Source organism: Diadema antillarum, unplaced genomic scaffold, assembly GCF_040938485.1.
Source record: "Diadema antillarum isolate AM-2024a unplaced genomic scaffold, OU_Dant_1.0 scf00000072, whole genome shotgun sequence".
NCBI lineage: Eukaryota > Metazoa > Echinodermata > Echinoidea > Diadematoida > Diadematidae > Diadema > Diadema antillarum.
The window spans coordinates 52,894-175,298 of NW_027270961.1; the positions used below are offsets into that span (position 1 = coordinate 52,894).

The window sequence follows — 122,405 nt, forward strand, 5'->3', positions numbered from 1 at the left end:
ACTGGGTTGAAGAGGAACAATGACCGTCACTGACATGTGTACATCAGTCAGTATGAACGCTTCAGATCTTGTTCTGCCAGATACGAGCTTCTGCATGTATCAATATCTGGATTAAACATGAAACCGGTAAGAATTTATATACACTAATAACAAGTTAAATGTTTGTGGCTACACAATAAAAATGTAATTCCTGGACCAACATGATTTCCAACACAAATATAAAGATTTTATTGGAGGGATGGAACCTACAGGGCATTATTAATCTGTGGTCTGAAATTAAGCACACAGTGGGAGACTGTCATTACAATAACAAGCAGCAAGATTTTCCATAAATCACCTAGAAAAACCTACCATTTACCTCTGTAACAGGTGAATGAAATCCATTTGGAGACAACTGACTCGTTGCTTTCACAAGCATTTTACTTTCCAAACATTTCTATTGTCAAAGTAATCTTTCATCCAATTAAAAAAAAAATGGGTGCCCAGCCAGTATTACAGTGACCTCCAACTTTCAGATCCCTGATGTTTGACATGTCACACATATAAACATCTGTGTTGCTCTACCACAGTTTATGATGGTACACATATAATATAGGGCGATGACACCCATATGTATTACATGTATGTTGAAATAGTGAATCCAGCAATAATTAGTACATATTGTAGTACACATCAGTGAAGTTTGAGGAAATTTGACAATATGTTTAAAGGTTATGAACTTTAAAAGTTTCGGTGTCACTATCGCTAGATGAGAAGACTACAACAGTTCATAACGTCACTGCAGAACCATACATGTATAAAGAAAATGTAAAGACAATACCACAAAATCTAATTTTGTGATCTTTGACTGTGGAGGTTTGCATGGTGGTGTCGATAACAAAGATTGAGTTTACTGTTCACCATGTGGTAGTCTTGAAAAGGGACTGTTGGAAGAGAAGATAGGAGATAAAGTGAAGAGGGAAAAGTGAGAAAAGGAGAGGCGAGATAGAGAGTATGCGACAGTAGAAGTATTCTTTCTTGAAAGTAGAAGACTGAGGACAGACAGTCAAGCTGTCCGGAACGTCAAGCCTTCTCTCTGTGCCCACTCCTCTGGTTCACAGTCCTTTTCAGGACCTCACACCTTTTCAAGAAAGAATACTTCTACTCTCACTTACTCTCCATCTCACCTCTCCCTCTTCACCTTCTCCTCTTCCAACAGTCCTTTTCAGGACTTATCACATGGTGAACCGTAACTCAATCTTCGTAATCTTAATTTTTTAACGAAAAGTACATATCCATAATCCCTCAACTTGCTACCGACACATGTTAAGGGTAATATCATTTCCCCTGCTTTCTGAAAGAGCTAGCTGCTATTTCATTACTGTAAAATGGCTATTTTTTTGCTCAGTTGGGTAAGATAAATACAGTCTTGGCAAGTTTGTCATTCTGCAGAATCGGGACAATACTTACTGGAACATATGGCATGTAAAAATATTTGCATGCTTCACATGTTTTCAATAAATGAAAATGTGTTGAATTCTCTTTATATTTCCTTATATCGTCCTAACCGGTTTTAATCTTCTAATCCAACGATGGCAGCACCAAAAATTTAAAAGTTCATAACTTTTGAGCAGATTGTCCAATTTTCCTCATACTTTACAAATGCGATCAACTAATATTGCAGTATTCACACAATCCACATATGTTTCAGTTTCATTCCCCTTTAAGTTTGACTGATCTTTTTACAACAAACTTTTCCCCATGCACTGAGGTTAGAAGTAATTAGCATTTGATTTTACTTCTTACATTCAAGGTTTCATCACAATTATGATTGTGAATTTCCTATTGAGGTATCAGCAGAAATGAAGATATTGTATTGTAACCACAGCTACTACAAATAAAAAATTAACCCCGACCTATGTCCATCCCTACATGCTATGCTTGGTCAAAGCTTAATACAGAGTGTATCAACCTTTTCAATGAAAACCCTTCTATCGTTCTTTCGAGACAATTAAATGAGCTCTTCTTTGTACGCATCCATGCAATCAGCCCCTTTATTTGATTCTTTATGTTGTCCTGGTAAAAAGAAGCGTCTTTTCATATTCCATACAGGCGATATCAACTGACACGCTGAAATTGTTGGCTCAGATGTATGTTGCTAATGCAGTATGTGAATGCAACGTAATTGTGTTTGACCCTTTTGCATAATCAGTGAGCAACAAAACACTCTATCGCCTCCTGCTGCAATTTTACTTTACACATTAAATTAGATTTTTCCTTTTTCTTTCTTTCTTCTTCTTCTTCCTTTTTTTAATAGCTGTAAAAAGGGACAATTCCTGGGAGGTTTACTACAAGATAAGGCTGCAAGAGTTCAACTGGTTACAAGCACACATCAAGGGTACATGTATAAGATTTCATTTTCCCATTGTGCTCTTTGTTTGTTTGTTGTTGTTTTTTCGTTTCTTCAATTTGTTTGACCAAATTTTCCGGACTCTGAATCTCAGGCCTGAAAAACATCATTAAAGACTTACACTAGAATGAACATTCTCATTTATACATGTATACCTACCTGTTAACAGTCTTTCATGTCTTTTCAAAGGAGTAACTTCTGCAGGCTAACATAAATTTAATACCAGAAGTAACAAATTGTTGTATTCCTGTTGCAGCAAAGAGATGTGTGTTATTTGTGCTGACAATTTCACAGTCTTTGTGGGCGAATATTGAAATGTATCATCCTAAAGGTTGAAGTCGCTGATGAAAGTGATAGAATATTGTACAGTCATATTGCAAGGCACTGCACACTGCAATTCCTGTTCTTAACACAAACAAGCATATCAGAAAATATTTGACACTGTAGAAATGATATTTAGTCCAACAAGTAAGGTTAAACCATTTCCTTTTGAGAGCTTTTGCCTGCTTGATGAGATTTGTCATAAATCTTGAAATGGTTTTTGCCCATCTTGAGGACCTGCTCAAAGAGGTGTGGAAATGTAGCTGAGGCAGCTCCCAGGGGGCGTAGCTGCTTAAGGCCATCCAACACATTGGGTCCTTCAAATTTAACAGTGCAGTGAAAGGGCTCCTCACGCAACATCATGTCAGGAGCAGCATGGGTGCCACGAAACTTGGTTTCCATCTGGGAATAAATAAATGAGAAAGGAAGACATCCCAGAGTAGCCCCTCAAAGCAACAACCTGCTCATTCCATACATGGTTACTGTATATACAGCATACACCATATTCCAGAATCATGCAATGTAAATAGTAAGGTACATTGGTCAATGTACACTTTATTCCACAGGATGTCAAACCAAGGAGGTACTAGGCAAGTATACCTAGTACCTCCTTGGTCAAACCCCAATTTCTCAATGCGCCACTGCTAGGCTTGGCATGCTAAAACCTAGCCCAGCATGGCAAAACAAAAACAAAAACAAAAACAAAAAAATTGATGGGCAATAATGTATCAAACACAGCAATACTGGTACACTCCAACATCTACAAACACACATGAAATACCAAAAGCTGCTTTGGAAATATGCAACTGGGAACATCTTCAGCGCACTCCCGTTATAACAAAATTCCGGTATTAAAAATTCAGGCCACATTATCCACTGACTCTATGTATTTTTATTGTTTATTTGTTCGGTTATAACAAAATTTTGATATCACGAAAGAAAACTGCCGGTCCCGAGGACTTCATTATGAGGGGAGTTCACTGTAATGTATACGCCAAATATCTTGCGAGGTTTTTATTTTCTCGAATTTTGTGAGTCAGGTGCTATTCGCAGAATTAAAGACACGCGAAAACATTGACTCTGATCCCGATATGAATGCGACGTACACGTACACATTTCTCCATTCAGTTCAGTACCTTACCATCGTGAATTTAACCACTCGCGAAATCGTCAGAAAATCCCGAAGCTCGCTAAATATATGGCGTATACAGTATTTTGTTCAAATGGACTGCTCTAATCTTAACCTTGCCACAGAGGAAATAATACTTGAGACAAGCAATAGCTCTACTGCCTCTACAATTGGCATGTTTAGCACAAGCCAGGAGAAGGAAAGTTTCATACCTCATAACATATTTTTTCCAGCTTTGGAAGTTTATTTGGTCCAAAGGATTCTTCAAGCTCCATCTCATATTTCCTCAACTCTGCATCATTTTCAGCAATCAGCGACTTCTCTTCCAGATCCAAAGAGTCACCTTAAAGAAGTGAAAACAAGAAGTGTATGATAAATCCTCTACACCAGTAATCTCCCACTTTATGGTGTTCATGAGGTACCTATTGTGATAAAACACATAGAGGTTTTGCACATTCGCACAGAGAGTGTGAGGGAGAGGCAGTCACATGTACCAGATAAGTTTCTTTGAGGTTACAGCGAAGGAGAATACATGTACATGTATTTTTCCTTTCCATTCCTGGTTTTTCCTTCTCTAGCACATTTAACATTACTGTGTTTGACTTTTAAAAAAAAAACCTATAATAATGTTTGAAAACTGAGCAAAGTTTGTAACAACTAGGTGGTCTATTCAAGTAGACGATAAAGCCGGAGGGGGGCCTCCCAGCCCCACCCCCACCCCCCCCCCCCCTCAGATCTTGGCTGTCAACTGCACAAGCACGATGAAAATTGACACATACACATTGCCTGTGACGTAATCTAAACTAGAAATGTCGCTAAGGCGACTGCTATGCCTCCGCCATAATGCATGATTCTCCTAATAGGTCTATAGTACATGTGGACAATGTATAATTACATTTTCACAATATTGGCAAAATATTGAAATTACATGTTTGTCACAAATGTGTTGAATGTTCACCTTCCTTTACCTAGGTTTAATTAGATGAATAGGAGAGCATGTATTTGGGGATTCAAGGACTTTAACTTTACTTTGACCCATCCATAAGTGTATGCATACTGCAATTTTCAAGGTATGGAGAAAAAGTGTAATTTCTGTATTGAAAAATACACTGTTACCATTTTCTTTTGGCCTTTGACCCTAAAATTCATAGGATAATCACTGTCAAGCAGAACATGCATAAATATGTAGTAAGTTTCAAGATAACTTGAGCAACTTCTGAGATATGGAGGAAAAAGTTAGTTCAGCACTTTCCATTGATCTTTGACCTTTTGACCTTTGAGGCAAATCCCCCCCCCAAAAAAAAAAAAAAAAAAAAAGAGAAAAAGAAAATTTCCACATAATCTAGGTTATACATGCATACACCAAGTGCAAAGAAAAAAAAAATTGCTGGCATTACATAAATACATGTATGAGGGAAATAGTAAAAATTTGAAGTGTTGCACTTGACCTTTGACCCCTGACCTTTGACCCTATGAACCCTAGATTCTCTAGATAATAACTGCCAGTCAGTACATGTATATATACTATGTTCCAAGAAGATACCTTGAACAATTTCCAAGGTACAGAGAAAAAAGCGAAGTTTTAATATTTTAACTTGACCTTTTGACCTTTGACCTTTGACCTCATGACCCAAAACTTTCACCAGAGAATCTTAATTGGGTAATACATGTATAAACTAAGTTTCAAGAAAATATCTTCAGGCATTGCATAGATATGGAGGAAATAGTGAAATTTTATGTATTTGACCTTGACCTTTTGACCTTTGACCTTGACCATGTGCACCCAAAAGTTGATAGGCACAACTTCACCCCCTAATACACATACATGCCAAGTTTCATTAGGATACCTTAAAAGGTTTTGATAGTTATCCTGTCCACAACATTTATTACGGACGGACGGACGGACGGACGGACGGACGGACAGACGGACGGACGGACGGACGGACGGACAACCCGAAAACATAATGCCTCCGGCACCACTTCGTGGCGGAGGCATAAAAATGTGATGTTGATTTTTCAAAAATTATCATTTATGCTAAATTATGCTAATTTATGCACAAAATCATGCTAATTTATGCACAAAATCAGACTATTTCCTATAAATCACTAAAGCTCCAAACAGGCACATTTTTTTTTGTATATATTCTTTCTAGTGTCCTTAGCAAATGTAGGTATGAAAAATTGTGCCATCAAAAATTTCTAAAGTATTTTATTCAGATTTGATTCAGATATCTTTATTTTTCAGAATATTTTATGTATTTCTGTTTTTCGACTTTTTGGTTTTCATTATTTTTTCGATGAAATTTGTCCATGACATTGTTGCAAGCATGAAAATGTGTTATTGATTTTAATCGATACAACCAAAAAAATAATAATGCTTTTTTGAAGTTTGATTGTAAGCACAATTTGCATTAAAATTGTACAGGAATTCACATTTTTGATTATTTTTTGGTCTGACATGCATGTACATATGCGTAACATCGGAACCGTGTGCCTGGGGGTCGCAAATTTGGTGTCAAAAGATGGTTGAGACCTGAAAGAAAAAAGTCATGAAACATCGCACTGATGGCTTTTTATGATGGCAACACACTGCGCAGAATGTTGAGGGGGGGTCTCCGAGTCCCCCCCCCCCCCCCCCCCAACTCTTGAGAGAATTCCTGAAAGTAGTGCTATATAAATGTCACAAAGGAGGAACATGTTGATCAGTTCACTCTTGTCCAACTCTGGTGAGGCATCTGTATAGATTCATATCATGACACTGAGGTAACTCCTTTCAAGAAATGATAGAATAATTACTATTTTGAAATACTTTCATTGCCACCTACAATTAAAGGCGTAAAATAGGAATAGGAAATATCTCTAGCAACGATTCTCTTCCCCCATTTTTCCAGAACCTGTAAACTTCTTTTGACTTGTCAGAGCTGCTATCTCTTGACAATCACAAGTCCTGTCTTATGATTAAACTAGTCATACGAGACAGCAATCTTTCCATATAAAGCAAAATGAGCATGCTGACAGTTTTTTTTGTTTTGTTTTTTAATATAAACTGGTATGTCCAAATGCAAATCTTGAAATGACTGTACAGTTATTTCATGGAAAGAACGATGGTGGTGACACTTCACAGTATCTGTAACTATTAATGTTTATATCAAGTTGAAAAAGTGGTTGGAAGAGAGAATGACAAATAAAAGTATCTCAATAGAAATAGAACATGCTTTTCATTATTCATTTGCAGTTTTCTACACTTTATACTAAAGGTGTCCACCATACACGTACCTCTTCGTTTCCTGGACTGAGTCTTGACAAGAGGGTTAGGGTCAACCTGGTTGAGACTGAATTTGGAGAACCATCCTTGAGATGCTTGGTGTAGACTAAGATCAGACAAAGAGTCCAGGTGGTATCCAGACAGCTTGCTTTCCTTGGTACCAGTACAGCCCAGGGCCTGGATCAGAGCCTATCAGGGTCATTACCGGTACCAAAAAAATCTTTGTGACCAAACATTGCAATACAACATGGTTACTCTCACTTCACAGCAGCAGAAATAAACATTGAGACAGACAAATGTCAAAAAAAGTCCCATATCTTTACACAGTATGTCAACCCATAAAGCAATGTACATGTACGTTGCTTTGTATGATAACACTTTGCCTTTTAATCTTGGCTAATAATGCCTGATAATATCCCACAAATTTAACTAGAATTATCACTGGGGGTGATTAATACCCCCGCCCCTAGTGTTGCTTTTTAGTATGTGATGTCATGAGGGCAATGACGTTAATACCAAGTTTGTGCATTTGTCGCATTGGAAACAGAATAATTTTAGTTTACTGTACAATTACAGAGTTGACACTGAGTATAAAACTTACAGCAAATGGAAACATGCTTTCCCCCAGCATCACTACACTTAAAGACCATCATACACACCAAATATGACCTTCATAGCTTGAATGGTTTATTTTGATACAAAAATAAGTGGTTACCATGGCAACACATTTTCCTTAAACTAACACATTGGTGTCTTGCAAAACTACACTTCTAGATCATGATACATACTAAATTTGACTTTAATTGCTTGAATGATGGAAAAGTTATTCGATCTGCAAGGTTTTGGTAAAATTGTGGTTACCATGGCAACGGTTTGTGTGACAAACACAAAAATTATGTGTTCCACATCTATACTTCAGGGCCAAAATGCCTACCAAATCTGGTTTTAATTGCTTGAAAACTGTGGAAGAAGTTCACTCCACAGGATTAAAAAAAAAATGCGGTTACCATGGCAACGCATTGTCCGATACAAATACAAAGGACATTTTGCAAAACTACACTTAAAGAGCATCATACACACCAAATTTCACCTTCATAGATTAAATGGTTCAATTTGATACAAAAAATGAGTGGTTACCATGGCAACACATTTTTCTTATATTAACACATTGGTGTCTTGCATACAACAAAAGTAACTACACCTCCCGATCATCATAATACATACTAAATTTGACCTTAATTGCTTGAATGATGTGGAAGTTATTCAATCCACAAAGTTTGGGTAAAATTATAGTTACCATGGCAATGCTCTGTCCGACAAACACAAAAATTATGTGTTCCACATCTAAGCCTCAAGGCCATAATGCCTACCAAATTTGATTTCAATTGCTTCAAAACTGTGGAAGTTGTTCACACCCACAAGATTTCGAAGAAAACATGCGGTTAGCATGGCAACGCTTTGTCAAGTACAAACACAAAGAGTGTCTTGCATAACTTCACCTATAGATCATCATAGATACCAATTTTGAAATTGATTGCTTAAATACTATGGAAGTTATTCAATCCACAAGGTTTTGGTAAAATTATGGTTACCATGGCAACGCATTGTCCGACAAAAAAAAAAAAAAAGTCTTGCACATCTATACCTCAATATCATCATTTACCCCAAGTTTCATTTACATTGCTTCAAAACTGTAGGAGGAGTTTGCGACGCAAGATTTTGCAACAGACCGACCGACCGACCGCCCGACCGCCCGCCCGATCGCCCGACCAACATCACAGTGATTCCTATTAACCGATTCGGGTTTGTTGGGGGCAGCAGACATTTTATGGCACTGGGTGCAGCCATGAGGTGTCTCAGCCGACCCCCCCTGCTCTCCCCCACCCCCCGGGCAACATGTTTATCGCACACTTGTAACAAAGGTTCGCGCACTAAGCAAGCACTCGCGCACTCAGTACGAGACGCCCATTGGCTTAAGCAACCATGCATCAGTTTTTCATTCTGCGCGCGTGCTAATGTGGGGGGGTCAGCTGAGACACCTAGTAATGGCGCTGCCCATGCCAAAAATACACATAGCGCGTCACAGAATCGGTCAATATACCCCCTTCACACTATGTGTGGTGGGGGTATAACAAGTTTACTTTTTCAGCAAAGTTAGCCAAACTTTGGGGGCTCCTTTTCATGACCCTTCTGGCCACACCCACATCACTAACCAGCCAAATACTAACTCGCTGTGTATATGAAAATTGGTAGCCTTTTTCAGCTAAGCTGATCCCCCCCCCCCCACCCCAAACTCTCACTTGTTGAACAACTTTGTATCTTCTACCCACAAGAATTATAAGTGCAAACTTTTTTGAAAATCTGACCATATAATTTTACAGTTGAAGATGAGCATGTTCATTCTATTCCTTGAGCCACACTGTAATTTGTCACCCCAACTTGTTATCTGTTATCCACTGTCATAAACATCTTATGTTCTTCACTTCTAAGAGTATCTAACCTTAATACAAGGTTATACTTCTTCTGGATCTGGAGAAGAAGATGTTTGATATTTACTAACTTCTATGGCCCTTTTGGCTATGCCCATGGGGCTCCCATGAGGACACTTGAACCATCTGACCAACTTTGCATCTGATTCTACTTGGAACAATTTCTGACAAGTTTGGTTGAATCAGATCATAAGTTTAAAAAAAGATACAAGTTAAAGGCACTCAATCGTGGCGAGTGGTTTGTGCGGCACGGAGACGAATGCAACACGCTGCCTTCCCCATTCTGTATCAAATGTAGTGACCCCGAATGAGAATAGTGCTGGCTCAATGGGTCAGCGAACAACACGCTAACCTACAAGAGCTCTATGCTACAAATCTCCTAACCCAAAATGGCTGTCCGAGCGAGCCACGAGAGCTTCCGAATGGACGCACACTCTCAGCGCGCATGCGCATGAAGAGAGGCCAAAAGAGCCACGCGTCTTCTCGCCTCTCTCCTCCAATCACCGCAGCTCGCGGTGACAATGTTTGTGTATGATGCGTATACACACACGCACACACACACACACGTGTCTCAGTGGCAGCATTGTCCCACACGTTTATGGATATACAAAGCACTGAGTCTGGCATTGCGCAATTGCATGCACAAACTTCGGTCGTTCGGAGTTTATGTACCATAAGGGATGGCGATCGGCTGCCTTTAAAAGAGTTTGCAGGTGATGGATGACAAGAAATGGACAAAAAGCAATCACAACAGCTTTAATACACGTAATTGAACTCTTAGCTTTAATAGGAACTAAAAGAATGAAATTCACTATTAAACAAGCTACCACTAGGTAATTCTACAGTTTTGACTGTCAATAATTTTAGAGGCAAAGAATCATTTAATATCAAAATAAGTCACACCTGCATGATGAAATCAAGCAGTCCTTTCCTGGCTCGTGACATGATGATGTAGTCTGAGCCTGGGTGGTAGACAACAAAGACACTGTTGCTAAAGAAAGAAGAAGGTGTATCTCTCATGCCCTCACAGACTCCAATGCGAAGCCAGATGGCATCATCTCTTTGATCCATGCACAGATCCTGTGACAAACAAACAGTGCAAACAAACAGTGACTGTGAGATCTATACAAGCACTGGCAATTTATTTTTGTATGATACTTTGAACTTCACAGAGCATAGCAAAATATGTGATAGTCATGACAGCAGAGAAAGTATCAGTCTGTATGCAGTTTTTAATCAACTTTTCACAGGATTGATGGTACTTACGTGCTTGAAGTAGGCCGACATACACGTTGTTACCTTGCTGAAGTAGACTTTTGTGTCAAATGCTTTTTGTTGTGTCTCTAAACAAGAGAAGCAAATGTCAAACATCACACATCAAATTAAGTGCATGAGACAATAAAATAGGACATGGAAGTCATATTTAAAGGGAGGCAGTCCTGAGAATTTTCACTGTATGATAATTAAGAAGAATAAAAGACATAACCTTTCACCAATGTACACACGTGGAAAGCAAACACTGTCTATGTACGCGATTTATAAAAAATAATTCCTGCAAGCAATCGTGGAAGAGCCTGCAAAAAGGTGCAACGTCATTGATGCCCAACTCACTAAGTTGACAGCCGTGCCTCAGAAAACCAATTTAAGTGTTCAAACTGATCATATCTGATTTTGTCATAAAATGTGACAATATGTGGTTTTATTATTTAAAAAAAAAATATCTCAAGCTTATTTATATCTATAATTGATATAAAAATGAATAGTAAACATGAATTTATGAATAACTAGGGAAGAGTTGTGCCTCGGTGACGTCTGACTCCCCGCCAAGACTTGCTCATTAGCATATTCACCATGCAGATTCACACTTTTTAATCAAAATTTACCAGACGTATTTGATGATTTGAAAGCTTGTTTTTGGCGAAAGTAGTTCATTGGAGGCACCAACAACAACATGGTTTTTTTTTAAATTTGTGAGGACTGCCTCACTTTAAACTTAAATGACCCAGCAGTAAGCACACACTTCATGAACACTGAAAGATGGCAAAACTCAAGAGTTTTACTGTATCCCATGAATAATGAGCACATGAAATTGAATACAGTGTACTATGATTTATTATCCATGGGTCATTGCACTCGCTCATTGTATTTCGATCTACAAACAGACAACCATAATGCTGTGGGTGCTAAAATCATTACAGGTTCTTTTCCAGTAGCTTTAAACCTTACCAACAATTTCAAATGATTACATTGTACATACATTGTAATATGGTAGTCTTTGAGCATGTCAAGATAGTCATGTTGGTTTCACAGCAATCACAATCATTTTCCCAATAGAAAGTACCCTAGTAAGTTATAGGACCCTACATCTTTTAACTACCTCCAAGATCAGTGTAGTATGCGTATACAGCAATACAATGAAGCCCTTACCTGAGTCAGACATCATGAGCTTGTAAACTGACCATTTCTTTCTCTCTGGGTGAGTAATGTTACCTGTATTTCGGGGAAAAGTCATAGCATTGAAGAGAATCTTGAAATCATTGCAGCAATATCATTACCTCTCCCTGTCTCTCTTCAATCTAACTGCAATTACCAATGATGATAGTGTTATCATCTCCATCAAATTCAACAAGGAAACAATACATCAGAGGGAATGTTCAGCACAGCTAATGGAACATTGATTACTGAAGTGCTGGCTGGGATATGGAAAAGTTCATCTATTAACCAGTATTCATTATTAAACACTGCACCAAAGTCCACTTTAATATTGAACAGCAGTAGCATCAGGATGTACCACAGCAATATCATCAATGGCATTGTATGGTTAATAGAAACATCAACTTTACTAGCTCACAGATAGAGAATGTAACAAAGAGCAAAAGGAGAAAAGAAAGAGGCTTTTAGAGACAGGCAGGTGTATCCAGGCTCATTATGATTATCATGATGCCTTAACCTATTGAGGACAGTCTGATTTTGCTACAACACACATTTCCAATAGACACCTGTATACTCTGGACTCGTCCAAATCTTGTGTACAAGTTAACTCAAAAAGTGTTTCAACTATCAATCTCAAACTTCTACGTACATGTATCATGTCCTAAGGATGACAAATCTAATGTATCATTGTGATCAGTCAACCGTAACATGTATGTCATTATCTCAAATCACATACGTAATCATATCTCAATAATGGAATGGAAATTTTCAATGAAATTTAAATGACATACATGATAGGTCATGTCAAGCTCTAGACGTAGATCCATTCATGTCAAAATTTGATCATGACATGGTGATTGCACACGTACATTGTATACAACACGTGTGTTGAAATTTTAACATGCTCCAATCGAGCTCAAAATTCTTCTCTTGATCTCCTGATCTCCTGATTGATACTGAACAAAGTATCCATACAGATGAATGTTATCAATGATTTCCAGTGGAATTTGAAGCCTTAACATCTACATGCAGGATTCATAAGAATTGCATCCTAATTACCGGTTAAGGAAAAACACTTAAAGAAGTAACACAGGGTGATACATAGTTTCATGGGTGTAAGGACTTCAAACTTTATACTTTCTTTGCCAATGATGCATTGGTAAACACATAAAGTATATTAATGTAATCCTCTGGGTTTGAAAAGCAAAACACCACAGAAGAACAATGCAAAACAAAAACAAAACAGACAAATATAGCAAAATGGATCAGACAAACCATGTCAGGTATAGAAATGTATCTTAAGGCCATTGAGAAATTCAGTGGTGAGAAGGTGAACTAAATGATTTCTATTTATACTGACATAAATTCAGGATATGCTAAGCACTGGGACCAAAGCAAGCAGTATACATGTACAGGCAAAGAGGGTTATAAACTGGCAGACAGAAATATGACAGAATGTGGTATAAATGCAGTCATCTTTGACATGATGCTCTGCAAATTATACTCACATAGCAGATCCAACTGTGATATTTGCTTCTTGCTGATCTGCTGTCGCTGGAATTAGTGGAAATAAATGTAAGGAAGGCAAAATACAATATTCATTTTAAAAACATTCAAAAAAATTTGAATACACCAAATAAAAGTCACAAAACTGATAACTCAATGACCCCCTTTTTTAACCTCCACCCACAATAAGGACATTTTCAATCGGTAAATTGTGCAATCTGGGGGGGGGGGGGGTGTTTCATCAACGTTTGTCAGCGCTGACAACTGTCAGTGCTGACAATTTCAGTAAAATCCTTGGTTTTGATTGGCTGAGATGCTCTGGTCACTGACTGTTACTATATGTGGTGATTCAAGTTGTCAGCGCTGACAAACGTTGATGAAACACATTCCGAATTTGGGATAATATTGAGCTAAATCTACCAAGATTCCAGCAAATAAATGTCAAAAACAGTACCTCAAAAAATTCAATTCCACTTTTTTTATTTCAGATGACGATGTAATGATGTCATCAAGTTTTCCTGGAAATATTGATACTTGAAATATGTTATTTACAATTCATATGCTTTTGTAATATGCAATAAAAACATAGGGTTGCTGGACATTTTCAAGAGCTAGTGGCAAAATAAACAAAGACATGTTTTTTCACTATATTTGCACAATTTACAATATTTGCAGAATTTTAACTTAGACCCAAGTGCATTGCTTTGTTATTGGTCAAAATCGATCTGAAATCAATGGATATTGTCACTGGATGTATCAGGAATCCAAATCAGTCGAAAAAAAGTGTATTTTCATGTTGCTTACGCGCAGTGCACGCGAAAACGTGCAGACGGACGCACACTCGCGGAATTTTTTGAAATGCTTAGAATTGTCTGAAACTTTGAGAAAACCCATTGGGATGTCGATTTGAGCATTTCAAAATTTTGACGCGCGCGTACGCCCACGTCATGGTGACCTGGGTAATTAGCATAGTACAGGACAATCAGACGTAACTTGAACTTTATTTCTACCGAAAACGGTACAAAAATGGCATTTAGTTTAATATGAAGTTATGATCGATCATTTAAAATCACAAAATCGCGCCTAGATGACGTCACAGATAAATTATCGTCATGAAAATGTTACTGCACTGACATATTGTCATGAGATATGATGACTGAAAATTTCATGTGAATTGGTCAAGTCGTTATTGAGATATTTTGTTCGCAAAATTCATCAGAAAGAATGGGAATTTTGAACAAACACAATAGGAGATAGGCTGTTAGCGTATCACCTATTGTGTTTGTTAGCGTATCACTTATTGTGTTTGTTAGCGTATCACCTATTGTGTTTGTTCAAAATTCTAAGCCGTTAGCGTATCACCTAATAAAACATAAACTAGATACTATCTCTAGACATAATCTAACCCCAGGGAGCTCCGTTCAGCCCAAAACATAAAAATTTAAAAACGCTAAGAAATTCACATTGTACCTCAGATTTAGAAGATGTCAATTTATTACAAGGTTTTATCACGTGAATTGTTCGAAATGTTCAGGTTAGACCTTTCAACGCAAAATACGAAAATTGAGCCTCATTTGTCGATTTCCTCTTTGCCATCCGCTCAGTACGAATGTGTCTAAAGACATATGGTGAATCGTGGGTATGAATTGTGATTTTGGTGCAAGGATAACTACAAGATGTGAAAGCGGCGATTATTCTGTTACAAAAATCGTGACCGGAATTATAATGCGATTTACACCGTGCTACAAAATAACTTTTTGTAGAGGGGTACACTCGAATTCCATATTCCAAAAATCGGAGTGAACAATTTTCATAATTTTGCAAAATTTGTAATTTTCAGGACTTTGTGAATGCCTGTTTTGTGTAAAATTTCATTCTCTGTGTACGGAATTCTGAGCAATGGAAAAAAAAAAAAAAAAAAAGTCCGCTGATACAATCCACTCTCCTATTAATTAACTAACAAAACAAAGTACGGCCTAATGTTAAGCCTAACAGGGACAGCAATGACAAAAACGTCAAACTTCAAAGGGTTTTTTTTTCTGTCAATTTTGGTAACTTTTAACAATTTGAAGAGGATTTTGAAAATACTAGATAAATCTGAAAAGAGAAACCAGCAAAATACCATGATTTAAAGTCGATCTTAACTTTTAAGTTCGACTTAAATTCTTTGTGAAACACCCCCTGTGTCGCCATAACGTTAGTGACAACAGTCGTGACAGGCGTCTGGAAGCTGGTCGGGCTAAACGAGGCAACCAACTTATAACTGCGACCAACGTTCGGCATTTTAAATACTGTGTACAAAGAGCGCCCCGGGGTTCGGCAACCCGAAGCAAAGCTTCTATACTTGACCGAAAGATCGGTCTGTATCTGGTCGTCGGGGATACATTGTATGTTCCACGGAGACTGCGTCTGGCTTCGGGGATCCCCTCGGAGAGTGATAACGTCGATAAAAATAAAATAAATCCTCCGGACAGACGGATACATGCCATATAGAACCAACCTGATAACTAGCTTAGTAAGTAGTAAAGTCAGTCCGGGAAACCCGCTCATGAGGCCTGCTCCCCCAAACGAGCACTGCCTCGCCTCACGAGGCCTGCCGAGAGCCTCATGAGGCCTCCCAGGGGAGAGCCTCAAGAAGCTCCCTATTCACTTTTTATTCATCTCACATCTGACATATAAATTGTCGCAACTTTGCACAGTGATTTTTTGTTACACACACATGTCCACTATCCATGATGAAAAGAAGAAAAAATTCTGTCTGTTTTTGTTTTCAAAAATCGAGTTTTAATCAACCGATGCAGAGCAACCCATCAAAACATGGGCGCCAGCATGTTCGCACAATGCAAGACTGCCGCACGTAGCGGCCTGATCCACGATCCGACTAAATATTTTCGGTGCTTTTTTCTGCGGCTCTCACCTCTCCGCGCACGAATCAGCCTCGTGAAGCTGAAGTCTGACATCTTTTTACAAAAATTCGTAACGGGAAAAATAAAATCAGTACTAGCCTGATCTTGTGCATATAGGCCCCCCTATTCCAAATTACTATTCCACACTGATAGAGTAGGTGGGTTCTCCAGTTTGTTAGAAAACTAATCACTTTGTAGGCATGACGAGTTCACTTTCTTCATCAATTCTACCGCTTGCTAACCTTTGGGCACTTTTTCTGGAATCATCCCGCAATGCGACGTCACATCACATCATTATCACGCATCCAGCACATACAGACAGCGCGCAAACTAAGCTGTGAGATTTTGAGAGCGAGCTTGCGTGCTGTCTGTATGTGCTGGATGCATGATGTGATGTAAATATTAAGTCGGATCAAGCCACTAGGTGCGGCAGTCTTGCATTGTTCGAACACGCTGGCGGCCATGTTTTGATGGGTCGCTCTGCATCAGTTGATTAAAACTCGATTTTTGAAGAAAAAAAAAAATACAGAATTTTTTCTTCTTTTCATCATGGATAGTGGACATGTGTGTGTAACAAAAAATCACTGTGCAAAAGTTGCGACAATTTGTATGTCAGATGCGAGATGAATAAAAAGTGAATAGGGAGCTTCTTGAGGCTCTCCCCCGGGAGGCCTCATGAGGCTCTCGGCAGACCTCGTGAGGCGAGGCAGTGCTCGTACGGGAGAGCAGGCCTCGTAAGCGAGCGGGTTTCCGGGACTGAAGTAACGTACAGTAGTATACTGTACTATCATTGTTCTGTAGATAGTATTTACTCTATTTTACATGGCTCTTCAAAAGCACTTGCCAACTCCTTTTTTTCACAGAACAGTGAAGAATTACGAATTACGAACGATATCACACAGATTTATCAATCATTTTGATACATTAAAAGATGCGCTCCAGCGTCACCTCCGTTGTTGTCGAGTCGTAAACATAACACGAACAGTGTTTCATACTGAAACACATCTTACCAAGCACTCTTCTACGACCTTCTGTACAATCGTTCGACGGGGCACGGCCCGGTTTCCTCTATCCAGGAGACCGATGATCGCTCGTGTTCGGTCTTCATCTAGCACTGCCCATTCTTGCAGAATGCTACCAAGTTCCTCCCGTTTTATACATCCCAAAACTCTACTAAGAACACCTTTGAGATCTGAGGAAACCATAATGACAGTTTTGCTTGTCGCATTACTCTGGCTAGATGACCAGGATCGTCAAAAACTTTTGAAAGTGAAGTGTTGGTGGTGTCCGTCCGGTTTAACGCCTCCGAAATGTTGACCGGAATTTGTATCGGCCGCTGAAATGGATTGTTCCAAATTACTTGCCAGGGAGGAAAGCTTCATTTTTACAAGATTTTACGGTGCGTATATTCATTTTTGTGTAAAATTCCAACTCATCAACTTCGAATAATATATATTTTTTTGTGCCTGTAATTGTATGATTTCTTTGATGTGATAGAAATACATAGATTACTATGAATACTGTCCACCTCAATATGGTATAACCTGTTCGGAAAATGATCAAAATCCTAATGTCCCACACACAACAGCTGGTGCTCGCTTGGTGCACGGCGGTCGCACGCCGGAGACGCCACCGCCGGAACTAGCCGTATGCCCGCCCCGATATTGGAGGACGCCGCGCCCGTGACTTTGTACTAAGTAACTGTACTCTGGTGGGTTGTGATTGTACACCGATCGTGCAGCAACCCATCGCGTATGCCTACTGATGGTGATACCACCGGGTACACAGCCGTACGAAATCACCAAATCACTGTACTAGGACACTAGTACGAATTTATTTGCGATGTATTGGCATAGGCTATGTGAAACCTTTGAAGTACATGTACAAGATGTATTATGAATGTTAGCTGCACGTCACCCCGAGCCCGGGCCGGGGGCATGTAATGCCTTAGACAGAAAGATCCGTCTGTCCGGAGGACTCTTTATATTTTGCCATTGACGCTGTCCTCCGTAGACAGTGATCCGTGAAGCCAGACGTAGTCTCCGCTCCGCGGAACATTCCCCGACGGACAGATACAGACCGATCTTTCGGTCAAGTAATGCCTAGATGCTATGGAATGGAGTATCTCTATTGGATGGGGTTACTGTAACTACTGGTCTCCATCACCTTTCTTCGCTGGAGTTTACTTGAACTTGGAAGGCATGAACTGAATTTTGACTAGACTTTAGATCCTAATATTGTCAGCTAACTGTCAACGTTTGGACCAGCAGATTGAGTTCAGTAGAAGCAACCAGTGACTGAATGAAACAAAAACGGGTCGTACCGGTATCCCAGTTTGGTGAACTCTGAACTGAACTGAATAGAGGTCTAATTCAGAATTGATGCACTATGTCTGAAACAGACGAGGATGGTGCTCAAGGAAGAAATGTTGATGATTCTTTCTTCTTCTGGACGCCTGCTGAAGCTGAAGAGAAACAGGTGTTGCAGATTGGGGTGTCTGCGTGTGGTGCTACAGGCGTTATAAATGTTCTGGTAATTCAGTCGCTAACTGATCATTAATACCGGTATATAACGTTAGATTAGACAACTCTAATACAGGGGCAAATCCAGGAATTTCATAAAGGGGAGGCGCCTTTGGCGCTTTGCAATATTAAAGGGGGTCGCATGCACCCCCTCCCATTTTTTTTCTTTTTATTTCTCTTGTTTTAACCAGAATTAAAGAGGGGGCAAGCGCCTGGTGCTCCCCCCTCTGGATCCGCCCTGGGCCTTGTATTAGACGGTCTCTCTCACATGCACTCTCAGGGATCTTACTTGTGTCAATCATTTTGATGTAACCGAGTCTAGAAACTAACCATTAGTCATCATGGAAATGTTTGCTCTGTAAAACATACAAAAACAAGAACCCTCAAGTGCTAGCTGCCAGAGAGCACCATATAAGTTTTTTAGCCAATCATCCACATTTGTCAATAGTGTCATACGTTCCAAAACTTAGTCCGTTGAGGACGGACTAATTTTGCTACAATACGCATTCCCCATAGTCCATAGAGCACCTGCCAAGTATGCTTGGGACTCGTCCTCAATAGGTTAAAATCTTTCACATCAACTAGATCCACCAAAGAGCAATAAGACAAAACGCATGTTCTTAGCAGAGATCATAAAAGCATACGCTACATAGTGATTGGCCGAGTACCAGGTATGCTCGTGGGGAGTTTTCACTTGTAAGCAAAAATTGTAAGATTCACCACACATGTACAGTCGAACCTGTCTGTTTTTTAAAGCAGCCATCCAAAGGAGAAGAAAAGAATGGCTAAATACAGACGGATGGCTGCCATGGACAGGTTAAATGGTATAGAATGGTGGAGATGATAATTGGGCTTTTAACTTTTGGGGAAAGAAACCACTTGTATGAATTTAGTACAGAGTGTACTATTTTAAGAGGAATTCAAAGTTTATTTGATGAAAATCAGATGAAGAATGGCTGAGACATCCAAAAACAAAGTAAAACAAAGTGATCGTAATAAAGGTGGGTCCCACCGTTATTAGGATCGCACTGTTTTGGATATCTCAGCCATTTCAAAACCAATTTTCATGAAATAAACGTTGAATTCCTCTTGGAATTACATGCTCTTTCATATTTCATAAGAGGTTTCTCATTATCTCACAAAAAAAAAAAATGATAGAAACCTGAAGTTAGGCCTCAACCAAAACTATACGATCCCTTTAATATCCAACATTTTTCACTTATCTCATACATACAGGGGCCGCGGAACCGGGGGGGGGGGGGGGGGGGGGGGGGGGGGGAGCTTGGGGGTCCTACGCTTTTGGCTAGGCAAAAGAAAAGAAAATTCCAGAAAAAAAATTGGGAAAGGAATTACAACACCCATGATTTTAAATTTCTAAAGATTCCACCCAAAGATTCTTCCCATCTAAGTGGGGGGGGGGGGGGGGGGGGGGGGGGGGGGGGGTCTTCTACATTATGCTGCTAAAGTTTGGGATCATAAAATGAACAGGAAATTGCCATTTTTCTGAACACTTTTTGTATAATAGTGTGATTTGGTGAGTCCCCTTTTCATTTCTTCAAGATTCTCTATATCCTCTTCATTTTCAACTCAATAATAACTTTAGAAAGGATAATGCTAGCAGCTACTACTTTGAAAGTTGGCAGTAATCATGGACAGAATGTTTTATAAAGCATGCTCAATTTCAGCTAACTTAATCTGATAATCCCTTCATTGTTGTTGCTCCAGTGGTTTACGCCTGTTTTTTGTTTGTTTGGTTTTTGTTTTTGGTTTTTGTTGTTTGTTTTTTAGTGTTTTGTTTTGTTGTTGTTTTTTGGTCCCATTCATCGCACAGCTCACATGGCTTGGTAAAGGATTAAGCACTTAATAGACCTGTACTGGTACTTCAGAGCCTCTTTTCTCAGTTCACACTTTTCATGAGTGTGTGCTTTCATTCCAATACAGCTGTATTAGGATAGGTTGGGAGAGTCCATTTGAATCGAGTTTATACATCATTAGTGTGCTCTTTCAGAATCTGCTTTTAACTAAAAATTCATGTCTGATGACTTTGTTGGTTTTGTGATGCAGGGTCACTATGTTAAAGAATGCAGAGGGTGATTGGGCTGTAGCACATGTGTGATACAGCCAACAAGCAAAGAATCTGTGATGTGATGATTATTCATGTCATATTTATAGATGGTGCTTGCCGGCACATTCACCTGACACAAGCCTGGTACTGATATTTGGCAATAGATCAACAGTGTCACTGTCAAAGCCACAAAGTGGACTTTTGACTGCTATGGCAGCGACCAGGAGAATGACAAAGAATTCATGAATAATATGAAATATTGTTTCCCTCAGAGTGTGCTAAAGCTCCCAAATGCAGTGGAAGACGTCTGCAAACATGTTCAGACACGTCTAAGAGCACAAGATGCTGCGATCCCCGAGTATCTGCACTCCAGGAGTGTTGCTGGCACCACCCATGAGGATCTGATAGCTGGTCTGGATGGCAGCACACAATCAAAGGTCTTTGCAAGGTTCTTTTCCTTCTATCCACGTAGAGATGTGGACTTGTCTGACTGGCTCAGAAGCTGGATGAAAAGAGGTACATTTTCCCTCTTGTATCTCTCTCTCTCTCTCTCTCTCTCTCTCTCTCTGTTTCTTTTCCACACTGAGGTCATGCATCACAAAATTATTAAAAAAATAAATAAAAATGTTGCCAGACATTGATTTTTGTCAAGCCCACCAGAGGTGAGGGGAGACCAAGGAGGTTCCAACTGGCTGTAATTATTCTATTGATGTACAAAAGAATTTCACAGGCTGTGTGTTTGTGCCTTTGATGATCGATGTTCGAAGCCGCCGTCTTGCTGAGCAATCTGAAGATTCATTTTGAATGTTAACATAATATTGGCCATATTTTGCTTATTTATTTATTAAATGAAATGAAATTTCACTTAATGATAAAGCATGTAAAAGAAAATTCAATCCCGTGCTGAAATTTGTGCAGAAGTGTAAATCAGAGCTGTATCATGTGAAAATGTTTAAAACTGTACCATTCTGGAAAGCTGGTTTTATCACTTTTCCACTTAATTCCGACAAATAAAACTGACCTGGAATAATCTTCAAATATAATATTTTATTGATAGATATATCAGATTAGTGCCCAGGCATGTCCAGTCGAGTAATTTTCATCTTTATTTCAGCATTTTTTTGCGCAATTTCTATTCGCACATGCTCGTGTCTTTACCACCTACCTTGTATAAGAAGGGATAGCGAAAAGTAATTACCATCACAAAGACATATCTTCCTCAGAAAGTGGTTGGTGATTATGCAATGAGACACGAGTCAATTGTCTTCCTATCTGTGTGGCAGATCCTGTTTGGCACATGCTTCATATATTTCTGAGCGGCGGCATAGAACATCTAGTAAAGGAATTAAGACAGTTGTGACTCCATTCTCTTGAACCTCCTTGGGGAGACTAAGGGATCACCTGCGGCGTCTGTCCGTCCGTCATCCGTCCGTTATGCTACAAAAACTTGAATAACTCTCTACTGAGGACTTCAATTTCAATCAAACTTGGAGGGAAGAGTGGTTATACAAAGTTAGACATTTTACCAAACATGAAGGTCACCTCAAGGTCAAAGATCACAGGCAGGGGTCAATGAACTTTAGGGCCCTATATTAAGTTTTTATGGCGCATTTCGATTATGGCTCCTAACTTTTGATGTGTATGTCCGTTTGTGACCAAACTTGGATGGTAGATGTCTCTTGGGGATTTGAAGGTCACCACAAGGTCAAAGGTCACAGACAGGGGTCAACGAACATTTAGGGGCCCATTAAGTTTTTATGGCGCGTTCTGATTATGGCTCAAAACTTTTGATCCATATGTCTGTCTGTTTGTGACCAAACTTGGATGGTAGATGTCTCTTGGGGATTTCAAGGTCACCACAAGGTCCAAGCTCACAGACAGGGGTCAACAAACTTTTAGGGCCCAATTTAAGGTTTTTACAGTGCATTTCAATTATGGCTTATAACTTATGATCCCTATGTCCGTTTGTGACCAAACTTGGATGGTAGATGTCCCTTTGGGAGTTGAAGGTCACCACAAGGTCCAAGGTCATAGGCAGGGTCAATGAACTGCCGATAGTTAGAAACACATTAATATCTTCTACGCGAATGGACGAGACACATTTTGGTACTTGCCTTGTTAGATAAGGGCAGATTCTTAAAGTTTTGAAATGATGTATAAGTCGATATAAGTGGACTTACGTAACCTACATGTACTGGTATCTCAAAAACGGAAAGAAAGTACACACTCTGGAAGGTGTTTACTGAGAATAGAGGCTTCAAAGTTCAGCCTTCAGGGTCTATTCAATCTGTCTCAACGAGATGTGCGCTGCTCAAATGAAGTGATAAAAAAACATGGTGCATGTAAAACTCCATTACACTGTAAACCAAATAAAGGGAATTTCAGATTTTAAAAGCTGAATTTTTCCCACTCTGTAAGCACATTCTATCCAAGACTTACAGGCCTACTAATATTACAGCAGTAGCATTGTCCATTCAAAAGTCAGAGGGATTGAAATTAAACAGTGAGTACAAGGTTTTAAAAAAATGAAGAGGGACCTTTAGGACATGGAGATACCCAGTCACATTTTTTTTTGTTTTAAGTTACAGAAAAACCAGGGGAAAAAACAGTTTCCCATAATTTGTTTTATGATACCAGTCCTGAGCATCATGCAGAGGAAACTCTTTTTTTTTTTTCCCCTGGTGTCACTTCTTGGTTAAAAAAAAATAAATAAAAAGGGGGGGGGCTGAGCACTCCCCCCCCCCCCCCCTTTCATGCTGGCTCTGTTTCATGATAATTAATTGCCAGATCTCTGTTTTTACTCATGTTTGCAAAACATTCTGATCTAAATCTAACAAATATCAGATTTATCTGCCAAAAGAATGAAATACAGTACAGCTACATTGTATTAAAGGCGAATGGTCTTTGACTGTTAGTTATGGTAGTATAATATTTCCATTAATCTTCCAAGTGTAATCTGAAACCAAACTTAAGATATTCTTGGTCAGCATTGTGCAGATTTTCCCTTTGAATATAGCATCAAATCATATTTATAGGCATTAGGCCCTACTTATTTGTAGTTGAATGAATAGTGAATACGTGTAAACAGTAAATCATAGCCTTCTATGTATCCAACCTGTCTGCCCTCTTTCTTTTTTGCCTCCTGCTCCTAGGCTACTTTTACAGAGAGAAATAGAATCAAAGAAACATTCAATTCAATATCAGTCAAATATCAAGCTAAATTTTTGTGTTCACCTATTCATAAAAAATATCCCTCCTTGTATTTGGCCTGTGATATATCTTACATTATGCTGTGCTCCTTGTTTGTTTGTAGTGGACAGCATAATTGTTTTTCTCATTTTTCATTAATTATAAGTTTTATTCAACTAACGTTTACAAAAAAGAAACACACACACACACACACACACATTTCCCGACATTGTAGTACTTTTTTTTGTGTACATTGTGTCTTATTTGTCTCCCCTCCTGCAGTATACCTATACAAAAAACATGGTCAGTTGGAAAGTAAATCATGTGTAGAAGATGCCAGATGAAATCAATCCCAGGTGACAGAGATACAATCAAAGAAACACTGCTGATATTTATGTCTTTTTGCAGATGTGGTTCCAGTGGCAACTCTGAACTTACAGCGGGCAGTGGCAGAAGGTTATGAGATCCCTGATGCCTGGCACCATCAGATGATCTATGGTGTGGATAATAAAAAGGTGTACATGTGCAATCCACTCATCTCTGAACCCATAGCCAACATCATGGAGCAGCTGTGTAGTCCTTCTGAACTCTTGGTACTAAGCTCACCATTCCTTGTTTAGAAAGACAGCCAGTTTCAAAAGGACAAAATAGTTTGCAGAGCTAGTTGTTAAGTCTGTGGTGAAGAGAAAGCATTTTTTAATTCACATTGACCCTGTTATTAATCCTGTTTGCATTTTGCAAGGGCAAGATACAGTGTCTCTATACCCATGTTAATGCTATTTAGTCAGCATAGCAATTATTTCACTGCTTTTGTCATTTTCAAAGTATCACAGTAGGCCCTAATGTTTAGAAAGAGATGTAACAGATGTTTAGAAGTAAAAGTCAGTGAATACAGATTACCTAATCCCTCTATCCATATTGTGTCACCTTCGCCTTATTGTTGGTCTGAGGTACATTGTTACACGCACAATTACGTCAGGTTCGGAGAATTAACAGATTGCTGATGAAAATGCACAGCACGGTACAGTCTAGTACCTGGACACAAACGATTAAAGTAAAGGTTATCCTATTTCCCAGATTGCCACTTGAGTGTAGAGAGAGTAAAGATTATGACGTAAGATGATGTTTAGGAACCGATGTAGACCAAACTTTTCATTTTCCGGTGGAAAATTGTTAAAATTGTTTTAGGGATGATACAGAAACAGCTGTAACTGATGTATGTCCAATGCAATACATTGTCAGGTAATTTTTCCATGAATTTTCTGAACAGATAAGGCGAGATGACATCATGAAGAGATATTCACCAGACACAGACCTTAGGCTGATTGAAGCCCATCATGATGTGAGATGGCGAGAGATGAAAGTTGTGGGTAAGAGTGTATGTATATACTTCATTTATTATACAGTCAGCAAACAATGCATTTGTCTCCAGTCTGAGGTCTTTATCGTAGCTCTTACTGGCAGAAGTTATTTCATGCAGTGTTGGTAAGGAATGATTGTTGGTATGTTTTCTTGGTCATTCAAGGTTGCATATCAATATTTACCAGCAAGGTTTCCTTTTGACAACCCAAAATTGTTCCAATTATGCAAGACAAGTATGAATTTTGTTTCATTTTGATTTTGACAATGAAAAAAGGCAGTGTTTGTGTATTTAAGTTTCCCAAACTTAAACCACACCGAAACTTCTGCTTACCAGGACTGATGTCAATTTAAAAAACAAAAAACAAAATCAAAAACAAAACAAAACAAAACAAACAAAACAGAACCAAACAAGATGGGACATATATTCTGATATACCCCTTGTACAAGCAGCTGATCACTATGACATTTGTGCTAAATGCAGATTTGTTCAAGTGACATACATGTATCCTGCTAGGAACATTGGCATGATTGACTTGCATTGCCAGCATTTCCTAGCTAATATGCTTTTAAGGTATATATGATGCCTCACGCATTACCCCGGGGTACCACGTTGTGTAGCGCCACCTCATGTCCACTCGTGGACAGCCGCAGAGAAATGCATGCACTGTGTGTGCGTGTACATAGTCATTCCCATACCACTGCATGTTATACTATGCATGCATGGCACGCTGTGCTAGCAATAGCGTGTGCTTCAGTGCAGTGCAGTGCAGTGCAGTGCAGTGGCTAGCGCGCGGTAGCTTCGGCACCAAAATAATTTCCACTTTTTGGCAACCCAGGGTACAACCTTTTTAAGAAAATAAATAATTCAACAAAATGGCTGATTTTTATATGGTACCCCGGGATACCATTTATGTCATCATTTGATAAATTGTATGACTTTGAACTATTATCAAGTGATACTGGGCCTATATTTTTTTCTCTGTCTTCTTTCTTTTTGATATCTGACTGTCATTACCATGAGAGATATGTGCATAGTTTGCTCATTAGGTGATCCCGAGTATCCTCTCGGATCACCTTCTGTATCTGTACTGATTCTTTGTTCTTCTTCTTTTTCTTTTTCTTCTTTCTCCTCAAAAGTTGTGCAGAGGTAAGCTCAGAAAGTCCTGAGACTATCAATTTCAAACTTATACCATGTATGTATCATGTCCCAAAGACAACAAATCTAATGTATCAATGTGATCAGTCGACCGTGACGTCACTATGACGTCATTATATGAAAACACATTCTCAATCATATCTCATTAATGGAATGGAATTTTTCAATTAAATTTACGTCACATATATTTCAAGTTATGCGCATTCTACACATATTCTCAAAATTCATATCTACTCTTAAAACGTGCGCATACGCGCGCGTTGAAATATTTACATGTTCCAATCGAGCTCAAATTTTTTTTGCACACGTTTCAGACCATTTGGAGCATTTTTTGAAAAATTGAAAAAATTGGACGGACGTGTACGCGCGCGCACATATACGCACACACAGCTCATATGCAATAGAAATTTCCCGTTTTTTCACTTACATCTGATTTCTGAAATGTCAGGGAATATTTCTACCAAGTTTCAAGTTAATCCGACTCAATATGACGTCATACGGGCCCGTCAAAGTTGAAATTCCGCGCGCCCGTCAATGGCGATATACAGTGCAACAATGCCAAAAAACCGCCAATTTTAAATCCGATTTTACTCGTCAGGATGGACGGTGACCCCCCATTTTCTTGACATATTCTAAAAGCTGATGAGTTGTACATGTCATTTCATGGGTTGGCGATGATGGAAAAATGATGAAAAGATATCAAATTTCTTGATAAAGTAAAAAAAGTAAATTTTCAAAATGACGTCATCAAATTTCAAGTTCACTCGAGCGTATCTCACTTATCCTTTGCTAATTTTCACCCAGTTTTCAGTATGTTGTAGCTTATTAAATGCTCTTTCATTAATGTGATAACAACATTTTGATTGGATGACGGCATCACCTCGTAACAATTGATTGAAAGTAATCTTGTCAAATTTGACCAGTTTACGTGTTATCTCTGTGGGAGTGCAGTTTTTCTGGAAATGAAAATTGACATGACTGTCCTTTTCGAGCACTAGCTCACTTATGCTTTGGTGAATTTCTCCCAGCTTTTAATATGTTGTAGCTGAGACTTTGGGCTATCGTCAGTGTGCCCTTAATTTTTTCATATGGTGTCGGGATCACGTCCAAAAACTTGGTTGAAATTAAAGCTTATTTTTGATGTATTTTCATATTCCTTTCTTTTTGCAACTTTCTTTGCAATAACTCAAGAAAAACAAAGCCTATCAGCCCAATATTTTGCACATGTATAGTTCATGTCACGTACATTATTTTATAAAATAACAACTACTTGATCTGACACCATCTTGGGTATATGTAAATGAGGGTCAAAGGTCATAAATGTTTTATCCTGTATCTTGATGAATACATGTCCTATCTTTCCCATATTTTGCACACGTAAAGACCATGTTACAAGGATCATTTCACAAAATAACCACGTTTTGCTCAGATGCCATCTTGTCTGTGCAGATCGGGGTCAAAGGTCATATGTACTTCTTTCTTTATCTTCGTTATGACGTGTTATCTCTATGGGAGGGAATTTTTCTAGATGTGAAAATTGACATGATTGTCTTTATCGAGCACCAGCTCACTTACCCTTTGGTGAATTTGTCCCAGATTTTAATATGTTGTAGCTGAGACTTTGCGCTATCGCTAGTGTTCCCTTTATTTTTCATATGGTGTCGGCATTACGTCAAAAAACGTGGTTGAAATTAAAGCTTATCTTCGATGTATTACGATATTTCTTTCTTTCTGCAACTTTCTTTGCAATAACTCAAGAAAAACAAAGCCTATCAGCCCAATATTTTGCACATGTATAGTTCATGTCACATACATTATTTTATAAAATAACAACTACTTGATCGGACACCATCTTGGGTATGTAAATTACGGTCAAAGGTCATAAATGTTTCATCCTGTATCTTGGTGAATACATGTCCTACATGTATCTCTCCCATATTTTGCACACGCAAAGACCATGTTACAAGGATCATTTCACAAAATAACCACGTTTTGCTCAGATGCCATCTTGTCTGTGCAAAGTGGTGGTCAAAGGTCATATGTACTTCTTTTTGTATCTTCGTTATGACGTGTTATCTCTATGGGAGCGAATTTTTCTAGATGTGAAAGTTGACATGATTGTCTTTATCGAGCATTAGCTCACTTAACCTTCCGTGAATTTCTTCCGTATTTCAATATGTTGTAGCTGAGACTTTGCGCTATCGTTAGATGCCTATATTTTCCATTATTTGTTTTATGTGCTAAATCATGACTTGCATTGCTTTGTGAATATAATGGTAGCACATCTGTACTGTGGATTCCTGTATGATAGACCTAATTTGTTTATTCTGTTTAAACAGACCAAGTCTACAATGTGATTGATGAAGAGATAGCCATCCCGTTGCCACCATCAGAAATGTTGAGAATCTTAAAGCAACACTTGTTCACCAGACATGTCAAGATTCCTGCTGCCTACCAGTCTGGCATCACATTGTGTGCAAGGACAAACAATCAAGCCAGCTATGATGCCCTGAGAAATGCACCAGACTTACCTCTTCTTGATGTGACACTGGATGACAAGGCAGTAGCTAGGAGTGAAACTGTGTGTGATGATGTGCAAGAGAAATAAGGAATAGTTTACCAGTCAGGATGCTGTTCATCTTTGGTGTAAGTTGTGAAAGGTTAACACTATAAACTAATACACTTTGCATAGATATGATGAAAACTGTGCACCTACTTCATAGGAAAACAGAATTATGCTTTTCATCAGTATTAGAAGAAGGATTAAGTTTGACATTGAGTCTACTGCCTCGGTCTCGGGCTCCTCAAACCAAACAATGCAATGACGATGATTTCATGATGAATTTAATCATTGTAATTCATGTGTGTTCAGTTCATACACATAGAATGCTGGAGAAACCAAAAAGCACCGATAAAAATTTTCAGTGGAAATTTCTACTTGAGGTACTGCACTGACACACACACACACACAACAAAATAGATTTTAAAAAGAATGTCAGGTGGGCAAGGTGTCTGTTAAGTATGCATTCATGCTGGGTACATGTCATGATAAGTCTTCCCATCTTACATGTATTTTGTGTATGAATATAATGAATAACAAGGCATGGATGGTCTACAAGACTTGGACTGTAATTCAGCTGGCATGTAGTTTTAAAACAACATAGAACATCTATCCCAGAGATAACAAGAGAGCATAATGCCTCCATGAGGCATGTAATAAAAAAGGTAAAGTCCCTTAACCCTAACTTACCTGGGCTATTTAGCGAGCTTGAATTCCTGGGGGGGGCCATTATGGCCCCCCTTCAGATCTCGGCCGTTGATCGCGCGATCGCCGCAAAATTTTGCATGAACATAAAGCCGGATGTAATCTACAAGATTGCTAAGTTAGATTTTCAAAAAATTAGCATTTTCTATTTTAAATCAATTAATTATGCAAATATATGCAAAAGACCTCATTTTCGTCTGTAATTGGCTTATAAAAGCTTATGGAATGCTGATTTTTGGTGTAAATATTCCTAGTGACATTCCAAACATTTGCGCGTAAAAAAAAATTCAGTATCAAAATTAATTTCTTATGTTTTTTATTGTTTTATCAATTTTTTATGTATTTCATTGTTTTTTCGAACTTTTGTTTTTTTTTTTTTTCAACAGAATTTGTCATACACAATTTTTGAAGCATAATTATACTAAAATGAATTGATTTCAGCCATTAAAATGAAAAATATGAATTAATTGAAAAAACACAATTTGTATTGACTTTGTACACAAAATCACGTTTTTGAGCGATTTTGGGGTTGACGAAAATTTTTTGAAGGGGTGTGGCTTCGGAACGGTATGCCGGGGCGCAACGAATTTGGTCTCAAAAGTTGCGCGAGACTTGAAAGTAAAAAGTCAGCGAGCGGCGCGGTCAAAAAATTTTGCGTGCCGGAATGGTCGCGGAATTTGTCGAGGGGGGGCCATTATGGCCCCCCCCCCCCAGGTAAGTTAGGGTTAATCACCTTGCCAAAATCATCACTAGTTTCATTGAACAGTACATACATATCATTTACATATTCTCGGTCAATGCTCCAGGGTACTGTACCTGCAACTGCATGTTTTTTTAGCAACTAAAAGAAGCATACCTGGTTCCTAGTCCCAGGATTACCATGTACATATACCAGTACACCAAACTGACAGGCAAGAAGCTTTTTGTTACCAAGATTGTTCCCAGAGATGCAACCGAGCATTGGGCGAGCCAGCTGATACTGTATACTTGAACTACTTGGCTGGAATTTCCTTCCACTTTAACAGTCAGACCGTAGCACGTATGCTAATGAGCCGATCCGGCAAGATTTATTCAGCACTCTCGTTGACGATCTTTGCGTTCGAAAGGTGTCTCGTCGTGCGAGATTTTGCGAGAGTTTGACAGGGCTATGGTTTGCACAGTGTAGCGACTTGTGCATACATTCGTCATGGCTACAAGTCACGTTAAATTGTTCTGCAGACTTTGATCTTTATTTTGATACTAAATTTGCGTATAACATCGGATCTTATCATGACGATATAATCAGTTGAATTTGCGTAAATTTTACCTGCTTTTCACGGAAGATTTTGTCGTCTAAAGTTTGTTTTTGGTTCCTGACCGGATTAAGAAACTGTTGTTTCTGATTTTGGCTTTTTCGTAGAGAGGAAACTTAGATACTCATCATGTATTGGAGTCAAGGAGATGCAAACATGATTTATACTCTTTTTTTTTCTGTTTTGAAATGTCTGTTAAATTCACTCCTTAGCCGGAAGTATGCTCCACACAAAGTGTACAGTGGCGCGAAAGAGCTCTCTCATTGAACAGCGCTTGCATCCAGCACTTGAACTTGGCTTGAACTACACGCGTGCCAAGAAACCGCAAGTGGCAACAAACCGTTATGTAGCAGCGTAATGACGTAATGCAAGCGCTGTCCAATGAGAGAGCTTACTCTTGAGATTGCACGGTTTCAAGCTGATCAGCACTGACCTCGATGTATATTTTACTGGTTCCTGACCCGTTTAAGCAACAAATTGTCAAGATATTTACATGGATAGAAAGATTAAGAGATAGACTACCAAATAATGCATTTTCATTGAGATGCAAAGTGAATTTGGTATTCTTTTGACGTCTTGAACATGTACTGCACGAATTACTTCTTTCATCATTTTTCAAGCTCAAATTACGCTATGATATTTTTCATTTACAATAATTTAGGTAACATGTGACGATAGTTTACATATTATCTTTGATTGGGATAGAAAAATTGGTGAAAATAAGGTGTATTTTTGTTGCCGAAAGCCGAAGGACAAAATCCCCTTACTCAGCTCATTAGTATGCAAGCCTCGAGCGGGCTTGCATACGAGTTGAATAAATACTAGCGAATTATCGGGTGCTGCGGTCTGACTGTTAAGTTTTGATTATAAAGAGCTGACCTTCAGTGTAAAACTGAAGTACATATGTACTTACTCTTACTCACAAAATGATTGTATGGGCTGTGTGTGTATATCATGTGTGTGTAAATAGGTGTATTCATGTACATAGGTGTATGTAATACTGTATACACTATATATTTAGCAAGTCTACAATTTTACGCTATAAATCAGGACTTCCTTACAATTTCACAGGTGGTCGCAATTGTGGAGCAGGGCCTACAGTGCTGATCAGAAAATTGTATGCATGCACGTCACATTCAAGTCGGGGATGAGAGTTAATGTTTTTACATTTTTAAATTCGCGAACATCACCCAACTCGCAGAGGTCGCGAAAATGAAAACCTCTCAAAATGTTCGGCGTTTACAGTATATGAATGTGTGCAGTGAGTTTGTTGGCCTCACCATTGATGGAGCATGATGTTAATGTGCAATAACCCGTGTAACATATGGACACATACAATGTTCTGTATAATACCATGTGCCCATTCTCTGTGCATTGACATCCACAATTTTTACAGAAATTTGGGAGGATAAGATAAGTGGTTTTAGAGTATTTTAGAGCCTCCTAGTGAAATATTCTAAGGGCCTTTCCCGTCAAGAGTACGTGTACTGTGTGGCAGGGGCCACTGCTAATTCAACCCAGCTCTGCATTATTGTCAAGACCTGATTTCTTGTACAATATTGTTTCGAGGTTTCTAAACTTGAAAGTGCAATTCAGATTCCATAAAACACAGTTGTTTGAGAAAGCCTATCAACTTGAGGGTATGACATACACACTTATTCTGCTATCTGCAATGATTCGTTATAAGAACATAAAAGAAACCCATTTCATCCATGAAACAACTGTTAGAGAAAGCCTGTAAACTTCAGGACTTCACATGAACGCTGTGCTCCATTCATCCAAAGGGGCAGTGGGACAAGGGCCCCAAACATTGACCACAAACAAGTGGCCATTCATTCTACCTGCCCATTGGTCAGGCAAATTGCCCTGGGCAATCATGCAAGTAGCACCATGCCATGGGCTGTAGCAATCATTTGTCTTGTAATATCTGTGTCTTATAGGTCAATCACAATTTGTATTTGTGTGATTGTAATCATACAGCATACTCAGCTCAATAAACAACTGGACTGAAAGAATGTTTGTTTCAGAATATTTTGTTGAACCTTGATGAAGCCTTACATCCAGTTTCAGTGTGGTACAGCAGCATTGCATTGTGACCAGTTTAGTGCCCCCACCTCACCAAAACCTTGAGGCAAAATCCTTTGAAGGACAAGTCCACCTTCATATGCATGTAGATTGAGTGAATGCAGCAATATTAGTAGAACACATAGACCTATGAAAGTTGGGGGGAAGTCAGACAATCCAGCAAAAGATGAATTTTTAAAGTATCTGGGTATGCACAGTCACTGCTGGATGAGAAGACTACTGCAGTGTATGATGTCACATGCATACGATATAAGGAAAATATAAAAAGAATTTCACAAAATTGTATTTTTTTTTAAAAGTGCACATTTTCTTGACTTGTCACTGACGTACCAAGGTAATGTAGTTCCCCCTGTCTTCTGAAAGAGGCAAATCAAGTACAAATGTACATACTCTTTTATCATAATGTGAGAAGAGTGAAAATATGTTGAATTTTGCTTTATAGTGTATATGTGACCGTGCACCTCAAAACGAACATAAAGTCGCTCACACTGATTTTGCGTGAGGACTGAAAATAAGTGAAATGGGTCAACCTAGCCGAACCTGACTTTTTCATATTTTTTGTAAGAGCGGGTCTTCTTTAACATTATGCAAAATTTGGTATCATAAAACGGGCAGGAAAGTGTGTTTTTTTAGCAGTTTATCTCGAACATTTTTGGTAGAATAGTGTGATTAGGTGTGTCTGTAGAATCCCTTTTTCATTTCTGAAAAACCTTGTCCACACTCTTCACTTTCAACTCTAATAACTTTTGAAAGGATAGTGCTACTGCTTTGAAAGTTAGCATTAATTATGGACAGAATGTGTGAATGAGGCATGCTTAATTTCAGTTTAATCTGATACTCTCTTCATTGTTGTTACTCTGGTGGTTTACTTCCTGTTTTTTGTCTCGTTCATCGCACAGCCAGCACGGTTTGGTAAAGATTAAGAGCTTGAATAGACACTGTACTTCAAAGCCTCTTTTCTCAGTTCACACTTTTCCTGAGTTTGTGCTTTCTTTCCAATATTTAGATAGGTTAGGAGAGTCCATTTGATTTGAGTTATACATCATTTTAAAGCTTAAAGTCTGCTCTTTCAGAATATGGTCTTAACTAAAAAATCATGTCTGGCGACTTTTTGTTTGTTTTGAGGTGCAGGGTCACATATGCATATACACCACAAGGTGTAGTAGTCTCCTCATCCAGCAATGGCAGCCTTGAAACTTCAAAAATTCATAACTTTTGAACAGATACAATTTTCCTTAAACGTTCACCGATGTGTTCTTTTAGTATTTGTGCATTCTCTCAATCCCTATGTTTATGAAGGTGAACTTGCTCTTTAAGTCTGCAACATATCAATAGTCATCCCTGCCAGCATAGTCTTATCCCTGACTTACCGATGAGGAGTTGAGATTCCCGATGTGAGCGTGTGAATGTCATTACATTCATTTCTTTTTCACAGGACTGTATTATGTCATTCATCCTAGTTTAAGTTCTACTGGTAAAGGAAAAATAGGCAGGTCCAAGAACATCATCTGCAGGCATTGAAACTTTGGTGAACTTTTGTGTTGGAATTCAGGTGGGACAAATTACATGTACATGTTGCACAGTATTTCCTTCTAGGGTTATGTATATTCTGTGACACTGCACATCACAGAAGCGTACACCATTAAAGCAGCATGTAAACTGCAAAAGTTGTACACATGTACTGATAAAACCTCAACTAGGTTATCAGATAAGAGTGACTTCACATTACTATAGTCTATTTCAAACATACATGTAGTCTGGTATTCCACTTTAATTAGCACTGACATCACTATTTCTACATTGAAAGCAGCTGGCTGAAATGAGCCTACATGTCGTCACTGGTTACTATGAGGAGAAGAAACAGTGGAATCTAGTTATATACATTTATACAAGAAATAAAGACAAATATGGCAAATTGTGTTGTGCTTTTGTTTAGAAATTTATTAAAAGTGTATCGATGGTTGCAATCATAGATTTCCTGCACATTAAAGTACAAGTATGGATCAAATATATACAAATTACATTCCATTTCTGATACAGGAAAACAGTACAATGTACCAGAATTGGGTGTCACAAAAAAGTTGGCATGATGATCACTTTGCTCAACAAGTTGATGTTGATTGCAAAATAGGCATGTGGATCAGTCACTTCCAGAAAGCTTTAATACAAAGAAAAAGAGAACATCAAAGCAAATTGACTGTACTGCACAGTCAACATGGATGCCTGTGATTTTCACAAAATCACGGTATCTCCCATACGTACACAGCCCTTCTTTTACACTATGATGAAGTTCATTGATAAGGACCATTTTTACCTAATCTTAGACTCCAACAATTGCCCTTTAACTCATCAGTAACTGAAACGCCTGAAATCGCCTGTCTGTTTGTCTTTTAGTTTTATGCTTTACCATTTTTTGTTTCATATAGAATATATAATTAAATGTAATTTGAAAGAGGTCAAAGGTCAACAAAATTATGTCAGCATTATTTCCGTGGCACACCATTCTCTTGGTAAAGTCTTAATAGGCTGTCAAATCAACATAAATACTGTATGATAGACAAAAATAAACATGCAGTGAACTATTTCACATCATTTAGAAAGTTGCCGAAATGAGAGCAATATGGTACCTTCCAGGGAACTATAGACCATTATGTACATAATTTTCAATTGCTAAAGGGTTAACATTTCCATCAGTCATACAAATATTTATTAATTCAGTTACCATAACTAAATATAGTCAACCTTGCCTATCAGTCAAATCTATTTGGACTTAAGAAATACATAGCTTCAACTTTTGAGAAAACTGGACTTCTGGGGGATTAGAATTCATTTGATAGAATATAAAGAGAAGAGGACTTCAAAAAGACCTTCAACTTAAGTGATTATTTGACTTATGCGAGGTGGACTTGAGCAGGGTTGACTGTACTACCACTGGTAAACCTAGCTAGAATTATGATTGGAAAATATCATACTAACCAATTGAAGTATTGACCTCCGGTCTTGACCTTTGACTTATTCCGATAGGAAAGTTTGCACAAATACATGTACATGTATCTGTCTATTCATCCTGCATCTACCTTTCTGAACATAATGTCATTACCACCAAACATTTCTATAATCTGTCACCTGTAAGTGATTGTCTATCAATTCTGACCTGTCCACTAGAATACACTACCATTCCTCACTTGTCAGAAATGTAACGGCTGGAAAAGATTTCTTGTTTTGTTTTCTGAGGATTTTTTGCTGAAGTACAGAGATCTCTGATCACTGACCACTCTTATTTCATCTACCTGGTAAATAATTGCAAAATTATTTCTACCCTTCATACCAAATTGTATCATCAATGAACATTCGAAGATCAAGTTACAGCTGAAAATAACATTTAGCCAAAGTTCAGTGACCTTTCACCTCTGTCCTGGAGTGATTTTGTCCCAAATCTTATGAATGGATTTACACTTCACATAGCACACCTGCAGTTGGTAATTTGGGTTCAAATTGATTTTTGGCTCAGGTAAGCTAAAAAAGTAAATCAACATTGTGTCAAGATCAGTGGAGACAGTTACAAGCTATTTAACAACTTAAGACCCCTGTTACACCAAGAAAATTGCAACAAACCACACTGAGGCCTGCCTTACTAGCCAGTATTTTGGTGTAATCACACACTGGCCCAAACACCATACAATGTACCATCTGCAGTAAAGATTTTGGACAACCTCTTAAGGTAGTCATGGGCCGGCCCAGCAGTGTAAACAGGATCAAGGTTTGCTCATTTTAATGCAGTGTTCACTAATTCATGCTTCATTTACACACGCCTGGTGACGAGGTCATTTATGTGTCAAAGCAGTTACATGTTATTTGAAAAATAAAATAAAAATGAAAAAAGATTGGGGGTTTGTATTGTTGGAAAGACCTCTCGCACCGTGGCAGTCCTTAACATGGTGAAGACCACCCCGAGTATACTCAGATAGGTCAAATGCCTGTTAGAACAGCCTGTCCTCCTTGGGTCAAGGGCAATCTTTAACTTGCTTGTTAAGCATGAATTAAAATATATCGCAGATATGTACGTCAAACAAGATATTAGAAGAAATTAGGCCCTATATGTTTTGGCAGTGCCCTATTGAGGAGTTCAATATTACATTGTAAGTGTCATTAAAAAGAGCTGTCACTTAGACTTGATCATTCTATATTTGAAAGGCAAATTATTCAGTTTGGTTCATTTATCAAGTCTTTAAAAATGAATTCAGAAAATATTAACATCATGCCATGCCATTAATCATGAAATTGCATACAGGTATATGATATTCCAAATAAGGTAAAGTAAATTATGATTCTACATCATTGGAACCTCGTTTCCATGTTATGTTGGCTAATTTTATAAATGCTTCATTCAGTTTTTAGAGATGCCTCATGATGAGGTTGTGTATATAACCACTGTCAAATTAGCTCATTGGGAAAAAAAGTCAATTCACTTACACTGTTTTTTGTTGTTGTTGTGTAGTCCTCGCACAGTGCTGCAATTGTTAAGGGCATCCTTTTGTTGGTCACTTACACATGACTTGGAATAAATCATCTCAGACATTTTTTCATGATGTTAGCAACATAGATATTAATATGCAAGCACTGTATGTTAAATTCATCAAGTTATCTTTGTCTTAGTAACTTTGAGAAATGCTTAATTCTGTCATAAGAAAAAAAAATTATAATTTAAAAAGTTTACTTCAAAATAGAGATAAAACATTCAGTATTTTTGTTTTCATTTTATGAACTGTGATATGAAAGATTATACTCTTGTTCCATAAATATACTTGTGATACATATCCTTATGAAAATAAGACATGTTGAACTTCTTCATATGTACTACTTTGTACTTGCTGCTCTAGCATTCACATTGTTTCATAACGGCACTGGGATAATTTTTTCAAACATATCTTCCTGTCAAAATGTGATTTTTCCAATAGAAGACTGCTGAATCAATATGAGTATTGCTGTAAACCAGGGAGAGTGCTTTGATTTACTATCAATACACACCTATGGAAACCTAATCACAGGATGATTTGACTTGATTACAATACATACAATGCAGGCTTCCTTCGGTCCTGCCTGGTCATTGATATAAATCTTGACAAATGCTCAATTAATACTGTAAACAAATGTTTTAGCTGCATATAGAGTCTCACTATTGTAGTAAATAGTTCTCAACAAGAAGACAAACACAGCCTATATGAAGTCACCTTGTTTGCATGACAAACCCTGTGAGACCCTACCAATCAATGTCTGCTTGGCATTGGAGCAGGGCCGTATATTATCTACACATGTCTGGTCATATCACATACAGTAACATGTCATTTCGAATCCCTACCTTGAATTACATCTTTTTTTTTTTCTTTTATTCTCAATTTGTGAATAAATGGTACATGGCTTTCCTCTGGAAGGCAACAAACGTGTTGAAGGACGTCTTTTAAATCTTCTAGCAAATTTCATGAAGTTTGAGATGGCCAAGCATGTGAGAGGAAACTAAGTCATCTTGAACCCATACTTCAGAGGTGACCTGAATAATCACAACAGGGGGATTCTAATTTATACATTAAAATATATATCCAAGTTTGTACATCATAAGTAAAGTCATTGTCATAACTACATTGGGTCTTTAGTTACACTGGTAGTATTAGATCTTACCCATCGCAGCTAAGAAACTGCATGATCCAATCACCTGTGTGCTGTGCAATGTACATAGTTTCATGCTTTCTTGTAAAGTACATCAATTGATATAAAACCCTTTCTCCAAACCAACCACCAGACAAGACACACGTGCTGTGCTTTTTTTGTCTTTTTTTCTTTTTTTGTCAGTACTTATTATCAACATTCAGGATCTTGCACATAAAACAAAAATACATTCTATATACAAAATAGAAATCACATTTTGCATGTTGGCCTATATCTCATTATCAAAATACATATTTCATTTTTGCACAAACACCATCACTATATAATTTTATTACATACATGTGGTACAGTTCTCAAGATAAACACCTCTTTGAAACAAAACCTCTTTTTAAAATAACAATCTTTTCAAGAAAGGAAAACCAAGAATAACACATGAAGATTATTGTGAGATGCATAAATGTGAACAGCCAAACCTTTGGTGATCTCCATATTTTCTAAAGTGAAGCTGTACCTCATTTTTGACTTTTTTTCCCACTATATGGTAAGGCATATTGATGGGATGATCTACAGACAGAATTCTCGTCACAGACAAAAGTATCTACACAGTCTGAAAGACATTGTGGCAATGTTTTATCATTCCACCAATTGGTTACACAGAATGTTAATTACCATGACAGATTACTACCATGAAAGTATACTCTTATGTACCTAGCAGGTACCAACCCCCAATAGAAAAAAAAAGTATACATATATAGACAAGATTGCTGAATACAGTAATTACCATAAAGACTAAAAATTGCTGCAATATATCCTAAATGATTTGTATTCTTCTATTCAGCTAAAATTGATGGCATGAAATCTGTAATGCAATGACTTCAAAACCTAGTGAAGTGATGACTACATAATAAGAGCAGCCGCAGTGTTAAATGCTTGCCATTTTCAGTACTAAAAATGGGCAATGAGTTTCATAGAGAGTCATAGTCCTTGTCAGCTCAAAGTTAGTTTTCTTCTCATGTGAACACTCCCCACACAAAATACAAAATGCCCCTCAACCCTAAACAGGCCGGGCTTTTTTGGCTATGCTAAATCCGAAGGTGGGGGGGGGGGGGGGGGCTGATTCTGCCCCCATTATTTCTTTGATTTTTGGTTACTTTTGTTTTTTTAATGAAAATTTTCAAAGACCACCTTTCTATCATAAAATACCAAAAATCAATTAATCAAAGTGATGAATAGTAAAAATAGTCAGGTTTTTAAGAGTTTCATAACAGAGCACTGTTTTCAATAGGAAATGTAAACAAAATCCCAAAATTGTGCCCGTTTTGGGGTGACATGCCGTTATAAAAATGGGTGTGGCTTCATAACAGTACGTGCGGGCGTTGCAAATTTGGTCTCAAATTTGAGCGAGACTTTAAAGAAAAAAGTAAAAAAGTCAGAAATTTTGCATGAACCACCCCCCCCCCCCCCCCCCCCCCCCCCCCCCCCCGGCCTGATTAGGGTTAACCTGTTGAAGAAGAGTCCCGAGAATACTTGAGCAGGTGTCTATGGGAAATGCGTGTTATAGCAAAATCAGTCCATCCTCAACGGGTTTTCAAAGCTATTAAAGAAATAATACATATCAGGATTTCAGAGAGTATGCATGAATAAATATACATTATTAAACAAAGCACAAAGGAAGTTACATAATATATCATCTCAAACCAGAACACATTTTCCCTCCTACTCTAGAACCAAACAAAACAATAAGAAACAGAGCCTTTGATACCATATCTAACCATAACAAGATCCAACAATATGAACACAGCATAACTGTCTATTCACATTACATGCAATAAAGAGGTTTTTATAATATATAAATATATATTACTCTCTTGGCATCAGCATACAACTTGTCACCTTTCTTGTTTGGTCAGGATGATGATCATGATTCTACTAGCCTTTAATTGGCTGAGTTAAAAGGAAAAGAAAAAAAAAAAAGAGAGTGAAGTTTGGTAAAGACATACAATAAATTCTACTATGGCATATGGTAAAAAGAAGCAACATTCTAGGTAATGCCTTCATAGTATGAACAGTATGTGAAACCACTGACCAATATTTCCTCTGCACTTCAGTCAACTTGATGTTGATCTACATCGCATGAAATTGTCAAAGTACTGTAGAGCCCAGGTTTGGTGCATTAAAAAGAAAACTTTCAGCTACAAGAAAATTGGGTGCATAATTTTGTTGAAAAGGAACAAAAATAATACTACTTTGTTATTTCTGTTGTGACTCAGTGGGTAGGAAATTGTATGAGTCAGATTATGAGCTAATCACAATTGATTTTCTATGTAGGCTCTTCCATGTCTTACTCTCTGACTCAAGACTTAATTTGGCTGTAGACCAATGTCAAACTTCTCAAGACTACCTAAACAAAATATGTTTCCATAGCTGGTGTTAATAGCTCAATAAAGGTGAGAAATTTCATTCCATTATGAAATCATTTCCTGTAATCAGACTTCTAGAGGAGAAATAACTGAACATTTCACCATCAGTATGATACTAAAGTCTTCCTGATGAAAAAGCCAGTCATATGCATGCACAGAGTATTACTACATGCCATCATGGCTTCATTCACATTTCCAACCCACAACATTGCCATTGGGCAGATTTTCACACAGCTTTGAAGATCATTGCTTCATTAAGTATTCAGATCAAAGTCTGCAAACACATAATACGTACAGTGCAAACCCATAGTGTCGCGAGTGATTGAACTTGTGATCCACATCACAGCTACGTGATGGAATGAGGAAGGTGTACTGTATTATCTTTTCTGAAGAGAAAAATTATCATTTCCCACCTTGTAGATGATATACACTGCATATATGCAATGCGAAGCAATATCTATGCAAGTTGTTAATTTTCAGATTATCAGTTGACTTGCAAAATATGGTAAAATTAAAAGATCCAAATGAATCTACAGCTCATTCAGTATTTGGGAATTGATCTTGTCCAAGTACATCACAATCAGGTGACTTTTAATGTCTTTATGGTCTTGTTTGAATAAAGCAGTATACTTTGTTAGAAAAAAATATAGAAAGGAGCATCAGTGTGAGAATCTTACTGCTAAGACTGAAGTTATGGAGTTACATATTTCAGTGGTCAGGAAAATATTAACATTTGACTGGAGGGGTTCCCTTGACTTTTCATAGGCATCATATGAACTAGCCCAAGATCTGTAAGAACATCAATTGTATGTGTCAGTATGTTGTGCATATTGGGAATCAAAGCTTTGTCCAGGATTACCAGACATCAGAATCTTACTTTTAGTCCTCAAATTTAGTCAGCCAGGAACACCAAGACTACCACTATTCTTCTTGAAGCAAGCCAACCATTGCAAGCTGTGGTACCCCTCTCTTACTTTTGTATCATCTATGATTACCATGATGTAATCTGTCACAGTGTAGGGCTTGCTATCCACTTAGAATTGTTCTTGTAGACTGTAACTAGAAATTAAGCCTCAACCTCTTAAACAAAAATGTGCACCCATGAGTAAGGCAGTCTCAAAGGGGCATGTATATTTCTCCCCTTACAACACACGATTACCCCAATTATGGGGTTCATATGGGAATTCACTGTGAAACTAAAATAATCAATTCATAATTTGTCATGAAAGCAATATTTTGAGGAAAATTCTTGATGTAATCACAGGTTGACAGTGACAAAATGCAGTATTGGTAGCTGTGTGGGTTCTCATTCATTTCAATTTGTCGGTCTTTTAATCATCCCTCGTATGTACACTTACTGAAATAAAGAGGAAATGCCTCCTAAGAAGATCGCAAATGAATCTCATGGCTATTGGGCATAAAGCCTAAAAGTTTGGGAGTCCATGCTCAGACTGTTACAAAGTGCAGAAATGTTGATACCACATAACAATCATCATGTATACAAGTGGAATTGACTAATGAAGGCAATTTGGAGTATAGCCAGGCCGACTACATCATCCCAGCTATGAATTCATGTTGAAATACTAGTGAAGCCCCTGAGAATTGAAACCCACTTGACCATCCTTCTAAATCACTTCATTGCCACATTCCTCCTCCCTCCAGGAGGGGGTGAAGACACAGCAAACTGATTACTATACACTGTACATGTAGGTGAGTTCCTTGCCAATGTTTTGATTAGGAGTGACGAGAGGATTGAGCCAGCTGAGGGACATCTTGCTTCCACACACAGCTCTAAATGCCATACAGCGTGTTTTCCTCATCCATGTAGCCTTCTGTTTCTTTAGCTGCTCAATGCCCTGAGAGGGAAGACACAAAGGGAGATATACTGATATATTACATCACAGAATGATACATTATCAAGAACTACAACACCTATCACAGGCCTGTCACTACCAGTAACTACTATTACTCACTGATAATGTCAGTCTGTGACACCAATTAGTGACAGGACACTTCGACTGTTAAGACGTCTGCATCAACCAAACTGACTTGTGAAGAACTCAAGAACATAAGCATCAAATAGCTACATGATGACCTTAAAGGGCAAATCAACCCTGAAATCAGTTTAAGTGAATAGAAGCAGCAAAGTGAGAGGAACAAGACAGAATGAATTTGAGCAAATTCTTATCAAAACTTAGAAAGCTACGATATCCTGAAGTTGTGATCAATGAAGCACAATTTGGCAACTCTGTAATGTAGCATGTGGGCTTACCTTACATTTGCCCTGTGCATCTCATCTCTCTCTCTCTCTTTCTTTTTATTAATGACAGATTTTTTCTTTTTTTCATGCAGGGGTTGTATGGGGAAACATTTACAATGACTGTATCAAAGGACAAGTTCATCTTCATATACATGTGGATTGAATAAATGCAGCAATATTAGTAGAATACATCAGTGAAAGTTTGAGCAAAATCCAACAATCTGTTCAAAAGTTATGAATCTTAAATTTTCTAAGCAGTCACTGCTGGATGAGAGGACTACTACAGTTTATGATGTCACATGTGTAGAACGATAAAAATAAAATAAAAGGAGAATTATACTAAATTTAATTTTTTGAAAAAAGTACACATCTCCTCGACTTGTTACTGACAACTGTTAGGGTGATGTCATTTCCCCTGCCTTCTGAAAGAGGCATGACCAGTGCTCTTTTATTGTGAGAGAAAAATGAAAATATGTTTAATCTTCTTTATATTTTCTTTATATCATTCTTTACATGTGATATCACAAGTTGTAGTAGTCTTCTCATCCCAGCAATGGCCGCATTGAAACTTTAAAAATTCATTACTTTTGAGCTGATTGTCTTACTTTTCTCAAACTTTCACTAATTTGTTTTACTAATATTATTGCATTCTCTCAATCAAGTTGTACATTAGGGTAAACTTGGCCTTTAAGGGTGCATGTATGGTCTGAAATTAACTTGATGGAAAAAATGAAAATTTATGATTTTATAATACAAAGCAAAGTGGGCTGAACTTGTTATATGTGATGCAATAACAGATACTTTGCAGAAACTGAGACAGCCTATCATCCAGTGTGCAACGCAATTCCCCTGGTCAATAACATTAACCCTTTTTCTTACTTTTATTTAAAGTCTTCCAAAAGTGCATAGGACAACTATTTGCTTAATCACTAACTGCATTTAGGCCGATAATCACATACCATCCTGGTCATATCGGTAACACTAGAAAACAAGTTAGCATAAGGAGAACCTCTTACCGTCTCATCAGTACAGATGGCATGAACCTGAGTACCAAACATGATTGCAGTGAAGAGCACGAAAAGCATGGCTTCTATGGTCAGGGCCAGCATGAAGATGACTGTGGCTGGTGGAGAGAAGTAGCTGCAGTCACCTGTAAGAAACATACATTGTACATTACTAGGGATGAGTTTACAGTCACTACAGGCTGCTATGTAAGAAACATACATTACTGGGGATGAGTTTACAGTCACTACAGGCTGCTATGTATGTACCACTACATTTAGAAAGTTTGTGACAAGATATTATTACTGACATATCAATATATTAACAACAGCTAGTTGAATGTGGCTGCAAAATACACATTATGTGACTTGAGAAGGAAAGTATTATACCAGTAACTCCTTGACTCAGTGGTAAAAGACTTGAGAAGGAGAGGAGTTTTTTTTTTCCCAGCAATTCATTGTCTTAATGGTATAAGACTTGAGAAGGGAAGTTTTCTACCAGTAATTCATTGACTCAGTGGTATAAGACTAGAGAAGGTTTTTTTTTGGTTTTTTGTTTTGTTTTGTTGTTGTTGTTGTTGGGTTTTTTTTTTGTTTTTTTGTTTTTTTGTTTTTTTGTTTTTTGTTTTGTTTTGTTGTTGTTGTTGTTGGGGGTTTTGGGGGGTTTTGGGGGGTTTTTTTGTTTTTTTTTCTTTTTCTTTTCTTTTCTTTTTTTTTTTTTGGGGGGGGGGGTTTACCAGCAATTCATTGTCTTAGTGCTATAAGATTTGAGAAGGGAAGTTTTCCACCAGTAATTTATTGACTCAGTGGTATATGACTTGAGAAGGGAAGTTTTCTCATATACATTTTCAAAAGAGACCTACTGAGCAAATTTTCTTCCTTGCAGCAATCTATGGCCAATTACCTCAAGTCTAAAATCTCAAGTCATCAAATGATACTCTAGAATCATATTTCATAATAAGCTAAAGAATGATTTTACATTTTATCAGATGACATATCATTTGTGGATATATAAGTTATTGCCATGTGATGAAATACTGTATACGCCATATATTTCGCGAGTCTAAATTTTTGCGAATCGGGAATTCCTGACGATTTCGTGAGTGGTTAAATTCGGGATCGTGGAGTCCTTTACTGAATGGAGAAATGTACACGCGTACGTCACATCCACATCGGGATCAGAGTCCATATTTTCGCCTGTCTTTCATTTCGTGAATAGCACCTGACTCGCGAAATTCGCGAAAATAAAAACCATGCGAAATATTCGGCATATACAGTACATTAATTGTATAGCTATGAAAACTAGAATCAGAAAGATTGTCATCCCCCCCCCCCATATTTCAAAAGAGAATATCATGAAATGATTGTTATTTTAATTGATATATTTACTCCAAACAGATCATTAAAAAAGTGACCTAAAGCAATGTTCAGACACAGTCATAAAAAATAAGGGGAAAAAAAGATGGATGGTTATATGAAGTGTGGTGAACTGTATTTTAGCTCACTAGGTGACCAAGCTGTGTCAAAGAATAACAAATCACTTGAGGGAGGCAGGGGCCAAGCTACCTGACAGGCAGCATTTGGCAGGGCCGATAAAGCAGGCTAGACACCGAGTACACGTGTATCTCCCCTCCCTCTCTCTCTCTCTCTCTCTCTCTGCTAGCTGCTGCCCAGTGCAGACTCCTCTACCAACCTTCTCCAAACAACATCAATCCTTCAGGGCAGTCCAGACAAACACAGCTCTCTCTCTCAAGCAACACTTGGCTTGAGTGCCCCTCTCATTGAGCCTTCCTCCACACACCTTGTCCCACTCTTCAAACCTCATACTACTCACTGCTGGTCTCTGTCAGTCTTAAAGAAGAGCAATCTCAATTGCAGAAGAATTTCTTAGGTTGGTATTTGGCCGCAACAGTACAATCTTTTTAAAATGGTACCTTCAGTTCAAGTTATATGATGCCAGTTCCTACTCCCTCAGACCCACTTAGTCTCATGCCCCAGCAACCCATCTCACCAGCCCAGCAATTTTTCTCATGCCTCCTATAGGAGGTGGATACAGGATGCCTACATGGCGATTTCTTACAATATACAGCTATTTACTATTCCAAATGAATAATCCAGAGGTTTCTATAAAAATAAATTGAGTCATCTACTGAGTCATAGTGGTTATACATTTTACAAATAAAGACTCAAGTTTGGATAAATGCTCAAAATGTTATCTTTTAGAACCATATCCATGTCACAAACAGATGAGAATTATTCATATGAAATTGCAATATGGATATACACCAAATTGCATCCAATCCCAAAATGAACTATAAATGTCGCTATGGCGACTGATGCCTCCGCCATAATGCATGATTCTCCCAATACGTGTATAGTACAATGTCTGCACAATGTGTGATGACAGTTTCACATAACTGGCAAAATATTGAAATGACAGGTTTGTCAGAAATATCTTGAATGTTCACTTTCCTTGAACTAGATTTGCTATAATTGTCCAAGAGTGCAGGTACACGTATTTGGGGAATTGAGGATTTTTACTTGTTGAATTCTTACCGACCCTTTTATAAGTTTATGCATTGTGTAATTTTCAAGGTATGAAGAAAGAGTGTAATTACAGTACAATATAGATCTTCTTCTTGCATTCAAACCTGGCCTTTGACCCTTAACCTTTGACCTTCTGGATGTAAATTTCCCAGAGAATCTCCATTAGGTAATACATGTATATATATTAAGTTTTAAAACTAATAATGCATGCATTGCACATACTACGGTATGAGGGAAATAGTAAAATTTTGAGGAGTTGACCTTGACCTTTGACCCCTGACTATTGACCAATGACCCCTAAATTCCCTAGATAATCCCTGCCAGTCAGTACATGCATATGTATCAAGTTCCATGAAGATAAATTCAACCATTTGCGAGGAAAGTGAAATTGTAACATTTCCACCTAACCTTTGACCTTTTGACCTTTGACCTTATGACATGAAACTCTCTCTGGAGAATCTTTACACAGTAGTACATGTCTACACTAAGTTTCAAGAAAATACCTTCCGGCATTGCATGGATATGGGGGAAATAGCAACACTTTTAGCATTTGACCTTGACCTTTTGACCTTTGACCTCTTGCCAATGTAACTGAATTCCACTCAACTAATAGCCCCCATCATACATCATCCTTGGACCAAGTTTGGTGACAGCTGCTTCATTCAGTTTTGAGTTATCACGTAAACAGATAAATTTTAGGATTCAACCTTGATCTTTGACCTTTGACCTCTCTCTGATTTCACTAAAAAACTAATCAAGTAATTGTCCCATCATACATCATCCTTGGACAAAGTTTGGTGAAATTTGTTCAATCCAGTCTTGAGTTATCACATAAACAGATACAATTTCATGATTTGACCTTTGCCTTTGACCTTTGACCTTTGGCCAATTTCACCCAAAATTTAATCAAGTAATTGCCCTATCATACTTCATACTTGGACCGAATTTGGTAAAATTCCAGTCCATATTACTCAAGTTATCGCGTAAACGAATGCGGACGGACGTACGTACGTACGTCACGTACGGATGGACGGACGTAACGGACGGACGGACGGACAACCCCAAAACATAATGCCTCCGGCACCACTTCGTGGCGGAGGCATAAAAAGCTCAATACCGTAGGAGGGGGTCACCACCTCCTACACCCCCCTCCTCACAGTCGTATGCTGTTAACAGTTACTCACTCCCAGTCAGTTGAGAAACTCGGCGTCTCTGCTCCCTACAGAAAACATACACAATATCCTAAAATACATGTAAAAGAGAGGGAAAATGTCCTTCAATGACTAAAACTGTAGCCTGATGATTATAACCACTCAGCTGGGAGAACCTGAGTGTTGCCAGATAAGAGTTATTATTCAAACCTATAGTAATCACAAATGTCTGTGTTGAAGCAGAGTCTTGGACTGTGGGCTACTCTGCAGTCACTGTTGAAACAACAATTTACCTTCCTGGTCCGAGCATCTCACCAATAAAAGATAAATCACTCTGCCAGAATGACATCAGCATATCATCATAATGATCATTTTCCATTCTTTTTAGTCACACTTTCATTATTCTTGATACATTTCTGTAATAGATACTCGTTCTTGTTATCAAACACTAAGTTTATTTCTATCTATCTATGTGTAGGCCTCCTTTCTACGACCTCACCTCTAATCTATTAACTCTTTATGTGCAACGTTCCCACAGCCGACTAAGTCAACAGCTCGCAAAGTTCGCATATTTTGTTCAAACGCACATCCCTGCTCAAACTGATCGATAAATCCCCAAATGCCACGTGAGTACAATGAAAGCTTCACTCAAGATTCCATTCCTCACACAGCACAGATAGCTTACATTACATGGTGATCGAATAGAGCTGTTCCATAGGGATTTTTTGAGTACATTCTAATTTTCTTTTGTGCCAGTGTCTGCAAAGGTCATACCTCCCAGACCTGAACAATATAACATAACTACAGGCCATCTGCAAGAAAAGTAACCACAGCTTTGTCATAAAATTTACATTAGTGCAAAACTTGGAATTTTCACAACTTGGAATTTTCACAACTTTGCTCACTGCATGTCTAGCATACACATTTTCATGAAATAAAGGTACGCAAAACATTATCCAAAAGTGCACATGCGTTGCCGTGTCAGAGTAATGTGTCACACAGGGGGTTACACCATGGCACACACACAGTGTTAACATCAGCTCTGTCCCTTTTTTTCTCTGTCTCATATGTCCATCAAACTACTAGCAGTCTACCACATTGCATTCACACAGTTCATCATCTTTCATGATAGTATTATTCATTTTCAAATATGTTTTTGATTTTCAAATACATTTTTTTTTTTAGTGTGTTAAAGGCATAATTTACCATTTGCAGATGAAGCAAAAACCCAGCATTAGTGCCTTAAAATAGTTCTAAAATATGAGTTACGGATGGAAACAACCACTGTAAAAATTTGAATCCGTATAATCGATGTTAAGTGTTGTTAAATACACAAAATGTGAACAAAAGTTATAATAAAAATGTTTCCAGACTAAACCGTCTACAGTTACGGTTTATTGAGAAAAACCCTGATATCTCCTTAGATTTTAGGTTTTATTGCGAAAATGTTATATGATAGGATGTTTTGTGATACAACAGACCTTCACATATGCATCAAATGTAATACTGTATCTTAAACATTTTTGAAATCACTGCTCCCAAAGGTAAACTGGACCTTTAAGATTTCAGGATAAATTGCACCAAACTTCTGTGAAATTTGTTTTGAGTGTATTTCCCTCAAAATTTGAGTTCAGTTAGCAAGAGAGTAATGACAGATTTGATTATGTTCCCTTTCATTTATTCAAAAAAACATAGTGAGGGGCCGCGGAACACTTTTTTTTTAGGGGGGAGGCTGCAGGACTGGGGGGGGGGGGGGTTCAAGTACAGTTACCCATCCCCTTACATGGGAAGAATGTGAGGACTGAACTTTTCACAATTTCATGGGTATTGCAATCCCCCCCTTTTTTTTTTGACGAGCCAAAACAAGGTGGGAGAGGGTGGCTGTAGCCCTCCTCCCCCACCCACACTATGTAATGTTACATATTTACATTAGTCATCTGTTAATATTTGTACTATGAAAGTAGAGAGAATGCTACAACCCTGTGCTTTACAGATAATTATATCAACAGCCTAACAAAAAATGAATTCAGGTCATAGAATTTCCATGACATCATTATAAATAATCTTTACTCATTTTCTGCACTGGTCTTAACTGTGCTAAAAGGAGTAGAGAATGCAGAGTACTGCTGTTTAAAAGTCCATTCACTACACATGAATTTTCTGCTTGCTGTCAACTGGTATCATACTCACGTTGCACGAAGGAAATATGATTTCCCTAGAAAGTAATCTAATGCAAATGGTAGCTACACTCATCTTGTGATCATGAGAGATGGAAGGATTCTTCTCGCTGCAAATGACCAAGAGATGTACTGCCATCAAGTTCTGTGCATTGCATTTAAATCTGATCATGCATCAAAACTGACAAGAAGACAAGACGGTTGTGGTGATGAAGTCAATAAATTATTCCCAGCGAGAATTTCCCGCAGTAATCCTCATCCTCCAATCCCACAATGACATGAATACATTGGTTGCCTAGTTTCTTGTTCCACAGACCTAGATTGACTCAAGCCAGCTATCCTACCAGCAGGGTGTGGCTGGATCCTCACTAAAGACTGCCGTCATCTCCACACTTTGATGTCATCAAATATTAACTTCAATCATAAATCACTATCACTAATAAATCACACTTTGCATTTCATACTGACAGTGCTTCCCACAAAGTATGTACAGACTGATCTTTAAACAGAGGAATACTAAACAAGGATTTTAAAACATTTAAATGTAATATATGGCTACTCTGAAATAAATTCTACTTTAAAAGTGGATATTTTTGCGCGATTAATTTTTCGCGGTTGGCCGGGTAAGTAGAGTTTCGCATGGTTTTAATTCCCCTGAATCAGGACATAAACTACTGGAACATATGGCACGCAAAAATATTCGTGTGCTTTTATTTCTACGCTAGCTTCTGGTTGCGCAAAATGCGCAAAAATTTCAACACTGCGAAAATTTCCACTTTTACAGTATACTGTGACAGTCTATATATTGTACATGATGAAAGGAATACAAAAGACACTCTGCTTTGAAGCAATCTATGTTATCATGATACAATGCTGATATGATGCTTTAGTTTGTATACCATGGTATAATCCATATTAATAAGGGGACAGTTGGTAGACAGCCAGGTAGAGTAAAAACTACACCAATAATTTCCTGATTGTAGCTCACTGAAAAAATAAAAATAAAATGAGTTTGCATAAAAGTACAAATGGTTTTTAGGAAATGGAAGTAAAATTGTAATGAAGACAAAATAAAGGAAAATTATAACAGATATTGACCTGCTATGTGAGAGACAGCAAATAAAATTGGACATTGGTGCAATGTAGGAAGGTAATACTGGGACCTCTATACAATGTATCATGTATGCATTGTATAAATTGATAAATGGGGCAATTCCACGATAACACCGTGGGTATAATAAAGGGTCTGGTACGGTTGGGGAGAATTCTGTCAGAAGTGGCGAGATTGCTGTGCAGCAAATCTTCCACGTTCTCTCATCCTTCTTTAAACCTCTTGCACCAATCAAAAACATGTGTGCATGACATCGTCTCATCTCCATACACTTGACGCAGCAATCTCAGCACTTCTGAAAAAGTTTTCCCCAACCATAAAAGAAACTTCAAGTTTGTTCGTTGCTCTGCTGAACAACCTGAAACACAGAGGCCCGAATTCACGAAGGTGGTACAATCTTGTCCATGGTTTAAACATAAATTGACAAAGACCGTAGTTTTCTATGGGGCGCGAAGTGTCGCATAGCCTAGTTCGTTACGAAATCAGTCCTTTCTTCCACGAAATGTTGTCATTTCCTTACGAAATGATCATTTTGTCGATGAAATGACTAATTTCGTAACGAAATATGCCATGCGACACTTCGCGCCCCATAAAAAACTACGGTCTTTGTCCATTTATGTTTAAACCATGGACAAGATTGTACCACCTTCGTGAATTCGGCCCAAGATGTGTATATAGAATTATGCAGAAAAAAAATCTGATGGCCGCAGAGAGCTAAGATCACAGTTAAATACTCCAGATAAAATACTTTGAAGGTGAAATCTCTTAGTTCAAATTTGGGGTTTGAAATAAATCTTTTATGACACAAGTCCTGGAACTTTTCAGACACACCTCGTATACAATGATCAATGCATGAATACATGAATACATGACATGATTCTATTTTTCTCTACTGTGTAAAGGAAAGGAAAATGGAACCTAGGAAGAGTTCTGAAAACCTTTACAAGAACACTTTCACATTCTGTCTATAGTTTAATTGCTAGAATAATTATTAAGAAGGGAGAAATTGTGACATTATTGTAAACATAAACTTCTCTCAAAAGTATGTTCTTCATCATACATGTACATAGAAAAAAGATTCAGCTTGGTGAAAGTATATCATGTGGACAGGGAGGCATGTTTGTGTGGATATACCACTGCAATATTTCACTTCATTATTTGTCCTCATGCCTACATACCCTGAGGCAAAAAATTGGAAGAAAGATGGAAACCTAGGTAATTTACTTGCACTCAAGATTCACATCACAAACTGGACAGCATGATAGAGTGAGAGATAGGAAGAGAGAGAGAGAAAGATGAACACAGTATCTTGTCAAAGCCAATATGTGGATAGAGAACAACAGATATTCAAGAATATCTACTTAAAAACAAAATCAATCAAAAGCAAATCAATCCCAGGGATGCATCTGCATTGTTAACATCCACAAATATTGGTTTGTCATTTTTCATGACGCACAGGAATTCAGACAGAAAGTACACTTATTACAAATCCCGGTCCCACAAGAAACCAGGAATTCATATCCATCAAGGTCTGATACACATCCATTTTCCCTTCCGCAGAGGCCAGGTAATATCTGACCCTCTTTTCCTCTTTCCCTTTTCTCCTTATAATGTAACTTATTTTGGTTTCTCTTGTGAAGCTCTGGGTATATTCAGTTCCCTTCATAGTAGATGGATGATTTCACGTAGAGAAAATGTCATGAGGGACTGCAATATTCACATTTGTCATGTGATATCATGAACCCTTCTCACAGTCTTCAAACTCTCATTTCTCCTGAATTCTTCTTTGACACTCTCTCCTCTATCTCACTTCTACTGTACAGAGGAAAGTTTTTAATAATAATCAACCATATACCTGATTATTACTAGAGGAAAGAAAAGCTTACAGTTAACTATCCCCAGCAAGCTTCCAGTGAGAGTAAATTTCTTGATTTCTTTCGTGCCTTTGTCTCATTCTTCAACAAACAGGTTTATCCATCTCTTCTTTGTCACATGTAATACAGAACAACAGCCACAACTACAATCGTAAGTAACATGCAAAGAAACTAGAAATGTCGCTACGGCGACTGGTGTATGCCTCCGCCATAATGCATGGTTCTCCTAATAGGTCTATAGTACAATGTGTTGACAATGTGTGATGACAGTTTCACACAATTGGCAAAATATTAAAATGACAGGTTTGCCACAAATGTGCTGAATGTTCACTTTCCTAGAACTAGGTTCAATTGGATGAATGATTAAAACATCAGAGTGCAGGTATTTGGGGGAACTGATGATTTTTACTTGACTTTTGACCCTTTTATAAGTTTATGCATTGAGTAATTTTCAAGGTATTGAGAAAAAGTATAATTTCAGTATCAAATGGTAAAATAGTATTATCTAAACCTGGCCTTTGACCTTTGACCTCACAGTTCCAAAGAGAATCACTGTTAGGTAGAACATGCATAAATATGTAAGTTTCATGATAATATCTTGAGTTACTTGTGAAATATGGAGGAAGAAATGCAATTTAGCACTTTTACTTGACCTTTGACCTTTGACCTTTTAGCAAGAAACTTCCCACAGAATATATATTGGGTTATACATGCACACATCAAGTTAAAAAAAATCCTTCAGGCATTGCATAAATATAAGGAAAGTAGTGATATTTTGAGGAGTTGACCTTGACTTTTGATCCCCTGACCTTTGACCCATGACCCCCAACTTCCCTAGATAATCACTGCCCATCGGTACATGCATATATACTAAATTCCATGAAGATACCTTGAACCATTTGCGAGATATGAAGAAAATCATGAATTTTTAACCTTTTTTTCACAAAATGACCTGTGACCTTTGACCTTTGACCCCGTGACCCTAAAATCCAATCAAAGTATCATCCCCCCAGGATATACCCTCATATCAAGTTTGATGCAAAACCACCTCACGGTTCTTGAGATATCGACAAAAACAAAACAGGACGGACGTACGGACGGACGTACGGACGACCCGAAAACATAATGCCTCCGGCCACTTCATTGGCGGAGGCATAAAAATAATTTGTATAATGTAAGAGGCTTATTACTCTTACATTAGCCCATAAATTCAAGAAAAACAAGTGAGTTTCATTCTGTTTAATAATCAAACCTCCATGACTGCTTTCACTTCAGCCAAATATTCTGGCATTCCCTGCAAGAAATTTGTATCTTTTCTTTATGAACTTTTGAAAACTTTTGTTAGTCATTTAAAAAAATTCTATGCAGACACTAATATTCACGGTAGTGATAAGGGCCTTTAGCTTTGAACACTTTGGAGAGTAAAGAGTATTGAATGCACACTCTCATCAGAAGACAAGCTACACCATTACTTTGTGTCATAAATAACTACCATTCATAGAGTACAAACTCTTATTTGAGCTCAGCTACGTCTTAGAAGACAAAAAAAGAATGACTCAGAAGAAGTGGACATGGTGGGCAGTAAAGTACAGGCTTGGAATGTAGCCATGTACCAGAGGGATATACAACTTGTCATACGAAATGACAGTTTATAGTCTGGATGTGTCCTGTAATGTCTAGTTTGATCCAGCTATGAGTGCCTCACACTCAATTTTGCTGTTGTTGTTCTGATGTCTTTCTAAACATGATTCACATCAGTAAATATTCCTTCTTCTTTTTTGTCTCAGTACATCTCCAAACCTTATTTTTTGATCACATCAGTAAACTTATGGTCAGGAAATGTTTTCATATTTAGGGCGCGTTCATGTGAATTTCGTAGCCAGAATCACAAACGTGAATCATGATTCAAAACGGCGTTTCAAATCACGATCTCCGCGGAAGAGCGTTCATGCGGGCTTTCACAACGCTGGTTCTGGCTCAGCTCATCCATTGCCATTGCGCAGCGCACTGCGCAGTTTGACCTTGTCTCTTCTGCAACTCGAGCCTGACCTCCTGTTAAATCCTTCTGCCAACTGATCAGTCAGTTTATTGTATGCCTTTCCGTTTTATTTCAGTAAATACCTTCCAATAAGCTGCGGCATTCAGGCTCTGCCCACAGATTGAGGAAAAATCTTAATTCTTCATCTCTCCAATTGTTTTTCTTGGTAGACACAGCTGCAGCCATTACAATTATCGACTCAATCAGAGAGTAATTACATGAATTATTACGTATTATTATAATAAATAGCTAGCTAGATACTATAGCATAGAATCGGTGTATGGCGTTGATGTAAACAAACTAGTGCAGTGCAGGTATGGTACCGAAACACACGATTCACAAGACGTACACAAGCGCGCGAACAGAACCAGAAGCTGTGGGCAGTGGCTGTGGGATACCCCGTGAGAAAGGCATGCGCGCAGCGCACAATGACGTCATAGAATCATGATTGAAATCACGGTTGCGTTCATGCGGTTTCTGCGATTGTTATTCTGGCAGAATCATGATTCAAAACGCCCCTTTTTCCGCGTTTCAGATCGGCATTTTGAAACGCGTTCAAATGGAAAAATCGCATGAACGCAACGCAACTAAACGCGTTTAGAAACGCAATTCTAGTTTCGCATGAACGCAGCCTTAGTTAAGCGTAATTCTACATTCATATTACTAATCTGAATGGCTTAACTTTCAAAAACTTGATTGTGAAGGTATAGCCCATCTTGACCATGTATTAACATCCACCATGGTATCTACGTTGGTGAATACTGTACACAGCATTAAGTGACTCAGCTGTTGTACAGAAAGTCATTTGCAGTTAGCAGTTGGCAAGGAGAGTCTCTTCTGTGTCTACAATGTAACACTTGATAACTCTTCACAGTTAAAATGTGTTTCTGAAACGTAATTGCAAACAGTTTCTTTCAAAAGTGTTAACACCAAGTATTACAAGTCCCTCAAATCATAATCAACTTAGTGTTGATCAGTAGATAGCATATAACATGAAATCTGTCTTGTCAAATTGTAGCATGACAGATCTACTAATGTGCATGGTCAAAAGGATGTCTTGCAATTTGCAGTCTAGTATTTGACTCTAAATAAAGGTTAAGTGCTACATTTCCATTTTCATCTACTATATGTTATAATTTTTCATTTTGATTATCTTTTGGTCTTCATTTGCACATGATCATTATTTGTAAGCAATTGTTATTTTTATTCATTTATTCATTTCTTTTGGTGGAGGCACAATCACAAAGTCATTATGAATGTATGGGTGTCGTGATATCATTCTTTTTTAGTTCCTGTCTAGGAAGTCCAAACATTCGATTCCATTTTGCTCACATGGGGAAAAAAAAAAAAAAACCCTCACTCCATGTACCACCTGTCATCTGTCACTCTACCTTTGGCTCAAACCAGAAACTAGCTTTCAAAAACTGCTTTGGAGCCCATGAATCATGTACACTGTATGCATGAAATATGTGAGTTCTGCTTCAATAATCCAGCTAAATTCAGGTGGTGCCAGGATGGTGGATGGAACCCTGTGTGATGTGGATGAAATATCATGTCTTCTATCTCCACAATCTTCCTCCTAGTGTAAACACTGCAGTGATTGCTAATCATCAGCTATTCTCTACAGACCGGACTACTTGTCAAAGTGTTGCCAGTTTACCATACATGACAACTTAAAGCTATCACTCAAGGCTAGAAGCTGATTTAATCAACAAAAAGGTTTCTTGTATCGTAACCATTACTTACTCTTTTCCTTCTTTCTCAGTCTCTTTCTCTTATATCAGTAATAAATATCCACTTTAAAACTTTACAATATGCATGTCTATTTTTTGATACTTCTGAAGAATTAAATGCAGGCACAAGAAGGCTGGACATATCAACTAGCACTTCTTCATTATTTGATTAGAGAGAGATGAAAGAGAAAACTTACTTGTCCAGGAAGTATTGACACAGCTGAGAAAATGAGAGACGACCAGGATGAGGGCGTGGCCAGACATGAGAGCAATATACATCTGTGGAGAGTTAATATATTGTAGCAATATGCATTAAAGGGGATTAGCAGACATGATACAAGATGTACATTGATTAAAAACTTGTTGCAAAGGTATGGTGTTTGACTGCTTAAAGATGCACACCTTGAAGGTGACAAAATCTTAAAAAGTAGAGTGACATGAAGCTCAATGGATCTTTTGTGTATTTCAGATAAATGTTTCCTCATATTTCAGATAACCGTTTTCCGAAAGAATTTCTAACAAAGGCCTCTTTGGGGGAATAGTTCAGAGATTTTTTACCTATTATACTAAAAGCAGGATTTTGACCTAAAGGTGTGATTTCTCATCAGTAAAAGTTTGATTGTACCAATAATAGGGTCTAAGATTCCAAGACAGATGGAATAAAATACTTTTTGTAATGTGGAATGAGGAAACAGTAATATCTGTTGAAATGAATATTCTAATAGCTCAGCTGTCACACACTGTTTAGCTTGCATATAATGGAGAAAATTAGTTTTGTCCTAGTGAGAGTAATAATAACAAACAGGCATTTATACTTTCATATTTTCACCAGCTCATGCCAAGTTCAAAATAACTTTAATGAAAATGAGAATGCCAAGCCATCTGCCCTGATACCAATATAATTATTCCACTCTCTCACTCACCCTTTTCTCTCTCTCTCTCTCTCTCTCTCTCTCCTCGTCTCTGCCTTGCCATATATAACTACATTGGGATTTTTTCCTTTCATAATGTAGAGCAAATCAATAAGCACCTGCCAAACAATATATGCTTTCATTAAATGCATTTGTCTGTTCCCTCAGGGAATTCCAATATTGTTGGTCTATGAGAGAAGGGAACAACTTAAAGAGATTTCGAGGGTAGCCTCCACCCGCCTTAAATGTCTGATCACACCAACAGCAATACTCAAAATCAATTTTGTTTCACCCTTCGTTTCTCCTTCACCCTTCGTTTCTCCTACACCTCTTGTGAATGAGACTGAAACCGATCACTCTTTGCCTGTTCACCAACTATGCCATCTTTGGCTTTACACAGACAAAAAGGAAAGCACAAATTCCTACTGACCCTTTAAAATATAAATCATGTCATTAGTTATAATACATTTAACATTAGCATTAGTGGAAAATTACATCTCACTTGGCTTTGACAGAGTTCTTTTCGTAATCTCTTTGATAAAATCTCTGAAAATACTAGTTCTCTCCTTGTGGACTAACTGGACATTACTGTATATGCCATATTTTAGCGAGTCTAATATTTCCTGAGTCAGGACTTCCCAACAATTTTGTGAGTGAATTCACGATCATGGAGTACAGCACTGAACAGAGAATTGTATGCATGCATGTTACATTCATGTCAGAATGACAGTTGATATTTTTTGCATGTTTTAAATTCACAAACAGCACCCCACCCGCAAAATTCGCAAAAATAAAAAATTCAAGAAATATTCAGTGCATACAGTAGTTTCACTGAATGTCTGCTCAGCATTAGAGTCAACATCTTATCCCAGCCACTGACAGAGAGAGAGAGACCAATTAATGTTTTACCCATTGATGACGGGCTGATTTTGCTAAAAAACACTTTTCTTGTAGACATCTGCATAAGTATACTCTGGACTAATCTTCAATGGGTCAATGAATTACTCCTAGAATGAGAGACAACAAAACATACTTGGATGAATGTGTCATGAGGTGGCATGAGGCATTCAGTACAGAAATACCTACAGTTGTATCTAGGCCTAACCAATATTTCAACTCATCTGCCTTTATCTGTAGGACTAATAGGAGCAGATACTGACATATGAAGGGCACATTAGGTAGACTGTTATAACAACATTCCACATTATAACAAAACTGCTAAGATATTCAAGTAAGCATCAGCCTTTAGATGAGCTTCATGAGATCTAAAGCAAATGGTGTTAAGATGATGTCTAACTATACTGATCAGTCAAGAGCCCCACCCAGCACTACATGCCTTTATACCGGCATTCTACCAAGGTGTAGCAGATGAATGGATAGGATGTGTGCCATGGAGGGAGTGATGAGAAACACACATGTCAGTGAATGAGGAACATGACAAAGGAGTCTGCTTCTAATTCTCACAGCTGTTACCAACCCTCCTCCATCATCAAAGTCCATACATGCATACATACACATACACACATTCAATCAAGCACTAAACATTTTCTAGCCAAGCTAAGATATGTGGTTGTTGCTAATCTGAATTTCCAATAGTAAGTTAGATCTCAAGAATACTGTACTTATGGTTTCACATCTTGTATGGAAGGAAAGAAGTGTGCCATTCACACAAGTATTCAACTCACACTTGCAGCATACAGTAAGATAAGTTAACTGTGATTATGCGATAAATGTTTATTGCTTCAATACAGCTTTATACCACTCATGTTCCTTGCCATATCTTTCAGTGTATGATCCATATGTTTGTCCTAATGGAAAGGCTTCAAAAAGGAAGAGACATTTACTAATAATAATAACAACTGTGATTAACTACACTGTATAAAGTGATTAACTACACCGTATAAAGTGATTAACCACACTGAATAAAGAGATGTGAAACAAAGCTTTATGTTCAAAGTAGACTCAAAGTTCACTGGATATTTTTCTTCACACAAACCCATATTACTTTCGTTGTATTTTCCTCATATTTTTCTTACTAGAATTCCAGCAATAAAACATTTGATGACAAGACTTAACACCCTACATTTTTGATTTCAGTAATTTTTTTCCCAAAACTTAATTCCTTCCCCTTGTCATAATTATGACGGCTGAAAAAGAAGAAGATATGTACATGTCATAGAAAGCATCACTAAACCCACCATGTTTCATCGGAAAAGAGTGATTTTGGTCATCACTTTAGATATGACTGTATGACCCTCCTTCTTATTCTGTGCATTCTCAACTTCTCACTTTTTTCCGGAATGATCTCATTTCATATTTTTACACACACTGAAAATCTCTTCTTTCTGCTCTTCACTCCTCTTTTCTCCCTCAGTCTATACACAACAGTTTTCTTGATTACTTATATCAACTTAATTTCTCTTTTCTCTGTCCCCCATCTTATAATACTAACCAATTATTAAGATTTCTTGATTTCTTGAAAGCTCCTAGCTTTATTTAATCATTACTCTTTCATATTGTTGAACAATCTTTTTGAGGTTGTTGCTTCAGCTTCCACCTAATCTTCACATCACTCCTCACTATGTCATGTTTCACTATCCATTCCTTCTTTATTTCTATGTCATCTGTTTTACACCTCCCTCTATACTCCAATCAAATACATCACACTCATTCCATTCAACTCTGTTTTTTCCAACATCACTCACTCACTGGAAATGCAGGCATTCATCATATACCAGCGATGTGTGTTTTGTATGCTCCGGGAACCTTTCATCAACAGCACAAATTTCTGATTCATATGTCATCTCTCTGCCAAGTGAGCAAATGGTATTAAAGACTGACTGGTGTTTGCTGAGGGCAAGACATCCCAGCCATGTTTGCTGGTGAATACAGGAAGGAGAAGAAAACATGTAGAATGAAAGATGGACATCAAAGGGTAGAACAGGTATTGATTGGTTTGAAGACAATCTATGCTCCAGTAACAGACTGTGATGGGCAGACCTAATTTGGGTTTGTAGGTAAAGAGAGGGGGGGAGAGAAATATGGGCAGGCCTAATTTGGGTTTAAGGGTAGAGAGAGGGGGAGAGAAATATGGGCAGACTTTACTTGGGTTTGAAGGTAGGCAGAGAGAGGGGGGGGAGAAATATGGGCAGACCTAATGTGGGTCTGTAGCTACAGAGGAGGTGGGGGGGGGGGGAAGGGGGGAGAAGAGATAGACAGGGAGAGACCATAGAGAGAGACAGGGCCAAGGTGCTTCTAGATGTTATTTTAATGATTCATGCAGAGTCAATACTGGCTAGAACATGAAATATTGGGGTTTTAGTATCTAAAACAAGAAAAGCATTCTTCATGCAAAATTTGCAATGCAGCTAATGGACTGAAAAGTAAAACAGGGCTTTAGTGTGTGCATAGAGACAAGTGTAGCCTCACAAAAACTAAGATTTGCATGAACTATCTGCAGGAAAAGACCACACATGCAAAGTGCATAGTACAAATAGATCCAAACAATTCTTTATTTGACTTCCTGAAAACTACATATAACACCTTCTTAAGTAGGTACATCTTCTAGTGCAATAATAATTGGTCTATCAGTATGACAGGTGTGTGTTTGTTTTGTCATAAATAAAAAGTATGTTTTATATTTTATAGCACACTTTACTACACTGGGGTGACAAGAGCTTTTATCTCAAATTTTGGCAAAAATGACATTTTTGGATTAATCGTCAGATAATCAGTTAATTGATGTCCTGTCCAAGTCCTAGCTGTCTTACCCTAAAAATGAAGCCCTCACAGCATGTCAAGGGAAATGCTATCCCATTTGATATAGTGCTTTGGCTGTAACTTTTCTTTTGTTTTTGTTTTGTTTTATTTTTGCTCTCCTAAATATTTGACAATTTTGTTCAAACCAGTTCTTGTTGCCCAAGCGACGTTATGCCTCTTGTCCTTTTAATACATCTCTTCTTTTTTTTCCAGCTGGAAGACTTCTCCTTCTCTTCTCTCGTTTATATTTCCATCCTGTCTCTCTCTCCTCTCGTATCAGTCTTCTCTAATCATCATTCTAGGAGTAATTGACATGATGCCCACATTTTGTGCTCTCATTGTGTGAAATTTGGCCTTCCCGTTTAAAGTTCCCCTCCACTGTTCCATGAAATAAATTCTTCCAACTTTAATTTATTGATTACATATACTGTTATGTGTCTTTATGATTGCAAACATTGTCTCTAGTACTTTGACATGTTTACTTCGATTTAATCATCATGACACCTTATCCTATCTCTGTTCTCCCCATCATCTTCCTACATTATGCTGCCTGGTATGGTTCATATTAAGTATGATATCGTGGCTAGAAGAACTCTCCTGAAATGTAAGACTGCATGGATCAAGCTGTGTCATTTTTTGGCAGACCATTATGTTTCACTGCATTTCATTCTCTTGTGCTCCAACAACATGCTTTCCTCTAAGCTAGTCTAATACTAACACACCTCAAATAAGATAAATCAAATATTTCTAAACATATTCACAAAAACTTGCAGCAACAGATTAGCCACATGGAGACGGCACTTAAAGTGGCAGCATAGGGATTTTAGTGGATCAATGTGTACATCTCTGCAACCAGTCATAAACAATTCAACCTCTGTTCTCTTTCAAGTGAGATGAACTTCTTAGTAAAGTGTGCATTTTCTAAACCCCTAAACAAGCATGCCATGATAGTGCATATTCTCTTTTCATCAAGATGAGAGCAAAGGAAGGAAACTGTAGCCACCAAGCTCTCTCTGAACATCTGTTGGCATTTACTTTCAAATTGACATCTCTTTCAACAAAGCTTTCAACCTTATTTCAACTTGTTACCCCTATCATGCACTTTCCTCTCAAGCTCTGCACATACGCACATACACACACACACACATGTTTACAGACACACACATGTAACTGCAAACTAAATAAAATATTTCATCAGAAAAGGGTCTTCCCAAAATTGACTATCAATTCGACATCAAATAGACTACCACTCTGTAGTGACCAGAGGGTATATTGACCACACACAACATGCACAGACAGTCAGCCTAAATCTGTGCCATGATAAGTCATTTGAACCAGCACACATCCAATCCTCTGCTTCGGCACTCAGAGGAAAAATGTCAACACACATGCTTTTAGTTCTATTAGGGAGCAATTGAGTGGGGTAGAAAGCTAACTAGAAGCAATTGCTCAGCCTGGTTACAACCTGCTGCTGAGTCTCTACCAGTCTCTTTCGCTCCAGCCCTATCTCTCCATGGCAACAATTTGATTCTCTCTTCTATATGTAAATGACTGGACGACAGGATGCAATCTGAAACTAATCATGATTCCCTCAGTGCAGTCAAGTCTGTTCCCTCTGCCCAAGAAGAGAAAAATTATCTGTGGTGTGGCACAATTTTACTCGACTCCAGGGAAATGAACCTCACTGCACTCATTTTCATTCATACATAACATGTTTCAGTTTCTCACTTTGAAAATTAATGAAATAATTATAATGTTCAATCACTCTCTCCTTATCTTGCTCATTAAATGAAATCCCATGATTAACAATAATAATGACATACAAACAGTTGAAATAATGATGAAGCAGGTTAGATATACATGTAAGCCTACGGACAGGGGTGTGTAACAAAAACAAAAACAAACACAACCTTAGGAAAAGTCAATATGTACTTACCGTAAATAGAACAAAGTATTTTTGATTTGACTCTCCAACACAATTATTCACCCATGGACAGTGGTGGTCCATTTTCCTAGTTGCCATAGCGAGAAGAAAAAAGGAAGGAACAAGACACAAATACATTAAAATTATTTAAAGGTCAGAAGATACCTTTAAAAAGAAGATTCTCATATGGCCCAGTTGTCAATTGGGAAGGATATTTTGGAATCCTTTGATTCACTCATAGTAATGAAGTAGCCTGACAAAGGAGGAACACACACATACTAGCATACACTCAGGTTAATTGTTGGTACATAATGGGATGGTACTGCAGTTAAGATCATTATACATTTGTTGATCACATGTACATTGACGTAAATTCAATCATTTTTTTCTACATTATACAAGTCTTATCTTCTTGTTGGACAAAACTGGAACAAAAAGAACATTTCACTGAATAGCCTTCTTGTTACATTACAAACTTATTTCATCCATGATAACAAAATGAAATTATCTGTGTGACGTGAGTTTGCATCTGTCCTGCCATTGATGTTCAATATAGTGGAACTTCCTATTAAAGTGCATCACATCTTTTCAGATTCTTTGTTTTTCAGCATCACTGAATGATATGCCACATTCTTGCCAAAAATTGATCTTTAGAAAAGTACAAAAAGTCAAACTGAAATATTTGATCAAGGGAAATTATGAATGAAAATTAATGCAGTATCTAAAACAAATATTGTAATATCGCTTTACACACACTTCAATTAATAATGAATTGCCTTAATAGTATGTGTGCAAATAATCCAATCCAGAAACCAGATAAGAACACTTGGAAAGAAATGCCAAGCTTTTAATCCGACATGTAGAGTACACATAGTCTGATGTGTATGTGGGCTAATTAATATGTTAGATGGTGAGAAGACACTGGAAGACACAGAAGAGAATGAAAGTTTGGCATCAGAATTTGAATAGCATAAATGGGTCATGCTTCAATCTGAATTAATTTCTTGCATGTCCATGAGACTTTAATCTTATACAAGGCTATGTGCAATACTATGAAAAAAACAAACAAATTAATTTCATAGAGATTAACACTGAAGGGCTTTTTGAATGAAGACAAGACAATATCTTACAGTTATCATTTAGGAAATTACACATATAACAGTGGTTATGAAAATAGTTTTTAGTGTCCCCTAGTTTCAAAGTCAAATTACCATTATGAGAAATGTTTACTCAACTAGAAAATAACATAATGAGTGAATAGAAGGTAAAAAGGCAGTGAATTTTCCATACAGAGTTCTTGAAATATGTCTTTCATAACATTATGAACTGCTGTACCTAAAGTAATTTGGATTGCAGTTTTCACTGTAGGATATACCTTCAAAGACAAATCACAAAGTGGCTTAAATATCTCTTGTAATCTTCATTGCTCTTGTAAGGATATCTGCTAAATGGATGAAATCGATAATTTTGCAAATATTTGCACAATATAAATTTTAATGTATATTTCAGTGCACAAAACTTTCAACAACAGAGGGTGACTATCATCCACACAAAGAGTAGAATGAAATAGGCTGCATCAGAATTGGAAAAAGAAAAAATGGGAGACACACTATGAGCACATATCATAACATGAATAGAACCACAGAGTATGGTAGAGTAAGATAAAACATGGGACAGTAAGATAGCCTTATTACGAATTTCAACAAAGTTATGGCTCAATTACTGTTTACTGCAGGCCTTCTGAGTTTACATACTCATATCTTTCATGTAGAAAGCACAGATATCTTACTTGATGCATCGTTGACAAATGCTACAATGGTGTGCCCTCTCTGGTTTAATACTGATGCACTTTGGACAACGGTACACCACCTGGCCGACCTTTAACCCCAGATTGTTTAGTTGTTCTTTGGTTGCATTGCCTAGGGGAACGGCACCCTGTGAAAATAGAACAAAGTTTACTGGGTGAGGATTGTATTCACCTGTTGGCTAAGAAGAAAACAAAAAAAAACCTTTGATGCTGTGGGATAAGACATACAAGTAGATAAATATTAAGTAACTTACAGGGAAACATACTTTGCAGTAAGACACCAACTTGTATTAGGATCCAGAGGCGGCGCACCGGGCACACGCCCCCTATTCCTTTTTTGTTAAAACGAAAATAAACAGAAAAAAGGGGGCGTGCGCCCCCCTTTTATTTTGTAAAGGCGCCTCCCCTTTACGCAATTCCTGGATCCGCCTCTCTGCATAAATCGCTTGAGCTGGCACTTGACCTTACATCTAAGAAGTACTGACAAACTCATATAGAAAATGTTTGACAAATCATAAAATGCCAAAGTAGTTTTCTTGCTGTAGAAGTCTCATCTACTTCTCTCTGGAAGTCATGAGAGAAGAATGAAATCCGAAGCCATCCTCTTCTTGAGGCAGGTCCTCCAACAGACAACAGCTGGTATCAGGTTAGATGGCAGCAACCTAAATCTGGGTTTCTTTCACAAACAATCAACAGTAACTAACTCACAAGACTGGCTCTCTCCCATACAATCTATCATATCCATGTGCAAGGGCTGAACTTTTTATGGGTTGTTCTCTCATCCTCATACACAATGCAGGAAATGTCAATGTTCAAAGAACTTTGTTACACTTTTACTTCAACTCTGACCTTTTTCCAACTTGGGAGTCAGTCTTTTCTTTTTTTTCTTTTTTTGTGGGGGGGGGGGGGTAGGAGTACATGTGATCTGATGAGGTTAGGAAAGAGACAGGGTAAGGTGAAGACAGACAGGGAGAGACTGAGTTCATCTCACTGACAAGACATATTTTAATATATTTGAACTGTCCCTTTAATCTCCCCTATAATAAGTATAAACTAGATGAGCGCATAAATGAGAGATGAAAAAAGAGAGGTTACCATCTGTTTTCTAATAACTTGGTTTGTTTGTTCTTTCAGTTGGTAGCATGTGAATTAGAGGCAACTCCTTACCAAATTCTTTAAGCAAAAAACAAAAAGACCACTGCTACATAGAGTGAAGGGCACATTCACTATCAACAGTTCTGGGTAAAGAAAAATATCTATATGTGCATGAGTTTGTATTCTCAGTTGTAGAAAGCAAAGTTACTTTGCTTGCAGTCACAGCCATTTCCCCATCTTTTTTCTCCCAATATATTCCTAGTGACTGACTCTCCAGGTTACTCTGTACCTGTGTATAATAAGAAACTCTCTAGCTTGACTTTTCCTTCTATCCCTTTCCTTACTCATAAACAATACTATCACTACACCAAAAACAACAACAGCAGTGACAGCTATTATCTGTGCCCACATATAGTGAAATGACAGGGCTATGATTATAAAGGCAATGTCTGTATCAGGTATCGCTCTTCATCATCCTCCTGAAGTCAGTCTAGAATCTCACCCTGACCGCTACCCCGCCCCACCTCATCCCCTTCTCATTCTGTATCCTCACTGCTTGAGAGTCACGCCTAAACAGATCCTACTTAAAAAGGCCAAGCTAAATCCTCTAAACCCTCATCAAAGAAACCCAAGTGCTTCTCAAAGATACATCCAAACATGATCAACACAAACTATTTGCAAGTCTGACATCATTTTCCTTAGTTTTCCATTTCATATGACCTTTACTATGGAAAGTACCATTCCGATGCAATCTTTGGATGTGATTTTATGGAAAGTGGATGAGAGAATCTACAAAGACTGTTTCCATCGTTTGGTCAACATCCAAAGTACAAAGAGTTCATGTATTCATGAATAAAACTTCTAAGGTTGGTGCACTATATCTGAATTTTTTTTTCAAAAACAGAATAGCATTTTTTTGTAAAGTATGTTGACTCTACAGTGCTGTGCTACTTGAAAACTAACAGCATGTCATACTGCCTCCATAATTTATATTTTGATAAAATCAAACTGCAAGTTATCTCTGTTATTCCAACTGATAAACAGAGATGTTTTCTCTTCATTTGTTGGTTGATCAAGAGCTCACTGCTTATGTTCACTCATGATCTCTACAATCTTGATATGAGAAACATATGAGCCACTCCAAGACTGGGAACAGTGTGTGTCACCAAATATCACTTTCAGGGGGCTGTCAGTAAAGTTACTCCTCTTTAAGGATTTCTCATCGTAACAAACGTAAAACCTACAACATCATTTCATTCTCTTACTAATCAGGGCGTTGAGCACAGGTTGTAAGCTCTCAATATTACTGCTATTTTATTTTGTTTGTACAAAAAAAAGGATGTATCTTTCTTCATATACATAATAATCACAAAGTGTGTGTGTGTGTGTGTGTGTGTGTGTGTGTGTGTGTGTGTGTGTGCATGTATGATAATCACATGGGTGTGTGTATGTCTGTGCACACCCATACATATGTACACCTTTCTAATCAGACATTAAGTAAAGGTGTGGAGTAAGTTAATATCAAACATTATATGACATAATGGAAGTACAGTGTATGAGTACAGTGACTTCACATCTACATTAGATGAATGACAGTGTAGTGACTACCAGTGTAGATGACTTACAGTGTAGTGACCTACAGTGTAGATGACTTTATGGACAGTGTAGATGACTTACAGTATAGTGACTACCAGTGTAGATGACTTATAGTGTAGTGACTTACAGTGTAGTGACCTGCAGTGTAGATCACTTTATGGACAGTGTAGATGACTTACAGTGTAAATGAATTATAGTGTAAATGAATTAAAGTGTAATGACTTACAGTGTATATGGCTTTATGGACAGTGTACGTAAATGTAGATGACTTACAGTGTTGTGACTTACAGTGTAGTGACTCGCAGTAGAGTGACTTACAGTGTGGATGACTTTACAGTATAGTGGCTTACAGAGTAGATGACTGACAGTGTATAGATGAATGACAGTGTAAATGACTTACAGTGTGTGATAATTACAGTGTAGATGACTTACAGTGTAGTGACTTTAATATAGTGTAGATGACTTACAGCGTAGTGACTTACAGTGTAGATGACTTACAGTGTAGTGACTTGCAGTGTAGTGACTTACAGTGTAAATGATTTACAGTGTAGATAACTTGCATTGTAGTGACTTGCAGTGTAGTGACTTACAGTGTAGATGACTTACAGTGTAGATGACTTACAGTACAGATGACTTACAGTGTACCGCTGGTAGTGACTTACATTGTAGATGACTTACAGTGTAGATGACTTACAGTGTAGATGACTTACAGTGTAGTGACTTTCAGTGTAGTGACTTGCAGTATAGTAACTTACAGTGTAGATGACTTACAGTGTAGATGACTTACAGTGTAGTAACTTGCAGTGTAGTGACTTACAGTGTAGTGACTTACAGTGTAGATGACTTACAGTGTAGATGACTTACAGTGTAGTGACTTACAGTGTAGATGACTTACAGTGTTGTGACTTTACTTACAGTATAGTGACTTACAGTGTAGCTGACTCTAACACAGTGTAGTGACTTACAGTGTACAAGATGACTTACAGTATAGTGACTTTAGAGATTAAATCTGTCACTGATTACTGTATCATTGCAGCATGATGCCAAAATGATTGATTTTTGTAAATTAAAACTGAGCATCAATCATGTTACAAGAGCCATCTGAAATCATGACACAAAAGTAAATGTTAAGACCACAAAATGTTTTATTTCATGCACACATCATACACATGTATGTATCATTCTCAACTGTGCAAATTATGGCTAGATTGTATACGAAGTAATTACCAAACCTGGGAATAATGTGTTATTAATTTGAGCAGGGACCAGCATATTTGTATGAATGAATGACTGAGTAATGATTAGTGAGTAGGTCAGTGAGTCACCAAATCAAGCAGTGATTAATTCCTATGCCTCATTTCAATGCCTCCAGTCCTGTGATTTTTCATAAAGTGTACTGCAGGCATTCAAGACACCTTGTAGTCGAAATAGCCTTCTTCAACCACACACTGTGATTGTGTGGGATCTTAGCTCTGACAGATATTTCAAGAAACTTATCCTTCTTCAATTTAGTCCAGTCAAAAGACATTGTATCATAAAAGATATCCTCAAGATGAACACGTCTGAAGAAATACTGGATAGTCTAAAGAATGAAATCACATCCGTCTTACACAAAATTTTAAAAGATACAGATTTGGGTGAACTTTGAGCATGTTTCTCAATGATTATGATTGGGCAGAAATGCAGCCTAAATACACTGTTTTGTTTCAGAGAATAAAATGTTAACAAGAGGATCCCTACGCATCAATTATCAAAATCAGTGAAGACCTAAAGGAAGGGGCCAGAGAAAAAGAATACAGGTGTATACACTTCTTATTTTACCCCCCTCCCCCCCCCCCCAAAAAAAAAAACTCATAATGGGGAGCTCGCTTGATACACAGCAGCAGCTAATTTTGTGCACAGAAACATAGTTTACATCCGCAGAAGGTCATCCTGGTAATACGTTTTGGTAAGATTTAATGAGTAAAATGCAATGTTCTGCAGCATGTGAGGTGTTATTTGAAAGTATACACACAGAGAATTACATCTTAGCACGAAAGGTTGATAAAATTATAGATTTATACAAATGATGCACAGGTTTATGCGTCAGTAGTAATTGTGTGCATAAGGTAACTACAAGGAATGCTCAACTCACGAGGCAAAGCCAAGTGGGCTTAGGCTAAATGTCATAGTTACCGCATGCACACTATTCCTTCTGATGCATGAAAAGACACGTACATCATTGTTTTATAAAACAGTGACAAACTTTCCCCGAAATCCATTGTTTTAATCATATTTCTGACATTTGCAAGTCTTTCTTTTTGGATTGTCAAAGATGAAACCATCACTTATGCGTGGCTAGCCATCTCTTGCCATGTGTACAAATATTTGCCAAGTGCCTGAACACAGGCCGCTTGTTATTACTGTATGTACAGCAAGCTACACTTCTTGCTAAGTGTGCGAATGCTTGCTGAGTGCTCAAACTATTTGTTACAAGTATGCATGACAACATGTTTACTGTGTTTATTGCCAGTGATCAAGTAAGCTGCCAGTAAAAATTGATTTGTGGTTCTCTACTCTCTCTACTCACTCTATAAAGCATACTGATAACACCTTGAGCCCAAGATCAAACTACAGTTTGAAACACATGCAGAGATTCAGAGCTTTACACCAAACAGACGGCTGAGGCACAGTCATCTATTTACATTTATAAGTAACAATCATGATAAGCAAATAAATGGATTTTTTGTGACCATTTTTTCTTTTTTTGAGGGGGGAGGGTGTATACCCTTATTTTTTTTTTAAATCATGGCTACTATTGAAACACTGATTAATCAATGCTTTAATATCTGCGTTGATTAAGGGCAATGCGCCAATCAGTTGCAATGATAAAAAACATGATGATTTGCTCAACCCCCTCACAATATGGTAGAATCATCTCTAAGTGAGAGGAAAGTGGTGTAGAAGAAAAGATTGACTATCAGTCTCCTGTCTACTGATGAGCCAGCTAACCTTGGAGTCTCAAGAGACTTGAGGGAGGTACGAAGGAAGATTGTCTACCAGTCTCGAGTCTACTGATGAGCTAGCTAACCTTGGAGTCTCAAGAGAACTCAGGGAGGTGAGGAGGAAGTCGGCCATCTTGTATTTATTGCATTCCATCAATATTTCATTGACTTCTCACAAACAAACTTTCTGTGAAGGATTCTCACTATCCTCCAAATGGTCACATCATTGAGTTCAACTAATCCAGTATCACCCTTCTCCCATGATACAAACTCCAATCAAGCCTTTCTGCCTGCGGCTGGCTGAGAACCAAGTTAAGCCATACCAAGAATAAGACTGGCTTTCTCCATCAAAAATTTATGAAGTACTTGAATCATCCAGGTCATATAAACATGAATGCAGTTTACACATTGTTGATATAGAAAATTAATCATGAACGAGTGCCGAGTATGCAAACAATGTGAAAAAATTCTCAACAGTGAGTCTCTCTCTATACTTAGAAGTAATTCAAGTCTGAAACTAGAAATGTCGCTATGGCGACTGATGCCTCCGCCATAATGCATGATTCTCCCAATAGGCGTATAGTACAATGTCTTCACATGTGTGATCCATGACAGTTTCACATAACTGGCAAAATATTGATATGACAGGTTTGTCAGAAATGACTTGAATATTCACTTTCCTTGAACTGGGTTTGCTATAATTGTCGAAAAGTGCAGGTGCACATATTTGGGGAATTGAGAATTTTTACTTGAATTCTGACAGACCCTTAAGTTTATGCATTGAGTAATTTCCAAGGTATGAAGAAAGAGTTAATTACAGTACAAAATATATATATATTTTTTTTTTGGGGGGACGCATGGAAACCTGGCCTTTGACCCTTAACCTCTGACCTTTGACATTCTGGCTGGAAATTTCCTGGAGAATCTCCATTAGGTAATGCATGTATATATTAAGTTTGAAAACTAATAATGCAAGCATTTCATATATTAGTGTATGAGGGAAACAGTAAAATATTGAGGAGTTGACCTTGACCTTTGACCCCATGACTATTGACCTACGACCCCTAAATTCCCTAGATAATCTCTGCCAGTCAGTACATGTGTATGTACCAAGTTCTATGAAGATACATTGAACCATTTGTGAGAAAAGTGATATTACAACATTTTCACCTAACCTTTGACCTTTTGACCTTTGACCTTATGACATGAAACTCTCTCTGGAGAATCTATATGCAGTAGTACATGTCTGCACCAAGTTTCAAGAAAATACCTTAGGGCATTGCATAGATATTGGGGAAATAGCAACATTTTTAGCATTTGACCTTGACCTTTTGACCTTTGACCTCTTGCCAATGTCACTAAAATCTACTCAACTAATTGTCCCATCATACATCATCCTTGGACCAAGTTTGGTGAAAGCTGCTTCATCCAGTTTTGAGTTATCACGTAAACAGATAAATTTCAGGATTTGACCTTGATCTTTGACCTTTGACCTCTGTCCAATTTCACTAAAAAACTAATCAAGTAATTGTCCCATCATACATCATCCTCTGACAAAGTTTGGTGAAATTTGCTCGATCCAGTCTTGAGTTATCGCGTAAACAGATACAATTTCATGATTTGACCTTGACCTTTGACCTTTGACCTTTGGCGGATTTCACCCAAAATCTAATCAACTAATTGCCCCATCATACTTTATACTTGGACCAAGTTTGGTAGAATTCAAGTCAATATTACTCAAGTTATCGCGTAAACAAAAGCGGACGGACGTACGGACGTACGTACGGACGGACGGACAACCCGAAAACATAATGCCTCCGGCACCACTTCGTGGCGGAGGCATAAAAATACTTAAATGGAACTCACTTCTGCACACCATATTCTTTGCAGTTTGAAATTTGTTTTCTCCTCTAATGAGATGAGCACTATCATACCTCACACCTGAAGAAATCCCAGCTTCCTTAGATAGTCTCTCTTTATCTCATTGCAATTCACACACAGCCATGTATTTTTCAAGATAGCAAAACACACACTTCAAGCATGCAAGCACTCCAAATTGAAGTGTTTTAGATACACTTATTCTTGAATGAATATTTTTTTTGCTTCCCATATAAGCTGTAAGGCTTGATTCTGAGACAGGTGACAAAAGGAACCAGAGAAGCACTCTGAGAGCGCAGACCTCTGCCAAGCAGCTCATTCCCACCAATGATGATGTTCCTCCATAGAGATCAGTGATTTCCACCCTTACGTATGCATGCTAAAAATTGCCCGAATTCCCAATATAGAAGCCTTTCGTTACATCATCAACCCTCAGCTGCGTACCACGCCTTGCTCTAGCAGAAACTAGAGCACGCACTTTGGGGCGCATATGGTATATGAAAACCTCAAAAATGTGCAGCTTGAACTCCCAAGTAAGTTCATCTACCCTACCTGCCAAAATATCGGAAATCCTTCATAAAATCCATAAAAGTTTCTGCATCTCTACCCAAATTCAATCATCTGTTCCTCGTGTCATTCTCAACCTTTCCTGCAAGTTTCATCTCAATCCATTCACAACTTTTTGAGTTATTTTCAACATGGACAAACAAACAAACAGTAATGAAAACATAACCTCCTCCCTTGGTAGAGGTAATTAAAGAGGCAAATCAGCAAACGCTCCTCGGCAAGCCATGATATATGTTGTTTTAAAATCTGGGGAGATGAATGTACTGCTTCAAGAAAGAGATCTATGTACGAGGGTAGAAACGGCTTTAAACCTCTTCCTGCATTTCATGATTACAATTTAATCTGGTAGGTCTAAGTCAGTGCAATGACATAGAATGCATTAATACATTCTAAGATTTGTGCATTTCAATGATTTCTAGCACTGTTGGACACATGCACACTTTTCTATGGAACAAAAGGAATGTCAGCTGTGTTTTCTACAGAGAATAGGGGGCGAGTCACAAGTCAAACATATCTTAAAGTAATCCTCTGGGCATTTCAAATTATCAAAATTAGGCTTTTCTTTGAAAACAAACAGAAACAAAAAAAAACACATAAATGAGAAATTGTATTCCAATAGAGCAAGGCTGACATTTGTTCTGGTGATAACTACACCAACGCATCTGTCAATAAATATATCTTTTTTTTTTCCCACTCTAAGTTCTCTTCACTACACATCGACGGTTTCTCTTATCTCCACAGAACACTTCAGTTCCCAATTCTGGCCCAGTACTTTCCACTCACAGTAAAACTTGACCTACAAATTTAACTAATCGCGTGATCTGCTACGTGCAGTGACTGAAAAGTGTGAACGGTGCATTTTCATCAAGTCCCATTGCGATCTAAAATCTGTTCAAATTGTTCAGGGAGAAGCGATGCACAAGAGATATCTCCTTCACTGCACACAGCTAAGCTGCTTTAGCATCTCTAATTCCCATCTCCTGCACAGCAATGGACCTGACATTGACACAAGGGTAATGACAGCATGGTGAAATCCTGCTGGTCGATAACAAAACAATCAACACTAAGTGATCTCCTTGTTTGGACACCAAGTATCATTGTCACACTTCACTTCTGCATGAGTGCCATTGCGGTACAACAAAATGCTCTCAGCAGTGAACAGGGTGAGTGATGGAATTCACCTCTTTTTTTCTCCCATCCCCAAACCCTTCCCCGGCCCTCGGGGAATCTGCTTTTGCCTCAAAGCCCCTCAAGTGGATACCTCATCAATATCGCATCACTTCAGATGAACTTGATATTGAGTACTTAACAAGTGCGTGTGAGTTTTTTGGCTCTCTCCATTCGCTCTTTCCTCTGGAGACGCCCAAATATATACGTTAATTGACTTTATCCTGCTGGCTACACTAGTCTTAATTCAGCCTACATATATATATATGTAAAAACAAGATGTGAAGAACAAACTAACTTGACTGACCAGCATGCAGTATGGAAACTGGATGGCACAACATTTTGATGGTCAGTGTGGGGGAACAAACCTAGGTCTCCAACATCAACACAGTTCTTGTCATCGCAACACCTTTTTTTTTCCCCATAACGAAAGCAACGGTTTGCTCTTTTCATCTTTTACATGATGCAATGTGTGCCAACAAGCCAATTACCCTAGTATCATTATCTCATGAGTCCCAAGTTCATGCCCGTAAAAACCTACAATCTTTGATTTCCTGAAGAAAGATAGTACACATATATGAATTATTCACCCATATATGAACTTTTACTGCTGAAAACAAACTGTGTTAATTACACGCAATAAGGAATATTTTATATACAGTGACAAGTTTGAATCCAAACTTGGTTTGTAGTACGAATCCTGCACAGACACTTGTAGGCAACATTTGATAGCTTTTATAGAGATGTTTAAATGTTAATTTTGATATCAGCAATAAAATAAGAGTTTGTCACTGAACAAGTGAAAGAAGTTACAGATTCTGTAATATTTCAAATACATGGATGGTTTCTTTTTTTTCTCAACAAAAGCAGTAAAAGTTTGTACCATGACCATAATTGCTAGATGTAAAGTCATGAAAACATCTATCATTAAGCTACAACATGACACGCAAAACTGAGATATTGTAAACAATACATGCTTACAGGACTTTTTAAACAATGCAAATATAATACAAGGCATTCATCTTTACAGCTCTGCAAAGTTTCCCAGTGTGTGCTCCATTCAGTTAACTAGACTCCATATGGGATAAGATAAAAGCCTTGTTTATTTTCCTCCTCCGCTTCATTGATATGCTGTATACTTTCTTCTCTAAATCTGAGAATCTTGCTTTCCTGACGTCTCCTCAAACAGGATGCTGTATTCTCTGACTGATTGATTAGCCTGTATCTGATCTACTACAATCCCTGACTAGCATGGCACAAACTAATTAGGCTGCTGGGTGGGGGAAACATTTTCCACCATTGCAGCAAGTTCTGGGAAGACAAACAAAGTATAGCTTCTTACACTAGAAGAACATCTTGATATAAGGTACAAGAAGATTATCCTAGTTATACTGGTGCATGCATTCAAATGTCAATTTATGTTTTGTATTCTGAAGATGCAGACGCTTTAAACATGACATACAAGAGTACAAATTTATCCATTAAAAGGAACAGACATGTAAATCTTTCATGTCAGTTAATTCACCTCATTACATTCCAGTTGACAAGCCAGATGCAAAAAAAAAATATGTGGTATACACAGTACATTAGCACACACAAATACAAACAAACACAAACCCCACAATCTTAAGTGAATGAGAAATTTCCTGGGGTTTTTTAGCACTAACAACTAATTTTCAGTGTCACTGCATAACAACAAACCTTGCAAATGTATGGATTCTGTTTTCCGCCACTGGAACCATTATGGACTTAACTCTTGCAAATTTCAGCTGTGCTAATACCGCTGACTTTTATGTTGTTGTGGACGTTGTTGATGTTGTTGATGTTGCTGTTGTTGCTGCTGCTGCTGTTTTCAAGGCAGCCATGCATTCTTATTGACATAATTTATCTTGCAGCACTTCCGTGAAGAGTAAAGTTACAATGGTAAGGTAATGTAAGGTTAAGGAAATACATAACAAATTAATCCCATCAGGATGGTTCTGGAAATGGAGAAAGTCTCCTGCAAAATACCATTTGATGATATGATAATTTACATCAGTTGTTTGATAACATGGCAAATTTATTGATATCTCTGAAAATATACTGTTTTTTATTGTACAACAAATAGTACTGACCATATCTGGAACAATGTTCTCCTGCACAAAGAATGCAACAAAGAATCAAACAACTTTCTTGACTAGTGGTAGAACTTTGTATCCCTATACAGACATGGGAATATCCTGCTCCTGTTGTTTATGCCTACCGTACATTAGATTTCACTATTTTCCTTGCCAGTCTATGAGGAAAAAAAAAATCATCATCATTTAATGGCCAGTGATGACATGACCTACTGTAGCCATTGTGGTTATGCAATATAGAAAGATGAGATCCCATGTGATTGATCTCGCTGTGATGCAATCATGTAGCAATCACATGATAGTCAGTGCATCAATGCCTCAGTAATGGCAACACTCACTAATACTCAATACTCAGATGCTCAGTTGTCATGAAAACCTTTCATTGCTTGAAATAACTTGAAATAGTAAAGGCATCAAGATATACCCCAATGTTTGAATCTTTTATACTTTCTCACACACAATAAAAACCTGTTTCTCTCTCTCTCCCTCCCCCCCCCCCCCTCTCTCTCTCCTCTCTCTCTCTCTCTCTCTATTTTGGTGCATGTCTGTGTATTGTGCGTGTGATTTGGTTTATTGTTATGGAGTGTATGATCATTAGCGTGAAGATAATCCTACGGCTAAATGTAATATTGGCATATACCGTAATATAGTAAAACTCATAAAGAAACACTGCAGAAGGCTTGTGAGTGCCTACAAGTCCTCTACAGATGTACATCCTCACTAGCTTAATTATGTGTTCTCATACGTAACCCTATACTAGACAAAGACTGACTGAAAAGCTCATCATATCTTACAACCAAAGTGAGTACATCATGGTCCTTGGTTTGTTTGTGTCATTGAAAATGTCATCTCATTGATATATTCACATCTACCGCTGATTCCAACACACTCCATTCATCACTCCCACACACCACCTGTCCCTCATATTCAAGACTGCATTATTCACAACAGTCATACATCATCATGACCAAATACCTTTCACAGCAGTGTTTGCTACAAAATGAATCGCTAAAAGACCATTGAAAGTGAAAAATGATAGATGAAGTGTTATCACAATCAAATGGACAACTCACCATTAAGTCTCTGCACATTACAAAGTCTGTGCTTGTATACATACATTTGCCTCCAGGCATATGGTTCATAACAAGACTTTTTTTTTTTTTTTTTTTTTTTTGCGGGGGGGGGGGGGGGGGTCATTTTTCAATCAATTAGTGCTTGTAGTCTGTCAGTGCATATTAGTGGTATCCATTTCTTTTGATTAACCCTGAAATCCATTGAGGGTATAAATTCCTGTGAAGAAGTCACTTTGGATTTGCCAGGGAACCTTTGACTCCTGTTTCTGTGCCTGATTTACACTATGATATCACTTGGCCTGTCTCATTCACTAGTACACAGCAAGGAAATCAGCATTTTGTCAGAGCTGCCAATTTTTGTAAAGCCTTTCAGTACTTTGATGGCTGAAATCAGTAATTTGCACCTTTTTGAGTGAAAATCAGTAATTTCCACCTTTTTTTCAGGGAAAATCAGTAATCCTTAACAGTGTACTAGTTGGCAGCTCTGTTTTGTCCATAACAATTTCCTTTGCATAATGTGCTCTTAATAGATCATCAAGCTTGGAGTGTTTTACATATTGCCAGCCGGGGCCCCTGCCTACCTAAATTAGCATCCATGCCACTCAGTACCTGAAGGAACCCTTGTCTGCATGTATTACCATAAATCACATCACCCAGTTCCCACAGCTCCAATCACTGTACAGAAGTCAATTGAATAGCCTGGCCTGAAGACAGACAATTTACACAATAGCTCCTTCACCAAGCATACCGCCATGTGCCTCTCATATTGGGTTACAGCATATTCATCCCTTGGAAAGTAAATCATAACCAACGTGTGCATATTCACTATAATAAAGTAGGAAATGGTAACAAGAAATTTCACTCAGCTGCTACTAGTAACAGAAATCTGGCCAGACAACCTGACACCAAAGCTATCCAATTAGAAATAGATGGAGACAGTAGATTACTTGAAGTCGCCATGTGGCACAGCTTTGCAGTAAAACAGTTTTCCAAGTTTAATGGACAAGTTCACCTTAATATGTGTGGTTATTGAATGAATGCAGTGAATATGGGTAAAACACATCAGTGAAAGTTTGAGGAAAATCTGACAATCCATTTAAAATTTTCAAATTTTTGAAGTTTTAGTGCTGCTATCTCTGGATGAGAAAACTACTACAGTTTGTGATGTCACACATGTGCAGAATGATATAAAGAAGATATAAAGAAAATTACACATACCTTCACTTTTTCTCACATTATAAGAGAACACCTAACTTGCCTCTTGCATTGATCACAAAAGCAGAGGGAATAATATTACCCTTGACATATGTCAGTAAGAAGTGAAGGGAAAGTGAATTTTTCATAAAATGTAAATTTTGTGGAACTCTCTTTATATTTTATTCATCATTCTGCGCATGTGACATCACAAATTGTAGTAGTCTTCTCATCCAGCAATCACAGCAATGAAAACTTCAGAGAATCATAATTTCTGAATGGATTGTCTGATTTTCCTCAAACATTCACTCAAACATTCAATTTTGAGAGGAGGTTTTTACTACCTGTTTCAAAGAAATATTATTGTTCATTAAGATGAAGACAAATAATTGCTTTGGTAAACAAATATGCTTTATTGGTAAAACTTATTTGATTTTTCAACTAGGTCTACATACATCAGGGTCAACAAAAAGAATCACAGATGCAGGATTGCATGCCATGGTGTCACAGTCTTGAAGTATAAGACCACAGATGAATATAATTCTGTTCTGAAAGAAAAGAGAAGGAGAACTTCTCAAATGGGCTACATGTCCATTTTGAAGATGCCCTAGCTAAGAGAGATTGATGATGATAATATAGTCACAGTATATCCAAGATGAGCAAGAAAATAATAACTTTGTAGACAAGGTGTTTACAAGCAGCTGGTCAGAGGGTTTACACTGCCCTTATCCTACAACAACAAAACAACAAAAAGAAGAAAAAGACTCTCATCAATGCAGCAATAACTATAGTACAAAGACCTGGGCACAGCAATGGCTTACTATAAACATCTGGAGGGAAGATTTGGATTTGGGATTGAGGTGAGACATAAATCTAATATTCAGTGCTGACTTTCCACACTGCTGACCAATCCACAAAAAGTTTTTCTCAACTTTGACTGCCATGAAGCAATTCAAGCAAATATTCCGGTGAACTAGTAGATGCTATGGTAATAAATGAAGGGAAAATAGGTCACTTCTCTCTGCACATCTCAGTATCTGTTATTCTTGTATATTAAATGCTGCCTTCCAGCAAACCAACCAACCCAAGGCTTGCTTCAATCACATGGTACAATGTCCCAGAGAGTCTTTGCTTTGAATATTAAAGACAGTCATTACACAAAAGCCTATACCAGCTTTGTGAAACATGATATCACATGAAACAGGATATCAGTATCATTAATGACTGATATCATACATAGTTTTGCAATTCTATCAAATCTACAAGCAAAAAGCAATGTACATGTAATACTTCTAAGAATACTGAAAAAAAAAGAAGAAATGTTCTTTTCAGAAACAGGAGAGCCGCTTCCATTTTGGAGTATATTTGGGCAGATAATTAAGTGCATCGAAATCAAAACTCATTTCCTTATGCCTTATTCACATCATTCAGACTGTACATTCATGCAGTCTAATCTATGGAATGATTGAATAATTGATGCACAGACCTACCCTCCTGACTCACTAGGTAGCAGGCATCCTAAATGGCAAAAGGTTCCAATCAATACAGAACCCTAACAGCCAGTAAGATGGCAATCAGAGGATTTTTATTAATATTGCATTTATATCTGTTCAATTAATAACAGATCATTTTCAACTTTATCACATTGATTTTCCTAATCTATAAAAACAAAATGTCAGTAATCAGTATAATGGCATGTTGAAAGTATTCCACATTTGCTTTGATCTCAATGAATTCTGCCGCTAGATGAAATAGAATTACACTCTAGCAGGCCAAGGATTTTTTTTTTTTTTTTTTTTACCAGCAGGCATGAAGCAAGCACCATAGATCGGTTGGAGGATTATGTGTACAGTTGCAATTCAATCATTTAATCTATCATGTCCAACTGTGGTAGAGATTTCACTAAGAGCACTTGCATAATTTCATTACATGACTGGGCTTATTAATCTCTACCAGTCAGTATGCGATCCATTCCCGCATTGCCTTGATAAAAATGGAGACATTACGGCTGGAAAAATAATAATAAACATTAAAAAATCTGCATTTAAGGTAATATCATGGCTTAAAAACTAACAAGTTTATGTTTCTTGAAATTATCATGAGTTTGATATCTTACTGTTCTCCCATTTGCTCCCAAAGTACAATAAATGTTTTGAAATGTGAAGCTTTCAGATACCATGAGGCCTGTGCATCCCTGCATACACGCCATGTACATGTGTAGATGCTAATTACATGCCAAGCACACTTCATTTCTACCAGACACATGACTCCAACACCATTACTTACTACTTTTAGTCTGGTGTGGCACCATCTTACTGGGAGCAGGTCACATCAACTCAACTCCTCAACTCCTACATGTACATCATCCTCTTTCTCTCTCTCTCCCATCTACAAGAGACAAGTATCACACCTTACTCACCGTGGTAACGGCCTCACTCCCCCTCTGAACCTCTCCTCTTATCATCAAATCCACTTAACGATCCTAAAAGGGCCACTCAGTAGCATGGGTCAATGTCCCAAAGGTTGGGAAGATTCATTGATTTGGAACCTATACTCCTTAGGTGTCAGTATCTCCCCCAGGGTCTGCCCTTTCCTTCCACAACACCATGCTCTGAGTCAATCTTAGCTGAATTAATGGCTTCATTAAATGAGCTCAGGGACACTTGTACATGAAAACAGAGAAAGTTTTAATGCAACTTTAGAAGGACAAAAAATTATCTGCTCCCATAACTTAATGCCATACAAACTGCAAAGGACCTGCAAGTACTTTGCTGTCCTCGCCAGGATTCCAAAAGATTTACTCCAGTGTAGCCGATCAATGAATTCAGAGCAGGTCACCAATCCTTTTTACTATAAAATCTGCAAGAAATTATTTCAAAGTTTGCTGGATAGAAATAATCATATCCAGTATCAGCTGCTTGAAAGACAGGATCTTGTTCTCAAGAGCAATCACACACACATACACGCAAGAAGAATTTTTTTTAACCCGTTGAGGAAGAGTCTCAAGTATACACTGGTTAGTGTCAACGGGAAATGCGTGTTGTAGCAAAATCAGCCCATCCTCATTGGGTTAACAAATAATCTTGGCTTTGGTTTCCTCACACAATATAGTGTTGTCATCCCATTCATTTGCTATGGATGTTGTGGCTTCCATATTGAGGACAAAGGTTTCAAACTGCAAAATGCTGGGTATGATGTAGTTGTTTTGTTTTAAGTCATCCTAACAGCACATGCTGAAGTCGCCCCAAAGCAATGTCCTCCCCGGTAATGTCACTGTCATAATCAGACTTGACTATCATCAGAGCAGATTTACTGGTTTCAATTTCATTTTTATGACATGCATTCTTTTATTATTGTCGATCAAACAAACTGATCTCCCATAGCTTCCACAATAAATAAACTCTGATTCCCTTATTTCCTACTCAATGTCCTCTCCTGATTGTCCAGTGTAATATAATGGTGTATCATAAAATGTCTATTGCACATCAATAGTCCCTGTCTTTCCATCCAAATGTTTCCACGATCATTCTCTGACTAAATATCATAGATGTATTTCATCTATCTACTCAATCCCATACTCTAAAAATATTTCTTCTGTATTTTGCACACTCTGTCATTTCCTTGAATTATTCATTTTTTCCCTTTACAAATCCATATACTTTTATTTCTTCTCTGAACTATCAGAACAGTTTGCTTCTCACCATATCCATCTTTGACCCCCTTCCCCCCCCCCCCCCTCCCCACTACAACCACCTAGCCATGATACATGAGATGTAATCCCCTTTGCACCAATTTTCTGCACATTTAGCACGCTTGGCTCCCCTGGCGCCATCACTAGACAAATTAGATCTTGTCGACAGGAGAGTGTTGGCTGGAATACTCATGCTCAGGTTGTGCCCTCTATGATATGGGAGGATTCAATGCAGTCAAACTGAACTCATTTATTGGAGTATCTTTTGTTTTGGTTTGTATCTCAACATATACAATGTCAGAGTTGATGTTAACAAGTCATGGGTGACTTTGTGGGAATTCTAACCTCTACCATTACTCATAGCTATTGTCAATCAAACTATTATAAGATACTGCACATAAAGTTTTCACAACCTTTCATGAAGGGCATGTTTTCTTCCTGTCAAGTTATTTGCTTTCTGAAGCCTTTGAAATCCTGAAGTTCATCATTCCTCCACAGTTATCAGAACAACTGATTTTTGGATAACATTTGGCTTGATTGATTGGTACATAATACAGTCTTTTCTTCACTTGATCTCTCTTTACAGCACTGCTTTCCTTTGTTTTGTTCTGGTTTGGTTTGGTTTTTGTGTTGTTGTTTTTTTTCATTGCTCTTCCTGTGTTCAGAAATATGTAATAAACATCACTACCTTTCTATATAGTGTAGTCATCCTGTATCCAGTGGTATCAATATGATCCAATAATTTAAATTCAATATATTCAATTTTCATTCTATTTCAAGTGTCTCTCACTATATTTGTCCCAAAGTAAGAACAATTTGCCAGTGATGTATTCTTTGGTTTTCTTTCACCATATAAAGTTAAAACATGCACAAACACACACACACACACACACACACACACACACACACACACACACACCTGACACAAAATGATGTAAACCAGGTATTCAGACTGATGTCTCAGATTCTGGCAATTCGGGCATCCTGTTATATTATCTGTCTTCCTTAAAGATTAACCATCAGATAAAGACAGCGGTAGAAGCTGGGACACCATACACAGTGGTGGAGATTGCCCCAGTCTCTTCAGGGAGGTAGACTCTCCCTTCTACTAAGTAACTCCCTGGTCTGTTGACAGTGAAAGTGAAGACTGTTGTTGATCCACACAAGCTGCTTGATGGAAACCAGCGGTGAATATGACGCTCACAAAACAAGAATAGCAAGATGAGATCTTGCACCTCACATAGTTGGGTTTTTTTTCTTCACACGTACAGTGTCTTCTCCCTTCACGCTACATTCACAAATCAATAAGTGAGAGTGGGGCTTGTGTTATCACCACACTCTACTATCTGGTCTTTGGAAAAAAAGTGACATATAGCTTGCAAACAGATGAGACCAAGTAAGGGATAGTGAGGAATATTCACCAGTCTGTAAGTTATTATATCATAGCCCTGAGTCTTGTAAGAATGGAAGGCTAGTATCACAGGGTAACACACTCAACATTATGTTTCTACTTCAACTGGATATGTGTCCAATCATGCATTTATAATATTTTTTTGTTAGTAACAGCTGGCAAAATTGGTGCAAGACTAGAGCAATGACATTGATGGACTAATAATCACTAGAGAATGATGACTTATAAAAATAGCATTTGTTAACTTTTGAACATGTTTAGACTTCAGATGTGGATGATTTCTGTCAAAAAATAGATACTTTACTGGCTAACTCCGTAACAGAAAATATGTGACTTTTCATGGTGATACGTACATGAAAACTAAACCCCTTCCAACTTTCATTTTCACCCATCCCAAAAGCTACTATGGGAAAGGTTGATATTCTTAATCCACAGAGACACCCTCACACAACCAAACCTAATGCACCAGTCATAGACATCCCGGATCATCCAAGACCACCCCGGATCCGATCTGGGGTGATCCGGGGAGAGATCTGTGTTGACGCCTTGGACATCCTTGGACATCCGTGCATGTCCGTGTAGATCCGGGGACATCCAGGAGGCCAACACGGCAACTTTTGGGAGGTCAAAAACATCCGGCGTCATCCGGGGATTGCCGTGTTGGCAGAGCAATCCGGGATGCTCCGTGTGGCTGCCATGTAGCTGCCATGTTGATCCGTGTAGATGCCGTGTTTGTGCGTGTAGACGCCACGCTCTTCCAGCCTTATCCGTGTAGCTGCTGTGTTGATACCGTGAGTACAGTCATATCATATCAACGCTCGTCAACAATCCATCGAGGTCGAAGCTATCCCGGATCTCCCTGGATCACCGTGTAGATCCTTGAGGATCCGTGTTTAATGTGACTGGGGCCTAACTGGCTATCAAGGTCCTCAGGTTATGAACGTTTCCAGAGTTTTCTCATAAAACCTTTCAGACTCTACATTCAGCCTGGTAGCAATCACTGAATCCGAACAACCAACTGATAGATGATGATATAGCATCATCACCAAAAGATGAAGAAACTGAACGCTCCTCATTCAGTCTTACACCTAAAATCTGTTGCCCGAATGAACGGACCCAGAGCATAGGATTAAGGGAATACATACTGTTATCAACAAATTATAAATCTTATCACGGCAAATTCCACATTTCAATGAAATGATTTATGAGTTCCAGATCTAAAATTAGTATACATGAATTTTTTAAGGTAAATGTAGACTGCTGAGTCTTGCACATAGGCCCCAGAGAATGGTCTCAAATTGAATAATTCAAGACTTCTACCTTATATAGATTGTTGTATCAATATTAGTAAAAATGTACCAGTATCTATTACAGGATGATGCATACTAGGTATTTTTTAACCCTTCACAGCCAATGCACACATTGTACTGCCTCCTGATGGGAAGGATAACACAAATATTTTACTTTGGTATACTAGACATGTCGACCTTAGAGCTGCATGTTTGCTTCTAGAAATGCCTTTTGACACATTTACACTGAAAAACCAAAACAAAACAAACAAACACACACACATACAAACACACACACACACACACACACACACACACACACACACACACACACAGAATACCAAAAAATTACAATAACAGAAAATCACCACAGCATATCACATTTAACCCTTCCCCCCCCCCCCCCCATTTGTATGATTTACAGAATTTCATCATGGTATCAAAACTGTCATTGATCATTTCTGCAATTTGCACAGTATTGATATTTATCTATCAGAGAAACTTACAGTTGTAGATTGCTCTTTAGTAGATTGATCAAAATTAACATTCTGCCATATAAGCCATCAGATATCTTTTGATATCAAAAATTGTATTCAGTTAACTCCAAAATATTCTGTACTAAGCCATGCTTTTAGCCTTTCAATCACATACTGCTCCAAATGAAATACAAATAAGTTCAACTCCTGTACAATTCAAAAATAAAAGGACACCACACCAGACACAATCTGCGCATGCAGTTTTATCACATACAGTGTGGAAAGTGCACTAAACTCCATTTTTGGATTGTATTATAATAATCATCAATTGTGATGAAGAATAACATATTACAGCAACTATCTGATTGAAATGCTGCACAGTAATAATCCTGGCATCATAGGCAGCGCAAGCTGAAAACTTGTGAAATCCTCACGGTTTAATTAGTTTGAAATCCATGTCTGTGGACAACGACACACATGAGACCACATCTAGGGCCATCAACCTTCTTTTGCATTTAACTTTGACAATCTATTCATTTATATATGTAGGCACGCGTGATAAAGCCTTCTTTGCACACGGAATGGATGCTGCTAATTGGAATTCCATTAAAAGTAGTTATTTCATGCCATTACAGGCTAATCCCATTTCTCGTTAGAACTGAACACTCCTACCACTGCCAGAGCTACCAAGTCTCACGCATTCTGCGTGAGACTCAAGCATTTAGGGGTCGTCTCACGATCTCACGCATGGCACCCATTTTTCTCACGCATCGGGCGAAGTCTGCAACTTTAGCCTATAATAATGAGCATAGCTCAACAGATTAAAGTGATAGTTGCAATTGAAGGTACATTTCCCTTTTGTCTTTCAAAATAAGTAAAAAATGGTCACTTAAGTATGCACCTGATCGCACCATTAAGAGCTAAAAATTGAAAAAGCTCCCTACCGTGGGAGGCCACAGGGGGGAAAACCCCTCCCACACCCTCGCTCGCTGGCACATTCGCGCGCCGAGATGCCGAGCAATGCCGAGTCATGAAAATCTCACTCATAAATTTTTTTTGAACTTGACATCCCTGCACCACCAGTGATTCCTGATAACACACACCATTTCTTACCACTGAATTCACTGTATACCATCACTCCTCTCTGAGAGAAATCATGTACTATATGTAAACTCTTACAAATCTAATTAGCTTCCTAGATGCTTCTAAAATATACTTGTTTTTTAATTTTACTGTCTGTAATACGGAATACATAATTCATATTGATTAAAACAGATAAAGGGTTCAGGCTTATGTTTGTTTGTGTTTTCTTTTCTGACTACAGAAAGAAGCTTCCACTATGCAAGGCACAGTATGGACATACTGCATGTTGGTACAGTATTCATCGCATAATCGGGCATCTGATAACCGGGAACCTCGCTTAAATGACATACACTTCCCAGAAACATTTCCAATGCACGTTATTTTCACTGGATAATCGGGCGGGGACCTCTGATAAACGGGCCAATTTTTCTTCAAGCGATCTTTGATTTTGTTGATACATGTATTTAAAAAACATGCCTCGCTCACACAACTCAGGCTGTGTACGTTGTTTAATCTCAGTCATACACTTTGAGGGCAAAGTCTAAATTCCTCGTCTCTGAGTGTTTCAACTTTCAATACACTGTGATCTGTGCGTACGTCACAATCTTCCTCAGTTGTGAATGAGCTAGAGGGTCGCGCCGAGGGGTAGCGTGGTAGTGTATTCATGCACATGTACAGTACGTCAGTATGTATGTGTGTGTGTGTGTGTGTGCACTACATGTACATGTCGTATGCCGTAGTGTATGGTGAATGCTCATCGCGAAATCGGGCACCTCGCTTAAAGGGGCCTTGTTTGCTACTCCCAACCTGTCCCGATTATGCGATGAATACTGTATTTTGGATCCTCTGTCCTTGACATAGTGCAAAGTTAACAGAAATGAAAAATTCACATTTTGGTCAATGTATTACTCCTATAATACTGATAATTAAGTCTTCTTTCAATTCTGGAAAGGTTGTACCAGTATTATTTCAGACCATGTATCATTCGGTTCCATGACTGCGACAACTGCTTACATGAAATATCTGCATAAAGCCAAACATCAATTCTACCCACAAACATAACCCTAACCCTAACCCTAATCCTAAAACCCATCACAACCCCAACCCTAACCCTAAGTCCTTGGAGAAAATAAGACCGGAGCAATTGTCGCAGGAGCAAATGTCACGTCACCGTATCATACAAGGCATCGAATGTCTTTATTACAGACTATACCTCAATATGTGACTATCACATGATATGGGTTCATAGACATCAGATCCATGAGAGATCAAGCAGAATATGATGAAGTAAAATTGCTACCTTCTTTCCCCAATAAATTCAATGCAAGCTGTTGCTTCAACCTGCAAGTGCTATAAAGGCCATAAAATGGGACAGTTCCATACTTCCTGGAAAGAAAAGAATACTGTGGGGTCAACACTGAATCACTTTTATAGACAACATCATCCTTTTTCAAACCATTGATCAACATCTGTTGAAACTTTCATGATAGATTAGAGAAGTTTCAGGGATGTGAAGTTGACTGTTGTGTGTCTGTGTGCTCGTCTGGAATCTCTATATCTCATCAGTTGGCCATTATAGGTGAAGACACATTCAAATCTTGATGGACCAAGTTTGCAGGCTTGACTCTTTTGATGGCATACCACGTTTACATTATTAACCATACCTCCAGACACCTAACAACAGAGAAACTGATGAGCAATAAAAGAGACGGTAGAGAGACGTATGAGCCAAGAGTAGTCTACTCCCTAGACGTTGTGCTGGTGAGACATTGAAAATGCCAAATAAATACTTCATACAGTATATGGTGGAATTATGAGTGAGTTCTGTTTTTTCAATTTGGTGCACTGCAGCCATGACGTGACGAACAAGACATGGCAAACAAAGGGGCTAATTACATGACATATTGTATACAAGACATTCACATAATTTCCATTTTTGAAACAAAAATGGTGTACGCACTTTGTTGAATTACTTCAAACTTCCTTCACTATTTGATATGCAGTGGGCATAATAAATGATCAGTATGGCAAGTCATGTAAGATACGCAATGAAGACAACTGGCTACAATGGACATGGCACACATACAATTATAGGATCAACTCAAAGCATGCTTTAAGAACAGTGCCATGTTAAAATCACCAGAAATCACATGAGAAAATGTTTTGAACATCCTGAAAGAGGTATAATCATATTACATAGACAAGTCTAACAAGAAAGTCTGAAGGTAATATATTGATAACAGAACTTTAAACCTATAATTTGTGTAGTTCACAAGGGAACAAAATATAAATAACGATAATTGACGAAGTCTATCCTCAAGTACAAGTACACTTATCAATATACATGTAACTGTAAGTATTTATTATTCTTCACTTTGCTTGAATTCACAAGAACACCAAAATTGTGTATCAATTGTTACAGTTCTCTCTTGAAGACAAAAAAAAAAAAAAAAAGGCTGTATATTCTACATGTAGATGTTTATTATTCTTGGCATCGCCAATCTAAAAGAGTGGGATAATGAGATTTCAGAAAGTAGCCATGCCAACATGGCTTCTCATGTATGACTTTAGTATAAAGGCCATCTCATTCTCATTGAGTGATTGACCAAATGGTCCTGTCTGACACACTCAGTCTGCCTACAGTAAGAGTACAGACATTATTAGATCATAATAACATGAAGACCAGACATGCCTGCATTGTAAAGACACAACATGGTGCCTTATCTGCTGGCAAAGGCTAGACAGACAAAACAAAATTTCAGAGAGAAACAAACCTGCTACTGGTGTTCAAGGCCAAGCATTCCGACAATGTGCCACCCCACTATAATCTGTATGTCACAGTGCACAATATCATGCATAAATCTACCTGAATTGGTGCACTATGTGTGTATACCCACAACTACTGTTGAACACCAACTGTTGCATGCACCCTTTGTATTACACTATATAACCCAGTTATAACCTCTACCCCTCTCACAGATTAGGAACTCTAGAAATCAGAATATTTCTTCTTCTAATCAGCAATTATGATTTGGAAATTCAATTCAAGGAGTGACAAGGGCACAGTTCCAATATTCAAGGAATTCATAGGTAGGCTTTAACTTCATGGCAGTGCAGTAGGGTAATTGCAGTAATCACAGTTCATTTGCTCCAGACCTTGAATGTACTGCACCAGAAATTATTCGAACAAGATCTAATAATTCTAAAATTAGGGACATGTAAAACATAATTTTTCAAAATGCATTCAGACTGGTCTTGGTGAGATGGGACTATAAACTTCACATGCACACAACATGCGCTTAGGCAGGGGCATGTTGTTTATCTTCTTTTTTTTTCCATTACATACATAACAAGTCATTTTGTATGCTACTTGTAGTGTGTAAAAACAAACATGTTTAGCAACATTTTTTCATGAAAACTGACACTTTATGATATTTAATATGTGATTCACATTTCACATTTACTTTAAATTTCATAATGATATAAACAAGAAGAAAGAATTACATGCAGGCAAAATACGGAAACATGAAACTTTAAAACTTTAAAAATAAGAATGCACTGATGCTTCAAGCTGCTTGTTCCCCTTGTCAGAAATGGCTGCATTTATGTTTGCAAGCAGTACCCCTTTCTTTCATATCCACATTTCCTTTTAATTTTTTTTTTTTTTTTAGAATTAAATTGCATGAGCATGTAGTACAATAAGGACACATATCACAACACAGATTTTTGACTCCTTGTTTCATAATTAGGAATCAAAAAGAACAAAAGAACCATTTTTCCATCATGCTTATAATTCCTTGCAGTTTGTTGCAGTAGCTGTTTCTGAGTAGAAGTGCAGTGGCCATCATTGCATATAATGATGAAAGACTCTCAGTAAATACATCTCATGCTTTAGTAATAAATGTCAGCTAGAATGCCAAATAATGACTATTTGAAGAGAATTATATTGACATTATGAGTCCCTGGCCAGATATCATGATATTGACACAGTAGCTTCATATGGTGAGAGAGTTGGTAATATGTACAAAGTGCATGTTCAGCTTGCTTCATCGATAACCCAGAGGTCTCCTACCATTACTGTAAAAGTGGAAATTTTCGCGGTGTTGAAATTTTCGCGCATTTCGCGCAACCCAAAACTAGTGCAAAAATAAAAGCATGCGAATATCTTTGCTTGCCATATGTTCCAGTAGTTGATGTCTTGATTCCACGGAATTAAAAACACGCGAAACTCTTCTTACCCTGCCGAGCGCGAAAAATTCGTCGCGCGAAAATAACCACTTTTACAGTATTTTCATTTGGCTCTCATTCTGCATGGAATGTTTGGGAACTATAAAACTGTGCAACATTTTCTAAATGTTATGTAATCTCAATTATTACATAAGATTTTTTAATCAGTGTTCTGATGTCTGATGCATTTATAATCAACACATTCTTTATAGCAATGAACAGGATTGTGAATAGTTCACAAAACTGTACATGCAAAATTCTGTAGACTATCATACTACTTTAGAAATATCAATCAGTACAAAGAACTCAATATGTTTTGTCATGGTAGGAAGCAACTCAGACAGGAATACATTCCTTATCCCTGGTGTAAAGATTTATTATAAAGGTTAAGATTTAGAACCAAACTCAATAGCCAAAATGTTTTGTCTGGTTATGCCATATCCTAGATAAGAGTTAGTTAACAAAGGATATAAAAACTTTAAAAAAAAACTACACACAGCAATATTCTTATGAGGCAATACAGTTTCCTTCATCTTCATTCTTTTAACAAATTGAGAAATTGAGTGGTTGTATGGATCAGCGTGCCTTGCTTGAATCTTAAACTGTAGATGTAGGTTGAGAAGTGTGAGATAAGAGAGAATCTAGAATCAGCACAGGGAGATAAAAACAGGGGGACTCTCATCTGAGGTGATGTGAGCATGAAGAATGTATGAGGCTTGGTAACACACATTCTGTTGCCAGAGAGCAGTCAATTTATCATCCCAGTGAGTGGATCATGTTACATAGTATAATATATTCTAGATTTAGTTGACTTGAAGAAAATTAATGACCACATCCTGCTGGAGACAATGAACCATCAAGTCAAGTCCATTTCTATGGGTATGTACATGTAAGACTGGCAAATTGTGATATCATCCTTTGTAGCAGTGAAAAAAAAAAGCATGATGACTAGTATAACACTGTCATTATTTCAGTCATTGTGCAATGTATAAAACCCTTCATGTGTATTCATTTAACATTTTTCAAAGCAAATGAAGACAAAAGCTATACTACCACATGAACAGCTGTACTCACTGGATCTGTCAACATTGACCTTGCATGTGAGATTGAGGCGAAGACAGCAAAGAGGTTGAAGAGAAGTCCATGGATGATTGTGTACGGCCGGATGCCAGCCGGCAGTAAGAGCACCACATTGACGGCAAATTGGCCATAGCCAATCAGGAGATAGGTCATTACAGCACAGATGATACCACATGGGTCCTATATGGAACCAGAAGAAGAAGAAATGGATATTGGTTATCATCACTATGACTACTACATCACTAGGCCACTGGGAACAAGTACTATAATTGTCTGACACTACCTACTCAACTAAATGGATAATTGATTTAAAGCTTATTAATCATTTAGGTTACCTGGGAATTCTGTCAAAAAGAAAATTACAAAAGCTCAGCAATTAATTAGATATAAACAAGTGACACTGGGACTATAGGGCAAAGATCATACTTCAGGTTGTACAATGTATTATCTCAGTCTTGTTTCCTTTACTGAAGTACCACAAGAGAAATGATGGAATGTGATACACCTGGTATTCAAACCATCTAGGTGATAGCATAGAGAATTTACACTAAGCAGTCACTGTGAACGAAGAAAAAAAAACAGTTTATCAAATCATTATACCTGGGCCACCTGGAGAAAATTCTACAATATCCATCAAACAACTAACCAGTATGAGTGTAACACTGTCATACAAACTCTCAATACTACAGAGCAGTGGCTATGGCTACTCAACGATAGAAATGCCACCCACACACACTTCTCAGTGTGTCACATGACCTACAGCAAGCAAGAGAGCTTGGGGGATTTCACATCTAAGCCTGATAGCAGGGAGAGCTGAGCTCTTTAATGGTCATGTGTAGACATACAGGCTTATCAGTGAAAACAAAGGGAATATCCCTCCATGGTGAGATTGGATTTCACTTTGTGCACAGCAGTCAGCACTAACACAAGGCTTGAATAATATACTGTGTATGTTCAGATAACTCTAATTGGCCATAACACTTTGACTAAAACTATTTCGAGTTCAATGAGTCACAAAATGTGTAACAAAATATCAAATTCACTTCACTTCACTACCAAAAATCATGTTTTATCAGTAATACTGATCCTGATATCACATAAAAATGACCAGTGCAAGCCACCAACACTCATCATAATGGGTCAGTGAGGGACGGTCTGTTTTGGAAGAAACATTACAAATACACACACATTATCTTCAGCTTGTTGAATATTTGGTCAATCCTAATACTCTTCTTTCATAATCATTTAACTCTTGCTGGAAAAAAGCCATAACTACACTCAATATAAGCAATTCAGTTAATGAAACTACAATGGATCTCACACTTTTATTTCAATTACAACAAAGATGAAGAAAGCAATTATGATAAAAAATTGCTTCTTCACATCACGTTTACGGATGAATGAAATCTCTGTACTACAACAATTAAAAAAAATCCAGCTTCTTCCAATCTTTACACTTGCCTTGGTAGCTTTTGTACATTACTGGGGACTTTTTCAAGCATGCTGATTGTCAGTTTTTATGAGTGATATCTTTCCCAAACTGATTACAGTTTTCTGCATCATTTCATCATTATATCTGTCACATCCAACATAATGTGAATCAATAAGTGATATGAATTATTCTATGTATGAATGAATTCTACCAGAGTCACTGCATATGCTACAAGTCCTCACTGTGGAGATCATGAATACTGTATTGGATGCTTCCCAATCATTTTAATACAGGTACCGGTAAACACCACTACAATATTCAAAAGCACACACCATCATCAGTTTTTGTTATCTTGTTCAAACTCGTACCATAAACAATACCACAATCAGAAAAGAAAAGTTGACTTTCTTGTGCTATCTTAAAAGATTGAATGGTCAGTTTCTCTGATTGGGTTTTTGGCTCACTTGTTACTTATGAGTATAACATGCACACAGCTTGGGTTTATGTTTCCTTAGGTATGTATGCTGATAGATTTCATTGTGACATAAATAAATTCTCCGGATCAACTCTATAGCCTAAAATCAGGATGTTTAAAGAATTAGGCCAACTTTGGGACCCACTCATTTCCAATATCAGTTGCATGTGAGTCGAGTCTCAGGAACTAGTACATGTCTATCACACTCTGTGTATAGGTACGTGACTTTACTGCACACAAACACTTCATTTCAACTTTGAATGCAGACAATTAACAAATATTTCATCAGCCCACCAACCCATCATGCAATTTATGGACAAATGACTGTTCCTCAGTTGAATAGATATTGTCAGAACAAGGGAATCCATCAAATAGAATACAGCATCATGAACTTTAGCTGTTTGCAATGAAAGCTGCAGAAGTGTACCAGTCCATCAAACCATGGGACCAGGAAGATTTGGTGAAGAAGCAATAGTGAGTACCCGGTATCCTCTGATGACAGCAGTATTGTGGATCTGAATGGAAAGCTAGCGACACATACCACTGATTTGAAGCGCTTCAGATAATATCATACACTGATGTATATCTCACTGTGAGTGTAGATATTATGGACTGCTCAGAGACTCAAGCTGAACCTACAAATCATGTATTATGCCTTTGGTGTGTGCCTCTACTTAACTTTATACAAACACAGACTGGTACAAAACTTCTACAAACAGTAGCTTCATATACTACAGTAGTTTGTACACAGTCCACAAACCTAGCTAAACACTTAAGTACAAAAAAAAAAGTTTGTAAGCAAGAAATTATCATCCCACAATCTGTCACCTTTGCTTAGCCACACATGTACAGTATAACGGTGTTAATATAGCAAGAAATTATCATCCCATCATCTGTTGCCTTTCCCTTTGGAATGCTACAGTATTAGCAAAGATTGTATTTATAGATATGTAATGGTACAGTTTTGTATGCACGGAGGTCACCTCCCTGGTATATGATAGAGCCACATTCATTTCAGCTCTGCTATTAAAATTACAATAGTCACCTGTATTGTTTTCTCCAGGTTGTTGTATGATTTTAGCAAGCAACGCAATACACTGATTGTTACCTACATAATGCTATTAGGAACAGTGATGTTATGAAAGTGACAATTCCTTTTGGTTTTTTATCTTCTTCTTCTTTTCTTTCTTTTCTTTTTTTTTTGTGCTTATTTTACAAGTAATCATCTTATAGCACTTGTACTTGAAGGGAAAAAATATATACAGAGCTCTAAAACCAAACAACACTACACATCTTATTATGATTAGTGTTATACACTCTGTAAGTTGAGCTTTCTGACTGTCATGTCCATTATTGCAATAAAGTTGAGGCTGGTAAGTGTCTTACACTTTTCTCTTAAATAATTTTACGTTCACTACGCTTTGTTCCCTTATGATGACTGCACTGTACTACAACCAATATTTCCATTTAAATGATACTGAAAGAGAAAGAAAATAAGTGAAAGAACTAGAGCAAAAAATTGCTAGGTGAAATTATGTGTAACTATCAAGAAGATTTCTTTTTTTCCAAGAAAATAATTTCTGATAATAAAACAGTACTGAAAGCTCAAGAAAATTTAACTCAGATATGAACACCTGTAAGGTGCAAACCTGACTATTAATTGGAGATCTGCCTTGTATCACCAAGGAAACTAACACCTGTCGCCAAAGGGCATCCTTCCCTTCTTTTCTTTTTCTCACTCATTTCCTTTCACTGCGACTTGACAGTGTTGTCCTTCGGTGATTGCTGACTGATAATTGCTTGCCATGGGCTAAACATTTTGTTCTGACTGTGAAACACATTATGTGCCAAAATAACATGCTGATGGTAAATTATTCCCTCTGCATATTAATTATAATCATACAGAATCTATAGACAAAAATAAAAACACCCATGCAGCACTTATAACATTGTGGACAACAATTCTACTAGCATCAAGTCTTGCAAATATAACATATGTCCCTCAGTGCACTGACCATCCTGCCCAGAAACTAATCCCAGCATGGTGGATTCATGAAAGTTGATCACTAGTAAACATGGATTCCATACTAAGATTGGTATCTACTGACAAATTCTCCTCATATTCCTGTTTACCAGTACACTCTCAGCTATCATCTCTCTTCCAGCATCCTTGAGTCTGTCACCTCTCTCACATCCACTGGGTTTTTTTCTGCTGTTTGTGGCAGCCAGTCATTTCAAGCAGAGCTCCATTACTGCCAGGAGGAAAGTCAACCTCAAAAATTGATCAAATACTTGAAACATTTTTCAGAAAATGAAGGAATGGATCAGATAACTTGAAACCCAAGCCTAGGCTGCCATCAATGGCTGAAATACATGGGTCTTTCTCTATCTTTCTTTCACCTGTCCTCAGCACTGAATCCCACTCGGACAAATCCCCTTGAGCATGTTCTTGTTTGGTTCTAATTTTGTTTTTTTTCCCTCAAACTGCCACTGCTCAGGCAAGAGACAGTAGCTCAGATGGCAGGTTGGATGACAAGGGTCCTGCATCATGACACAGTTGCCATAGTTACTGCCCACTGTGAATTACAGTGAAGGGAACTGGGCAAATGGTACACTTGTATATGGGCTAACAAGGTCAGTCAGAACTCACTAATGGACGAAGCATGCCAGACCACATATTCCTACACCCTAGACTTCATCTCTATGATGATATCTCACATCCCCTTTCTCCCTCTCTCTCTCTCTCTCTCTCTCTCCCTCTCCTTCTTAGACTTTCCTTCTTTCTTTCTCGCTCTCTCTCTCTCTCTCTCTCTCTCTTTCTTTTGTTCTATCACTACCATACTCCCTGAGCTTTTATCTGTACCATATACATGTACATAGATCATTCTGTGCTGCCGTATATTGCAGATCTTAGCTTATATAATCTGTTTGTTGTTGGGTTTGTGTTTTTTCAATTGTGGAGGCATGCATCTTATTCCTAAGAAAAATTAATACTTGTGTACAGTCATCCAGAATTATTCCATGAAGCTGCCATACTTCAGTTCCTTTCAATACTTGTCTCAAAATTGATTACTAATATCAAAAAAAAAAAGAAAAAAAAAAAAATATATATATATATATATATATATATACAGCGTGTCCCAGAAAAAACGAAACCGAGTTTCCTTGCAACTTTTTATGACTGAAATTGTACATTTTCTTTTAGAGATATACATCAATGGAAAGATAAACTTTTCTTCTTTCATTTGATGTACAACTTAATGTTCATTGTTCATGCATGACTGAGTTAGAACAACAAACAGTGGTGCTATCAAATTTTCATTTGCACGCACAAATGGTGACTTTAAGTGAATATTTCAGACTTTTAAGGCTACGTTTTCGAAAAAACAAAGTTCATAACCTAAATATCTATATTTTCTTCTTTCCTTTGAGATCTTATGCATCAAATATGAATAACCCATGCTTGAGGGAAATGTGCATGAAAACATGCTTCATTTCTACCGATTCTATAAACGGATAGTCGAAAACAAGCATTCAGCTCTCCCGACTTAGCATTAGACAATGGGCTCACCTGCGCCATTGAATTCACACAAAACAATGGCAGTGCTACAGTGAATGTTGTTCGGGAGGGGGGGTATTTACAGAGAATGCTGTATGAGACAGAAAGCCCTTTGTTGTCATTTATTTAGAATAAGCTATGAAACTTAACCAATAATTGAAGACTAATACCGTGTGTATTCTCAGGCTGCATGCAGTCCAATGGCTATGGAAAATCAACCTTACAACAGTGGTAGTGTACACAGTTTGATGATTTTGTATACCTCAAACTTATCTCACTGTTTTCATTCCTCTCTTCATTTCTCTCACAGGTGGTTCATCCTCCATCACTGACAGAGTTTTAAAGTTTTTGAAGGGGGAGGCAAAGCAGGAAGGGGGGGGTACATCACCTTTTTAATCACTGAACCTGCGCTTCTAACATTTAAAAGGTACAAGTGCAGGGCTCAAAGTCATCTTCTGTTTTTGTTTTTGTTTTTGTTTTTGTTTTTGTTTTTTGAGGGGGAAGGCTACGAAGGTTTTTTCGGTCGGTTACTCCCCTCCCCCTTCAACACTCCTCTGATGAACACCCTTTGCTCTGTGGTTTGCTGCATGGTCAGGCAAGCTCACGATCATGTGCTAATTTACGACCTTATTCCGAACCGTTTGCAACATTCCCTTTACCCCCTCCCTTCATGTTTGTGTAAATTCAATGAAGCATGAAGGCCATTGTTATCTGTCAAGTCGGGCAGGCATCGGGAAAGCTACCTGGCTCCTTATTCACTATCCATCTTTCTGGGTAAAATGGAAGCATATTTTCAAATGAAGTTTTCTCGAGCAAGCGTGGAGTAGTTTTTACGCATGAGATGTCATATGAAAGGAAAAAGAATGGATATTAAGGCTATGGTTTTATTTTTTGCAAAAAAATTGCTGGAAAAATCTGAAAAACTTACTCAAAGTTGCCATTTGCTCGTGCAAATGAAAATTTAGTAGCACTACTGTCTATTGTTCTAACTCAGACATGCATGAATTATGAACAATGAGTTATGCATCAAATGAAAAAAGAGATGTATATCTTTCCAATCATACATATCTCATAAAGCAAATATATGATTATGATCGCAAAGAATTGCAATGAATCTCGGTTTCCTTTTTTCTGGGACACGCTATATATATATATATATATATATATATATATATATATATATGTATACATATAACATATATGACTCATGTTTATGGCTCTGAGGATTGAATAAAACTTGTAGGATAAGAGAATTCATTGATTGCTTTGATTAATCAGAGCATATAATACCCATATTTGATACTTAAATCAGCTATATCCATATATAACTCTAGCTCCTATTATTACACTCATACAAGGCTAGGATATTTCTGCGATTATATCTCTATTACCTTGTTCTTTCTCGCGTCATTTTTTTCCCACTCTCTTGACATACTTCTGACGAGATCGCTGTCTCTGCTGAACGTTTTTGTCTGTTCTGTTCTCTTCTTTTACTGTTATGTTAGTTTTGTCTCATTTTGTCTCGTCTCGTAGTCAACTCTCCGTTGTACTGCTACTCCTATTTCAGTCCCGTTTCATGTTTATTTGTATGTATATCTGCCTGTTTTTGTTGATCTCTCTTTCTAGTGGGCTTCCAGACTTTTTTTTTTGCTCTCAACTGATGTTTTTCTTGTGAGGGGCCCACATCCTACAAACTTTGTCTTTTTAGTGGGTCCCTCCATTTTTCAAATTTTGCATAATTGTTTACTTACTTCTAATCACTAGAGTTTTATGATGATGTATAATTATCATAAGGTGCTAATATCATTGTACATTCTTTTCATTCTACATAGTTTTACGCACCTTATTTTCTGTTACCCAAAAAATTAATGTCTATATGTTCTTGTCGAAAAATGAAATAGAACATTGAATTGAATTGAATTGAATTGAATTGAATTGAATATGAATCTTATATGTGGCATTTTCATACAACCTGGGATACAGGACAAAATCTGGAAAGCACACAACACGGAATTAGCTATTCTTTTGTTAGTTTTCCAACCATTATTGTAGCACCATCCAATCATAACTTTCCTCTATGTACAGCATAACATGTCATCTGTACTTTTCACTGCATCAGTAAGACAGACTATCTCATTCTTCAATTTTTATTCTTCTTGGAAAGTAAACTTGAATCTTTGCCAGTGAATTTGCTGATAAACTGCTGGTATTTATTCTTAAAAGTACATGGTAGCTGGCACTTCATGATGTGGGCATCACAGACAATTTATGTAACTCTCATACAGTACGGCAGGGTCTTCTGGAGGAGCAGTGGCAGCACTGAAGAGTCTACCCTGGATAAGGAAGACTTTATTAGATCATCATAATTATTATCATTATGAAGCATGGAGCCAGCCTATATAATAACTTACAAGGCATTTCAGTTTCAAGTAAATAGACTCAGACATTCCTAAACAAAACTGACTACAAATTTGTACTTCACACTTCATATTTCACACCTGATTGTATGCCAGTCAAACCAATGGGTTGTGTACACTGTACCCATTGGCATGATACATCAGCATGGGTGAGCTAGAAATTGGATTATGAATATTTAATCAAGAAGAAACTCTTTGCATACTCAATACTTGTACATGTTTGGATAAATATTTCATACAGATATTCATCTCTTGCCTCAATTGAACGTGACGCCAGCGGCTATTGCGGATACCAGCTTCAACTGACCGCTCTAGTGTCATAATTTAAAGGAAGGAAGAGACAGCAACCCCATAAACACTGCACCAGTGGAGAGTGCCTATTTATCATCGTCTGACAGCAACCGACCAAATTAAAATGAAACGGCCTTCCAGATTGTCACGCGACACATTCAGATTTCTAACAACACACACATCACCCTTTGCTAGCACCAGCAGAATTTGACGGGAGTAATGTGGGAAATGGAGCCAAATGTAATGCCTTTCCCTCTAGGAAACAGACTTGAACTGGCATTCTTTACAATTTTTGTCATTTTATCAGGAAGAGAGTGATGTTGCTTTACAGCAGACAGTGAGAAGAAATAATTACATATCAACAGACAAACAGATAGACAGACAAAGGAGACAGAGACATACAAGAAAACAAACTACAAATACACAAGCAATGTAAAACAGTCTGAGACTTAGAGTAGAGTATACCAATAAATGATTCAAGAGTGCTTGATCACTCTCCTATTCATACTGATAGCTTAGAAAGGTCAAGAGTTTGTGAAGGATGAGGCTAAGGCTGCAAGTCACCTATTTCCAGAATAAAGCTCGTTCTACATACATGTACTTCTTTTTCTCATGATGAAACAATATTCCTCTTTGATTTATTATGTCATACATTCACTAGAAATACACGGGGTGTAAAAAGCACATATGTATGTACAGTAAGCAGCCTTGAGAGCTTCTGCCTCAATACTCCAATCCAATGGAACAGAGAGGGCTAGCTGGCATCACCATGTACCACTGAGGATCAAATCTCTCTTCATACTATTGTATCTTGGTTAAAAATTCAGAACAGTCTATCTTGTTTTAATGCCCTATTAGACTCTAAACATTTCAAAAAAGAATCTCTGCTTTGAAAAACTAACAATTCATTAAAAAAAAAAAACATGTTTGTATTGAACTATCACAGTATATTTTTAGTTACTGCAAGACATCTTAAATCCAATACTCTTAAAATTACAAGATTTAGGAAACTACATGACTTGATATGTGTCACTAGTGTTCATTTAATGATTATAGACGGGCAAGTCCAAGGTAAGGTCCCCTCAGAAGGCAAAATTTCATCTTTGCTCAATATTGACATATTTGGTATCATTTTGAAGCTTATGAGTTGAAGTTTTGATTTCCATGGAGGAAAAAATGATATTATGTAAATTTATGCAAATTTCAAGGGCTTCATTTGCATAAATGTAAAACACAGCGTTACGTATGGGACATTTATAAAAATTCATATTTATTCAAAGGAAAGAAAATTATATTTGATTAATATGTGGACATGAGAAGTTCATCAAATAGTTTAACTTGGTATGAAAATTTAGGGATTATGCAAATGATTATGCAAATTAGCTCGTGTCCTATCATGAGATGTCCCATACGTAACAAAATGAGGTCATTTTTTTAGGTTTTTTCTGAAATTGCTAAGGTTATTTGAATGCCCTTTTGGAAAGTTCTAATTTATTGTTTAGAGAAATTAAATACCATAGAAAAAAGAAAAAACAGTGAAAGATATATTTTTTATTAGGCATTGAAATAATGTTATGTATGGGACAAATGCGTTACGTATGGGACATCCTCATATATATTGCATGTATAATGCATGTAGCTGGCTGGGAAGGTCTCTCAGTAGACAAATGGTCAGTCATCCAGAAGAAAGCATCCCAACTTTATAGCTACTTTTTGAGCTATAGACACTTGAAACAATACATGTACTTGACTGAACAATTTTCAGAAAGGGGGAGGGGAAGATGGCAAAATACACATATGAAAATCAGCATTAAAGGGATGGTATAGATTTTGTAGAAATGGGGATTTAGATTTCAACATTTTATGAGATGACTGGAAACCAATAATATGAATTACTAAAGAGCATACAATTCTAAGACTAGAGGAATTCAAAGTTAATTTGATGGAGCCACTGAAAAAACAAAGTAAAATGATTTTTTTTTATTGCAAGTGATACACAAATTGTCATTATTCAGTTTTCAATAGTAGCCACAACAAAATTCATGGGTATACATACTGAGGTGTGACTCAAATCAATGACCCGACTGCTAGACAAACATCATACATCTACTCGATTACTGGAATTCCACGCATCAGGTATTGCTTATCTATTAAAATTAATATTTCTTGTGTCAAGTTGTTTTTTATTGAAACTTAATGGCAAACTGCCCCTCATCAATGGAAGTAAATACTTTAAAATATTCAATTTTTTAGTAGTAACTATCCTGACAAAACTAGGGCATACATACTCAGGTTGGTCATAAAAAATATAGAATATGATTGAATATGATAATGATGGTAAATATTTGGGGGATATTGTTCCCTTGACAATCTGGATCAGTATTTGAGTAATTTCAACTGATTCCACCTCAATAATTATGCAAAAAATTTGTTTATGGGTATTTCGCAAAATAATTTTGCAAAATACCCATAAACATGGTTCTCCACACACTAAACAAATGGGGGACAAAGGGCATGCATACTCAGGTTGGTCATAAAAATATAAAAATATGATTGAATATGACTATGATGGTTAATATTTGGGGAATATTGTTTCCTTGACAATTTGGATCAGTATTTGAGTAGTTTCAACTGATTTTACTTCAATAATTATGCAAAATACCCATAAACATGGTTCTCCACACACTAAATGAATGGGGGACAAAGTGTCCCATACGTAACTGTCCCATACGTAACACGTCATGTCTGTCTTTAATTAGAACCTGTAATTAGAGCTTTTTGCCTGATGACATGAAACTTACCTTTGATAATCTTGAGTGTTGTGACTTTCATCACAGTGAGTTACAAGTTGTAGAATGAAATACTTTCAGAGAGTCTTGAGGTTGAAAAAAATGTTCAAAAAAACAAAATTTTTCTGGTCCCATACGTAACGGCACATATTTTCTCTTCTAGAATATAATTGTCAAGGTCATTTTTCTCAATTTTTTCTATGATTATACTTCTCCTAGATATCAATCACCATGATAAAGTTCAATATGATCAAAGGCCATCAACACTATTTTTCAGGTCATAAAAGTCTCTGAATGTCCCATACGTAACGCGCGTGTTATCTTGGACTTGCCCAGACAATGCTGTTGACCTTGAGTTCATATATCCACAAGTACAACTTGTATTAATAGCATTTTTTCAATTCATAATAATGGTAAACAATAAATGGTTTTAAAAAAGATGGCTCACAAGGAATGCTTTATGTAAGCAGCATGCAGCCTGCATACAGACCTGACCACTAGCGACCAAAACGTAAACTTGCATTTATGCAATCCATTGGATTCTCCACTCTTGCAATGTGGCAAGTCTCAATTAAAGAGGGACTTTAGGCTGGGTTCACATAGAAGTATACGGTATTCGCTATTCGCTATTCGCTATTTTCTATACGCTATACGGGCATGGCGGGTCACATGTAGCATGCATGTCCTACTTTGATATTCTTTTGGCGCTTATACCTGAAGTTAATTTCTGTAAAACAAAAGAAAAGAATTTTTTTCTACATAACTTATTGATATTCAAAAATAAACGTGTTTTGGACTAACTTAAAGCAGAGAAATCACCTCTGTAGATTATTGAACTTCTATAAATATAATATAACTTTTAATGATTTTTTAATGGGGTTAGTTCAGTCAGTCGATCGAGATGGGGTTATTTGAGCCATATGATTTTACACACTAAAAACAAAAATTGTATTTATTTTTGGGGGTGGGTTGGATGGTGGGGTGGGGATGGGGCTGGGGGTGGGGTGGGGGAGGGGGAATGATTGGAAATACTGTAGTTCTGTTTCCAAATATCTATTTTAACATTTCAAACATGTATCAGCCTAATTGATTTTATCTGTTATTCATATTTTTGCTTTGATGACATCATTTTTTATGGTGGGGGGGGGGGGTAGCGTAATTCTACTACCCCATCCCAGCTCTGTGAACTCATAGCAAAAGTGAAATAATAAGGAAATCATTTTATAAACAATATTTTCTTGGATTAAATCTATTTCCACATTATTTTCAACTTATTATGAGAATAATTAAGTAATTAATTAAATATTCCAATGAAATGAGTACCAAGAAATCATATAATTTATAACTTACCTCATCTAACCAAAGCACACATTCAAAACACCAGCTGCCACACCCGAACAGGATGGTATACGCTGCACGAAAATCAAACAAGCACGATTCCCACTATACTATACTATACTATACTATATGCAGCTATACAGCATTTTCGAATAGTGCCCTCTTATGTGACCCGGTATTAGGAAATCCTATTGTTCGATTGAAGCTATTCGCGTGCCCTCAAAAACGTGCACCGTATACCCAAATAGTATACTCCTATGTGAACCCAGCCTTGCAATAATGCTGTCTACAGATGCCTTTTATCACCCTTAATGAATAATGGACATCAAACAGTCATTCGCACTTTGTATCAAACTCCTTGAGTTACTAATTCAGGTATCCTTATGAATTTAAACCAATTTTTCTTCTGCAAAATGGATTAGCATAATATAACATTAGTTTACCATCTGCAGATGAAACAAAAACCCAGCATTTGTGCTTCAAAATAGTTTTAAAATGGGAGTTAGGGATAGAAACAACCAATGTAAAAATTTGAATCAGTATAATGGATGGTAAGAATTGTTGAATAATACAAAATGTGAACAATAGTTATGTTTCCAGACTAAACCATCTACAGTTATGGTTTATTGAGGAAAAACAGTGATATCCTTATTTTTTGGATTTATTGTAAAAATTTTATATGGCAGGACGTTTTGTGATACAACTGACCTACACATGTACGCATTAAATATGACATTTTGAATTATTTCTTAAATCACTGCTCCCAAAGGTAAACAGGACCTTTAATACACCAAATACATTGAAAAGTGAGATGCTGAAAGTCTAGACATGTCAAAAATATCTACAATTGGGTCCTCAAGGTGGTAAATGACATATTGCATGTAATTTTCAAAAGATTACTGTACATAACATATACAACACAAGTCTAATTTTTCACGTATCGAGACTTCCCAACGAATTCGCAAGTGGATAAATACACGATTGTGGTGTACAGTATTGAATGGAGAATTGTATGTGTGCATGTCACATTCATGTCTGGATCAGAGTTCACATTTTTACATTCACAAATAGCACCCGACTCGCGAAATTCACGAAAATAAAATCCTCCTGAAATATTATGCATTAGTAGTTGGTGACAAACATCTCATGGCAGCAAACTGTGCAAGATTCTATGCCCAGAATATATCTCTGAAATCTGCTGGAACCTTTGTGTGTGTGAGTGTGTGTGTGTGTGTGTGCTAATAAAAGCACGCACAAAACAAGCATGCATCGCATTTAATACCCCCGTCACACTAGAGGCGGAATGAGCCAGAATGGCGTTGGAATGAAAATTCTTCCTGCATTCCTGCATATTCGAAGTGCATTCTAAAAATTCTGACGACATTCTGAGTGCATTCCGAACATTCGGGCCCATTCTTGTGGCCAGCCCGAATGTTTTACCCAGGCTTAAAACATTCGAGGAGCATTCGAAGTGGAGAAATATTGATCTCCATTCGAAGGGTGTTCTAATTGGACTCTGATTGCATTCTAAATATTTGTACGGCATTCTAAATATTCCTACGGTATTCTAACAGCATTTGAAACATTCTGACCTCATTTGAGGGAGAATCGGAATGGTGTTGCACCTCAAATTCTGCCAAAATATCTCAAATGCTCAAATGCTCATACAAACAAGTTAAATACTGGTTGGTGAAAAGGTTAGAGTAAAGATTAGAGTTAGGGTTAGGCTTGGAGTTAGAGTTTGGGTTAGGGTTAGGATTAGGTTCAGGATTAGGAGTAGGGTTAGGGCAGGGAGGTTGTTCCACCTCCCTTGTTAGGGTCACGGGAAGGGTCTGGGGTAATTGCCCAGGGGGTAATTGGTCTAGACACTCTCTTTCAAGGAGGTCTTGCTGGAGGACAGCAATCTGTAGCAAAGCAACATGGTCCAAGGATGATCGGGTTGAAACTGCATGGTGAAAATCACCATTTTATACGCTATTGGAGACCATTCCGGCGGCATTCTTGACACACATGGGACATTCGTGTTGCATTCTAAGTACATTCTAAGTGTATTCTAATTTTTCGGGCTGCATTCTGTTTGAATTCATGAACATTCGGAGTATGTTTGGTAGCCATTCCAGGAACGTTCTGACCGCATTCGAAATGAGTTTGTACTGCATTCAAGGCGCTTTCCGACCATCAGACTTCGGGCAGCAATCGAACCGCGCTTGTGCGGCATTCGAAGTGCTTTCTAAAATTTCTGGCCGCATTCTAACAACATTCAGAATATTCCTACACCGTTCCAAGTACATTCAAGCAGCATTCGAGAGCTGATTCATTCGGAATGTGCAAGAATGATTCGAGAAGGATTCGAAGTGCATTCCAAGTATTCGAACAGCATTCCCTACCAAGCTGTTAGAATTTGAATTTTTCTCCCGAATGTGGCGCGAATTTTGAAAATCCTTAATTCCGGCTGGTTCTGCTTGATTCGTGCTGATTCCGAATTAGTGTGACGGGGGTATAACAGTCTGATCAAAAATCACAAATGATCACATCATGCTACTGATGGACCTTGGACAAACAGCAGAATGTCCGTCATCCACAGACAAATATCATATAGTATGGAAACAACATGTTGTTTCTTATCTCTTTATTGCTGAATTCAGTAGATTAAACAGCTGGCACACTGGTGCATGCCACACTTGCAAAAGATAGAGAAGTTTAAGATCGCGATTTGTAAGATCTCAATCTTTTGCAGTGTGACCGCAAACTTCCTGAGAAACTTTGTGCGAAACTTCTCACAAAACTTCCCAATCAAACTTGTAGGGATATTACCCCAACCCTGTCTAACTTCTCAATCTTTTGCCAGTGTGATGGCTTGAAACTTAAACTTCGCAAAGTCTGTCACGTGACCAGTCCACCACCTGTTTGCAGGCTGTGCCTCAGAAGTGCGCATCATTGTGATGTACAGTGGACTCCCGTTATAATGAAATAATGAAGTCCTCGGGACCGACAGTTTTCTTTCGTTATATCAATATTTTGTCATAACCAAACAAATAAACAATAAACAACATAGAGCCGATTATGTTGTGGCCTGAATTTTTACTTCGTTGTAACCGGAATTCATTATAACCGTGTTCTTTATAACGGGAGTGCACTGAACAGGTGTGCATTGTTACATCACAATCACCAGCTGTCAGACGGCGCGCTCTTTCTTCTTTTTTGCGCTCACACTCTAGTGGTCCAAACTTCTTGATCCAAAGATCGAGAAGTTTGGCTGCCAATGAGAATGGACGACAAAAGATGGCAAGACTTTGTGATCTTAAACTTCTTAATCTTTTGCCAGTGTGATCACAGCTAGTGATCATGTTGCATAGAACACAGACATAAAACAGTATTGATGACAATGCTTTAAGTCAATGTAGTCTTTACCTTGATAAACCAGGACCTGTCTAGTCGTAGAGCCTTTGTCAAACCACAGCACCTACAACACTTGTTACTGGTCCTGGCTCTCATGACGGCAGCCCGCTCCACATCATCACTGATGGCACTGGAGCCTGGATGTAATGGCTCTAATCTCAAACTCATCCTGCTGGTGTGTGATCTCAATCTCTTCACTTGGACTGTTCTGAAGTGGTATGAACAAAAACAGGGGAATGTTTGTAACAGCAGACAATTCTCACAGTGATAAACATGACAGAAATTGTTTTGTATGAGACATCATCTTGGACTCGGTCAGTCACTTCAAATCAGTCAAAAAAATATTGGTATTTTTTGCATGAAAAACAGATAAGAAACAAAATGATTGAAAGAACACTGCCAAATTATTATTTCTTTACATGATCTGGAAAACATTTAGAGGTTGATTGTTGGCATATTTTTATGGTGTATTTGGGATGATGTATGAAAAAGTTTGCCAACAACCAGTCTAACATTTATTCTAAATTTGTGTAGTTTTCTGAAATATTCTTGGTGTGTACGTAGTATTTCACTGCTTTTACTGAAAGTAACTTAGACTTTGAGATAAACACATGATAGAGTATTCCAACACATTCACTAGCATCTGAAATGTTTGTCTAGAGGAAGAGAGGTGATGGGTGAAATCATATTCAACAGAAACTAGTCTAATCCTTCACTCATGTTGATGTGGCAAATAGAGTGAGAATTGAGAAGAGTGAACAATGCAACCACAATCTCCTTTCGAGGGTAAAATCTAGATTGTTTGCATAGACACTGCTCTCTCCTGGTACCCCACACTCAAGGTGTACATAACACCTGGATACAACTGCCCTTGTAGCAGGCTGCACACCTGTACTGCACTTGCACACCCATGTACATGTATGCAATACTGCCATCAGCCCCCTCCCCCCCCCCCCCCCACCACCACTGTGAGGGTGGACAGGATTGTCTGCATGCACTCGCATTTCCTGAACACACCGTGACCTGATTCCACAGCGATCTGGCAAACTTTTGTGGTAACAGAAATCCAATTATTCCCAGTTTACCCTTCTCCTTATTTTCATCTGTAACCAGATATGATTGGGAAGGCAAGGATGTTACAAGAAAAATATGAGCGGAAGTAGTGAGCGAGGAAGGGAAAGGAGAAGGGGAAAGCAGATCTCAAGCCTCGAGGATCCTAATTTATGAATCTTACCCTCAAGACTTGATTTTACACTGCAGGTGTTTGATTTAACCCTTTGCATTCTAAACCATGTGCCAATCATTGTTGCTGATTCAAACCAAAAAGTCAATATTATAAAGTATAATCAGTTTATTTCCTTTCCCAAGAAATTTCAATTATTTCTGGCCGGCTGTTATTTATCAATCCAGGCATATCTTTGGATTGTTTCTAATTTATTTCCTCATTTCAGCAACTTCAAAGAATTTGTGGCCTAAAAAATTTTGAAATTTTCAGATAAATATTTGGTGACCTATAACCTTGACCTTCAATCTGTCATTTCTGGTTCTTAATTTTTTTCTCTTATTCTCATCTGTCTTACCAGATTTTATTCTAACAAAGCATATTAGCTGACATTGTGGTTTGAAAATTGCATTCTTACTTACATTTTAGTGAAGTTTGGCCCTGCCCTATAACCTACTGTATCACCTCTCCCCTGTTTAAGAAGTTAATTGGCAATTTACTTTAAGTCTGTCCATCAATTTACATAACACAACACATTACCACGAGACACTTCAAGCTGAAGCAATGGCTGTAAATTACAATTTTTGGCAAAGGTACTGTGAACTTTGACATGACTTTGGCCTGACTTTTACCACTCATTTTAGGTTAATAATTATCTATCAAAATCTACATCCAATTTCTCCAACAAAATTATGTAACCCTGATAACCTGAAAGAAAATGGCTGTAAAAGACCATTTGGGGCCAAAGTTTCTTCACATTTGACCATCTTTTTCAATTCTCGCTATCGCCAATGACGTAAAAAGTACCCGGATGTGGCTTTTTCGTCAAGATTTAGGGCACTTGGTAGCAAGGGCACTTCCGGCGCGGGGCATAATTTGCACAACGCTAGCGTGCGCGTACGTGTACCTTACCTATAGCGCAGCGCCGACCACAGATACTAGTACAGTGGGCCAATAGGCCGCTGTACCGCCCGAGCCAGCGAGTGGCCAGGCCTGTCATACTCGTACACTGTAGTCCCCGCCGGCGGCCGGCCTTGCATTAGCATGCACCATAGACAGAAAGATCCGTCTGTCCGGAGGACTCTTTTATATTTTGCCATTAACGCTGTCCTCCGTAGACGGAGGGGATCGGTGAAGCCAGACGCAGTCTTCGCGGACCATTCCCCGACGAACAGATACAGACCGATCTTTCGGTCAACATGCACCACTGCACGCAGCGCATAAGCTAATTACATAACACATACCGGTACGGCGTACTGCTTGATCATGCGATCGATGTGCACATCACAGATCAGTCATCTCTGCATACGCTGAAAATATGCTGGAAAATATTCACCCACCTGGATATACAGTATATCGTCATGGAATGCCCATCTTTTTTTTTTATTTGTTCTCTGTCGAAATGTCACGAACACAATCGGGAACGAACAGTGATCTCGAACTTATCCTGTGTCCGAAGCAATTTCTTCCAAGTAAGTACGTACAATGTACGTAGGCACTAGGCCTACTACCTAGTGCTACTATAATACTACCACTACTAGTAAGTCGCGCGTGCACGTACTGCGCTGTGGAGTCACCCGCAAACTTCACCCGCAAACTTCACCCACGCGGCCACGTCACGTCTCGCATGCCAGTAAGGGTCCTATTTCTGCAGATTTTTTTCATTTATTGTCGTGCGAACAACACATGGCAGCTTCGCAGCAACAACCAATAGTCGTATTAACAGCAATTTCTTAAGAATGGAGAAATTTCAAATCATATTAAAGTTGTAATTTAAGTCGAGAAAACCGGAAGTACACGTAGAATACAGTCGGTTGTGTGTGTAAATAGCATTAGTCACGTATCACGCGCGTACGAACGGAAGTGACTTTGCTACCGGACTATCCCATAATGCACCATAAATGACGCTTAAATGAACATCCGGGTACTTTTTACGTCATTGGCGATAGCGAGAATTCAATTCAATTCAATTCAATCATAGTTTATTTCCAATCAACGAAAATCAAAAAACATAGTACAAAAAGCCTTTGACCATAAGGTTTTTTGCTCCAACCTACACATATACAAAGCACATAGACACCTTCTGAAGCACTGGACTGTGTGAAAGCCCACAGAACAGTCACTTATTTGTTTGTTCGTCTGTTTGTTTGCTTGTTGTTTTTCCAGTCTTGATAACAACATCTGGGACAGATGGACATGACAGATAGAAAGACAACTCTAAAACACAATGTCCTAAGGACCCTTTAGGGCAGATCTTCAAAAAGAAAATAATTAAATCGGATATTCATGAAGTGCGGTTAGTTTCTGTAGGATTTATAAAACCAGAAATCTACCAATACTCATTATCTCTTTACATCATAGAGAAACTGTAAATTCAATCCTCATTCAATATAATGTGCACTTGGAAATAAGTATTTACTGCACAATGCTTTGTCAAATAATCTAGGTATTGCATACATGAACTGTCACAAATGAACATCTTCAAACAGTAATTGGTTGCCTGACCAAAGAAGTAATGTATCTCCATGAGAAGACTGTATGGCAATTTTACCTTCTGAGTTTATTCACTACCGCGTAATTTACGCAGGACGACAGGTACAGTAAGCAGGACATTTTCACGCAATTTCATGCTCTGTGATACAAGAACATAGTCATACAAACAGGCAGACATTTTGAATGATTTTTTTTTGGTCAACATGCTTTTTGATTTTTCCAAAATGATAAGGAAATAAACAAATATCACTAGTGTAATAAAGCTAGAGCACTCGCCCGGGGGACCCAATCGAGCACATGTATCCCCCGAACCCCCCCCCCCCATACCCCATTTGGATGATTTTTTTAGGCTAAACTGTAAATTTTCTCCTGATCAAGGTGACCTTTGACCCTGTAAAAGGTGGAACAGTGGGGGCAGCAGTTATCAATATGTAAAGGTGTCTAGATTTGACTATACAGTCCGACCTCGATTATCCGGCCTCCTTTTATCCGGAAATCTCTATTATCCGGACACGTTCACGCAGTGAAGGACTTTTTTTTTTCATCCAAAAATTGAGAAAAAACAGTGACTTTAAACTCAATAAAAATTTCTACAAAACTCACACGATTTACCTACAATACTCCCGACAGAACTAACATAAATTCACACCACATTATCATTGTAAAAGTAAGGGAAGTTGCACAGGCTAGCATAGATTACACCACTGTCGCGGGGTACGCTACACGGCGCTACATGTACCTGCAGGCCTAGCTGCCAGTGCACTGGGACGGCAGCTTGGACGGCAGCTATACATTAACATTGTGTTTCCCATATCCGGCCAATTCGCTAAATCCGGATGAGTGCCAGTCCCGACATGGCCAGATAATCGAGGTCGAACTGTAATATGTTTACATACCAAATTTGAAAAAAAAAAATCAGTCAAGAAACACAGCCAGGATCGTACACACAAGCAGACCCTGAAATATTTACCGCTTCATGTATAAAGACGGAACAAGCGAGTGCGCCACCGCCAAAAACAATAGGCATCTTCATTTCGCTATAATGCACCTTTTTGCCAAATTTGAAGAAAATCTGATAAGAAATGTGGCTGATAGAGCGCACAAAAGAAATGTGACATGGCATCACACTGAGGGCGCCGTAACCACAAACTGTTGTGTCCTTCATGTAGAATGACCACCCATACACCTCCTTAGCAAGTTAATAAAATCTGTTGAGTAACAATCAAGTTATTGCATAAATAAGCACTTTAGCAAATTTTGACATGATCAGGGTGACCTTTGACCCTGTAAAAGGTGGAACAGTGAGGGCATCATTATCAATAGGTATAGGTGTATAGATTTGACTATGATACATTTACATTCCAAATTTGAAAAAAATCGGTCAAGAAACAAGGCCAGCATCGCACACAAAAGCAGACCCTGTTAAATTTACCTTTTCATGTATAAAGACGGAACAAGCACGGGCACCATCACCAAAAACAATAGGCGTCTTCATTTTACCATACTAAGTAATACACCTTCACCATAATATACCTTCCTGCCAAATTTGAAGATGATCTAAGAAGAACTGCAGCCAGTAAGCTTTCACAAGAAAATCTCTGCGGCGGATGCGGCAGCGGCAGCGCAACGAGGCCAAATCCATAGTATCTTCCGAACTCTGTTCGGGGGATACAATAACACAAACACACAATAGCATATTAAAGGTGCATGGTCCCGGTGTTTTAGTCAAATGCGTACGCGGGCGCACGGCGCATGTTTCCTATAGAGACCTACGTACGCTATCGACTCCTCTTTAGCGCTTACGCTGTGGCCCACTTCCCCTAGTCCGAAGAAGTCCGATTCACTGTTAGTCAGTGGTCCGATCACAGTTTGGCTCATGATTCGGCCGAGGGGGATGACAGTTTCAGCAAACTTCTTTTGTGATGTCATAATAAGAAGCACATATGCACGCACCCTGGCATTACTACAGACTGCGCGATGCGCAGAGAAGACAACGAAGGCAACGTTACTTAGCAACACCTACGCACTTTACTCTTGTTGACAGCTCAACTTCGGTAATCTTCGTATCAAGGCTAACAGTGATCGGCAGTATCATCAACAGCGCCCTCTACACTACCGGGACTATGCACCTTTAAAGGGATAATATAGTATTGGTGTAGATGAGGATTGGGCTTTTAACTTTTTGCAAGATATCAAGAAACCGTCTATGAAATAGTACAGAGCATTCCATTCTAAGAGGAATTCAAAGTTTATTTTATGAAAATCGGTTTTGGATGGCCGAGACATCAAAAAACAAAGTAAAAGAAAGCGATCATAATAAAAGGTGGGTCCAACCTTTTATTAGGATTGCTCAGTTTTGGGTATCCCGGCCATTTCAAAACCTATTTTCATCAAATAAACGTTGAATCCCTCTTTGCTCTTTCATACATCTGTATTTCATACATTCTAGGTTTCTTATTCTTTCACACACAAATGTTAGAAACCTGAAGTTAGATGTCAACCAAAACTATACGATCCCTTTAATGTCTATATATTGATCATTCATCATACATGTATTGATATTTTGCATACAAAAGATGTTACCTGCAACAATGCTGATGTTCCACACAACATATGAATAGGAGCAGAAATATCTGGCAACTAATTTTACTTCGGTAATGAGACCAAACACCGATAAATATTGTTTTCCACATACTGAACAAATATGGGACAACAGGACCAAATGTTGACACATAACTTGTATATCTAACAAAATGTCCAACAAGTATGTGTTTCTAATTATTAAAGCCAGTTAAAAAGTGTAATCAGGGCTTTTTGCTTTGCACAGGGCTCAACATTAGCGATGGCCCAGGGCCACAAAAATTGGTGTCAGGCCACCAAATTTCCAAAAAAAAAGGTTAACATTTGGTGACCAGATCAGTCAACTAAAATTCAAAATGAAATTTGGTGTAAAATTTTCATTTTATTTTAGGCCACAATATTTCTTTTTAAGGCCACCAAAATTTTGAATTCCACTTTTAGTGGGCTGAGCCGGCCACCAGAGGAAAATGTTAATCTCAAGACCTGCCTAACAACATGAAATTTACCTTTGATGAACTAGAATTTTTTTAATTTTATCACACTGAGTTAAAACTTTTTAGATAACCTCAATACTTTTACAGAGGATTCTTAACTCGGGGGAAAAAAAAAATCCTTCATTTTTTTTTTCTGGTTCCATACCTAACAGCACATATTTTCTCTTGCAAAATATGATTTTCAAGGTAATTTTTCACCATTTTTTTATATATTTCTATTAAAGAATCACATCTTAATCACCATGATGATGTTCACTGTGAATCCCTTAACACTGGTTTCAGATCATAATGAGCCTCTGTGATATGCTTGATACAACTTGTATCTCAGATTGCCCTTCAAGTGCGACAAGTAAAATGAAGCAAACATTGAAGTGCACGCAAATCTTCACTACATTTCATATACATGTACCTCCCTAGAAATTAAATCATGTAAAACAAATTGTAATTGTATGTACTACATATCATGTGTAATGCAGTTGTTCACTTGTAATTACTTAGCTTTGAATACAGAAAAGGGTATTAGAGCTTCAAAAGGTCAATCAAAAACAATGAAGTGTTATTATATGCTTTTCATGCTACTTTATGTTTGTATCAACCACTCGGAGTGTTAAAAATTTACTGTAGGCACTGACATCATCATATAGTTGCTTAATACAAAATAATCTATAAAGACATAATATCGTAAAATTCCATTCACAAATCTATTTCTAAAGAATATTTTACCATGCTGTGTTGTTTGACTTTTAAAACTTTTTTCACTTGATAACTTTGTCCAACTCAATTATTTTGCTAACCTTCCCCATTTTAACACCAGATTCACTTTATCTCTTTATCTCTATCTACAATGTATCTATCTATCTTCTATGTCTGTCTCTCCATCCCATTTTTTTTTTTTACAAACTGACCTTTGCAGTACAAAATTGTAAAGATGTACACAGGAATCCATCCCAAATACATTGTATCTATACAGTGAAAGCAGCAATATCAGTATAACACATGGACAATTTGTTCAAAAGTTGTGAATTGTAAACACTTCTACTCTGTAACTGAATCCATATGCTACTGTACATTTTGTAAATTATGGCTGGATAAGAAAGCTACCGCTACTCATGAATGATGTCATAAAAGTAGCTCAAATGGTATAAAAATATAAAGAGAACTCCACATATTTCTAATTCTTCAACATACAATGTATGAGCACCTGACTTACCTCCAAAAGAAGGCTGGGAAAATATTGCCCTCGGCTTACATCAGTAATAAGTCAAGCGATTGTGTACAATCATGAAACAATATCCGAGTATAGATTTTATGAGAAAGTACAGTCTATAGAACAAACACTTTATTCATTTGCTTACTTAGAGTCAAAAACAAAGGAGCAAGTAAACAGAGAAAGGATTTCAAGCCTATTGTATTGTATGTTCTTTAGGGCAAGTCCAAACCATTTGATCTCTCATGACTGAAAATACAAATTGGTTCGAATAAGACAGCTTGGTATCAATAAAAAGCCAAGATGTACGATGTTAAAGTACATGAATTTTGATTTATAAGAAGAAAGTTGCTTGTGCATGACCAGTAATAAATAAATACATTTGCATAAATAAAATATTGGGGTTCACAATGTATATGAAGAGGTTCACAGAGTAGCTAAACATTCCCCAAAGAAACAGGGTAAATTTGTCTAAACTATCCATGTCACTCTTCAATCTTATTGGCATGACAAAGCCATCACTCTGTGTTCTCACAAATCTCTGGTATGGTATCTCTACTTAGTACTACACATCGACCACCCTTTTTTAAACCGTCCATGTAGTTTTGGCGCACAGAACGCTTAGTACGCACTGCACTGCGCGCAGAGCACATAAAAATGTATTGGCTTTGACTGTTGATGAGGATGTGTGGGAAAATGCAAAAATTCACTTTTCATTAATGGTTTAAATCAAGGACAAAATTTCGAATGAATATTTTAACCGAATCGTAATGTAATGTCAATGCATTTTCTAAAAAGCTTCGTACAACACGGTGTTCAATACAACTCGGTTTGTGTGCATCGTCAATACAAAAACAGCGGTCGATCTACAAAAGGAGCGGCACCGCGGGGAGCTGAAAAGAGGCCACTCAAGTTCGACGGCGATATTTTTGCACTGCAACTTCGAATTGAAAAGGGAACAACGGCATTTGATAGTGCTGGATTTTCTTAATCACGTAGGTCAAGTTTTTACGTGAATTTCAGTGTTAAATATTCTTATCAAGCAAATAAAAATTAGGCGGTCGATGAGTAGTAGGACCGACCATACTCTGCTGATTCTAATATTTCTAGGATGTGTATCTACGTCATTGCATTTCATTTCATACTAGACTAGAATCTAAATAAATAGTAAATTTAATAAAAGGAGGTTTATCTGGGTGGAAAACTTACATAATTAATTACATACACAACTCGCCTAACTTCCAGAAGTTCCATGCTGCTTGGTTCTCTACTGCGTGACTCGTACAACTATCAACAATCCAATTCCAGATTGGAAATTTATCTCACTAGATTATAGGCTATAAGAGTAATGTAAATTTATTGTGATTTGTCTGTTGTGTAGCACACAGCAACAAAGCTAACTATATGTTAGACAGAAAAATCCGTCTGTCCGGAGGAACTTTTTATCATTTTTGATATTTACGGCTCTCCTCTGCCCTCTGGGATTCCGTGAAGCCAAACGGAAACGTAGTCTCCGCGCCCGCGGAACATCAATACCCGACGTCCGACAAGAATCACACGATACAGACAGATGCTGCTGGAGGTTGAAAACCGACATACAGAACAGTAAGTATGTGGGACTACAGCGAGCAGGAAGCGATACGAACTCAGACATACTCAGTTCATAGTTGTTTCCGCAGAATAAGGCTGAAAATAATAAGTTAATACTTACCATCCACATAGAATTTCAAATGGCAGTAAGTCACACATTAACAGCACACAGGTCACGAAGTCCTGATATTCATCCACAGTGGCGTGTAGGAATGGAATTCCGGAGTAGCACGTCTGGCCTTCGCAATTCGTGTACTCAACTGGAATAAACTTTTGCGTGTTGGCGATTCCTAAAAATAACATCAGCATCATCGTTGAATCGCACCACCGCTACTACCCCTCGACCTGCCGATAGCGCGTCGCATCGGCACGTTCCACACACTCGCGCGGGCGCGCCGCGGCGTGGCATTCCTCGAAGTTGAAGAGGGGTGGTTATGTTCGGCTAAACACTGCTAAAGTAAAAGGAAATTATAGGCTTTTTTATGGAGTGCACAGCACCTGCTTTGAAACTATCTCAACTACATGTATGATGGGCCTACTTCTTTCCAAGTGCAAGAGTTTCACCATACTTTCTTCTTTTTTAGCTTTTTCCTTTTTTCTTTTTTTTTCTTTTTTTTTTTTTTTGGGGGGGGGGAGGGGGCTGTTGATGTTTGAATAATCAGTTATCTATTTTTAGAATTCTGAAAATGCTAAAGCCTTGTAAGGGAGGGGTACTATCCCCCCCCCCCCCATTCCTGATAAATTTTCAAATAATTTGACAGAAAATTAGAAAACTGCACAATCATACACAGATCTCAAGGGAGAAGAGGCCCTACCCCATACCTAACCCTTGTTTGCATGTGACCCCCATGCATACATTGATTTATATACCGGTACTTGCATATCCTTGAAAACATTTCATGAACCCTATGTATAACAGCTTGCACTCATTCACATTGATTCATTACCAATAATGCCTCCGGCACCACTTCGTGGCGGCATAAAAAGTGAGCAACCTAAAGACAGGGTGGTCGCGACACCTTCAGCAGCTAGCTAGCACATAAATCCAAGAAGGTTGCTGAAATTCATATATTTATTGATAGGTCAGTAGGGCCTATAATAGGCACAAAAATCTTGAAGACTTTTTCTTTGTGGCAGATAGGCCCCCCTACATGTCTCAAACCAGTTAAACTACTGTAAGTGTTTATTTTCGAGAGGGTTTAATTTTCACGAATTTCGCGAATCACAGCTAGTTGGATCGCGAATTTAACAACATGCAAAAATGTTGCCATACACTAGAGTAACAATATATGCAAGATAGCATTGGTGTCAATTCGCGAAATCAACATCTCGCAAAAATGTCTGTCACCTTAATTTGCCAAAATATCTGTATGCAAAAATAACAGCTTATACAGTAGGCCTATATCAAAGGTGAATAGTCAATTGATTATAATTCTCTCAGACCAGACCCTGCTTTAATATAGCTGCTTCATTCCCTCAGAAAGTTTCACTGCGTTTCAAATATATATGATTTGATCACCCACCCCCTCTATCATAAAGATCCTAATGGTTTGCCTGACATAATTATGCACTATTCATGTTCGGTGGCAAGGGGGGATAGCATCAAGTATGAAAAGGGATATGAAGAATATACACACTGTGGAGTCTGGCTCAGATGCATTGTAATGTGTCATCAGCCCTAAGGTCAAACAAACATTCTCTAACAGCTTTAAACAGTCAAAATGGTTGAGTATACACTGTGTAGTCATGTTTTTATTTGGTTTTTCTCTCTGCCAGCTATCACGTATGTTCAATACGCCAGTTGGTTGCTTCGTACGAGTACATGCATCATTAATTAGTGGTCATTGGGACATAAAATTAAAACAGAAGCCAATGCATGGCTGTGCTGAAATCACAATTTAGCACAAGCCTTGCATTTTGCTTGTTGGATTCAGCTTTCTATGTATCTCCTCTCTCCCCCTCTCTCTCTCTCCCTCTCTCTCTCTCTCTCTCTCCCCCTCTCTCTCTCTCCCTCTCTCAATCATTTCTATTCTCTCTCTTTTTCCTCTCCCTCCCTTCCCTTCTCTATTTTCTCATCCTTCTTCATTCTTCTTGTTCTCTGTTTTCCTCTTGTTTAATACACATTACTGAATCACAGGATAGAAGGCTTTAGGATCAAATGAAAAGTTTCATTTACACATTGGTCCACATGTGTGTTTTATGCTTTCTGATTTTATACTCTGAAAGAATTTCAGAAGCCAGATTCATGTTCCCCTATCTTAAATATTTTCTCAGTATTTGGATGATTATCTTATTTTAGCTTGTACATATGGCTCATATATCTGTATATCTGTATTATCTCATTGTAATGTAACAATTCAGCCTGTTCGCTGCTGTTTTAAAGTATGCATGTATCTTTATCACTACACCACTTCACTTTCAATTCAATTGTGAAACAATTATGAATAAAATTGTAAATTCTGATCATGATATGAATTGTGATGGTGTCATCATCTTTATCAACATTGACATTACAAAATGTATTATCAAACCAACTGTCGTACAAGTCAACTCATTACAGCATTTCTTTGAGAGCATTGCTTCATCGCTGATGTTACATCAATTCATTAAATTGAATGCTCTAATGAACAGATTTGATAAAACTGTCTTGTAAAACATAAGTGTTCATCATGTAAGCCTGCACAAAACAGTCAAATCCTGTTCAAAAGCTGTCAAAGAGGGCGACACACCAGAATGGACTACTGTTCCAATTACTGTGTAGATTTTAAAGGAAAATGGTGATGTTAGACATTTGCCACTTTCTTTGATGATGAAAAGCAAACAAACAAAAAGGCTCAGATCTGTACTTTTATGAATATGAAATGGAAAAGCAACATCATTTTCCGTTTGAACTACGCATGTTGAGCATTCTGTAAATATGTGTGTAACAAAGAGTACGCATACATGTACTGATACATGAACACATGCACATTGTAGTTCCATTGTTTTAATTTGTCTGTATAATGAAACTTACACTGTTGAAAATTGTTAAATGATTGGTGTTCAGGGTTACAAAAGCATGGAGTGGAAACAAAAATGTGATAGTCAATGTACATATGATAGCTGATCTCTGTAGGAGAAAAATGAACTTATGTCCCCATGTCAAGTTTGAAACACATACACACACATACACACACATGCACACAAACACACACACACACACACACACACACACACACACAAATGCACAAACACACGCACACACACACACACACACAAACAAACACACTCACAAATGCACATACAAACACACAAACACATTTAAGATTAAAAACAGGAGTATAACAAAACACACACAAACCCATTTGAGCATTGATCATTAATATTTTTTTATTTTTATAGTTATATGACTGTTTCCATCCCTCAGTATGATTCTTCAGATGCAACCAGTTACCACAAGATAAGGAATGAAACTTCACACTGTATTAAAATCATTTTGGCCGAGATTTCAGCAGCATTGCTGTTTCCAATTTGTTCATGGTTACATAACTAATTATGTGTTTAGAAATAACCCTTTATGAGCCCAGGCACATAGCTGTATTTGCTATACTCTTTTCAACTGCTTTCCATTTATTGCCCAGAACTTGACCTAATGGTACACTAGCCACCTCATTGAAGCGTATCAATGTGCCTCAGTCCAAAACAGATCTAGAGGCCATGGTGACACAATAGGGGTTAAGCGGGGTTGGGTAATCTCTATTCATTTGGCAGTTATAGCATCCAAACATCTGTGCCAGCAAAGAAAGCACTCAAGCCTACATGCTTATCAGCAAGTAAAGCAAAGAATGGGTTTGAGAAGAGATAAATAAACAATATTCATCACAGTATTGTAACCCACAATATGGTTAATATGCTACTTCCATAAATTAAAATGACACTGTATGATAATCTTTACAACAAAAAAGCAAACAAACTAGAGGAAGCACTCTGAGTGCGCAGACCTCCGCTAAGCAGCTCATTTCCACCAATGATCTTGTTCTTCAATAGAGATCAGTGATTTCCACCCATACGTATATATGCTGAAAATCACCCGAATTCCCAATAAGCCCTTTGTTACATCATAAACCTTCAGCTGCGCGGCACGCCTCGACCTAGCAGAAACTAGAGCACACTTATAGTGCGCATATGAAAACCTCAAAATGCGCAGCTTGAACTCCGAAGTTCATTGACCCTACCTGCCAAAATATTGTAAATCCTTCATAAAATCCGTAAAAATTTCCGGATCACTACCAAAATTTAATCATCTGTTTGTTCATCATGTCATTTTCAACCTTTCTTGCAAGGTTCGTGCAACTCCATTCACTACTCTTTGAGTTATTTTGCACACAGACAAACAAACAAACAAACGGTAATGAAAACATAACCTCCTCCCTTGGCGGAGGTAAAAATGATAATTCTCAT

General features: G+C 37.8%; 3 protein-coding genes across 3 annotated transcripts; 1 reads left to right on the plus strand and 2 right to left on the minus strand.

Moving 5' to 3' along the window:
- Window positions 1–2,863: 2,863 nt before the first annotated feature.
- On the minus strand, window positions 2,864–17,643 carry LOC139717123 (centromere protein N-like). Its single transcript, XM_071628622.1, has 8 exons — window positions 17,449–17,643; window positions 13,535–13,580; window positions 12,021–12,083; window positions 10,860–10,936; window positions 10,497–10,673; window positions 7,116–7,293; window positions 4,052–4,182; window positions 2,864–3,112 (listed from the first exon to the last, which is right to left on the minus strand). The coding sequence occupies exons 1-8, from the start codon at window positions 17,641–17,643 to the stop codon at window positions 2,864–2,866; spliced, it is 1,116 nt and encodes a 371-aa protein (XP_071484723.1).
- Window positions 17,644–18,580: 937 nt separating this feature from the next.
- LOC139717124 (uncharacterized) lies at window positions 18,581–29,340 on the plus strand. Its single transcript, XM_071628624.1, has 5 exons — window positions 18,581–18,970; window positions 21,298–21,541; window positions 24,623–24,807; window positions 25,485–25,584; window positions 29,072–29,340. Exons 1-5 carry the CDS (start codon window positions 18,827–18,829, stop codon window positions 29,338–29,340), a joined length of 942 nt encoding a protein of 313 aa, XP_071484725.1. The 5' UTR covers window positions 18,581–18,826.
- A 13,720-nt stretch (window positions 29,341–43,060) lies between these two features.
- Window positions 43,061–118,218, minus strand: LOC139717172 (palmitoyltransferase ZDHHC3-like). The gene is made up of 8 exons (XM_071628673.1): window positions 118,087–118,218; window positions 108,392–108,587; window positions 92,674–92,859; window positions 65,734–65,879; window positions 63,957–64,032; window positions 57,548–57,629; window positions 44,735–44,868; window positions 43,061–43,314 (listed from the first exon to the last, which is right to left on the minus strand). Exons 2-8 carry the CDS (start codon window positions 108,545–108,547, stop codon window positions 43,150–43,152), a joined length of 945 nt encoding a protein of 314 aa, XP_071484774.1. The 5' UTR covers window positions 108,548–108,587; window positions 118,087–118,218; the 3' UTR covers window positions 43,061–43,149.
- Between the last annotated feature and the right edge of the window lie 4,187 nt (window positions 118,219–122,405).

Excerpts from the sequence above, each read along its gene's own strand:
- LOC139717123 (XM_071628622.1), bottom strand. The coding sequence starts at position 17,643 with ATGGTTTCCTCAGATCTCAAAGGTGTTCTTAGTAGAGTTTTGGGATGT. Across the intron at positions 13,581-17,448 it reads AGGTCGTAGAAGAGTGCTTG|CGACAGCAGATCAGCAAGAA; the intron begins GTAAGATGTGTT and ends CACTAATTCCAG. Across the intron at positions 4,183-7,115 it reads TCAGTCCAGGAAACGAAGAG|GTGACTCTTTGGATCTGGAA; the intron begins GTACGTGTATGG and ends CACTTCTTTAAG.
- LOC139717124 (XM_071628624.1), top strand. The coding sequence starts at position 18,827 with ATGTCTGAAACAGACGAGGATGGTGCTCAAGGAAGAAATGTTGATGAT. Across the intron at positions 21,542-24,622 it reads CAGAAGCTGGATGAAAAGAG|ATGTGGTTCCAGTGGCAACT; the intron begins GTACATTTTCCC and ends GTCTTTTTGCAG. Across the intron at positions 24,808-25,484 it reads GTAGTCCTTCTGAACTCTTG|ATAAGGCGAGATGACATCAT; the intron begins GTACTAAGCTCA and ends TTTTCTGAACAG.
- LOC139717172 (XM_071628673.1), bottom strand. The coding sequence starts at position 108,547 with ATGAGTTTGAGATTAGAGCCATTACATCCAGGCTCCAGTGCCATCAGT. Across the intron at positions 65,880-92,673 it reads GGTCAATGTTGACAGATCCA|GGTGCCGTTCCCCTAGGCAA; the intron begins GTGAGTACAGCT and ends CTATTTTCACAG. Across the intron at positions 57,630-63,956 it reads AATACTTTGTTCTATTTACG|ATGTATATTGCTCTCATGTC; the intron begins GTAAGTACATAT and ends AACTCTCCACAG.